The sequence below is a fragment of the Amblyomma mixtum genome, chromosome 1, assembly GCF_055824585.1.
Source record: "Amblyomma mixtum isolate Tamu chromosome 1, ASM5582458v1, whole genome shotgun sequence".
Classification (NCBI taxonomy): Eukaryota; Metazoa; Arthropoda; class Arachnida; order Ixodida; family Ixodidae; genus Amblyomma; species Amblyomma mixtum.
This window is the reverse complement of record NC_143012.1, coordinates 168,177,972-168,322,150: the sequence shown is the minus strand read 5'-3', so window position 1 is coordinate 168,322,150 and position 144,179 is coordinate 168,177,972. Positions and strand designations below refer to the sequence as shown.

At 47.2% G+C, this 144,179-nt stretch overlaps 1 protein-coding gene and 3 pseudogenes across 1 annotated transcript; 3 read left to right on the top strand and 1 right to left on the bottom strand.

Moving 5' to 3' along the window:
* The first annotated feature begins 11,274 nt into the window (after positions 1 to 11,274).
* LOC149369727 (uncharacterized) lies at positions 11,275 to 13,709 on the top strand (annotated as a pseudogene).
* A 27,691-nt stretch (positions 13,710 to 41,400) lies between these two features.
* On the top strand, positions 41,401 to 49,127 carry LOC149369726 (prolyl 3-hydroxylase 3-like). Its single transcript, XM_089576976.1, has 4 exons — positions 41,401 to 41,466; positions 42,903 to 43,053; positions 43,850 to 44,040; positions 48,918 to 49,127. The coding sequence occupies exons 1-4, from the start codon at positions 41,401 to 41,403 to the stop codon at positions 49,125 to 49,127; spliced, it is 618 nt and encodes a 205-aa protein (XP_089433102.1).
* A 13,501-nt stretch (positions 49,128 to 62,628) lies between these two features.
* LOC149369725 (uncharacterized) lies at positions 62,629 to 131,023 on the bottom strand (annotated as a pseudogene).
* A 3,812-nt stretch (positions 131,024 to 134,835) lies between these two features.
* LOC149369724 (uncharacterized) lies at positions 134,836 to 138,225 on the top strand (annotated as a pseudogene).
* The last annotated feature ends 5,954 nt before the right edge of the window (positions 138,226 to 144,179 follow it).

Here is a 144,179-nt window from a genome sequence, read left to right as displayed (position 1 = left end):
GATGTATTTTTTCGCTCGCGAGCTTACGTTGGTGGAGGCTTGGACAGGCAGCCCTGAAAAACCTTAATAGGCGAAAGTAATTTGTTTGCTGTGTCGTTACGAACTAAGTGCATGTGAGAGTGTAAATTATAGGCTTTATTACTGAAGAGCACAGGTGCATTCGAAGCAATTGGAGAAATTTTTAATCTCATCATTTGGAGACCAGTGTTTGAGGCATTCAGCAATCCAAAATAAGCACTGCTGCTTGGAACTCTTGCAGCGATGTCGTGACCTCCAGTCCTTTGAATATTGCAGCGAACATTTTTTTTCTATTTATACTTTTTTTGAAAATGCTGCAGCCCCATTCTAGGGGCTATAGCAGGAGTGGGTACATAAAATGTGGAACAATTCCACGCATACAAGGGTACAATACAAGCATTACAAATATAAACGCTGAAAACAACAACATACAATGCTACGACTCCATTGCCGACGCAAAATCAGAGATTGATAATGCACGAATGTTACCATGCAAAGAATTCCAACTCTCCACAGTGCGTTTAAAAAAGCTGTATTTGAAAACGTTAGTGCGGGCAAACAAAGGTTGGATATTAAGGTCGTGACGGTTCGTGGTTGCAGATGGTTTTGAAAACGAGATGTGCTTACCCTCTGAAAGGCAATTAGCAGAATGGACTATTGAGTGAAGAAGTTGTTGCGATGCGCATCGAATAGATACGTTGCACGTATTCCTTTCTGCATCGTGTCTGCGTTCACCTTCATGCCGAACCTTAATGTGCAACTTTTGTCATGCCTTTCCTTTGGACTGTTCGTTAGCAATACGAGATGCGGAGCGGTCTTGAGTTTATACTGCGGTGTTACTACATCACTGTAGTACAGGTTTGGTTTATGGGCTTTAATGTCCCAAAGCAACTCGGGCTATGTGGGACGCCGTAGTGAAGGGATCGGGAAATCTCGACCACCTGGGGTTCTTTAACGTGCACTGACATCGTAAAGAACACCGGCCTCCAGAATTTTTGCCTTCATCGAAATTCGGCCGCCGCGGTTGGGATCGAACCCGCGTCTTTCGGGCCAGGACTCGAGTGCCGTAACCACTGACGCACTCGGCGGGTCATTGTAGCAGAGGTTCCTCAAGAATGCAATCTAGGGCCACTGATTTGTATCTCGTTATATTTTGGATCGCATATCCAGCGTTAAAACAACTGCATACAGGTTTCGGCGAGTGACAGGCAGCAATTAACGGCGTGTTAACAGCTCAAACCTGCCACTTATGAATTAACCATGATTTATGCGTCACACCTGGGTGACGAAACTATGACCCACGCATTAGAAACCGGTTTCGACTTTATTTATTTATTTATTTATTTATTTATTTATTTATTTATTTACAATACCCCTAAGGGCCCTCGCGCGAGAGTATTACATAGCGGGGGGCAACACAAGCATAAAAATATGGCACAGGCATTTGAACAAAATACACGTAATAATGAATTAAAACTAGTAATGCGCACAAATAACAACAAACAACGCAGAATAAAATACTCAGTAAATGCCCATAATACAACAAAAATACCAAATCTGTTAGTACATGGTTTGCTTTAACGATTGCTGAAATGATTGTAGGTTAACCTCAGTAGCTATGTGTGATGGCAAGTTATTCCAATCTATTATAGTGCGAGGAATGAATGATTTCGCGTAGAGCGATGAACGGCATGTGATGCGTTTTATTTTGTTATCGTGGTCGCGGCGAGGAAAGACTGCAGGGTGTGGCAAAAAGAAGTCGTCGTGGAGGGTGGGATGGTGATACAGTTTGTGAAGTAAGGTTAGGCGAGCGAAATGGCGTCGACATGATAGCGGTTCCAACTCGGCACGTTATTTTAATGCTGTGACACTGGTGAAGCGTGAATAATCTGAAAAGATGAAGCGAACAGCACGGTTTTGCAGGGATTCAAGGTTGTTAATGATGTAAGCTTGTTGAGGGTCCCATATGGCAGAAGCATACTCAACTTTCGGGCGGATTAGCGTGATGTAAGCAAGTTTTTTTAAGTTTGAAGGCGCGTGTTTGAGATTACGCCTAAGAAGGCCGAGTGCGCGATTTGCTGATGCTGAGATTGTGTTAATATGGTAATGCCAAGTTAGGTCAGACTGAAAGTGAACTCCTAGGTACTTGTGAGTTGTAAGTTCAACTCTATCGTTATTGAGGAAGTAGGCTGTAGCAATTCGAGTGGAACGGTTAGTAAAGGACATTAACTTTGTTTTAGATGCATTTAGAGACATTAGCCAGGAAGAACACCAAGCCGTTACAGCGTCAAGATCAGTTTGAAGTGAACGGCGGTCGGTTTCATTAGTAATATTACGATATATTACGCAATCATCCGCGAATAACCTAATTTGAGATGATACACACTTGGGTAGATCGTTAATAAAAATTAAAAAAAGCAAAGGGCCAAGTACACTTCCCTGGGGGACTCCAGATGTTACGGGGACAGAAGACGAGTTAAAGCCGTTGACAGAGGTGAATTGTTTTCTGTTATCGAGGAATTGTTATATCCATGAAATAACGTTGAGATGGAGATTTAAGTTTGCCAATTTGGTTAGGAGCCTGTGATGGCGAACGCGATCAAAAGCTTTAGAATAGTCTAAAAATACTGCGTCAACCTGTAAGCCAGCGTCTACTGCGGAAAATATGTCGTTAGTAAATCCAGCGAGTTGTGTGTCACATGAATAACCACTGCGAAAACCGTGCTGGTATTTGAAAATGATATCGTGCTCCTCTAGATAATTAATTACTTGAGTATGAATTATGTGTTCCAGGAGTTTACAGATGTTGCTGGTTAATGAGATAGGGCGATAGTTAAGTGGAATGGTGCGGTCTCCGGATTTGAAAATGGGTATTACTTTCGCTGTACGCCAGTCGTCAGGAATTGTACCAGATGATAATGATTGTGAAAAAAGTGATGTCAATACTTGATAGAGGTTTAGAGAGGCATTCTTTAGTATTTTGTTATTAAATCCAAGGTGGTCAGAGCTAGTAGTATTTTTGAGGTTATTCAAAAGGGCAAGAATGCCTGATTCACTAATGATAATTTCTGGCATGGAAGTGACGGAAGATGGCTGTAACATGGGCGAGGAAGTGTTGTCTTCATGGGTGAACACTGAGACGAATGCGTCGTTAAGAAGCTGTGCACACTCAGTTTCAGTTACTGGATCACCGTCAGGATTAGTTAGTACGATTTCGGGGTGGGAACTCGGATTGATGACGCGCCAGAATCTATGAGAGTTATTGGTTAACATGGTGGACAGGTCGTGACTGAAGAAATGATGACGAGTTGTTTTAAGCAGTGACTGATATTCGTGATCGCAATGCCTGTACTTTGTCCATGATGATGGAAGACCTGTTTTGACTGCTTGGCGGTAGCAGCGTTTTTTCTTATTATTAAGACGACGAAGGCGATTTGTGAACCATGGTGCATTTTTATGATATCTGATGGTGATGACTGGCAGAAACTTGTCAACAAGATTAGTCAATGTGTCTTTAAGTGATTTCCAATTTGTTTCGACTGAGCGAGATGGAGAGTGAGCTACGAAGTCCTCCGAAAATGATTGGAGTGCAGAGTTAATCCCATCGAAATTAGCGCGGTTGTAGCAATGAATTCGCTTAGTGGATGTTTTCTTTCTACCGAATGGACGAGTGATGTACCCGGAGATGATGTCATGATCGGATAGGCCTTGTAAATGCAAGATATCGGAACAAACCTCAGGGTTATTTGTTAGGACGAGATCAAGAATATTTGCCGTTGTGGAGGAGCGGCGGGTAGGATCAGTGATAAGTTGAACAAGCGAAAAATCTAAGCAGGTATGAAGGAACATGTGGGCTTCCTGGTCACTGGAGTTAACCGTAAGATTAGGCCAATAAATGTTTGGGAAGTTAAAGTTACCAAATACGAGAATGGAGTTAGGAAAACGCACGTATAAGTCACTCAATAATCTATGAAATTCACCTGAGAATGCGGCAGTCATATCTGGCGGTCGGTAGAAGGCAGCAATAATAACATCAGCAGTACTGGTTTTGCACCGTATCCAAACACATTCAAGAAAAGTAGTGACAGTGATCGGGACAGCAGATATTTGTTTCTTTGTAGCAATAAGGACGCCACCCCCTTTTCTATTTTTCCTATCACAACGAAAAAAGCAAAATTCGGATTCACTGAGAAGAATGTTAGCATCCGGAATAGAATCGTCCAACCAAGTTTCAGTTAATAACAGAAGTGAAACGCACGTTGAATCGACGAGGGAAGAAAGGGCAATAGATTTTGAAAGTACACTTCGGATATTAGTGGAAAGGAAACTACTACTATTCACTGAATTAAGACGAGTGTTCAACGAGGATGATGAAGACGCTGGAACAGATGAGGTGGCTATTGGAACCGGTCAGTCGGTCGTGGAAAGACTAACTGGCACCGCTCGGCCACTGGCGACATCCCACAGATATGTATCCTTATTGATATGCAATTTATCGAAAGCCGAGCGCACGCGGTCCCCATCTTTTTTAATCGTTTTCGAGAACTGCAGCAGCTGGCGGCGTTTGTTACGGACAGCAAGCGAATAATCACGTCCGATGCTAAAATTTGTTTCCTTTAGCTTGCGGCCGTTACTTAGAATGGCTTCAATTTCTTTATCGTTGATGAACTTTGCTATAATTGGCCGTGCCTTCTCGGTCGAGAAACGGCCCACACGATGCGCCCTAGCAACGGAAGTAACAGTGACACCAAGCTTATCGCGGCAGAAGTCGTTGACAAGTTGCTCTGACGTCTCCCAACTTTCAAACGAGTCACTATCGGCGATACCATAAAACAGAACATTTGAACGTCGCGATCGGTTTTCTAGGACATCAATTTTATTGACGATGTTAGATAACCCACTTTCGTGATTTGCCGAAGTACTAACAGATGAAGGCAATTCAAGTTTTGTTTCAAGTTCTTGAACACGTTTGGTTAGATTTTCAAGGTCTGTTTTCAGTGTCGCATGAATATTTATCACTTTTGTTACTGCTTCAATAAGAGATGCGTTGCTTGCTTCAAGTCGCAATACGGTTTCTGCAACGGTGTCTAATTTCTCTTCTTGCGCCGTTGTCATGGGCCCTGGGTTTACTTCTACGTCCCCACTGAGAAGCAACAAGCGCAAAACATAAAGAATAGCAGAGCAAACACGTTTGAAAGGGCTGGGCGGCCACGACACTGCCAAAAGGCAAACATCATTGCTTCGGTAACACCGAGTTTGAAGATAACTAACCTGTAGAAATACAGATGATGAGCGACGAGACATTGTGGCAGCGTCGTGGCCCAGAGCGTCGTCCAAATGTGCGCGCTTTTCAAGGGGCGGAGTAGGTAGCATCGTCCCACGTTGCCCGACGAGCAAAGTGAACATGTCCAGAAACGGCGGCGGTCGAAGCAGCAGACTCGAAGATAAGTCGCAGCAGATTGGCGGTTCATCCAGGCCACGGAATTTGCTCACGCACGGTTCTTCGTCCCGGGTATCAGCGAGCTGTACTGCGGGCAGCGACAACAGCTGTCCCAGGAGTGGCAGCAGCAAAACCTGTAGAAATACAGATGATGAGCGACGAGACATTGCGGCAGCGTTGTGGCCCAGAGCGTCGTCCAAATGTCAAGTGGGGAATCGTTGTCAAAAGCCTTAGAAAAGTATAAAAATATGCAGTTGACAACACCGCCGTGGTCGAGGACTCTGTGAAGAAAGTGAGTGAAAGATGCCAGCTGCGTTTCACGTGCACTTTTGAGCTTTGTCCCTGGGTGTCGAAAAAAAAAAAGATTTGCGTGTTCGCTTCAGTTTACGGTTCAGTACGTTCCAACTAGTCGCAGGTGCGGCTCTGGAGCGTCACTCCGTTTTGGTTTGAACAGGTTCAAACCCATTACCGCGGTGGGAGGCGGAGGGTATGTCGAGAGCGAGAACTGTGCCGCTGTTCTACGGCTGCTACGGAGCAATGTAGCACAGTCTGTCTGTGGCGGCTGGTACAAAAAATTCAGGGGGCACTTCGGCTCTCTAAAGTGCTGCAAGGCGGAAGCGTTTCCTGGCGCACTGTTTTTATCATATTTTTATTTTTGGTCCTTTCTTATTTCAATTTTTTTTATTTTTGTTGCTTGTTTTTTCTTTTATTTTATTTATGAAACCCATGCATTCACTAGATGCACCTTTATTCATGCTCAAACCCTGAGCCTTCTTGGCGAAGTGGTAGCGTCTCCACTTCAAAGGCCCTGTTTCGATTCCCAGCATCGCCAATTTTTTTTTAACTAGTGATGCCGAAACGCGGATACATTTGCTAACATTCCTTGGTAACGACAGTATGAGGCATTAAAGGCTTTCTCCTTGAAACGCGTCTTCAGCGGCGGTGGTGCCACGCGCCTGGAAGGGCGCATTGGAGAGGACCGTCCCAGTCAATCATGGTTATCCATAGTAGGTCCGAGTAAGGTCCGAATGTCCAGTGCGACGCTGGGAGGTTCGTAGGGAATCCCTACGGACGTCCATATCCGGATATACACATCGAAGGTTCTGTGTACCGCCTGTTCCGTATTTATCTGTGCGTGTTAGAAAAACCTCTCCTGCGCAAACTACTGGACTACATGGGCTCAAACGCCGACAACAAGGTAGCTTACGATGGTCTTCGTCTTTCGATAAGTAATTTAACATCTAAACTTGCCTGCATTTTCAGGCATCGGCAAAAAACTGCATTCGGCTGCGGCAGAACGTTTCGTCCAGGCGAGCTAAGAAGCCAGTTTGACAGGCTGCACCATCTGGCGAGCGGTTAGGCAACCGTTGTCATGGCTTGAGGCGGGAATGCGCACCTCGCGCGGTTTCTTCGAATGTGCGTGTCGTCTGCTCCTTGAAATTAATACGATCGGAAAAGAGATATCATTCTTCTTTCTAAAAATAACCCACAACAGTTTAAAATAACATCCAAGACACTAATAAACGGGAGCTGGTCACTTCTGTTTTCCATCTGGCTTTCAATGCCGAGTGTTTTCGATGGTCCCGTCCGGACGTTACGGGAGGTTCGTTTTAGCCTGTGGTTTGTGTTCGTGCTGTGCTGAAAATAGCGGTATGCCGTCATACTCCGCGGAGGAGAAGGCTGCTGCAATAATGTGGCTTTCCGCATCTAGGTCAGTTAACTTCGTCCGTCATGAATTCAAGAAGTTCCGTCGTCGTCCGCCCTCTGACTAAGCAGTGCAAAGGTGACGGAAAAGGTTTGAGGAAAAGGGAACGGTGCAAAGGAAGGAGTGGAGCGACAAAGGCAAGGGGCATAGCAGCATAGCAAACGCTGTTGAAGGAGTATTTCCATCGGACCCGTGCTTGTCCTGCAGGCGCGCTGCGCTTTTGTTCGGGGTGTCTTCGTCAACGATCAGCCGTGCAATTACAAGTAAGGGATACTACCCGTACAAACTGCAAACCGCACAAGAGCTTTCGGAGCAGGACATGGAGCTCGTATTCTGTCGAAAAGAAAAGCAAAAAATTCCACGGAATCCTGGCCATCTGCAGTTTTTGCTCTGCACGGATGAGGCAGTTTTCCACCTGGACGGTGAGACCAGCAGCCAAAATGCAAGGTATTGGGCGCAGGAAAACCCTAAATATTTTCATGATGGGTTTCAAAGCGCGACAAGACGGAGACGAAAGGAAGAATCACACACGTTGCAATAAACGTTTTTAGTTGCTAATAAGCGCTTGTCGTGTGTGTTTCTTCCTTTAGTCTCCGTCTTGTCACGCTTTGAAACCAATCATGAATGTTTACCAACTTGCCCAACTTTCTGCCCTCCTAAATTCTTTACCACAAGAAACGTACAGTCCACACGCATCGTCGTTTGGTACGGTATCTAGCGGGAAGGTATCGTGGGGCTTTTTTTTTTTGACGACACAGTAAAAGAGTGAAAGTCGATTCCTACTTGGACATGTAGGAAAACGGTTTTGCCCGAACTCGAAGGGCTTCACATGTAGAAAGAAAATGTGATATTCCAACAGGACGGGGCTCCTGCTCACTATGCAGCGAGCGTCCGAAGTTTACTGGAGCAAACTTTCCACAATAGGTGGATGGGACGTGGTTCCCACAACATGCCATGGCCGCCACGTTGCCGGACCTTACACCGTGTGACTACTTTTTGTGGGGCTTTTTGAAGGCGCAAGTGTACAGCCGTGGCCGTGTGCCAAGCTGTAGTCAATTAAGGCAGGGCACTGAAGGTGCCTGCCTTGCGATTTCGAACCGCATGAGGGCTGCAGTTTTCAAAGCGTACGAAAAAAGGTTGCAGAAATGCATTGATGTTTCCGAGGGACACTTTGAGGTCTGAGCACGGTGTGCTAATGCGTGAAACATTCAGGGAAACCCGCTGCTGTGCAAGATCGTAATAATTTCAACGAGCTGGCGACACGCACCTTTAAAGCCATTCGAACCGCCCCAAGCCACGATATCGGTTGCCTCACCGCTCGCCAGATGGCGCAGCCTGTCGAACTGGCTTCTTTGCTAGCCTGGACGATAAGTTCTGCCGCAGCCGAAGGCAGTTTTTCGCCTATTTCTGAAAATGCAGACAAGTTTAGATGTTAAATTACTTATTGAAAGACGAAGACCATCATAAGCTACCTTGTAGTCGGTGTTTGAGCCCATATAGTTCAGTAGATTGCGCAGGAGAATTTGTTGTAACAGGGACAGATAAATACGGAACACGCGGTATGTTCGGGGGACATTCCTTACCGGATGGCTGGGAGACAACCGCGGGCAGATGTCCGAGGAGTATCCGTAAATATTCCTCTAGGAATGGGAACTTACGACATAACGTATATATTTTGTTTTTTTTTCTAAGACAAAAACTTTAAAGCTTTAAAGATCTATTTTGAAAATGACTTCCAGAACACCCAGATGTGAATTTGAAATAAGTGTGAGCCTGTCAGAAGGATGATAGGATACGAGTAACTTTATTCAAATGCCAGCAACCTCCGATTTAACGCGTCGTGACATTGGCCAAGCGTCGACTCGGGGTTATGCCCTACTGTGCACTAACCCTGTTCGGCCCGTTTGTGCTGGGTTGCGAGGCTTGTGCTTTTCGAGTGCACCCTGGGCCTGCCGGACAGCCCATAGTTGAGTGTCGTTGTCTGAAGACTGCACTGCTCTTCGAAGTTCGGGCGGGTATATCCTGGAGGTAGCTTCGTTTGGGAATCTGGCACAGTCCCACATGACGTGCATTGGTCCTCCGGACCCTCTGCACGAACACTGCACACACCACTCGAATAGAGTTCTAGGTTAAGCACGTGTAGCACTGCCGGGCGGGAATGATCTGCCTTAGGATGACGGACACCTCCCGACTGAGTGCCGGGTGTGCGAGGCGGCTTTGTCCGTCGGGCTAGGCGTTAACACTTCCTGACTTCGCCATAACTGGCCACTCGGTCCTTGGTTTCGAACCACCACACGGAACGGTCACTCTCGGCGTGCGCGGAAGGGTACGCGCTAGCTCCGTCGAATGGACGTCTCGTTTTGGTTCAGTGAGGATGCACACTCTCCTGCATGCGCTGGGAACCACTTGATACGCATGGTGCTGCCGCAGTCTTGGAGGTGGAGCTTGCCGGTAATGGCGGCCGCTGGCGCAAAAAAAACTGGCATAACTGGAGCGTTGGAAACCTAATAACCTTCAAAGTAGTCTCCTTGGGGCTCCATATACATCTCCCAGCGGTGCTGCCATTGTTGGAAGTATTCCGAAAATGCCCTTTTCGGAATGGAATTTAGCTCTGCTGCCGTTGCAGCCATAATGTCCTTTCTTTTCTGAAATCGCGCTCCTTTCAATGGCCTCTTGATTTTAGGAAACAGCCAGAAGTCGCAGGGGGACATATCAGGAGAGTAAGGAGCCTGTTGAACTACAGGAGTCTGGTTTTTCGCCAGAAAACTCTGAATCAAATGCGAGGAATGTGCAGGAGCAATGCCGCGAGGTATGCGCCAATTTCTTGTTGACCTCAATTCCGGTCTCTTGCGCCGCACAGCACCAACTAGGCGATGGAGGACATCCCTGTAGTACTCTTTAGTCATTCTTTGATCCTGTGGGGTGCGTACTCGTGGTGTGCCACACAGAGGGAGTCAAAAAAGCAGTCAGCATCACTTTGACATTGCTGCGCACTTGGCGGGCCTTCTTGGGTTTTGGTAACGTGGAATGCGTCCTCTGTGACGACTGGTATTTGGTTTCCGGGTCGTACCCGTACACCAAAGACTCGTCACTAGTGATTACGACGTCGGTGAAGTCAGGGTAACTGTTTGTGGAATCCAGCATCTCCTGTGAGACTCCAACACGAAGCTGCTTTTTCTCCACCGTCAGCAGCTTCGGCACGAATTTCGCCGCAACTCTCTCCATAGCCAAATCTTCGGTGATAATGGAATGTGCAGAAAAATTGCTGATGTCCACCTCTTCCGCAATTTCTTGGATAATCAAACAACCGTCCCGCATCACCACAGCGTTCACTTAGGCAATTACCTGGTAATTTAGGCATGTTGATGGCCGACCGGAGCGTGGCTCTCTCTCCATAGATGTGCGGCCGTCTTTAAACCAGTGGCGCCACTGCTTAATCTGTGTGCTGCTCATAGCATCATCACCGAAAGCCGTCTGAACATTTCGAATGGTTTCCACTTGGCTGTCGCCAAGTTTCTGGCAAAATTTGAGGTAGTAGCGCTGCTCCTCTTGCTCCGCCATTTTCCTTGCAACAAAAAACCGACGAGAGCACTGCGCACTGCCTCACTCAAACGCTGCTTCCCAGCGACTGACGCTATCGGCAGGCGGGAAAAAATTCGTGCATGCGCACGAGGGTTCAAGGTCGGCTGCTGTAAGCGCGCTTGTTTCATATCCATCAGGTGTTCGCAAAAAAAATATAAAGTCGGATACTTTTCTAACAGACCTCGTAGAATTAATTATTCACGTATTGCTTGCGAGGTTGTTCAATAGTGATGGAGCTGAACGAAGACTGTATGCTTGCTTTTACTACTCGGCGAAGTGGAGCGGTCAGTACGAATTAGGACAAGTTGTTTTCACTGGCTGGAATCGTGACCTTTTTTAGGTGTGTACTCAGTTCGATCATTGAAGTGTATTTTATGCTATTTTTGCGTTCCTAATGAAAAAATTCTAACGCATTTATTGGCACGTTCTATTTTTGCGCTCACTCGTTTGGCTCTCTTGCCAAACTCGCTGTGCACTGAAACAAAGGCAGGTCATGTGTGCAAGTGACCTCTACTACCTATATGTGGGCATGCGTTCGGATGGTGTGCCCAAGTGCATGTGGAAGCACACTGCGCTCAACATGACTGTTTTTAGTGCCGCAAGGTCATCCTTTTATGCTTCATAGACTTGCGTCGATAAAAATGGCGTGAATTACTGGGCTCGTTTGTAGTTGCTGTGCTATTCTCTTGTTTCTCACTTATAAAAGTGAACAATTATGCTTTGTTCTGCAGCAACCCTTACCTATTGGGCTTGGCAGAAGAGTATTGCTGTCACTGCAGCTATAAACCTGACGATTATGCTCAACGACATGATTCAGTGAAAGCGCCGAGCGCAATAAAACACTGAGAAGTCGTCTGCAGTATTTTGGGCTCCCGTGAGGGCCACGTACTTGCTTACTCAACTGTATTTGAGCTAGCTGGAGTGCTTGGACGTCCCGACGCCTCTGTAGGGAAGTCTGTGACTGGGATGCAGTAGGTCCCGGTTGCGTATTCGCCAACTGCAGCCTGTACAGCCACATGGCTTGAAACCACGGTGAATTGATCACGGTGACTGAAGATTGTCACAAAGGCTTACCTAAAAGGGATATTAAATGCTCTTAAACGGCGTTATATGCCACTAAGCATCACGATTTGCGACCTAAAAGGGGAAAAATGGAAAAAAAATGAAATTAAAAAACAATAAAATTACAGTACAGAGAGCGGAGTCGAACGGCCGACCTTCCATACGCAACACGTGCCTCTAATCCACTGCGCCATAGCGGCGATGTCAACCCCTCGTTCTGAATGAATATTTATAACCAGCCTTAATGTGGCTGCTACCTGCCGGTGGGTGGCGCTGTCATCGCTGGCTGTACCGGCTGCATTTGGCGAACACGCGTCCCGGTTGCGTCTGGAATTGCAACAGGTGCCAGCTGCATCTGGTATCGGCACTGGTTTAAGGAACAAATTTTGAGTTCCAACGACTGTAAATGTGTTCTTTAAACCAGTTGGAGTGGAACCAGTTGAAAATTTTCACCTGGGTATTGGTCTTTGTATATATAGTCATATTTTCTTTATATTGAAACGGATATTAACAGAAGACGATGTGAAAGAAGTGCCTGACTGGTGTGCGTGCCATACCAGGTTCGGGGCCTCCTGTGTTGTTCGCTCTGCGCTCCGGTCGCCCTTGCTTGTGACTAGCCTTCCGGGCAACGTTACAACTTTGGTGAAGCGTGCCGGGTATTGTTCTCAGTACCACGGAGCTCCGAAGCGGTCGTCAAACCGGCTCTACTACCATCGTGGCCCCACCCGGCGAGTCGCCGACCACTTCTGCTGCTCCTTTCGTAGTCATGGCTTAGTCACGTGACCCCGGTACTTTTTCGGGAAACGACGGCACCGATGTCGACGACTGGTTAAGCCTTTACGAAAGAGTAAGCGCATATAACCGGTGGGATCAAACGTTAATGCTTGCTAACGTAATTTTCTATCTGAATGGAACGGCGAGGGTGTGGTTTGAAACCAACGAAGGACTTACAAGGTGGGACATATTCAAAGAGAAATTGCGAGCACTGTTCAGAAGACCTGACGATAGGCAGATCACTGCGAAAAAACAGCTTGCTTCTCGTGCGCAGTCGGCAACGGAAAGTTACGTGGCCTATATACAGGACGCATTGGCACTTTGCCACAACGCCGATGCCACCATGAGCGAGTCCGACAAGGTGGGCCACGTGCTGAAAGGCATTGCTGACGATGCCTTTCATCTGCTTGTTTGCAAAGACTGCATAACTGTTGACGGCATTATGAAGGAGTGCCGTCGATTGAACAAGTCAAAAGACGTCGCATTTCTCAACAGTTTTCTCGACTTCCAAACACAGCCTCTACATGTTCTTGCCAGGACCAGCGACTTCAAACTCAAGTGCCCTCAGACTCTCCTCCTGTCACCGACACAGTGACAAGAATTGTTCGCCGTGAACTCGAAGCCCTAGCGCCTGTGGTAACTTCATCGACCACACCTAATGACACACTGCCTTCCGTGTCGCTTATTCAGACCGTCGTGCGGCAAGAACTCGCCCATCTCAACCTCCCTCCGGCTCTGTGCGCCATCGGAAACTCGTACCCACAGCAACAGCAACCACCTCCCGTCCCTTTCCGTCCCGCCTATTATTCACCACGGCGTTACCGCGATCCGAATGAGTGGCGCACGCCAGACGACCGCCCAATATGTTTTAAATGCTCTCGGATCGGCCACATTGCCCGCCACTGCCGCAGCCCCTGGACGTCACCCCCGCGCGACACCTCCTACTACCGTCCAAACTGTACTCGCCGGTTTTCACCCCGCCGCCCATCCGAGTCGTCTGAGGCCGCCGATCAACCTCCACGACAGTCCTCCCGTTCGCCTTCGCCGCTAGCCCGCCGCTCACGCTCACCGCAGTCGCCTCGTGTTTCGACTGCTGCGTCCTACCGTCCCTCTCATCGGGAAAACTAAGTGATGCAGCTCCCGGAGGTGACGCTGCATCAACAACTCGGACCTCAAACCCTCTACTGACGACTCGACCCAATCTACTAGACGTTACAGTTGACGGTGTTCCTGTGCGCGCCCTTGTTGACACCGGTGCCCATATTTCCGTGATGAGTGCTGACCTCCGCCGTCGCCTATGCAAAGTCCTTACGCCTGCAACGTCCCGTGTGCGCGTCGCGGATGGTGCCATACCTGCTGTCGAGGGATCGTGCACCGCTCGCGTGACAATTGGTGACCACAGTACGCCGGTTCAGTTCACCGTCCTTACCACATGCGCCCATGACCTGATCCTCGGTTTAGACATTTTGTCGGATCATTCTGCCCTCATTGACTGCTCGCAGGGTGTCCTTCACCTTGAGCTTCCCCAACTTGATTGACCCCATCGACTCATCGCTCCGGTTGACATGCCCCGACTATGCCCACTTGCCCTATCATGCCTTATCTTTCGTTTCTCTCACACCTTCTCGCCCTGTTCCCGATGGTGACTACATCGTTGCGCCAGTCCTTGATCTCGCACTGACCCGCAGTGTTGTCCTGCCCCATACCATCGCCACCGCCACAGCCAACAACCTGTCCCTACCTTTTTGAAATTTGGCTTCTCCTCCCAGCTGCTTCCAGCCGGCATGCGCGTCGCTACGTTGTCCCCACTCGCCCAGTGCCATGTGGCTACATTAGATGGCTCTCCTGATGGCGACCCACCAGACCCACCGCGGTCAACTCCGCTGTCCTCGGACGCATTCACGACCATGATGCCTACCTCCGCCCCGCCCAAACTTCTCAGCTTCGTGACCTTCTCCAGTCGTTTTCCGACATTTTGACCTTTACAACACCTCACTGGGCCAAACTCTCGCTGTGACGCACCGCATTGACACCGGTGACGCCCCTCCCATTCGCCGCAGGCCCTACCGTGTCTCGCACGCCGAGCGCAAGGTCATAAACAACGAGGTCACAAAAATGCTTGCCAAGAATATAATCGAACCATTCCACAGTCCCTGGGCCTCACCAGTGGTACTAGTGAAGAAAAAGGACGACTCATGGCGGTTTTGCATTGATTATCGACACCTCAATAAGATCACTAAAAAGGACGTCTATCCCCTGCCGCGCATTGCCGACGCCCTTGACTGCCTGCACGAAGCCAAATTCTTCTCCTCCATAGATCTTCGTTCCGGCTACTGGCAAATTGCCGTCGATGAGAAGGACCGTGAGAAAACCGCTTTTGTGACCCCTGATGGGCTAATCAGTTCAGAGTAACGCCTTTTGGCCTATGCAACGTGCCAGTCACATTTGAGCGCATGATGGACGCCCTTTTGCAGGTATTTAAGTGGACCATGTGCCTGTGTTATCTGGACGACGTCGTTGTATTTTCGCCTACATTTTCATCCCACCTCGCAGACCTTTCCCAGATTCTTTCCTCTTTCGTCGCGCCGGCCTCCAGCTTAACTCCTCGAAGTGGCGTTTCCCGCGACGTCAGATCACTATTTTGGGCCATATCGTTGATTTCCAGGGGGTTCACCCTGATCCCGATAAGATCCGGGCCGTGAAAGACTTCCCCTTCCCCGATCTTGCCACGACGTCCGAAACTTCTTGGGCCTCTGCTCGTACTGCCTTCGATTCGTTTAGGGCTTCGCCGACCTCGCCCGTCCCCTCACCGACCTTTTGAAGAAAGACGCCGCCTTCGTCTGGGGACCTGACCAAGAACGAGCCTTCTCCACTTTGATCGCCAAGCTGACCACCACACCAGTTTTGGCGCACTTTGATATAGCGGCCCCCACCGAAGTCCGTACTGACGCCAGTGGCTACGGCATCGGCGCTGTGCTCTCTCAGCGACAATCCGGTCAGGACCGCGTCATCGCCTATGCCAGCCGCCTTCTTTCTGCGCCCGAGCGCAATTACTCCATTACAGAACGTGAGTGCTTATACCTTGTCTGGGCAGTTAGCAAATTCCGTCCTTATTTATACAGCTGCAGTTTTACGGTTCAAACCGACCACCATGCGCTATGTTGGCTCTCCTTCTCTAAAGGACCCTGCAGAGCGGCTTTGGAGATGGGCATTGCGTCTGCAAGAGTATGATTACACCGTGACTTACAAGTGGGGCAGGTTACACCAAGATGCCCACTGCCTCTCCCGTTACCCCATTGGCCACTGTGACTTGACTGGCGTTGCCACCGAAGCCGACCTGTTTTCTATCTCTGTCCTTGCCAACATGGGCGAAGAACAGCGCCGTGATGACGATTTGCGATCAATTATCGATCGCCTCATTTCCACTCCGTCTGATTTCTCGATGGGGCGCTTCGTGCTTTCTGACGGAATCTTATATCGCCGCAGCCTCAATCCGGATGGCCCCAACCTTCTACTCGTTGTCCCCAAGCACCTTCGTCCTGCTATCCTTCATGAAGTCCATGATCTCCCCACTGCTGGCCACTTGGGTGTATCGCGTACATACGACCGTGCGCGACGTCGCTTCTTTTGGCCCGGCCTGTTCCGTTCCGTACGCCGCGATGTTGCAGCCTGCGATGAGTGTCAGCGCCGGAAACGCCCTGCTACTCTCCCAGCTGGCACACTTCAACCTATTGACGTGCCCCCAGAACCTTTCCATCGCGTTGGCCTGGATCTTCTGGGTCCGTTTCAAGAGTCCACCTCCGGCAACGGATGGGTTGCAATTGCCACGGACTACGCCACCCGTTACGCGATCACGCGGGCACTGCCAACCAGTACAGCTACAGATGTTGCGGACTTTTTGCTATACGACCTCATATTGCACCACGGTGCTTCCCGCCAACTTCTTACCGACCGCGGCCGCTGCTTTCTGTCCAAGGTTGTCTACGACATTCTCCGGTCCTGCTCTACTAAGCACAAGCTCACCACCGCCTATCAAACGCTGACAAACGGACTTACTGAGCGTCTCAAGCGCGCTCTGACCGATATGCTCGCTACGTGCGTTTCCTCCGATCACCGCGACTGGGACCTCGCTCTCCCGTATGTTACCTTCGCATATAACTCCTCCCGCCATGATACTGCCGGTTACTCCCCTTTTTACCTTTGATACGGCCGCGAGCCCAAATTGTCTTTGGACACGCTGCAGCCTACTCCTCCTGCTCCGTCCTCTGAATACGCCCAAGACGCCATTGCCCGTCCTGACTACGCCCGTCAACGTGCACGCTCCCGACTTCTCGCCTCGCAGGCCTCCCAGCAGGAGTTCTACAACCGCTGTCACCGCACAGTTTCTTTCTCTCTTGGCTCCCTCGTCTTGCTTTGGTCCCCATCTCGCCCCGTCGGCCTCTCCGAAAAACTTCTGTCCCGTTATGTTGGCCCGTACCGTGTCTTGCGCCAGGTAACTGCTGTCACGAGATCGCTCCGGCCTTCCCACACGCTTCCTCCCGCCACCTTCAACCTTCAACGTGATATCGTCCACGTCTCTCGCCTGAAAGCCTACCTCTCGCCATGCCCCTCAACGTCATCCAGTACACCGGGACGGTGTTTTTCCGGACCTGGGGCCATGCAACGGATATTCACAGAAGACGATGTGAAAGAAGTGGCTGACTGGTGTGCGCGCGCTATTCTTCGGGGCCTCCTGTATTGTTCGCTCTGCGCTCCGGTCGCCCTTGCTTGTGACTAGCCTTCCGGGCAACGTAACAATATAGATGTCTAGACTACGTAGACTGGGCATACTCACACCATGTGCAAATATCTGGCAAATGTAGAGCTGGATGTCTGCACTACGTACTACACCACGGACTGGACACTAATTTAGTGTAGTAGGTAGGTAGATTTTGGGTAAACGGTACTAAAATGGATGTCTGGTGGAGGTGCCTAATGTCCAGGGTAAATATCTCGCTGATGTCCATGTGACGTTTTATTGTTTAGTTGGGGGGGTTTGAGCATTATAAGGAAGTGATCAGATCCTGCGATCTACATTGCCATCCGTATGAGCACATTCCAGACACCAAGGTGAGGTCGATTATGCTTTGCAGCCCGCACAGTTCTGGAGCGTGTTACGTGATACTCGTCAAAAGCTCGCGGTGCGCAGCGGCGGCTCTCATTTTTCTATTTGTACTTTACATTGTGCCGGATTCCTGGACACCACCTTTTCACTGTTCCCTACCGTGGCCCGCTGGCAATTTCACTCTCTTGGTCTTTTGCGTGCTGTTGTACCCGCCTGACGCATCTCATCATCATTATCATCTTAAGCCTGACTACACCCGCTGAAGGGCAAAGGCCTTTTCGATGTCTCCATAACCCTGTCCTCCCTGCCGCTCCCTGCTATGCTTTCCTTCTTCAGAATCCACTCCGTAAGTACTAGCGGTTGTCTCGCCTTTGCGTTGCACGTCCTGCCCAAGCCCATTTCTTCATTTTGATTTCGACTAGGATGTCATTAACCCCCGTTTGTTTCTTCACCCAGCCTCTCCTCTTCCGGTCTCTTACCGTTACACCTATCATTTTCCTTCCGTAGCTCGGACGCGTCTCCTTCAGACCTGCAAATCCGTCGTACACCATTCATTAACAAGGAATATTGCAAATCGCGCCAGTGAATGACGTATGTGCAGGCAACACTATGCTCTGGTTTTCAGCCTTGAGAAGGCATACACAACCACTTCGAAGCTCAAAATCCTGCGCAGCCTGGGATACCTGAGCATTCGCGGGAAGATACCGAAATATTAGAGCGACTTGCTGCTTGACTGTGCGTCACAAGTACGCTCAGGTGTAACAGTTTCGTGAAATTTCAGGAAAATGTTACACCCCATTGATGTTTTTACATCCCTGCGAATATTACGATATAGACACATGTAAGGCCCGCACTTTTTTCCACATTCGGGGGCCAATTTTCGGGATGCGGCTCATACACACGATGTGTGAACAATTTCTATTTTTTAAAGTAAAAACACACCAATCAAGGAATGGGCTGCATTTATTGTACGTTCAATCGTCGCTCGCGGAGCGTTTCGACTCTGGGTTGGTTCTGTGCCCTGGCACACGCTCATCCAAAAAGAAGCCGCGCAGCATGTCCGCCGCCAACGCCGCAGGTGTCGTTGCTGTGCACCGCTGCAGCCGGGATGTTGGCAACATGTGGGTGCCCACAGAATCGGTGATTGCCACCTTTGCCGGCACGTCTTGCCCTAGTGAAATCAAGGCATGGCCTCTAATTTTTTGGGTCGACCAGCTATCGTCTAGGCCTCTGCAGTGTACCAACTGCTGGCGCTATAGCCATAGCGGAGGCGGTTGCAAATCCACCTTGCGCTGTTGCACCTGTGGAGAGAGTCATGCTACAAGCACTTGCTCTGAGCAGAACGAGAAGTGCTGCCTTTGCGGTGTTGCCCACGCTGCTAATTCTTCCAACTGCCCCTCTCGTGCATAGGAGATTAAGATCTTGGAACTTATAGACAGGAAACGCTCTTCGCGCCGAGACGCTATATTGGAGGTTAAGGAACGGGCCCACGGGTATGCAGGTGTGACCGCTTGCCAGGGAGTGTTGTTAGATTCGTCGCTGACTCAGGCAATTGCGTCTGCTGTGGGGGCGTCCAAGACAAAAATGGTTGAGAGAATTGCTGCAAGTGTTTCCGAATGCCTCACTAACGTTCTCGCTTCCCAGCTTACCAATGCTGTGCAGGCCAGTTTGGCTTCTCTATCGACTGTAATTCCCTCTGCTCTTGTCCTTCCTTCACTATCTGCAACATCTCAGCCCCTGGAACAAACTACTGCCCCCAACACTGTACTTGCTTCGGGTACTTCCTTCTATTGACGCTGGAATTATTTACGATTCCGAGATGATGGAGTCTGATGCGCGGGTTCTCAAGCGCAGCGGGTCCTCGATATCTCATTCACCTACTTCTCCGCGTTCACAGGCCAAAACAAAGAAGCAGCAGCTTGGCACTAAGCTGAAGGACACCATTTTAGAGCAGGCAGTTGCTGCTACTCTGCTTTCGAAACCATAGTGTCGTTGCGAGTTCTACAGTGGAACTGTAGCTCTATTCTTACAGCTTCAACAGATTTACACTGTATTTCTTCCGAGCTTAATCCGGATGTCATAATTATTCAAGAAACGTGGCTTTCAGCCGACAAACATTTTGAAAATGATCGTTCATTTCGTCTAGATCGCCAGTCACGAGGAGGGGGTTTGCTAACGTTAGTTCCTTTAAAACTTTGCCACAGGGCTAAGGTATTTTTTCAGCAACTGTCCCCTGACTGTGAGATTTTGCATTACGCGTTGTTCTTCGTGGGTTCTCTCCATTTTCCTTAGTAAATGTTTATTTTCCCTATGGAGTCCAGGATACTAGACCGCTAGATTCGCTTCTCGCTAGCTGCGGAAATCCAGTTGTCATGGCTGACGATTTCAATTCACACCATGTGTCTTGGGGCTACCGCACAAATCTATGTACGAAGCGCCTTTGGGACTGGGTTTCTGATAACAGCCTTATGTGTTCAAATTCTGGATCGGCCACTTACCTTGGCGCTCAGTCTAAATCTGTTTTAAATCTTACATTCACCAGTCCTGGAATTGGCATAATGAATTGGTCGACTGTTGATTGCGGCTCCTCCAGTGACCATATACCTCTTCGTTTTGATATCATATGTCGTGTAACACCTGCGGCTCGCCTGTTGCGGACACATGTAAATTATGACAAATTTCAGACGATGTTGCGCTCTGCCCTCGCGTCAATTTCTAACATTGTCGAGGACCACCAGTCAACAAGCATATGCCTGGCTATAGAGGAATGCCGTAAAAAGTTGGAGTATCTGGTGCGGCCCTCAGAAGGGAATTCTCTCATCATTGGTGGAACGCGGACTGTACGAGGGATTACAGGTGGAGGAAGGCAGCATGGAAAAAGCTTCTTTATAACCAATCCCCAAATAACTGGAAAGATTATAAATTCATAGCAGCCACCTTTAAACGCACACTTTCTTGCGCGAAACAGATAAATGACTCTGAACATTTTGATTATCTTTTCAAAGTCGGGCAACCGACATGCATCATTTGGCTTTTTACGGTCCAGAAAACAGGTCCTGCGTTCTCGTAATTTACAGTCATTAGTTATGTCACCTAAGGAAGCTATCGAGGCTGTTGATCCAATTACCGCGGGCCTGCATAAGCGGTTCTCGTCTCTCTTTCCTTTACATCCCATGTTGGTTTCGCCAGTGACGCCAAATAATTATTTCGCTAAAGTTGCTCATAGGAGCTTTCTCAAGTTCAGAGATTACCAGCTTGTGCTCCCGGTCCTAATGGTGTCACTTCAAAGATGCTCAAGATTCTATTTGAGGCGTCTCCCGACTTGAGGCGGCAAACACGCTTGGATCCCTTTTGAGTGGAAGCTGGCCAAGGTGATTCCTTTACTTAAAAACCAGGGTGGTGGCTATGAATTGGAAAATAGGCCTATTTCTCTAACATCAAACGTGGTAAAATTAATGGGAAAGGTGTTACTTATTCGGGTTGCTGCTTTCGTGGACCGTAGAACTATACTCAGCCCGTGTCAACTTGGCTTCCGGCCACGATGTTCGATATGGAATGCACATGTAGATCTTGATAGTCGTATTCTCCTTGCTCGTCATCAACGCCTCTATGCTGGTTCGGTTACGCTCGACGTCTCGAAAGCTTACGACAGTGTATAGCATTCCATCCTAATAGGTTACAGTCCCTCCAGTTTCCAGAATATTTAGTTGGTTGGATATCTGCATTTCTCTATAACAGGGAATTCTGCGTCCATAATGGTGTACAATCCGAGAGGTACAAACAGGCGTGAGGTGTTCCGCAAGGAGCTGTCCTTTCGCCTGTGCTGTTTAATATTCTTCTGAGCTCCATTCCTCTACACCTCCATGTTCACACTTACGTCTATACGGAAGACATTGCATTTTTTGAAGCTGCGCCTGGTATACATTCCTTCTATGATCAATTAAAATCATATTGGAGTTCTCTTGAGCACTGGTTGAAAAGTTTACACCTCACATTAAATGTTAACAAGTGCACCGTCCTTGTTTTTCCTCTACAGGATCCTGTTGTGGTCTCTCTTACATGTAAATTTCAACCAATACCCCAGGTTCAATCCCTAAAATATTTAGGCGTCACTTATGACGACAAACTCACCTGGCGGCCTCACATTGACCATGTTGCTGTGAAAGGGGCTCGTGCCACAGGCATGTTACGCAGGTTATGCAGTCACAGGAACGGTATGCGCAGGGATACGCTCCTAATGATTTACATATTGTATTTCAGGCCAATTTTAGAATTTAGCTCTGTGTTGTTTTCAGGCTCGGCTTCATACAAACTTCGTCCTCTCATCCTTTTGGAGAGGGAGGTGCTTCGGATGTGCTTTCGCGTCCCCAAATCTGTGGCTACCAATGGGCTGCACCTTGAGGCCCGCATTCCCCATCTCTTATCCTGATTTCACTTTCCAACTGCGCAGACTTTCCTCAAAATCTATGAGTCCCATTTACGCCGTTCGCAAAGCATTTTCTGTTGCCAGCCGACCTCCTTTTTTGGTGTCCACTGGCCTCGTTTTCATACCCCACAGGTTACGTTCGTGCAAAGACTACTTGAGCCTTTAAACATGCACATTTACAACATCCTTCCAGCACTACGCTGAGGGTCCTCTGTCCACAATGTTTTCGACAACATTTTCCCTCAAAACGCGAAACATTTACCACCCCGTATTCTAAATGGACTATTGGAAGATCATTTCAGGTCCCTACCTACAAAAATTGCAATAGCAACCGACGCCTCTCAGTGCAACGAAAAGGCAGGGGTGGGAATTTTCTGTCCCAGTTTAGACTGGTCCTTTTTGCTGTGCCTTCCGGATTTCACGCTTATTTTCCAACCAGAGTTTCTGGCAGTAGTACTTGCTCTGCGCAAGTTTGATACTTCTATTTCTGCAGTGGCAGTCATTACCGATTCTTTATTTTTGTGTTCGTCCCTCGCATCGCATGCTGACTGTCCCACTTTATGCACTTTTTATCGCTCCTTCTTTCGCATTTGAGTCTTGTTCACTTGATATGGGTACCCGGTCACAGCAGCGTGACAGTAAATGAGATCGCGGATAACCTCGCAAAGGCTTCCCTAGGCGGCCCCGTGTTGCCCATCATCCCGGCTGCAGCGTATATCACAGCATCTAGGTTCAGGCGACGAGCGTTATTAAGCGGCGGAATATCAGCATCTGAAATATTCCTGGAGCAGGAAAATTTGTCAATCTAGGCAGCTAGAAATATCTCTGACGAGGGTGCGCTCCCGTATCCCCCCTCTAAATTTCTATCTGCACAGGTCTGGTTTGGCGTTATCTCCCTTCTGTGCATTCTGCCGTGAGCCTGAATCTATAGATCATTTTTGGCTCCATTGTCGTCGTTTCACCTCATTGAGAAGAAGACTGCTGGAGTTGCCCTTACAGCATCTTGGCCTTAGTTAGAGCAGCCCACTCTTACTATCATTTGGCGGCACCACGCTTGGGTTCAGCCACAGGTCTGTTAGTGACGCTGTTCAAAATTTCTTGCTGGAATCTCATCGACTGCCTTGCTAAAGCTTACAGTATTTTCTTTTTTATGCTTTATTGTATTTCGAATTAATCTCTTTCTTTTTTCTCACTCTCTCTCTTTGTCTCCAATCCAAGCTCCTACTTTTTTTTCACTCCCTGCCCTCCTTGTGGTAGACTCTCCCGGTGTTGCTCTCCCGTGCGTTTTTCTTTTGCTTTTACTATGTACAGGTGAATAGCAATCTTTACCTCCCGATTCATGACTGATCCCCCAGTGTGGGTATGTGCCATCCTGTCAAAGGCTGCAACAACAACAGCACACTGTCTCTCGCAGCCGGAGTTGATGACGGAAGCCGGGGCGTGTGCGTTTAGAAGGCTATTCCCGCCTTGGTCATGGAAAGTTCTGGTGCGGCCCTTACACGGATTTTTTTTTTAATTTTCTTCAGGACAACGGGGTGTGGCCCATACACAGGTGCGGCCGTTATACGTCTTTATGTGGTATTTTTTGATTGAAAATAATACCAATGTACAATGTGCATTGTGTTTTTGTTGACTAGTTTCGTATCCATAGAGATCCTCCGCTGTTATATAATTGTGAGGCAATTATAGCTGACAGAACATAAACTAGCGACTTGGGAAACTAATGGTTTAAGTTTTGCATAACAAAATGAGCGCGAGTTCAGCTCTCGCTTTGCAAAGAGTAGATCCGCTCAGCCAAAAGAACACATAGTTTTCCCAAACAAGAATGCCTGAAATTGTTGCCTAATATTGATTCACGTTCATTTGGCCTGTTATGTGTCCGCTTTAACTTCAAAGAACAACAAACCTAATTTTAAAATCTGAATACAGGACCTCAACAGTCGGTCAAGAGAGCCCCTTTACCAAGCAAGGTGGGCTTTTAGCCCAGCTCTCTTGTACATTGTAAGGTTTTCTTCACATCACACTGTTCCTTCACATTTTTTTTTTCCTTACTTGTAATGCATGTGTCTGTTACCTTAAACATGACATTTAAAGGTAAAAATTTTTTCCTTCATTAACGCTCGCTCCTTACCTGCGTGTCAGGGGAGAGAGAGAGAGAGACTCTTTAATGAAATGCAGAGAATTTAGCCGGCGTTTAAAAATCGCTGGCATGCTACTCTGCGTAGGAAGGGGAATTTGGGAGAAAAAGACAGTAGGAGAGCAGCGTGGAAGAGGTAAAAGAAAAAAAAACGAAGATAAAATGCGGCCATGAAATGGGTACTAAGGATGCAATGGCGAGTATTGATGTAATTATTATCCTGTTATTATTCATCTGTATGAAATGGTTTCTCCCTAACATCAGTTCAAATGCACACCTGTTTGCGGGGAAATAGTTCATTTGAGTCCTTCCTTACCTCTCACCTTCGTTAACCACCAACATTACAATGAGATCTATGGCAAGTAGATCCAGCAAACAAAGGGAGGAGAAAAAAGTTACCTAAGGTGGGGATATTGTTTTAATTGGAAAATCTTGTACCCGCACTGGTTTAACCGTTGAAGCAGGATTGGAAAAAAATACCCCAAGGAATGTTGCCAGCGTAAATGACTAGAGCGGATGCAGTGGCCTGAAGGGCGGGAGGGCACAAAGAAAAAAAGGGGCATTTATGTGGCCTTGGCAAGGAGTGTTAGCCAACTATGCGAGGCCAGAAGAGTTGAAGGGCAGTTCCAAATAGCTACCCAAATGTGGCATCCAAAAAGCACATGACTTATACGACGACGCAGTCAGAGGCGCTTCGTGTATTAGTTGTAGTTTTCTTAGGTCGCTTACCTCAGAAGAGCGAAATTGATTTTGTAGCGTGAGCTGCACTGGTTGTGGAGGAGCAGTTTCGCGAGCCTGGATGAGCCAAGCTGCGCATGCGCGAGGAGCGAGTGACGTCACAGCTGCGCAGGTGGTGCGCCGGAGCCGACAAGAAGGAGAGGATGATGAGGAACGACAGCGAGGATACAGCCATGGAGAAGGAAAACAAAACATTAGGAGTCACTTTGGCGACTAAAGTGGTGCAAGGCGAAAGCCTGAGTACAGCATTCTGCCACGAATGTGGTTGTGAATGATGATTCAAGTGCTACCAGCGAATGACGCGTCCATTGGCTGTCTGCGTGTGTTACTGATGTGTGGTTAACATGTTAAGCTTCGCCTGTAAGAGTGGAACGCGACAGCGTCTTGGAACGCTGCCAGGGAGTCCACAGAACGCTACGCCAATTCGGCTGTACGCCTTGCTGGACGGTAAATTTATTTTTTGAGGAAAGGAAATGTATCTCTCTCGCATATCTGGGTGGACACCTGCACCTCGCCGTAAGGGAAAGGGGGAAGATGGGAGTGAACGAAGACGCCGTAGTAGCTAGACGCGCCTTTGTTCATTCCAAACCATTCAGCTGGCATTACGGAGTGGCTAGCGTGCTCGTATCGCACTCCGGAGACCGTGGTTCGATTCCCCAACTCGACCAATTTGGTTTGGTTTGGTTTATTGGGTTTAACGTCCCAAAGCGACTAAGGCTATGAGAGACGCCGTAGTGAAGGGCTCCGGAAATTTCGACCACCTGGGGTTCTTTAACGTGCACTGACATCGCACAGTACACGGGCCTCGAATTTCTCCTCCAAAGAAATTCAACCGCCGCGGCCGGGATCGAACCCGCGTCTTTCGGGACAGCAGCCGAGCACCATAGCCACTGAGCCACCGCGGCGGCTGACCAATTTCGTTCTCGGTTTTATTGATTTATGCGGTCTAACTAGAAAGGTTAATTAGGCTATTTCATATTTATATCATTGTATTTCTATCCATCGTGTTCTGTCATTCACCTGTGAAATGTTGGAACTGTCTAGGATGTTCGACACAACGTATATCAAACGAGCAACGTCGAACTGAGTGGGGAAGTGCGTGGTGGTGGAGCGAACGCGGCTTCGTACTGTTTTTTCAGCAGCGTCTTCTTTCGCGGACGCTGTTGTCGCTGCGACGCGCGCCTTTCATTTCTTTTCCTGTCTTCTGACCTCCTCATTCTCCTCTATCTTAATTAGGCTAATTGATTAATTAAGCAATTAACTAAACTCAGTCCTACTTAGTTGGAGCATCACTATACGATCCTTTTGATTGGTTGCATGGTTACTAGCCAAAGTACAATTGGCCCCATTTGAAATTCGCGCACTGTGACGTCACGAGCATTTCGACCAATTGAAAAGCGTGACATTTTCTGTCGACAACTCCTGCTTACAACGATGAGGCATTAAAGGCTTCCGCCTTGAAAGCCGCGGCTGAGCTGCGCACAAGAGCGGAAAAGTTGAATACGACGGACACCGAACTGGTTGACTGGCAGTTAGCGGTTCACCAGAAGAATAACGAACAGGCTAAGGCTAAGCGCGCAGCGGAGACGCACTGTCACTTTGACTGAGTTTCACCATGTAGTCCGTGTAGTCCATGTAGTCCGTCGATCGGCGAGTCTTGAGGCTGCTGGTGAGGGGCCCCGGCACGCCGCTCAGCCTCCTGTCGACGTCGCTTAGCTAGGAGTTCCTCTCGTTGATCTGGCGTCTCTGTTGCGCGCTTGGCCTTAGCCTGTTCGTTCTTCCTCTGGTTAATCGCTAACTGCCAGGCAACCGCTTCGGGATCAGGCAAAACAAAGCTCACGCTGCACATAACCTGGCATAGCCGAGCTAAGCCACTGCCTAATTTTTTGTTGCTTGCATTCAGTGTTTTTGAAGACCGTCCGTAATATTCGGACGAGGTCTTTCATACTCTCGGACATTTTTGCGGACGTGTCTCGAAAGAGGGAGGAGGAATTGCATGTTTGGCCCATGTGTTTCTTGCATTCGACACTCGCCACGCTCGAGCATGTAAACATTGCTAAAATCGCAGTTTGTCTTTCAGGTTGAAATGTTTTAAATATGTGTGACATTTGAACGCGTGCTTTGAGCCAGTGCTGGGATTTGTGTGTTTAGGGCAGGGTGGTTTATAGTGCCTCGTAAATTCATTTCAGGCCATTATAACTGCCTCGTGTATTCTTTTCTGATGGGAAGAACTGAGGCTAGTATCCAAGCTTACTTGATGCACCCCATTTCACCTTACAGCATATCGCTACCGATAGTAAACCACTCCATTCCTAGACTTCTCAGCACTAATATTCTTCACTACCGTTATTGTGTACATATTTTCCAGCAAAATTCCGTACGCTAGTGAACATACAGAAAACACTGTGCTTGCTTCATAATATCGCTGCACCAGGCAATGCGGCCGTTTTCGCGCTTTTTCAGTGACACGGCCCTCGACTCGCGTTTGTGATGCCAACAATGTGCCTGTATACATTTTTATTACTCTTCTCACCACATCGTCACTCATCACGGCCCTCTTCCTTCTCCTCTCCTTCCGCAGTGCACACTAGCAGGCCAGTAAAACAACTTCCCGGAAACCTCTTTGCACTCCCAACAATTTGAACGAGTTCACAGACTGGGCAAATATGATTCTGAAAAGCAGCGGCCTATTATAGCTAAGCTCACGTATTTTAAGGACAAGGAACCCATCCTATCTTTTGGGTATAAACTGAAAGGAACAAATTTTGCCATTCGTGAAGATTTTTCACTTACAACACGAAAAGCCAGGGCAAAGCTGATTCAGTTCGCAAAAACGCACAAAATTAAATTCAAGCTATCGGTTGACAAGCTACGTATGGATTCACAAACATATGTCTACGACGTCGCTACTGACTCAGTCATCCTGTCTGATCGGTAGCCACTACCCATCTCTAGTGCTCGCAACTACCAAAAACCTAAACCAGCCGTCGTCTCTTCACCTTTATCAATTTCATTTGCTAACATCAGAAGTATCCTATCAAAGCGCGCTCCTGTCACATCTTTTCTGGAGGACAGTGATCCTGACGTTATCTTATTCACTGAAACGTGGCTGCACCCCGATATCGGTGATCATGAAGTTATTTCAGCCTCCAGTCCATTCAACATATACAGGCGTGATCATCCGCATAGGCGATGGGGGCGGAGTCCTATTAGGTATAAGGAAATCAGTTCCTTCCTTTGTTATTGATACCGATTCGGATCTTGAAATAATCTGGACAGCAAGCGTGATTTCTTCTAGAAAACTTCTAATAGGTAACTGCTACTCAGCCCCAGATTCTGACAATTCTTTTTTAAATAAACTTCATGACAGCATGGCTAAGGCGTTTGAGCTCTTTCCAGCCGATATCACTTATCTATTTGGGGATTTTAACTTTCCGCAGATTGACTGGACAGAGCTCTCATCCCCTTGTAATGCCTCATTAAGATTCATAAACATGACCTTAGATTTTAACCTATTTCAAGTAGTTACTAAGCCCACCCGTGGCTCCAATATACTAGATCTCATCTTTACAACAGTCCCTGAAACAGTCGGTAACATTTCATACTTAGATGGATTTAGCGACCATGATTTTCTTCAAGTGTCTATTAACATTCCGCTTCCCTTCACTGGAGTCACAAGAAAGCAAATTCGCGATTACAACAGAGCTAATTATGCCCTTATTAACACCGAACTCGAAGAGTTTGCCGACAAAATACTACTGCCTTTCTTTCAAGATATGTCAATCAATGGATTCTCTTCCGAGAAAAGATGTCAGAATTAGTAGCCAAATACGTCCCGCTCATCACTATAGCTAATGATAAATCGAACCCTTGGTTCACGAAACTCCATCACAGAATGAGAAATAAGAAAAAACGGCTGTACAAAAATGCAAAGCGCGTGAGTTCTCCAAGTGCTGGGAATAAATACAAAAACTCACCAACTGGCCTACACATCTACCCTGCTAAGCTATCTAAACACTTACTGCTCTTCTATTTGCGACGCTAAAGATAAATATTATTCACAAGACCTTCCAGCGCTGCTCAAGAACAATCCCAGCAAGTTCTGGAAGGTAATAGGTCGGCGTAACATTAGTAACGATATTTCAATACATGACAACAACAACATTCCCTACTTTGATGCTGACAGCGCAACTGCATTTAACTCATTTTTCACATCTGTATTCACTAGAGAAGACAGTTCCTACATTCCTTGCGTGCCCGATTTTGACTACCCATACATGGCTCCGATTGATATTACTCTCGAAGGCATAACCCGATTGATCACTAACCTGAAAGTGTCTTCTTCATGTGGCGTCGATGAAATTAATTCCAAAATATTAAAGAACACCCTATCCGCGTCTAGTAACATCTTACTTCATATCTTTCGGCAGTCATTATTAACAGGCATGCTTCCGAATGACTGGAAAATAGCAAAGTGGTACCAGTTTACAAAAGTGGCAATAATCAAGCGCGTGAAAACTATCGCCCAATTTCTCTAACATGTATCTGCTGCAAGATGCTCGAGGACATTATTGCGTCTCATATTTACGGTCACTTGGAATCTGTTCATTTCTTTTTCCCCAATCAGCATTGCTTTAGGAAAGGCTTTTCATGTGAATTACAGTTATTCGAATTCACTACTGACCTTCATTCGAACATGAACAACAACTTACAATCTGATTGTGCATTCCTCGATTTCGCAAAAGCATTTGATCGTGTCGCTCAGTGTCGCTTAATATCTAAGCTTTCGGTGCTCAATCTAAATGCTCTAACTTTGTCATGGCTCCGTAATTTTCTTTCGAATCGGCAACAGTTCACAGTCATTAATAATCACTTATCTCCTCTTTCTGATGTTACGTCAGCTGTGCCACAAGGGAGCGTCCTTGGTGCCTTACTTTTCATAATTTACATAAATGACCTGCCGTGCAACATTTCATCCCGCATACGAATATTTGCTGACGGTTGTATTGTATACCGATCCATAAAGAGTACTGACGACCACATTTCACTTCAAAGTGACCTGGATTTAATTCATGATTGGTGTAGAATATGGCTAATGACCTAAATGTTTCCAAGTGTAAAATAATCTCTTTTTCTCGAAAATCGGCAAACTCTTACTTCCCTTACCACATTAATAACAACATATTAGGTCGGGCTACTCAATACAAATACTTAGGCGTTCACTTCTCACCGAACCTTTCATGGACTGCTCACATAACCACCATTGCTGCCAATGTTTCACGATCATTAGGTTTCCTGCGCCGCAACTTACAAAGCACTACTGCTAATGTGCGTAAACAAGCCTATTTAACTTTTGTTAGATCTCAGCTCGAGTATGCGCCTTCCATCTGGTCTCCTCACCAAAAGTACTTAATTGACATGCTAGAAGCAATCCAAAATAGGGCCAGTCGATTTATTTCACGAAATTATAGTTCTCAATCAAGCGTTACCCAAATAAAGCTAGAACTTTCTCTCCTTCCATTAAGAACTCGTCGAGACATAGCCCTTTTATCTCTGTTTCACAAATTAATCCATGCCACTCAGTCACCTTTATCGCTCCTGCAACGACCCTCTTATTCATCAACCAGATCGCACAATAACCTCAACTACACACGCATTTATGGCAGTACTCACGCCGCTAACTTTTCTCCGCTCCCACGTGCTATATGTCTATGGAATGATCTTCCAAACTGCATTGCATCGCAGCGCAACCACGACACGTTTCGTAATCATCTGGTCAAACATTATATAGATAACACCTAGCACGTTTGCTTTGCCCGTGTCATGCCTGTTTTTTTTGTTTTTTTTGTGACACCCTGTTTGTCAGCCCATTTGCCTTCCTGTGTATTTGCTCATGATCTTTTTTTTTTCCTGTTACTATTATGTCGTATTTATATTCTATTTTTTATTCAATGTTTTCTGCATGTATTTTGTACTGTCGTGGTAATTTGTAATCAGCTTTTAGAATGTAACAGTGTTTGTTTTTACGCATTTTTGGTTTCTTCTAGCTACTGTTGCACATATATATTCCTGCCCCCTTACTCAATGCCTCCCTGGAGGCCTGTAAGGTACCTGTACATAAATAAATAAAATAAATAAAAATAAACTTACTCTGTGGTATTCCTTAAAAACAGAAATCTTCATGACGAACGCGATCGAACGCTTTGCTGAAATCAAGGAAGATAAGATCAGCCTTCCTAGAAGAATCAAGTGTTAAAACGATTTCATGAACAGTTATTTAAAGCTGCGTACATGTCGACAAACTCTTCTGAAATCCATGCTGGAATGGAGAGAGTAAGTTATCTTCAAGAAAATTCGTAATGTACTGAGCGATAATGTGTACGAGTGTTTTGCAGCTCGTAGATGTGAGCGAAATGGGGCGGTAGTTTTCCACAAGCTTACGGTCACCCTTTTTGTGAACTGCTTTCCTTTCCTGCTTTCCTTGGCTTTATGCGGCGCCGTAGACTTGGAGGTCAACTTAAACCGCTTGGGTACTCGGAGATCTTTAAACCTCTTGTGCACTCACGAGCAAAGATCTCGTAGAAGTTCCTTTGGTGCTCACGAAGCTTTGAGATAGACATTTCCAGTACTATGCAGGATAATTAGGAGAATAAAGCAGGAAGTTTCATTCGATTCGTGTTTTTGCTAAGTAGTCAAGCGCCTCTGGTTTCCGGATAAAGTCGCAAATGTAGAAAAGATCGCTGTTGGCTTTCTTGAAGTAAAGCGCGTGGTCACTGTGGATGACTGGGTGCACCTCCCTTTCAGATGAAACGTCTAAAGGTAATCAGAAACGACTGGGCTATCATGTCTATTGCTAGCTCTAAGTGAACTGCTTGTGTTACAGAAAAGGTGAACAGCGCGATACAGGATTTGTACAGCGAATTTTCTCATTTCACCAGAAGTGGTCCTCCAAAGGCGACTCGTGTGACCTGAAAGCGTAAAGCCTGGGTCACTCAGTCACATTGAAGCGGTGCAGTCGCTCTAGCCTCTGCACGTGCATTGTAGCATTGAATAGTAATGCCTCCTTTGATGATTTTTTTTCACCAGCTAGCGGGATCGTAGAACATGGTACTTCTCTCTCAACTATGCCAAAGTACCCTATGCTCCTCTATGTAGCACTTCGCGATGTGCTTGACGCACGAGCAGTTCTTCTAGGTGATGTCGCCTCGACAGTACAGTTGGATAACGATCGTTGTACAGCTTGCCATTCTGTTGAAGTCTGCGTCTCCTACGGAGAATACTATCTTTGTGAATAACACTGGGGTGTCCCTCAGTGGCGAGTCTGCTGGAGAGGGATCTTTTATTGCACACTGAATTTCTTTCTTCTGGTCTTCTCGCTGAGCTTGCTGTATCCAGTATTTCTCGATTAAACAAGAAAGACGAGGTAGTTAGTGCTATGGCACTAGCTAACATGTCGGAGCCAGTATTTCTCGGCGTAATCCAGTTTAACTCCCGTCAGTGATCCTTTGTTAGTGCTCAGATACGTAGCTTTTTGATCTCTCTAATACACAACTTCTAACTCTGAAGAGGCTTGTCGCATTCCTGTATCGATCGGTGTTTAACAGCGTTCGAACTTCAGTGGAACTTGTCGTATGAAGGACTTCCACTGTTCGCTTTTCTTCCTCTATTGCTCATTGGTAGCGAGAAGCATGAGTGCATGTTTTCAGTCGCCTTCATCGAGGGCGTTCCTTCCCACTAGGTGGAACTCTCAACAAGCTGATCAGCTGTAACTTCTCTCGTCATAAGCTCCGCCGAATTCTCGGATCCGAGACAATTTTTCTATGCTGTCAGTAAGACGCTGAATTTCAGTTGCCCGATTCCTCACAATTTCTTTTATTTTTTTTTCATTGAGAGGGCTCTCCCGTAATCCAGTGCAATTCGATTTGCAAATAAAGTCCAGAAATGTGTCACCAGTTGTGGCTCGTTTAGGCTTTTCAGGACGTACGCCTGAAAAGCCTCCAGGCTGGCGTCAGCCAATTTGTGCAGGACTTTTTTGATGGCAGGTTCGACTGCGTCCGGTTCGTTACAGCGTTTCACTTCAGTTTTTTTTTCAGTTCGTTTAGCTCCTCGCATCACCTCATCCATTTGTGTGTCCAGATCCTGTGGCAGGATGTGATCCCAGTCCACGTTTCTTTGTCATTGTTCTGTTTCTTTGTCATTGCTCTTGGAATAAAGCCTTCGCCCTGACAACGAATGGAGCTAGCCATCCATGTGGGTCATGCACTCTTGCTGTAGTCCTCAGAAAAGACCTTTTAGTGCTTGTTGCCGGCTCAAGTAGCTCGGTAGACTGTGGTGTAAAGGCGAGGTTTTGTCTTTGCTGGGATTTCATGTCAGTTCCAAAACCTTAAGAACCCCTAGCAGGTATCCTATGTGTCTTGCTTCACAATCATCCACCGCAAACTGTTCGTTGCATGTATGATTGTTGGACGGCCTTTGTGCAGTCTCATAGAGGCCGCGCTGAAGATGGTCCTAAATTCTACATAGACCTTCGGGGCTTGCTCTTTGTATTCTGCTCCAGTTAAGAAGTAATGCACATATAAGGAATGCCCCACTAGTGACGCTGCGTCGTTGTAGTCCTGTGCCGGGCATGGACGCTGTGCCGGGCATGGAGAGCGCCACAAAATCCATTATCGCCTGCTGCATGCTACACAATAATTGCATAATCCAGGGAGATGAGAACCATGAAGAACAGTTGACCGACGACCACATCACCAACCACAGTAGCATACCACAAGATGAGGCCACGACAGAAAAAACTGCTGGGGCAATTGGAGAAGTGAAAAGGTGCGCTTTGGTGCAATCTCTTTCTTAAAAACAAGGACATAGTTGCACAACATATGGGAAGCTTTTATTTGATTTATCACAGAAAAAACCAAACGCAAGAACACTAATTCTCAGCTCAATACAGGAACTGGAAGAGTCGTACTAGTCTTGAGAGGAGGCTTCTAATGAGCTTCGTGTTTTCTTTGTGCCTTCTCGCCCTGGCCTCCTCCCTGTACTTGTGTATATTCCAAAGAACCTCGCCGAGAGTGATCCATGTTTTCTTCCCGGCTGGAGGCGCAGACTGCGCAGTGTCAGCGTCGATACCTGGTGCCACTACACTTGCCGCCCCGTTGTCTGGCGTGCCGGCCTGGTTTGTGCACGGTGCCGGTGTCATGCGCTTGACGCGAACCACACCTCGCAGTATCTCGGGGCGTACACTATAATCTACCGCAATTCCGATGCAAAAGGAGTTTCTATTGGACTAGCCACGCTTTGTCTTTTGTGCTTACGCGCGTTCGCGTTTTTTTTCCCCCGTATTAAAGCGGTTCTTTTATTTCCTGTAAGTGCTTCCACTTTTGCCACTATTGCAGCCCAGATGCTTTTTTGGTCCTTGAATGTCTTCATGCGGCCCAGGTCGGGCATATAAAAGGCAACTTTTTCCAGAAGCAGGAGTGTTTCATTTTCGTCCCAGAAGGACGCAAATATTTTTCCGGAAGGCTGTAACAAATATGATATATTGTATATACTGCATTGTATACTGTATTGCATTGCATGGAACAAAGCATGTTCTTTTTAAATATGGATGTGTTCCAGTGGGTCTCAGTACTTCTTTTTTACATTTAAGATTAGTTTAGTGTTTGTTCCTTGTTTGTTTGCCGTGTTTATTTTCATTTCACTGACGTTTTGAATAAACTGATCCAGAACGAGTTTTTGTGTCTGTGTTTGCTCTATAAATTGGCGCCATTTGTCCAAGTGCAAACATTTTATTTTATGTTTAATTTACTTGATGGACCTCATTTATCATGTATGCGTTCTACAAACCATGGCCATAGAAGGGGCCGGGGATTTTCCAATGCCAAACCGCATCCTTCACGATTTTTTGTTTGCACCAAAAACATTGACGCCATGCAGTTGAACACATGAGACTATTCCCTAACCGCAGCCTCCATGCATTGCCGCATATGAATCCGCCCCTGCCATACACTTCAAGTCATTTCAGAAAATTTCTTCATCGAAGAAAAGCCATTGTAATCAACATCGATTGGATGGCTGCTAACATTGGACGAGGACAAAATAACGTGCGCGACACAGCAATATTCGAGAAGTACACCGGCCCTCATGGCGTGTAGCTGTTACATCGCGCTCTCCATCAATGGTTTTAGCAGGCTGCTTTTGCGGACTCTGGGCCAAGGCGAAATCAGATTAAGGGATGAGTTGCTATACCTGCCGGTTAAATAATTATTTCTCTATTTTCTGAAATTTGTTTATTGCCTTTCAGTCAGACTCAAACACTTTTACGGCTCCTATAACTCGGTGTCCCATTTTGCCACAATACAAATGTCGTAAAATTTGCCCCAGCTTACCTGCCAAGTCATCCCCTCTGGATGTCTCTTGGCCCTCTTGAAGCGTTGCTATGAATTCTTGCACTTAAGTTGGATCTTATATTCAACAACAGAACAAATGCATAACTATTAGAAACGCATGAAAAGCCTGGCTGGCTCCTTGCAGTCCAAGTTCGTTCATTACCCTTCCCATACCATCCAAAGAAAGCATTTTTTCCCTACCTGCCTGAATAGTTTGCACTTCTTGGCTTTAAGACCACATTTATAACGTTTCCCGTCGACACATAGCGGAACTGAGTTCATTTCTCAGCAGCACCAGCAACAGTTCTCACAGGGGACGATTATCGCTCGACTGTCATCTCCTGAACGGAACATTTCGACGGCGCTTCGCAGAGGGCGGTAGAGGTGAAATAAAAACGCTGCACACCACCACACCTTCGGCTGGCACAGTGAAGAGCAACTCGTGTCGTGTTTGACGTCACGTCCTGCGCAGCGGCACGGAGGCAGTGCGGCTCAGCCGAAGACACCAAAAGGTCTGTGTTTTACTTAACGGCTATCTGGTATCGAGTTCCAGTACGCCTGATATTTTCTTCGAAAGGATCGAGCAGCTGTTGCCCAACACATTTGTCCTCCTTCGCGATTCCGATCCACTTCAGCGTCCAGAAACAATCTAGTGTATGGTCTCACTCTCCACCAGTGATACGCGATGAGCAATGGTTTGTGTGCACTGTGAGTCACCTGTCTTTACTTGAGCTGGTCCTTTGAGTGCACCACGCACAGTGAGTCTCTGATGCTCGGTTTTTCCCGTTGCAGCTGCTTGATTCTCCCGATTACAAGTTCCCAGTAATGCTCTGACCCGATTAGGAAATCGATGTCACCTCTCTCGTTAACGAAGGTCCTGTCGGCCGCAGCCAAAGATCCAAGTAGTTCCTTGATCCTGTCTACAGGAATCGGGAATCTTCATAGATTGTTTGTCTCAAGAACTTTGATGTGCTAAATCTTCTACTTCTGCGCCGTTCTACTCTGTTAAAGACCTTCTGATTAGTGTCCGCCGAACACGCCAACTTTCAGTGTTTCTTTTCCGATAATTCTGCAGCCCAGTTTTTCCGATGCCGTCAAAGATAGCTCGTAAATAGACCGCTTTCGTTTCACGGGCACACAATGGCGTTGCCGTTTGTAACACTTCTTCTCGTTTGTGAGTTCCTTTAACTGTTGATTGCAAATTCACTGGGACTTTTGTAAAATTGCTTTGATTTGCTGACTTTCGAATGGGTAAATTCTGGATAGCACATTGTTGTCGCATGCCGCCCCGCATAATTACCGCATTTAATACTGCTCCTGCATTCTTTAGAACTGTGATTTCGTTTCGTGCAACGGAAGCAGCGTGTTCCCGAACGTACCATTTCCTTCTTCTGTTCTAATAGAATGCTAGTACGGCAGGGCGTGGTTTCGGGAAACAATGATCCGTTCTTGCTGATTGCTGCAGTACAGCTGCTGAGGATTTACATTTGGTTCCAGAGCTCTTCATCTAACACCCAGTTTGGTCGAATGTTAGCAGCGTTTATACCTGATGTTTTTGCGTACCTTGCTGGGTAACCACGCTCACGCCGCTTTGCACTTCATTCCTCAAAAAGACAATTAACCGCGAGAATAAAGACCGCTTTCTTTTTGTAGCTGTTTCTGTTGGCTTTCCCGTTGCGTCGTCGCTTCGCAGCGAAGATCCAGTTCGTTCCGTGTTGTCTGTTGGCGTTTTCGAGACCCACTCTCTCGCAGTGGCTCGATGGAACTCATGCAGTATTTTTTTCGGTAGGGCGCGCTGTACAACGGGGTAGAGCAGTGTGTAGTAGATCTCTTCTTTCTGTCATAGCGCCTCCCGCCCGCGGAGGTGTGAGGCAAGGGTATCATATTACCGTCCGAGGGACCGTATCTCTTCGGCGTTTTTCACAGGTTCAAGATCCAAGAGTTTACACATGCGCGCTTGCATGATGGCGTCCTCACAGCCGAAGCATTTTTTCAGCAGCAATATCGCGGCGTGCTAGCAATGCGACGTGGGAGGAAGGCCCTTGATCTTTCTTGTAGCTTCGCCAGTCACAACAGATTTTAAGTATTCGAAGTCATCCAAGGTCGTTAGCCGATCGTTCTTTTGAATTAATTGCTCGTACTGTTCCCAAATTTCTTTCCAGTCACCTACCGCCTGGTCTCCAGCTTGCTTCTTGCCTACATTCGCATTGAAGTCGCCCATCAGTACAGTGTACTGTGGTTTTACTTCTTGGCTCTATTCTGATGTAGTACGCGTCTCACAATGCATTCCAAAAATCGCACTTGTATCTCAAAATTCCTACATTTAAAAAGTGTGTAAAGTCTAAGGGGAAACATCCTATACTGGGTGCAGTTTTCGCCTAGAAGCGACGTGGAAGTGAAATTCATTATAATTATAAGTACGCGTGTCATCAGAAAGGCACGGGTAAAATGAAAATATAAAGGAAATATAAATCAAAAATATTTTGCATTCAAAGCATGTTCTCTCCTTAATATTTTTTCTCTTGTATGTAGGATCGCCGAGAATTTTTCCGTCAACAGTATGTTGCTAAACATGCAAGGAGACCGTAATGAAGTGGTTAAAAGGAAAACTCGTACGAAAAATGAAATCCGAAACCCCTGGTTTACCTTGGTATGCTTTCAAAGCTCGGTGATCAGAGATCTATCTAAAGCATGTACCATTATTAAGAATACAAAAGGAAATATTGATGAACGTGGAATTTAGGGATCAACAAGGAAGTTAACTGGAAAATTCTCAACAACGCGTGTAACATCCACGCATTCTGATCTTTAGGCGCAATATTTTAATTGAGATGCGGATACGTGGCGCCACGAGGTGTGATAGAAGAAGAGGAGACCGAAGTGAAGGTCAGTTCATGGAAGATGGTAGTAATCCCCATAATTCAGCTTCTCATGAGGCTTGCCTTGATTTTCTTTTCCGGGCCAGACGGTGAAGCATCGCTTGCCCTGAGTCGTCGTGGAGCCGTCCGGCTCTCCGCACTTCGTCAGCTCGGGCCCGGCGACCCCGTGTGTGACATGCGAGGGCGCGAGCACAAATTCTGCCTGCGAGAACTACGAGCGTTGTCTGGGACTGGAAGTGAAAGCGGTCGAAGCGAACCCTCCGCCAAGAGCGCCGGCTTATTCGAAGATTCTAACCGACTTTGCAAGGGGACTACCAGTGACGCGACCACATCGGCTGCTGGCGACGTCTCTCCTAGGTGCCCAAAGGCAGGTGGAAGGTTTATCTGTGAAACGGGAACTAAGCGTTTAATACCAATGCTCTTAGTAGTTCATTGTCCTCTTGCACTCAACACCGTGAAAAGGAGGTTTTTTTACACTGAATGGAGCGCAAGGCCATCACCTTGCTTGCGTCTGCAAAAGAATTCTGTGCGCATATATGAAAACATGCCAGGAGTGATTTAAGGCAGCAGTATAACGCCACGTTTAATATTGCATTTTAGCAGCAAAGTTATGTATTATTGCTTTTAATTCCCAACTTGTTACTGCAAGTAAATGTGGTTAGCAAATTTTATTCTAAGTGGCAGTCACTTGGGATTCGTTATATTTGGTGATATAAAAATAGCTTATTACTCCGCAGCTGCTAAGCGCCAAGTTCTGGGTACAGAAGTCTGAAAATTGGTTTTTGGGACCCTCGCTATATTTCTCTCACATCTATGTGGACACCCAAACCGCGTCGTGAAAGAAGGAACTAAAGTTGGTGCGGCACTCCTGCTATGATGGTCTAGTCGTAAGAGCGCGTGGAGGAAAGCGGAGGGAAGCGTAAGGCGAGAGCTGTGAAGAGTGGCACGCCTGGCCGGGAGCGGCGTGATTTTTTCCTGAGATATAAGCCTGTCCCTGTTAGTGGTTAGGTGTTCGGCTTCTCAGTTGGAACACCAGTGATATACCTCACGCCTGTCGACGGCGTTTCGACGGAGACAAAACGCAAAAGGCCCACACCCGCCGCGGTGGCTCAGTAGTAAGGCGCTCGTCTACCGAGCCCGAGTACCCGAGTTCGAACCCGACCGCGGCGGCCGCGTTTCGGTGGAGGCGAAACGCAAGAGGCGCCCGTGTGCTGTGCGATGTCAGAGCACGTTAAGGATCCCCAGGTGGTCGAAATTATTCCGGAGACCTCGACTACGGCAACCTCTTTCTCTCTTTATTATTTTACTCCTACCTTCCTCCCTTGCCTATCAGCGCGGTTCAGGTGTCCGCCGAGATATGTGAGACAGATACTGTCCCATTTCCTTTCCTCAAAAAGCAGTTTACCAATTTTTACCCCCGCCTGGTGTGCAATGTCAGTGCACGTTAAAAATCTGTGGGTTGTCGAAATTATTCCTGAGGAATCCGCTTTGGCATCTTGCTTTCACTCTCACCTTCATGGTTTCGCTCACGGCCTTCTTGAGGTGTGCCCTGAATAGTGAGACAGTTACTATATCTCTCCTTCCAAACCCGCTTCGCCAGCGCCGGCCAAGGGCCAAAGACGGGGAAGTTGGTAGCAAGCGCCAGCATACCAAGTAGAAAACGCTGGGGCCTACTTTTATACCCATCCTTTTGGACGCACCTACGGTGTGACTGCACCTAAAGGAAGGAAAGAACGACGACAAGCGTTGACTTCGAACTTGGTGGAAGGTAACTGTTCGTCCCGGATGACAGTTAAATCGATGTATTTCAAGAGCAGTGCCAAAAACAATTGCTCAAAATATTCCAAAAGTGCGTCAACACGAGTATGAAGAGGGGTCTTTTCACCTCAACAGCACATACCCAAGAGCGTTTAGTTTCTTAGCCTCTGTTTTGGGCCCTTTGCGGGGCCACTGTGGCGACCATGTTGAAGCTTCGAAATTGCTGCGGAGGAAAGCGGATGAGGAGCTCAGAAGGAGAGAGGAGGAACGGTCAAATGGCGGGATCTGGCTCTGACTGTGCAGAAAAGGAGAGAAAGGAAAATATAAGATGAGTTCGTTTTTTTTCTTCCCGGCTCCACATTCATGACCCCAGAATAATCGTGAAGGCTAGTACACAATGCGCGCACCACCTTAATTCTAGAAACGTAACTGCCGAGCAGGAAACCCAAAAGTGAGAGGCAGAGTCAGTCCTGCTGTTCTAGGTTCTTCGGTGACCACATATATCCTTAGCAACCCGCGTAAGCGCCTTACTGAGGAAGTCTAATTTCTCCTTGTTGAACATCACTTCCCTGTGATTTCTATGGCTTCTGATAATTCTCTCATGCTCAGGACCAGCTGCCTCACTGCGACAGCGAGTTCCTCGACGCCGGAGTACGGGTCACCAGGGACGAGAAGTGCCTCAATGTACCGCAGAGCGTAGTCGCTGATGGTCTGATGAGCCAGGAAGAGTGCGACGTCTTGGTCAAATTTGGAGCAAGTCATGTTTTCTCACATTTTTTAAACATCTGAGTCATATTAGGTGCCAGTCATTTTAGGTGCGCCTGTTCAAGTCTAGGAACGACAGCCATTCGAGGGCGTCCATTGTCTTTACGTATATACGCCTTCAGAACACTACACTCATTTCGCTCCTATTATTTCGCCATTTTTGCGTAACTCTTGGTTCATTGAACAGCTTTGTTTCAACTACTCAAAAAACATGAAATACCCTCGGAAGCACGCATACAGGCAAGCGCCCACAATGTTGCACGTGTTCCTTCATATGTCTTCTTTTTCGCGAAGTTAAAACCAGCGCATGTTTCTGAATGGTGTCCTATGATTTTTATACAAGACATGGAATACGCTGTTCTGCTATCTGCACACTAGGGAAGTGATTGAGGATTTCATCGCGCATATACATTCTTTTGGTTTTTGTGAGCCCTTGAAGTGAGGAAGGAAAATCAGAGGACAGTATTTGTTTTTATAATGCGAATAGCAAAGCGGTAGCTGGCCAGATTTCTTCAGCAAAGAGCTAATACCAGCTACCGATCTCGAAGAAAACAGATTCGCACTGCTCTTCTGCTAAAAGTCCCAATTTTCTCGCAGCTGGCAGGCCCCATCGACAATGGCCGCGAGATGTATTCTCGCCGGCTCACCGACAAAGAAGCGTTCACTGGATATCGGACGGCAGACGTCATTAATGTGAGAAGTACCCCGACGTTTGTTTAGCCGTTGTTATGTTCAGAGAGAAAATAAGATTCATACACACAGTACATATGATTTTTAGCGGCGAGTTCACTGTTCAAAACGTCTTTGCCCGGGCTCTTTAGGTGCAAATAAAGTTTAATAGCCGATAAAGATGCACTACTTTTGTTAATGTTTTCAAAAGTTGGAGAAAGTGTGTAATAACACCAAAACACATCTGCAAACTTAACCAATGGGAGGGAGGGAGGGATGCGTTAGTTAGCAAACCGGCCTAACATCTATGATCCCGCCACATAAACTAGTTTCCGATGTTAAAAACCAGAGGTGGACGAAATTTTCGGAGCTTTTAAATAGGCGTCCGTCATAGCGCCAGTCGCTTTGAGACGTTAAAACCCCATAAACCAATCTAGTGTCGGACGGGGCCACATCGAGATGGTGCAGGTGCAACTCCCGTCGTTACTCCTTCGTCCCCGAAGATGATGAAAGGCTTGGAATTTGGTTTTTATTTGCGCACGCAATATTCAGAAGGGGAATATAGTTATTACTGTGGGATTCGTACCTATCGAATTTTAATCAGCACGCCTGTCGCCGAATGACACCAGAAAACTTCACTGGAACGGTCAAAGAACCAGGCACAACATTCGGCTAAAAGAAGCAGTTCACTCTCTGGAACTTGCGTGGATCTCCTGCGCTTTGTCAAGCACTACACTCTACAGAAATCAAGCTTACTTCTAAGAGACACCGCTAAACTTCAACGTTGACTTACAGAGGAATGTGGTGTCATTAGAATATTTTATACGTTCACTACGCATACCATATACCGTCGCTGGGCAACATATTAGAGGTATAGTTACAGAAACAACGTTAAAAAATCCATTGGAGCCGCCGCGGTGGCTTAGTGGCTATGGTGCTCGGCTGCTGGCCCGAAAGACGCGGGTTCGATCTCGGCCGCGGCGGCTGGATTTCTTTGGAGGAGAAATTCGAGGCCCGTGTACTGTGCGATGTCAGTGCACGTTAAAGAACCCCAGGTGGTCGAAATTTCCGGAGCCCTCCACTACGGCGTCTCTCATAGCCTTAGTCGCTTTGGGACGTTAAACCCCATAAACCAAACCAAACCTAAAAAATTCATTATATTTAGACAGCAATGGCATGTCCTCATACGATACTAATGCGTACGCTACACGGTGAGGCGCAAGAGCGCAAACAAAACCACCCAATGCTCCCTAAGCAACAAGACAGTACACTACAGAAAACCAAAAGAGGAACTTTTCTATTTTAGATTCTGATAATCCAAAGCAGCGCAATATAAGAGCTCAGCAGATAAAGGTGGTTGAAATCTTATTAAAACTGGTTATATGAAGGATGAATGCCAGAAGGTCTCACATGGAGACCTTCTAGCATCGGTGTACTAAGTAATGCTATTCTGTTCACAGTACTTGCCATCCTCGGCACAAATGGCGACCGCCACGAAAGTGATGCTGGCCGCTTCGGACCGGGCCCGCCTATTCTCTGAAGCATATTTCCAGCTCAAGAGAAGGCTCTACATGCATCTCGTGCAGACCACATGCCGGACCGCGCTCAATAGTAAGTACATAAAAACTGATGCAAACTTCATGTCCTGGGGCGTTAGGGGAAGAAAAAAAACTGAGCTTGTCACTATGACGATGACTCTGCTTTGGAGCTTTACGTTCCCGACATATTCTCATGCTAAAAGACGCTCGCACGCTGAAACCATCTTGTAGTGAAAGTACCCCGTACGATCGTACGATATGGCGGGCAGGGCTCTAGGATAACCGGTTAATTTTTTCAAGAGTCCCTTAAAGTAGAAAAGTCCGCTTGAGGTTGCTGCAGTTCGCGATATTCTTCTTTGGAGATCAAAATCGCCGCGGTGGATAATGGGGCCGTTAGGGAGTTGTGGCGACCTTAGACCAGCAGCTGATGCTTTTCTTCATTTATTTATTTAAAAGTATGGTTTGCCCTTTCGAGCTGTTACAGGGTGGCAATCGAATGCAAAAAGAAGCACAAGCCGATTATTTACAGAAAACTGCCGAGCAGCAGAGAAATTACACAGCATACGTTTCTAACTTTTTCACAAAATCCTGTCTCAAAGTAGTGCAGGTTTTTCCGTCTATTATTGTTTGTGGAAAAAAATAATTTATGGAAACGTCAACTCTTGGTGTGTAGGCCAATTTCTTGTGGATGCATACCACAAGGAGATAGTCTTTCAGGCTATGCTTGCGGTTGGGAAAGGAGGAGGGATCAGGGAGGAGAGTTCGCATATAGGAGCTCGCTCCAAAACTCTATTATGCTTCGACCGGATCTGGTCCTCGGCAGCAACGTTGCCGCACACTGCATTCATGTGGGTTCACCACTGTCGCAGACTCGAGCACCGAGAGGATGGACATGAGCCACCCGCTGCACGCGGACAACTGCCAGTTCCAGGAGGACTCCAGCTGCCCGGCTGTTAACTGGGAATTCAGCTGGCGGGACGTCAGCGCTGTCGTCTACCTGAACGACGACGCGCACGGTGGAGAGTTCGTGTTCGCCAAGACTCCACGCACCAGCGTCCGGGTGCGTGGGAGAGCGTTGTTCACCACGTAGCTGACCCGGTTACCAAAGTGACGCAACTGTGGATCTATAAATCGGTCAATCAGCGTTTCGGGAGATTTGGCGCCGCGCGAAACGAGACGCTCTTGGCAATAGAACGCATGGGAGTGCAACAGGTGATACCGTGAGATGTATTCCCTCTAGAAGGGCTACCGTAATGGCGGTACTGCACAAAGAGCGCCACTTCAAGCTCTGATAGGTGACGACGCCCGATTTGTTCGGGCACGCAATCAACAGAGCTCAAGAAGAAGGAAAGAGAAGGGTGGTTTTTAGTAGGCACGCGTGCAACCACTTGATAGCTTGGTGACCGCTTCAGTTACCTTTTTTTGAAAATAGATAAGAGAGGTTGAAGCAGAAAGAGAGATAGCATCTGTGCATTATTACTTTGCGAAATGCGACACCGATACGTATACCTATGCGACACTGAGAAAGACGACCGGCGGCACAACGGGACAATTTATTTCTCACTGGTCTGTGACACTAGACCACCCTCGACGCCAGCACAATTCATGGCTAGATGCCGTCAGAGACTGCAATGCGTCGATGCCGGTGATACCGAAATATCAGGTCAGCGTAGCGCCGGAGCAGGAGTGTCGTGCAGGTCGGCCATCGAGCGAAAGTTTCGTGGCGCCGTAATTCGGCATGATTCTTATCCGCGCTATAAATTAGTTAAAAGGCTGTGGCTAGAGTTCCGTCCAGACGGAACAACAATTTTCGCTAGAGTTCCGTCCAGACGGAACTACAATTTGCGCTAGAGTTCCGTCCAGACGGAACTGCATGTAGCGATGGGGTTCAGTCCAGACGGAACTGTATCTGACACCATATGGTTCCATCCATCATTATCTGCCACAACAGTTCTGTCAAGACGGAATTAAAGCTGGCGTTAAGGATTGGGAAACCAGTTTGCTTGCAGACTTTTGCATGTTTATTGAAAAAAGTGTCAATCCTGTTCCGCCTAATGTGTGGCAGGATATTCTGCTGCATCATTTTATTTTCCTAGTAGTCAGTGAGAAATGGCAATACAACGAGTTTTGGCTTCGGTTTTTTTGGTGCGTTTGCATAATGCTTGTTGACCGTTTTTGTACGTCTTAGTCTTTTTCGCGCTACGTCATCTTGCAGCACAGAGACAGGGCTTCACATCATTTCGCGAAGAGTTTCTGCATTCTGCTTCTGTCATTTTCCCGGTCCTGCATGCATGCACGGAATTTATACCTTCGAGGATGCAACTAAGCGCAGTACGCGGACATATATTTTTTTGCCATATACATGCGTAGAGATAACACCTCGATACATCTTTGTCAACTGGTTATCCCAGAGGCAAAGAAAGCCGCCGCGGTGGCTCAGTGGTTGTGGTGCTCGGCTGCTTACCCGAAAGACGCGGGTTCGATCCCGGCCGCGATGGTTGAATTTCTTTGGAGGAGAAATTCTAAATGCCTGTGTGCTGTGCGATGTCAGTGCACGTAAAAGAACCCCAGGTGGTCGAAATTTCCGGAGCCCTCCACTACGGCGTGTCTCATAGCCTTAGTCGCTTTGGGACGTTAAACCCCATAAAACCAAACCAAACCAGAGGCAAAGAAATGCTTTATGTGGGTAGAAATCACTTATTTTGTATAGTATTGACAGTACGGACATTAGACAGTTTTAATTTTACGTACGTAGAACCTGCACGCACGTAAGCAGTCTACGTAGCGTACGCTCGTGCCGCTTAGTACAGTTCTAGCTGCACGTACGGGACGCAAACTGTGTAGATCTGCCATAGAACCTAAAAAATGCGCAAGCATGCTATGCCGCGCTATCTATTAGAGATAAAGAAAACTAATTTTGTTTAGTCGAGCTGCTTGGAGCGAAGCCAGGCCAAGCCACAGTGCAGGTGGTAAATACTTTCCCCCTTTCTTCTGAGAAACGTTGAGCGATTTCATTCCCCCGAACTGTATGTTGGATGTTATCTTCAAAGGGATTGCATCCCTTCACGTCCCACAGCATATTTAAATCATCGCTTTTCGAGAAGCGAAGGCGCGCTGTTGTCCCACTCATGTTGACGACGTGTGCGTACGGAGCCAAAACGTGCACCGTATCGCTTTTCCCGCTGACTGCTTGGAGGAAGGAAAATTTACATGCTGACTGTGTCGAGGGTCTCGCGATATCCCGCGAGGTTTTGAGCTTCGCGTGGTCTCGCGAGACCGTCGGCACACTCGTTGCTATGACGACTACAAACGCTTCTCCGTCAGGCTTAGGAGCTGCTGAAACGGATTTCTATCTCAAAAACAAAAGCTAGTTCTCACCTAAAACTTCATGCGAAAGCAAGAATGGACCAACTGAAGGCAAATACAGCAGTTTACAGCATGATACCACTACGAGGGATTAGCGACGAAGCTGTTAGCGTTGGGAAGCAGGCGGGCAGGGCGCCGCCATCTTGCCAACCCCACGCACGCGAGCAACGTAAAGACCGCAACGCAAAGATCCGAATCTCACTTACGTCTGTGCGACCCAAGCAGACACTTCACGTTCTGCACATGCGCACTGGTGACCCGTAAATGTTCTACTTACGTGAAGCTTCTACGTTTGTGAAGCTAAAACTGTCTATTGTATGGACGGAACTCTAGCTGCAGTAAATATTCCGTCTGGACGGAACTGCAGCAGCCGCAAAGGTTCCGTCTGGACGGAACGCTAGACACTCCGTAGTTAAAAAGCACCAACGCTTTACGTGGTCAAACTATGACATTCACTAGCAGTAAACATCTGATGAGTCAATGCCTAATTTGGATTTGGTTTTATGCGGGTTTATCGTCCCAAAGCGACAGAGGCTATGAGGGACTTCGTACTCGAGGGCTCTAGACAACTTCTACCCTGGCTTTCTTTAACGTCCACTGACATTCACAGCACACGGGCCTCTCTCTTTTTGATTAAAGAGCTCCCTCTCGGGCCTCTAACATTCACTTCCACGTAACTGCTACTCCCGCGTCTGAGATCGAGCACCGCTCTTTGGGGTCAGCAGCCGACCACAATAACCACTGAGCCACCTCTGCAGCTATGTTGTGTTTCGAATCTGCCTGAAGGTGGCAAGTAAGCTAAGTGAATGTGCGCAGTTCGTGCTTCTGCGGCAAATTTTGTAATTCAAATAATTGCAAGTGACAACAAAATGTTGGTTTGGTAGCAATCACCTTAAACCAGAGCATATTTCTATGGTGCTGCAGTGCTTCCAGTGAGCCGGAAGCGTCATTGCTATGCGTTGAGGAGAGGACGGGTTCATCGCGTTTAACGACGCAAAGAGACTCCGGCTATGAGGTACGCCGTAGTGGAGGCTCCGGATAATATCGTCCACGTGGGGTGTTGTTCTTTAGCGTGCACTGAAATCGCACTGTAGACGGGCCTCTAGCATTTCGACTCTATGCAAATGCGACCGCCGTGGCCGGGATCGAACCCGCGTCTTTCGGGTGAGCATTCGAGCGCCATGTCCACTGAGTCACAGTCGCTGAGCATTGCTGAAAGCGGTTTATAGCACTCGCCGCCGTTGTTTCTAGAGAGCCGATCAGGCCATTTTATATAACGCAAGAACTCTTGGAATTTTTATTTGGCGGAATAATGGAAAGTAAATAATTCGGCGCATCAGAGGAAGCCGGCAAAATGAACGAGAACAGCCGATATTTCGCAGTGAATACATAACCATTTTCGTGGAGGGAAGCGCACTCTCATCAACGTTCGTTTCAATAGACGTTAGCATAGCGCGTACCGCGACCGCTTCTCGCCTAGCGCGCACTCTCAGTGCGCATGCGCAGTACGCCTAGCAGTCGCCAAATGGCGCCACGTCATGTCCTGTGCGCGCAAGCCTGCTGCGTCCGGACCAGTCAGTCAGCGCGTGTGCACTAGCCGGGCATGGCTCACGGTTAGCAGTACTCGCTCTACTAAAAGTCTGTTATGTTATTGCACTGCGTACACTGAAAACGGCGATAGATATTGATTGGTGCAGCTGGTCAAGCGTCCAGTTTTTGCAGCTTAAGGGAAAATATGGCCATATGTCACAAAAAAAAAGATTTCCCTACCTCCCGACAATTTTCATTTCGCGCCGTCCCCTTTGTTGTCGACTTCATGGCGTTACTGCTTTCCCAACTGCCCGTCTTCCGATGATTACCTACCGCGTTTTTTCTGCTGCCTGGCTTTTCAGCAGTCAGGCCTCTTCCCCCTTGCCTTTGCTTTGCCACTTAGTTTGACTGGCTTGGCACTAAAGCGGCTGAAGAACAGCGTCGTCTGTTTGGCCAGGCAGTCGATATGCTCGGACATAATTATTGGTGGAATAATGTCCTTTAATACTTGTATTTGTCGTAGTAGTACTTGTACTCATTCATGGCAAAACTGGACTGCTGGAGGCTAAAATATGCTACAGAATACTGACAATACATTGGCTGCACTTTGCGGGGAAGCACAATTTCTTGCAATTCTATTTCGTGTAGTCAGCACGTGTGAGGACATCCACCTCTCAAATGCAATGTCTGCCAACTACTGGAGCAAGTTCTTTGATTGAGTAGAATTATCAGGAAGACTTGACTAGAGTCGTAGTGTCACGGTGGGTTGAGGGCTGCTGAATGTCTTGTTTCGTGCAACGCTCTGCGCAGCCCCAAACGTATTCCGTGCTTTATCGTATCCTTTCGACGCGGTACTGCACGGTAAATCGTCTTTTGCGCTGTACATTATGTACACTCAGCTATGAGGTTGCCTTCATAACCTGCCAATTAATCGATCTTATATAAAGTGAAAAAAGCCGTGATTTAGTGGCGCCACCGTAACTGTACTAAGGAAGCTTCTGGACCCATGAGCGCTCACGGTGGGCACCCCGTGCTTCGCAGGCCATCGTCCGACCGAAGTGCGGCCGCCTGGTGGCATTCAGCGGCAGAAACTGCCATGGCGTACTCCCGGTGTTCAGCGGACGCCGCTGCGCCCTGCTCGTTTGGATGACCCACACCAAAGAGCAGCGCGAGCCCGGGAGGAAAGAATGCGCCGACATACTGGGCTACACCGTCGCGAACAGCAGCGACCGTTTTGGCGGGGGCTTTTGAATGGAGTTCCCGCTTATTATTTAGACACCTCTCCATCATATCAATCACGCCAACGTTTTCTACATATCTGCATATATTCGTTTTCTACATATCAGTTTTCTGTATTAAACTTTTAATGAGCATGGTTGTCTTAGTCCTGTTTCATAATCGCTTCAACTGAATTTAAATAACTGGCTCTGGCTTACCGCGCCATCAGTTTTTTTCTGCTCTTGCTGTAGAAAGCGCAAATTCACACACAGAACATGCGTATAACCGGTGTCAGCACTACAGCGTTTTTTCATTTCTACCGCTTTAAACGGCACATATCGGCCGTAAATTACATTGGTTCCTGTCTGATAGGCGTGTGACGAGTGTTAGTTGATCGTACATATTAACTTCCCTGTTTTATCAACAAGCATCCTTGGCACCGGAAGCTTTTTTTAGATACTTGTTTCCCCCGTGGCTAATCGCGAAAGCGAAGCAGGAACACTCAATTTCTGTTTTTGGCGCTTTGTGTTAGTCACTGATTAAACCGACTTTTACATCTTCACACAAGGGAACAGCGGTAGGCTTCTAAAAGGAGCCAATCAATGTTACATCTGACCTGCAAAGCTTCCAGGCCAAAATAACGAAAGCCCAGGTTTAAACCTTTATTACACGCAAAAAAAAGCGTCAGCGTTCGACTAATTTCCTTCCAACGTAGGCACGTTGCTACTTACGTGCAATAAACTCTTTGTACAATGACTGTCAGCCAAGCATGCTGCAGGTGCAAATGGAATTGGTAAGCAGCATAGAAACAAACAAGAAAGCAAACGCCTGGAGTAAAGGTGCAGGAAGATAGCCATGTCCGCAAAAGAAGACGTTATTAATGAAAGGGCGTTTGGGAACGAATGCAGCATCACTCGGATGCGCGACTGTATTTTATGCGATAGCGTGGAAGCGTCTTTTAAGTGCAACCTGTGACCACGCCGTTACACCTGCCAACTGTCTTCTCGCTTTTTATTCCGCCACTTCGAGAAGAAAGGAGAGAGACGCCGGACTAAGAACGACTTACCGCACATGAAACTAAATAAGAATTACGTATCAGAAAATTGCAAAAGAAACGATCAGAAAATAATCACAATTTTAATACAATGCACAGTGAAATAGAATTGGAATGTAATCATTTCGGATAGATTAGGTACTGAAATAAAAATATCTGCCGCATTTCCGCAGCATCAATCCAATTGATTTCCGCTACTTTTCTGACTCTCGGTCTCGCCACCCGCCTTCTTTTCCTCTTGAATGTTTTCATGTCACCTCCATGATTTACATGCGGGGCTCTTGTCACAGGTGGTGCTTACCAATAATCGAAGTGCAGGAGAATCAGTCGTCAAAATAACAGCAATAACACATGGCGGCTGGTTTTCGCACCTTACATATGGGAATTGGAAGATGGTGATCAAGAAAAGAAAAGGACACAGGATGAAACTTTGCAGGCACGCGCAGGAAACCACAGCGCATGCCAGTGCTGAATGCACAACTATTAGAAACCACGATATGCACAAGATACTTTAGTGCGCTAAACAAGGGACTACTTTCTACATTTCATCGCTAGCCTGAGCGACTCAGCGGGACTCTATTGCTGGCGTGGAGGAAGGAAAACACATGAAAGGCCACAGCTGCAAGCCAGAAAATGTGCCGGAAGTCACGCGCTTCCCTAAGGATTAATGGGAGTCTTTGGCCGACAGCGCAGCCAAAAGTAACGTTGGGCGCAGCGACTTCTGCGGCAATGCCTGTTACGCATGCGCAAGCCCACAAAGACGGCAGCCAAGTATAGGGGCGCAGGGAGGAGCAGACTTCAAAAAATACGACGTAACCGCCTCTCCTGGGTTCTTTCTCTTCTTCATGACGCTTGGGAAGCACCTGCGGAAGCCGCATCGATATACGGCATCTTTGGAACTTGTAGCGTACGCGGATAACAAGTACTATACCGCTGCGGTTAGTGAAAACTTCAAGAAAATATTTAACCCTTCCAGGGTGAGTTTTCTGTAGAATCCTAGAATTTTGATTGGTATTCCTAGCCTCTTCATCAGGCTTCTAACTGAATAATGGGACCGTGGACACATATGAGAATGCCAAGGCGGAGTGGCTGTAGCAGGCAAGCACTCCGCACATAATATATAAGCGTGCACCTCGGTGCATAGATAAGTTCTTAGCGACAAAAATAATTTCATGTGCAAATGTGGCCCTTATGCTTGTGCAGCATGTGCCAGACCTGTGGTATCACCGTGTAAACTTCTAGGCATTTACCAACTGTTCTTTTCTGTCACCTCTGCGTGGCACATGTTGTGCATCATGTGGCAAGGCTTACCGGGTTAAATCAGCGCAAATTTTATTGCATGCAGTAAGTGCGCTACTGCATGTTGTAAATTGGTGCCTTGCTGTGCCGAACTGGTTAAACGTGCATGTGATGCGAAGGGTAACTGACTGGACTCCAAGACAACATAAGCGTAGCAGGGACAGCCGAAAGTTAGGTGAACGATGGGGTTAAGAAGTATGCTCAGATAACGTGGCCGCTGCTAGCGCAGGACAGGGTTTATTGGAGAGATATTGGAGAGGCCTTTCTCCAGTAGTGGGCGTAGTCAGGTTGATGACAATTATATGTCAAAGGGTTTCTCGTAGTAACAGCCACAAGTGACGAGATCGTCCACGCAAAATCAATGGTTTGGATATTTGCAGTATCTAGTAAAGAACATTTAACCTGTTTTAAGAGATAGCATACAGTTGCAGTCAACAGAAATGGGCTGTCAGTCATTCGAATGGCACTCGAATCACTGAGTCCTCTTGAATGTCCGACAAATATCAGCCGCTCAGCGGTGCTCGTACAAACATTAAGCAGCGCAAAGCGCCTCTGCCAAGATGTGAACGGTGACCTGGAGAAAGGGTGCTTGCACACAAGCAGCGAGACCTATCTGATCTGTTCTGACGTTCTTACTCCGCCTGTTCTTATAAACCCACTCAATAAACTATATAAGTAACGATATCTCTTCCTACGCCGGCGCTCCTTCTCTCGGCTCCTCCAAGGCGCCGGCGGTGGCGGCACCTAGGCAGGGGGAAGCTACCGGACGCTTCCAACCGTCGCCTTTTGGCGCCCAGTAGACCGCGCGCCCGAATGAATTTTGTGTTGCATTTTCTGCCTTAGCTGCGGTCGAAATGACACCATGAAATGGGACATTTAAAAATCAATGACTGAAATAACTGCCCAGACCAAAGTTGCACTGCTTTATAGAAACTTTTTCTCCTTCGATGGCTTCGACTTCGGAGCACACGTTGGAAGTGGCTTGCGCGTGCGAGTTCGCGGCACCAGAGTCAATATATTCAGCGCATTGTTTCCCAACGCTCGCGGTTTGGCGCGCAGTGGACCGAGCGCCCGAGTGAATTTCGTTGCATTTTCTGCCTCCGATTCCGCCGCATTGAGATCATGGCGTGGGAGATACAAAAATTAGTTACTCAAACAAGTGCCCCGCACACGTTGCACTGCTTTATCAGAACTTTTTGTATTGCGATTACTTTGATCGCGGTACACACGCTGTAAATGGCTTGCACGAGCGAGCTCGCGGCACTATAATGAATGTCCTCGGAGTGTTGTTTCTTTAGCAGCGTCTCTCGCCAAATCCTATTCAAAATTTAACTCCGCCAAGAGAGAGTGGAACGACATTCGAGTAGAGGCGCGGCCTACGCTTATATGAGCGGATGGCGGTTTAATGCTGCCATAATACATTCTCTCAAAGGCGCGTTCGCTCGTGCAACGGGCTGTGCTTTTGAGTGCCTGAGTGCTTACTAACCTCAACTTCAGTTTTTTTAGTGCAGGAAAGCTTGGCGATTATTTCGGAGTTGCTATACCTCGGAGACCGCGCTGGCTAATGCTGAAAGGACCCGACTGACGGTAGACACTAAATCTTTGTAAACACCTATGTTAATACGATGCTCTAGTTGCGCACTGTAACACGGTTGTGACCAGAAGAATTCTGGTTTAGGGTTAATTGTGAGGGTTGAGTAACAGCAACCAAAAAAAGGCATTTAAACGCTGCCTCATGAGCAGTTGCAGCGCCGCATGAGTCATGGGAATGCCGCTTGTTTAGGTTGTTATTTTCATGCTTCAGTATGTGGAATGATGGCTTGTAAGAGAACATCGCCTTCCCTCTTGTAATCTCCATGCATAACGCGCAGCAGCCTGGACTGCCGCAGGAGAAATCCCTTTCGGTCGAACTAGCATGTAAAAACAAACAAAAAACAGCTGCTGAAAGACCAAATCTAGAATTTACTCAGTTCTGTCGGAAGCAAACTCGTTGGTGTTTAGGAAGCTGCTTGAAGTGAAAATTATTTAAAAAAAAACAAGGTTGGTTTGGTTTATGGGTTTTAACGTCCCAAAGCGACTAAGGCTATGAGAGGAAAAAAATAAAATGGGGTAAGTCTCCCATATTTCTGGTGAAACATTGTCAATATCTCGACACCCAAAATTTTTAAAATCTCACCTGCTTTCAGCAACTACACCTTTCGCAGAGTTATGAGAAATATGTTCTTGCAAAGCTTTTCTTATGGTAACAAGAAAACATATGATTCAAAAGTAATATTTCACGTGTTGTTGCGTTCCGAGCCGTCCCATTCTTATCGTCCCAAAACAATTATTACTGCTGTATGTTTATGAAGCTAAGGATGACGAACACCACGTGACTGGGACCAAAATGTGGCTGTACTCTTATTCTGCTTGTTTAAGGGGGTTTAAAGTCCCCAAGCGGCTGACGCTATGGGCACGCCCTAGTGGAGGACATCAAGTCCTTTCGACCACCTCGAGTGTCTTTACGTGCACAGACAAACACAGCACATTTCGCCTTTATCGAAACTCGACCGCCACGGCAGCAATCGAACCCGCGTCCATCGGGTCAGCAGCCGAGCGCCATAACCACTGAGCCACTGCGGCGGCGGTGCAGCTTTCAATTCTTTCATGTCAAAATCATTCCGCGCGATGAAAGGTGCGTAAGCTGCCTACATCTCGAAGCCGCAGACGCCTTACAATTCTAACCAGTGCTCTGAGACATGAACTGTTGAGTGGCTGAGTGAATGAGCATCTGTCGCAATAATCCACGCGCGCAGTTCTCTCCTGTATTTGTGCTCGCAATTTCCTCAGTGATTTTGCAGCCTTTACCTGTGCGCGCGCTCACACACACACACACACACACACACACACACACACACACACACACACACACACACACACACACACACACACACACACACACACACACACACACACACACACACACACACACACACACACACACACACACACACACACACACACACACACACACACACACACACACACACACACACACACACACACACACACACACACACACACACACACACACACACACACACACACACACACACACACACACACACACACACACACACACACACACACACACACACACACACACACACACACACACACACACACACACACACACACACACACACACACACACACACACACACACACACACACACACACACACACACACACACACACACACACACACACACACACACACACACACACACACACACACACACACACACACACACACACACACACACACACACACACACACACACACACACACACACACACACACACACACACACACACACACACACACACACACACACACACACACACACACACACACACACACACACACACACACACACACACACACACACACACACACACACACACACACACACACACACACACACACACACACACACACACACACAGCCGCCGCGGTGGCTCAGTGGCTATGGTGCTCGGCTGCTGGCCAGAAAGACGCGGGTTCGATCCCGGCCGCGGCGGCTGAATTTCTTTGGAGGAGAAATTCGAGGCCCGTGTACTGTGCGATGTCAGTGCACGTTAAAGAACCCCAGGTGGTCGAAATTTCCGGAGCCCTCCACTACGGCGTCTCTCATAGCCTTAGTCGCTTTGGGACGCTAAATCCCATAAACCAAACACACACACACACACACACACACACACACACGAAAGATTTATTTTTGCGCACGTCGCCAATATACAGTAACATGCTTTATTCGTTTGAAATTTATGTGCGGGTGTAAAAAAAAAACTTACTGCGAGCGTAACGTCAATAGGCGCTCTATGCTTGTTCTGATAAGCATGCAGGCCCTGTAACATCTAGGTTCGTTAGTGTACTGCCTGTTTACAGTTCGGCACGAGGCGCAAGGAACCTCTCTTGCGGCATATTTTGGGCAGAATAAAAGATTTCAGTTTCTTCAATACACTGCAATATAACACAGAGAAACTGGGCGAAAGTACAGAAGCAACTTAGCATGGTAGCGAAACAAATATTATAATACAAGATAAAAATTAATAATACACTACCAAACGAAACGAGATGAATTTCCCAGCTTGGTACAGAGATAACCACTTGCAAAAAAATTGCCAGGAATTACAAGTCATTCAGCTCGTTACAAGGATATATTGTCGCCCAGAAAACACAACAAGAATGAAATCGCATTCAGAAGCAGTGGCCGCGAAATAAGCAAGAATAAGTTCAAAAATGCGCTGCGAATTATTTAGCAGCTGAGTGCAACAGACAGTATCATTGCTTTCCGCAAATAAAAAATAACCAAAACGCAATCGCGCATGTTGTCCAGAGTGTGCTCAATATGGCAGAAAAATGACTGAAAAAGAAAGGTTCGCGTACAGCTCACTCTAACTAAAACAACTTGCTGTTATTTTACGTTGCTAGTAGCAGCTATTCTTCCGACGGTTCGGCTGCCGAACTGCGCATGTTGTCCAGTGTGTGCTCAATATGGAAGAAAAATGACTGAAAAAGAAAGGTTCGCGTACAGCTCACTCTAACTAAAACAACTTGCTGCTATTTTACGTTGCTAGTAGCAGCTATTCTTCCGACGGTTCGGCTGCCGATCTTTATCCGGGTTGCATTTTCATCTGCACGCATGGTTTTTGTTCCTGAGAAGTAAGCGCTTCCTTGTTCGTAAAAGCATTCGCAGTGTTCGGCTAACAACCTTGTGACAATCGGGAAAGCAGTTAGCAGTCATTACTTTTTCCAAAGCAGAAGCTTCCAGTCGCAAAAGAGTGATGTGATGCAGATAAGTGGATCGCTGTTAGCTCGAAAAAGGCCATCTGCTGTTTCTAGAATTACACAACAGCTTTTGACAGTAAGGCGAGCCACGTAGTATCTGAATAAGATTTTAGCTGCGTAGCTTGCTAGCTATGTGGCATGTTATCGCTTCTATGCACGCTGAACAGGTGGAGACATCTTCTGCTCGTTCTTGACTGTCTAACCAGCTACGTATTGCAGTGATTCTTGTTCTGGCACGCTTAGCAATAAGATGTCGTCAGGAAGGGTGACTTCAGCTTCTCCAGTAGAGGTGGGGTCCTCATTGTCTTTACTTAAACCAACTGGACAAAATATTGAATCGGGAACATAACTACCATTATTGCTTGATTTCAGGAACTGCGCCATTGTTGCGGCTCTAATGGCGACTTCCAAACGAAGAGTTGGAACACTTCGGGAGCAACATTTTCTGCTCTTTTCGGAGAAACTGTATTCCAAACGCAGATCTGTTCCACAGATCGCGCCTCCCAATCGCAGGCAGGGAGCGGTTGCCGAGCCGAGATCGCTCCGTGGGAGCAGTCGGGACTGCTCCGCCGAAATCGGCGGAGTCGACCGGAAGTTTGCGTGGGCTCCAACGGCTCCGCGTTCCGTAGCAGACGATCAGCATCTCCCGCCGGTATGGAGTCAGAACAGTGAAAAGTGAATCGCGCACTGGCGCTCGCTCTGCTTGAGGACAGCGAGTAGGAGAGCAGTAGCAGGGCAGATTCTTCCTCTTCTAAAGATTCCAGCTCGGAAAGCGATTCGGAAATCTTCGCCTGCAAGGCCGCTTTCCAGCCCATATTTAGTATTCCCGAGAAACGTCCAAACTTGCCGGATTCGTTGAAGACGTGGTGCACAAGTATTCACCCGAAGAGGTATGTCATATACCGCATAAATAATTGTATGCGACCTTCTAAGAACAATAATGTGTAACTGTTTCGTGGTTCTGCAAAATTACTGTTCCGGAGGCAATTCAGATTGCCACTATCTGTGGTTTACTGGCTAATTGCCGGCTTTGCCACTTCCGCCTTCTGCCCATCACACACCCAGGGCGGTGTGCCAGCAAAGTCAAGTGAAGTGCACATTCTGTGCTTCATTTGGTGAGTTAATTGTTCCCGTTTGCTTTGTGAATGTTTTTTGCACGCTTCCAATGCACATTCAACAATGAGAGGAATTAAAGTAACGGGGATATTTCGTACATTCGTTCATACTGCACTAACGTTGAAATTCGCGATTGCTGGTTCACGGTTGCAAGTTGTTGCGCACGAATGACAGGGACAGATCGAAGGTGCCTTGTACTTTTGATTGTTTTTTTTTCATTAGTTCTTCTTACTGCGCAGGTATGCAGCAAACAAAACATCAATGAGGGAAGTCGCAACACTTTTTGACGTTACAAAAAGCTCTGTGCACCGAATGCTGACTACGGTGGCACACTACGTACTAAAGTTGGAACCAACTGTAGTAACTTTCCCCGCCGACCCCAACAAACTGTTGCAAGACTTTGAGAAGGTCAGTGATGCTAATATTTTCCAATGATGCTGTTGTTTTCTGCTTGCTTTATTTGGTTGCCGGTTTCTCCTCTGTACACACATATGTATATGTATATGTATATATATATATATATATATATATATATATATATATACATATACTTGCACTTTCAAAGTTGTCATCCTCGTCACTCTAAAACAAGTGTCCCATACTCTCAGGCACATCGATGTAAAAGAATCTTTTCACAAGATCAAGACTTCGTGACGAATTCCAATCGCATGCGAGAAGTCCTCACCAAGCAAAGATATGCCCCCGCCATTGTCGACGATGCAATTCAAAGGGCATCTAAACTCAACCGAGAGGAAATACTAGATGCACGTCGACACAGTGAAGAAGCAGATCACCGGGCAAACTTGATTCTCACCCTCACAAATAATCCCCCCAACGTAAACAAAATCCTTAGAAAACATTTCAACATTCTCGAACAAAGCGAGCGCCTCGCCAAAATTTTCACTACTCCCCCTCACGTAGTCCACAGACGATCGAAAATATTCTCGTACACTAAAAACACATAACCACTTGGGGTTGGCTTGCCGACCCTGCGCCAAAAGTAGATGCCAGGTCGGCAAACAGATGCAAACAACAAGCCGTGCAATAAGCACAGCCGCAGGCTTTAAATGGAAAATCAACGGCGACTTTAACTGTGACTCCTCCAACGTTATCTACCTCCTAGAATGCGGTGTGTGCAGCATGCAGTACATTGGGCAGACGGCTAACCCTCTACGAATTCGCTTTAATAACCACCGCGCGCATGCCCTATCTCTACCTAACCTACGCTTGTCAAAACACATTAATGACAAAAAACACCCATTTGAAGCATTTAAATTAACAGTCTTACAGGGTGGGTTCAACAACACCCGGGAACGGGAGCAACGCGAGTCGTACTTTATAAGTTTGGAACAATCGCCCAAGGCATTAATGAGAACCTGGGCGCTTTGTCTACAATACGCCCCTTGCAAATCCGTTACGGACCTTGGAGTGCCGGCTTCACAAGCCTTGGCCGTTCCTTTCCCCCATACGCTTACACCGATCTCTTTATCGCACACCGCGCTCTTACCTTCCCCCGTTCGACCATCTTGACGAGAGCGGCCAATCAAAGAACCTTAAGCACTCCCGCCATTCACAGTGGTTCTACGCGACAATTCTTCCCCAAAGTCGCCTCCGTTTCCGGCCTTTTCTTTTCCTTTTCTTTTTTTGTTGTTGCTTCTGTGGGTGTGCGCATGTGAGCGTATCTACACCCCACGTGTGTCTAGTTAAATTCCACTCTGCCCGCCTTGGCTCATCCTGCCAAAGGAGTTACACATGGCGGAAGTTCCCCCGCCCCCCTCTTTGCTTCTTTGTATTTTGTTTATTCGCTTAAGTGGACAACATTTGAGTGCATCAAAAATCTCTGCTGTGCTTCGGCCACTGTCTGTCTCCATACCCTTCACTGGGTACCCGCTGTGTTAGGACTCAGGTTCGCCGTCCATTCTCCCCTCCCGCTTTTTTCCCCCTCTTTTCTTCTCCTTTTTTTCGTCTTTTCTCTCCGCGACGACATATGTGGGTGGCGGGCGATGACATTGTCTCTTCCCCCTCCCTGTTCTGTTTGTGTTTTTTTGTTAATTTTTTTCTTTTTTTTCTGTTTCTTGAGCCATTCTTCCTCCTACAGCGTCTACTTGTTTTGGCTCATGTGTCGAACACCTTTACAGATGAAGACCCTTTAAGAAGAGAAGCAAGAACCATGTAACTTCAGTCTTGAAAAAGGACAGGCTCTGTCCGAAACGTCGACTCCCAATAAATGTTTGCTTAAATGAAGCATTTCTCAATTTCGCATATATATATATATATATATAGTCAAGCAACCCTTTTTGCATTTTTGTGTGCGTTTGGTTTCAGTCAAAACTATTGTTATTTACCTTCTTTTTGCGCAGGTTTCTGGAGTTCCCGGCGTAGTCGGCTGTCTGGATGGGGCGTACGTCAAAATTCAATGTCCTAGCAACAAAGTAGCATCAACCTACTGCAACAGGCACCACCACTTATCACTGACACTGCAGGCGGTGTGCGACGACAAGCGACGGTTTCTTGACACTTGCGTAGGTTGCTCGAGCAAGACACATGACTCGAAGGTTTTCAGAAAATCTTCGCTCTTCAGAAAGTTGCCGGCAGTATGTCAAGCGGGCAATTATCATGTTTTGGCGGACGTAGCATACCCGGTACGTCAGTACTTGCTGGCATCATTCCGGGATTATGGGGGACTTTCGAAGCAGCACAGAGATTTTAACGCCAAATTTTCAGCAACCAGGGTTCGAGTTGAAAACACTTTCGGAATTCTCAAAAAACGATTCCGGTAATTAATTTTTCTGGAGCTTCGCACTGTCAGCTGGCTGAACAAATTTATTACGGTATGCTGCATCCTCCACAACTTGTGCATTGACTCTGGAGACATACTGGCAGATGAGCCAGAAGACTTGCGCGCAGATGTTCAGTGGATGCGCGCAGCAGAGGATGCTGACAGCGAAGAGGAAGCTGCTGAAGAAACGGCCTTACGCAAGTTAGGAGAGCTTAAGCGCGAGAAAGTCTTCCAAGAAATGATGTGAGGCAGAAAGTGATGCGCTGCATATCGAGAACAAGGCTTAGCCCTCATGCCAAGAAAAAATGGACTTCTCTGTATAGAAGTGCAGTTATTGCAGTTTTTCTTTTTTTTTTGTGTGTGTAACAGCATTTTAGACGCCCATTAAAAATTTTTCATGCGTACATAGCTGTCTTTGATTTTTAATTTGATCAAATGTAGCACTTGACCTTTGTATCATGTATCGAAACACTGTATTTCTTTTTACAAAAACTTTATTTTCCTTCACTGCTTGTCTTCATCCTGAACTCCAAGCACACGTTTCAGCAATGCCATTTTTTCTTCATGGTGCCGCGCTCGCTCCTTGCGCGCTTCTTCTTTGAAGGCTTTTTGTCTCTTCCCGCTGTCACCTTTTTTCCGCTTCTCTCTCACTCCTTTTCTGCTCCTTTTTCTCCATTAAAGATTCCATTTGCTGGAAAAATGCCTTAATCTCTTGCATCCTGGCACTGTTTGCCCTTGGTGCAGCAGTTTTTTTTTTCTCTTTCTTCGGCAGTAGATGCGAACCGTCTGAACCTCCCTATCTGAACCGTCCCGATAGCCCTGCAAGCGAGCGGGAAAACTCCCCCCAAGAAACAGATATAAAAAAAAGGGATGTATCCCCACTTCTCGCCTGTCTTGCGTGCCATTTCTCTCTGTCACCGCTCGCAGTGACCGAGTGTCTTTGACGATGTGCTGCTGATCCCAAGGTCGTGAGCTCTATCCCAGCCTCGCATTCCGATGCAGGCGGAATGCAAAAACGCCTGTGTGCTGTGCGGTGTCAGCGCACGTTATTGAACCCCAGGTGGTGGAAATTAATCCGGACCCATGCACTACGCGTCCGTCATAGGCTATGTGTCGCTTCGGAATAGAATATTGCTCCTGCTTTTATATTTTTATCAGTTCAATCAGTACAGTTTTGTTAGGCCTAAGATACGCTGATTAGATTAGTCGGCAAAATTTGTGCGTATATTTTCATTTACCCGAAACGAACGAATCACCTTTGTACGAACACTGCACGGGGAAGAGCGTGGCTTAACCGCAAGAACCTAGAAAACAATGCAAGCTAGACAATAAAAAGCAATGAAATAAAGGAAAAGCGGCACCAGGATATACATGTTTTCAAACCTTTCCTAAAAGAGCCGGAATGGCTACGAAGTGCGGGCCCCACGGGTAGTTAGGAAACGCTTTGTAGCCTTTTCTTTTCATGCGAAATAATGTGTACTCACCGCGATTACTGTTTCTTTGGCTTTCCCCAGCCGCTTCTGTAAACAATTCAATACACGTATATTGCGAATGCAAAGGAAGAGAGTGCTTGCAAACTTAATTGCGTATATTGTTTTATTGATTAAAATAACGCGCCAAAGTTACTTTGACTGGCAAGCCCTTCTCTGTTGTCGCCCTCACTGCAGCTGCTTGCGGGAGCTGAAATGTACGAAGCGATTTTAATGAAGCATCATACGACTTCCTGATACAAATGGTGTAGTGGACTGAATGACGACGTGTGAACTAAACGTGAAAACATGTAATGTGCACCGGTGTTATCATGAAATCAAAGTCGTGCAGTTACAGCTCTGCTCAGGAAGACTGAAAATGGTGAACCGCGACTGTTTTGTACAATAAAGGAGTCAAAGAACTCTTACCGTGCGTGTCCGCGCTCGGATGTGCGAACATGGCTGACAGCACAGCATAAACTTCAGGCGTCACCTCTATCTCAAAAGGCAGCTGGAGTAATCCCCTCTTGCCGCTACGCTTGAAAAGCAGACGACGCGCACGCCAAAAGCGCGGGTAAGAGCAAGGAATGACGGGTACTTCCTCAATTTCAGGTCGCGCGCTCTCCGCCGGATTCAGGCGCTAGCGCGCAGACCGCTCCGGGCCTGCGATTGGAATTCGCCATAAGTGCAGAGCGAAGTTAAAACGGTCTCAGAACTGGTTTTTTTTACCTCAACATAGAAAAAAGATTTTTTTCTAGCGTGTCTTGATCAGAACGGCTTGAAAGACCACAAATAACACTTTAGTGTTCAGGTAGTGGTGCTGAAGTTCTAGTGCAAACGTCATTTGTGTTTGACCATGGTCAGTGACCAGTGAATCTCATCAATTCTAGTGCAACTGCAGCTGATAGGATGATGCCAGTCTGGACTGCCTTCCAGGTGTGTTTCTTTGGATCACCTATGAGGATAGGCTATGAGGGCACAATTTAGTCCGGTAGGAACACAAGTATTTCATCATACTTCTGCTCATCATATTTGATAATGGCGAGTTTCACTGTTCTAGATGTCGTTACTTTAAACCACTTAAAGACCGCTTCAATAAGCCCAGCTGTTGTGAGTGCATCCCTTGGAAAGTCACCCCGATCCACTAGAAAGCGCAAGGCAGCGGCAGTGTCGTGGTTAAATGCCAATCTCACCTTCATTTTTTCGAAATGGCCTGGATCCAAACAAGCTGGCGGAAGGTGCGGGGTAATGTTAAGCTGTACTTTTGAGTCGAGCTCCACCTGTTACTTTACGCGCTTAACGTTCACTTCAATGGATGGCACTTCGTCCTTTTGGACAATGTTTTCGGGCGACAACAAGGGCTGCCCACAAGTCAGTTGATTCCGCCAATTCTTAAGCAACGTGTCTGCCATGAAATAGAAACCCTGTTTCGGATCACAGGGGTGTTTACAAGACAATCTACATCTAGAATATTTGCGAACAAAAATCTCAAACTGCTTCCGCAGGCCTTGGTTCCCCCTCCAATGTCACTAACACATCGACAATTATGCCAATTTGCTCATAAACGCGTAAGATCTCAAAAATAAAACTTTTTACATTCACACTGCAAAAGGTATTTCCGGAAAAGTGGTACGCTACTCTTTGCTTCCACCGGGTTGTCACGACCCCTAGCATAAAAACAAGGGCATGCCTGGCCATCGTGTCCGGTGGAAGCCACCCATCACTCAATGGAACAGTGGGTTTTCTGATCACGGTACCTGTCATTTGGTGAAAAACAAGGCCAGGCATGATCTGTATATCATCGATCATCAGGAATGCGTGGCGCTCATGACTATGCATTCGGTCCACCTTAAAGAAATTAGGAGACACAGGGGAAATTAGTTTCGTTCTTCGTGATTGAAAACCCTAAAAAAATAAGCCATGCGGAGGTGTTTGTGAGAAAAGCGCATAAATTTTAGCGCGCACGGCCGCGCAACTGACGATTGATCTCAATACACACTTCCTGCCACTGAAGTCGCCCTCCTGAGATTTCAAATTTGACTTTCCACATACCAACCTACTCCTGTTTGAAAAAAATCACCATTTACATTCTGCTTCCACTGTCTATCACCAGAAGCACTTGAAAAAAACTAGTCACTCTTGATGCGTGAACATGCATTGGCAGGAAGTGCACGGAGGATGTCATGAAGTATTCTGAGCGAGAGCTTGAACCCCTCAAGATGCCCCTGAAGGGTCCTCTCTGTCGGCAGCGGTTCCCCTATTTCTCTGACAACGTTATGCCCGTTTTGGCGGGCTAGTTGGTTAAGCATCTTAAATAAACGGCGCGAACGAAGACGAGCACAACAGACAAGAAAACGGACAACACAGCGCTGTGTCGTCCGTTTTTTTTTGTCTTTTGTGCTCGTCTTCGTTCGCGCTGTTTATTCAAGACAACGGTATAGTCTCTCGACCTGCTGGAAAGCCGTGTTTTTAGACCCTTTAAAATAGTTTCCTCTGTCCACCGTATTCCTCTCATGCTCTTTTGTTCCATAGACCTCAGCTGGTCAAAAGCAAGGAACCGCTTCAATCGCTTCTTCACTGCAACTTTCTCTTTCAAAATTTTGTTTTTTTCTCGTCGTGAGAGCAACATCTGCCGTTTTGTGCTTTCTCGCCATGCTTTCAGGTCTCTGGTTTCCGTCTGAAGAGCGATGATGGTTTGTCCATAAAAGAGACAGCTAGATATATTTGCATGCCTGAAATAGTTATTAATGAAACGGGTATCTTAGCTTTATTAAACAATCTTAAAATAACTAATAGTTCGGATCACCTCGGCTTCAACAATAAGTTGCTGAAGAACACATCCCAAAGCATTAGCGCTGTGTTGTCCTGTTTGTTTTCGCAATAATTATCACACGGATTAATACCTAATGACTGGTGGATAGCCAAAGTAATACCTATATTTAAATCAGGTGAGCGTTCATCTCCATTAAACTATCGACCCATCTCGTTAACCAGCACTGTTTGCAAACTACTTTAACATATCATTCACAGCCAAGTCATCAGCTATCTCGAAGATCATAATATTATTTTCGATTATCAGCACGGTTTTCGCAAGGGATTTTCTTGTGATACTCAATTAGCTGGCTTTATTAATGACTTACAATTATCACTTGACGCGGGCTTTCAGGTCGACGCAGTGTTCCTGGATTACTCAAAAGCTTTCGATCGGGTTCCTCATCAAAGACTTCTACTGAAACTAGCACAGCTTAATATACACCCTAACGTGCTCGCTTGGATTAAGGATTTTCTATCATCTATAACTCAGTTTAGCTCCGTTAATAATTCTAACTCTTCCTCTGCTAATGTGACATCTGGGGTACCACAAGGAAGCGTACTAGGGCCTTTGCTTTTTATATTCTATATTAATGATTTACCTGCGTGTGTAACATCTAGAGTTCGGCTTTTTGCTGATGACTGCGTAATTGACCGTAACATTACTAGAGACAGTGACCGCCAATCCCTGCAATCTGACCTGAACGCAGTATGCTCTTGGTGCTCATCATGGTTAATGACATTAAACGTTTCTAAAACTAAACTAATATCTTTCACTCGCCGTACAGCTCGCATTCCAATTCTAAATGACAATACTGTGGAACTAACATCAACATACAAGTACCTTGGGGTGCACCTTCAGTTTGACCTAACATGGCATCACCCTATCGACCTCACCCTAGCATCTGCTAACCGCTCACTTGGTTTTCTTAAACGTGACCTCAGATACGCCCCTATACACGTTAAAAAACTTGCTTATATAACTCTAATACGCCCTAAAATCGAATATGCTGCGGCCATTTGGGACCCTATTCAAGCCTACGTTATCACTAACGTTTAATCCTTGCAAAACCATGCTGTTCGTTTTATATTTTCAGACTACTCACCCTTCACAAGCGTTTCAGCATTAAAAAAACGTGCCGAACAGAAAGATTTGTCATATCGCCGTAAACTTGCTCGCTTAACCCTTTTCTATAAGCTTTATCACCACCCATCCCTTTGCAGCGATTTGTTTCAGTCACCTGATGCTCTCTTTGCACGCCGTGATCATTCTTTCAAAGTTAAACGCGTAAACTGTCATTCATTGTCTTATGCCAATTAATTCATTCCCCGTACTATCACTGAATGGAATAGTTTGCCATCAGTCATCGCCACAGAAACTGGCAATAAAAAATTCAAAGAGCTTCTTCGCTGTGACGGAAATGTGCAAAAGTTTGCTGTTTTTGTTAGTGTTCATTTTTTCTTTGTGTGATGCCTTATGTTTTAATTAACGTTTTTGTTACACTTACTTGTTAAAATGTATCGCGATTACTTATGATTGTACCCCCCCCCCCCCCTATGTAATACCCTCTTCTGGAGGGCCTTTAGGGGTAACTTGAATAAATAAATAAATAAATAAAAAACGCTCTGGTGAAGAAATGGGAAACGACAGTATTCAGAAAAATATCCTGAGGAACGTGAATGCAAAGAGATTACCGTGATTTCGATTGCTGGTATCTTGGTTATTGGCAAATGCGACACTACCCGCTGAAGAAATATCTTGAGCGTACACAGTACAGCCACCACCTGTGAAAGACGCGCATTGAACGTGATGAAAATTAAAAAAAAACTCTTGCTTAAAAGTAAAACTTTTACTACCGCCGTCCTTTACCTGGCTGCAGCAAAGAATAGAAACGCAACAATTAAACGCATTATTTCGACAAAGTAGGTGATATCGAAATAGAACTCACGGCTTGAGCTCCATACAGATGAGTTTAGAATGGAGCACCTGAGGTCCACAGAGTGCACTGAGCAACGCCATACAATCTGTGGGCTACATGCAAGGCATACGCAATAAAACAGGGCACAGTCCGCATTTAGAAGTGTGGGGTAACTCATTATCGGCGTGTTCAGCTTGTGCGTGATACATTGCGATACCAGATAATTCTCTGGTTTGGTGCCTTAGCTTAGTCGACCTGTCGAAGAGAGCGAGTAAGAGTGAGAACAAAATTTTTCTGCACCAAACTGAAATATGTGGTTCCCTTGACTCTTACAATCCTGTGAGCAGTTCTCCGTTTAGACAGTAGCAGGTACAAGAAATCGAGAGGAGAGATTGCGGTCTGAATTCGTCTTATGTTGCAGGGGCAGTACTTACATGTGGGACTACATGGCAAGTTGGACAGGTCCTACCTATTCCAGGTGCCCTGCACAGAGCAAGCTTGACAAAATCTGTGGCGGTATTCCATCTTCATGCCCCAGAAAAGGTGCGCGTCAGTGAGCTAAGTAGTATGTAACAATTAAAGAGCACAGGGAAACTTACCTTCGGCGTATTCCGCTGCTGTTTGAAGTATTGCGAAGCCTGAGGAGATAGCGCTAGAATCGGCACTTGCGTATAGAGTACCTATCGAAGACGGGCAGTAACAGTAAGGCATACCACTAAACCATAAACGGCACTCCAAGTGTACATGTGTGGTTTCGCGGTGTCCTACCCTGCTGAGAGCCCGACTGCGTCTTGTGAGTGGCAGCTGCATAAAAAACGAGGCGAGGAAATAAGCTATGGCGTTCATTCACACAAAGTATGTACCTGCATTAAGTATAATACACACACCTGGAGCTGCTCAGGGCTATCGACAGGTCTTGTTGAGGGTGAGATGCGCACGGTGGACTTAGCGAAGGAATTTCATCTTTAAACTAGAGTAAAGTGGGCACGGCATGGTACGAGGCACAGCTAGCATTTAAGAGTGCCAGAGCGTAGCAGAACTCACCGACATCATGTTCTATTGATGCAAGACCTGCGGGGCCGGACTGAATGGGAGTTTGTTATGTACTTGTGCTTCTTATTCCACCTGGAAAAGATGTAGAGTCGCAGAGAAGAGAACAGAAGACTGCAACTCCAAACTTAAGTTCTTAACCTTCAGTGCTACGGTTTTCTACACGAGAACAGTAGTGCTGAGAGCGGAGTTCAACATTTACACGCGCGTTACCACAGCATTACATATCAGGACGTTTTATAATAATGATTAAATGACACAAAAACTCACTAACAATATTAGAGGACACAACACATTTTTTTTGCTGCCATGTACTGCTGGCAATCCTGCTCCAATCCACATTGCTAGCATTATATGTTTGTTTTTCAGTGAGGAATAAATAACTAAGCTATGGTCATCCTGCGCTCAGCTGGAGGCTTCCTGGGTGTGTGCCGCTTTCGATGCACAAAAATGCTTGGTACTGCATCTGGCCTTGATTTTGTTATGCCGTAATTCCGAAGAACTTGGCTCTCAAGCTGGTCTCAGGAGAAGTGATCCTATGACAAATAAAGTAAGATTTTGTATGACACATTGTTAATTACGAGCAACGATATGAGGCACGCAAAAAAATATATGGAGCGCGATGTTTCATAACTTAACAAGAATACACAAGTGTTGACTGTTGTCACGTCACCACGTCGCATTAAAAAGGCCATGAGAGCTTTGCCCAGGTCGAATGTTTTTCTCCAAGTTTGGTGCCCATGCAATATTCCAATCCGGCGCAAAAAAGTTTTCAGTTTGCCATTTCCGTGGTCTCTGCTCAGGTGACTGCTGTGAGCAAGACTACTTTTCGGCACCTCAAACTACCCTCTCACTTTAATACTTGCTGGACGCTTCACTGATAAAATTTCGGTGCCGCATTAGGTCGTCCTAGCTTTTTATGAAAGAACTCATCATTTTCAGTCGCTGCTTTAGCCATGCAAGATGAATATGCTTCGTTTTTAATATTGTTGTGACGGCATGCCTGCATCACGCGAAGCATGCCCCTGTCCACAGGCCGTGTTTCGGTCTCAGCTTGCTCTTCTCGCTCTTTGAAAAAGACTCCACTCAGTACCTTGAAAAATGCTTTTTGTTGTGGTGGAGAGAGTCGTCTCTAAAGACGTGATGCAACTATGAACACTAAATGTTAGATAAACCTCAGGAGTAGCCATTTAACAGTGCTCGAAGTTTTGTATTACTGCCAGTCATGCTTGAGAACTTCGTCGAGCCCATTTTATTTGCTTATGCCATTGAGTTCTCCTTTGTATGAAATTCCTGTCGTCAAGTTTCTCTTATAAAACGTCCGTTGTCACCATTTGTACGCAGTTCGGTGCCTTTGACGATTTCTCTAAAAATTGGATCGGATGAGATGCTTCTTCCACATGGAGCACAAAGTGCTTCATGGACCTGCACGACCCAAGGGAGTGCAATTCTCTCAGGACATATTGCCGCGTATCATTGTAGTGTACGTTTGTTCGCGCAAGGCCGCAGGAAAGGGGTGTTATCATTTGTGTTCGTGACGCGAGAAGCGACCGGACTAATCTCGATTTATCACAGCCATGCCGAGCTGCATCTACGTGTTTCCAGATTACTCTATATGATCTCGACCTGTTATCTCGAAGTTTCGTTGCCGGCTTTAAATCGAACGATGCCGCGAACAGCGGGCATTCGTAGTTCGACGACTGACGAGCACGTTCGTTGCTTACGCCGCCGCCGAGTGATTTAGTTCTTTTGCGGGCGCAAGTCAGCCCAAATAAAGAGCTTCGTTTGCAAGGCTTGTTGCTGTTTTCCTTACTGCTGGATTGCCGTCACTACAACGTGACAATATCATGTGTTATTACCTCGGTGTTCAGATATTTTTTATGCTTGCTGCCTGCTTGGTGGGCGTGCTACATTGTAGTTTTGTCTAAGCGCAATATTTGGCAGAAAAGGGTTGGGCATATTGCTCTCGCAGTATGCTGAAAAAATATTTGTCACTAACTTGTTCTGTTAAGGAAAGCTATCTCCTGGCATTACAGGCCTGAATGAATTTCACTAACTTGTTCTGTTAAGGAAAGCTATCTCCTGGCATTACAGGCCTGAATGAATTTTTGGAATTAAAAAAAAACCCTAAAGGTGCATTATGGTAAGCAACATCTTTGGCATCTTTGTATGAACAAGGTTAAAGCTGAAAATTTATAGTGCCGCGCTACGGAATGTTTAGGTGACGCAGCAATTTTCCATTGCCAATAATACGTAGAGGTTACGGAAGTCGATAGCCAGCCTTTTCTCCGCCAATTGCTCTTTCCGTGATGCTGATCGCATGTCGCAAGTATGGAATCGCCGCATGCGGCAATAATTCAAGGCGACATGCCGCGCGATCAGTTGAGGGCGGTTTACAAGAAGAAGCTGCCGACGCCCGCTTCGTCGATAACCATGGATCTAAACAATTAACTGAAAACATGGTAAGGGCTGTGAAACACGCCAGGACATTGTACAGGGCATCCCTTCAATGTGGTTCATGCTGTCGAGATCTTAAAAACGGGGTGACAGCGAAAAGTCTAATCTCAAAACGCAATGTGATTGAAAAATGAAGAGGACTCAGCTAACTAACACTGCTGAAACGCGCCGCGGTGGCGCCCTAGTATCATCGCTTCGTGCCGATCCGCCAGTGGGTGCGTCGCGAAGAGCATCGATTCACGGAGTACCATCATCATCAGCCAGAGTAAGCCCGTCGCAGGGAAAAGGCCTCCCCCATTTCTCTCCAATTAACCCTGTCCATTGCCAACTGAGGCCACTGTATCCCCGCGAACTTCTTAATCTCATCAGCCCACCTAACTTTCTGCCGCCCCCTGGAATCCACTCCATTACCCTTAAGGGCCAGTGATTATTTTGTCTTCGTATTACATGCCCTGCCCAAGCCCATTTGCGTCCTCATGATTTCCACTAGCATGTCCTTAACCCACGTTTGTTCCTTCACCCACTCTGCCCGCTTCGGCTTAACTCTTTACCCCTGTGACAACCGGCTCGTAGGGTCTTATTCGCGTCACGGTGAGCGCTACCACTCGACGCATATGTTTCGCGTGTACCTCATATCGCAACGTATTTCACCCTCTCTCTCGGGCGCTACAGTGCGGCGCATGCGCACGTAAGGGCCGCTCCTGCTCGGCTTCAGGGCATCAGTGTTTTAATGCGAACGCATTTCTTGTCCCATTACGAGAAAAACATATGGTGTGTGTGTGTGTGTGTGCGCGTGTACTCGCAGATGGTACAGAAAATCCTACAGATGACAAGAACAGTAGGGTGACATGATAAAGTCGCCATTTTACGCACACACCAAGCCGAGCACTGCCACTTCAGACAGAGCGCCGCTTTGGGCCACAGTCCCAGTGCCATACCTGATTATGTGCACAGTATGGAGTTGTGTACCCTTACGCAGCACTGGTCGCTAGGGCGAAAAAAAGGACCCTGGATGAAAAAAATTTCAACCCCAAAATGGTTGCCACTGAATATAAAACGAACCACAAAAAGTTAAAAAATTACTATAAAAAATTTATTTGCAGTAGGATTTAAAACAAGCACCTTATAACTAGCTGCCCGACACGCTAACCACTGCACCTCACCGACAATGAAAGAATTCACAGTACTTTTGTACTTTTCCACCTCAAGTCTGACTAAATAATTCATCGCCATCGGCTCAAGTCCTGGAAGTCAAGTTGTGGCCGCCGATAAACGATTGCGGCTGAAGCAGCGCTGAAGCTGTCTGCTGGCTTTCGGGATTTCCCACTGATGTTCTAAATCTCTACGCACGCAGTTTTTTGTTTGATGATATTTTAAAATTTCAATTTTTCACAGCGCTGGCTCTCTGGGTGTGCTCTTGTACCGAGCACGGAATTTTTGCTGCACACAGAGCTCCTCCGAAAAAAATGCTGGCATATTGCACGAAGCATCTTCACAACAGGCCTACAGAGCAGCGAAGGCCATATTTTACTTCAAACTAGCCTCGTGCAGATGTAAACTGATGATGAAGCGTTGTGTGATCGAAGGCTCAGGAGTTTGTAAATAGGGCAAGAAAGAGTGTAACAGTGAAGAAACAAACAGGAAAGCGCAGAAAGAGGCTGTGTGCTGCTTTCCATTTGACACAATCGGTCGTCGTTCGGGAGACTGTTTGTTTTTTATTGTTTCATTCTTTTTGTATTGCTCAATCCACATGATCGGTGCGGAAAGATAGTGAGTGTATTCTCGCTACTTGGTAGAACTGGTTTGTATCCTGCGATGATGCTAGCTGGGCATATTTCGGCGGTAACCACTTTATTTCAGTGTCTTCAAGCATATGTTTCAAGTTTGTTCCGACAGCCTACAGTTTTTCCTTCCAATTTTTTGCTGAAGTTTGTACGCCAATGCCTCACCTTGAGGGCCAGCGCTACGTCGATTGCGCTACCTGAAGAGCGATCGACTCACACATCTAAACACTCGAAATAAGGATAAACTGCCTTCATTTTCTTTAAGCTGCAATTTGAGACCGCAAAAAAGACTGCTCTCTGGCACATTTTTCATTTTCCGATGTGTCGGCTCCCAGTTTCCGGACTGCAGGCTATTTCCAAAACAATACTGGGACCAGCGTAGTCTCAACGCATAGAGCGCTTGTTCCAGTACCATGAATGGTATACCAGTGCAAATCTACTGTGGTAAAGCAGATAGTACTGTTCACATCCATCCTACAAACGAAAACAGTGTCCTCCCATCACAGCTGCAGTGAAATTCGCCGACAGCCAGTTCTCAACCAAAACCAGCGCGAAAAGCATACTGGTTGAGTGTTGAAAGACGCTGGAGAACGCTGATTTTTTGCAATAGTGACATACATGCCATTCATCTATAAATACACTCTTCACTGGCGGACATAAGTGTACCGCCAGTTTTCCCGATATGCTTACTAAAATTGTGGAGCAACAGCTTCTCGTACAGTGTTTCGGGTGGTGGCATAAGATTTCTCGTTGCTTATAACTTACATGTGATAGTCAAGTTGGAGGCCGGCTTATGCCAGTCATTACAACCGACGACGTATGCACCTGCAATCGTATGCATTCCCATACTTACGTATGAAAACTGTAATACAATCTTTCTTCATATGTAGTTCCGGGTGGTGCAATACTCGCCCGCGCATGTGTGTGGGCATTGATGCACCCAGGGACAGTAATGCTCTCATATTCTCACGCGTAGGCAGTGTTAAGTGTCTCTGCCGAATTTTTTTCTTTTGCGCCAAGTAGACGACATTTATATCTTTATACTTTTTTATTTCAAATTTTATGATCCATTTTTTTGTTTGCCTACCGTGGCACTGCCCCGATGTACACGTCACCCATAAGTCACGTATAGGCGAATGGACAAACATCGAGATTCGGGTTCCTGGGCTCACACAAGCAGCAAACATGATCTCGAATTGATCAATAACTAGATGCCAATGAGTAATTACTCCCTTATTACAAATTTACTCCACCTTGGGGGATTCCCCTAAACATTTGACCAACACTCTTCCCACTTCGAGTTATTGATCAATTCGCTCTCGCCCTACCATAAGCTTGCCGTCCCGGTTAGCTCAGTCGGTAGAGCGACTGCTCCGGTGTAGCGGTGGTCCCGGGTTCGAACCCCGGAACAGGACGAATTTTTCTTTAACTACGAAGTTTCTGAGAAAGCTGTATAGCTTTCCTTTGCAGCCGTATGGCTGCGCTTGGGTGGATGCCAGTGAGTAATTACTCCCTTATTACAAATTTACTCCACCTTGGGGGATTCCCCTAAACATTTGACCAACACTGTTCCCACTTCAGGTTGTTGATCAATTCGCTCTCGCCCTACCATAAGCTTGCCATCCCGGTTAGCTCAGTTGGTAGAGCGACTGCTCCGGTGTAGCCATGGTCCCGGGTTCGAACCCCGGACCAGGACAAATTTTTCTTTAACTACGAATATTTCTGAGAAAGCTGTATAGCTTTCCTTTGTAGCCGTATGGCTGCGCTTGCATTGACATCATATTTATGTAAAATGTTGGAGTGCATAATGCACAAACATATAAGAGCATTTATGGAAAGTTGTATCATGTCTTCTCATTTCAACAATGAAATTACTGACTATGCAAGCGAAATTTCCTGCACCTTAAAAATCGGTGCCCAGGTGAACGCCATATTTGTATATTTTTCTCAACCTCTCGACATTGCACCATATTTTAAAACCAATACGCACACTTCACGTCATTATGACAAAGCCTCACCGGGTTATCTGGATGGCTAGCTTTCTATCGGACGGGTCACAATTCGTAACCGATAACTGGACTCACCGTTGTTCAGTGGACGTGTCTCATGGCGACCCTGAAGGGGCGGTGCTTGTCCTTTTATTACATTTAATACAGATTAATGACTTACCTCACGGGGCCACCACACAGATGCACTTTTATGCGGACGAGTGCGCAATATCACATAATTGACACGCCAGAAGATTAGCACATCGAAAAAGACTAATTTCCTAGTTTTTGTACCTGGTGTAATTACACGGCAAGTGAAACTAAATTTTAATAAATCTGTGGTTATCTCTTTTACTGCCACGATTTTTATCTTACTATTCTATTACACTTTCAATGGTTTATCACTACACAAGGTTTTAAAATATAAGTATCTTGACGACATATTCACCACTAACATGCCTCGTCGAAGCATATTTTGATTTTAGCTAGGGTACTCGAGGCACTTCAATAATCCAATAAAGGAGTCTAAGCTATTCATATATTAATATTTATTTCGTCCCGCACTGGAGATTATGCATTTTCTGTCTGAAACCCTTATAAATATCGTGACATTATCCTTATAGATAGCACTGAAACAAAATTAATCCGGCTCATATACCGTGCCTAGGATCATCGTTTCTCACCCCTTGAAGCCTTGTTTTCTATGAACCTACGGTGCGCCGTCACATCGGATGACTGAAGTTCGTACATTGCATCGTTAATACTTCTGATCATTGGTCAACTCTCTCTGTATTTGACCAGATATTCCTTGATGAAACAGGAGTCACCATAGCCCAAAGTGATACTATTTTATTTCCGCACGCTATTGTACAATGAAACTTAATCCCTGGAATAATAAGTTTTCTCCCTGCAAACGCTTATTTATAGAAATTGATGCCGCATGGTCTTTGCGTGCCTAAAGTGTATTTCTTCAATTAATTTTACGTTACTGCAACTTTGATATAATATTGCCTATTTACATTTTTTCGTCCTTTGACGTATTTTATATCATCGCATTTTTTTATTCTTTGTACATCGTCTTTTGATTTGTTCAGCCCCCTCCTGCAAAAGCCCCAAATAGGGGCCGCATTGTACACAGCGTTCTCCGCTCTTAGGGTGCACAAGCGAGTGCGTGGCCCGGCTTTTCGAAGCGGCAGTGCACCTGTCGAAACCGCTCATCAAAGAGGCAGACGACGCGCAGCACCACTTCCAATTCTCTCTTAGCCTTTGTCACTGTGCTTGCATGCGGGGCCGTGTCGAACACGCTGGCGCTCTAAAGCGCGTGGAGCGTGTTCATACTAAGAATGGACGACCCTGTAGAAATAAATAAATGAAACACAGGACTGAAATGCGTATTGCATGCCTTAAAAGATCGAGCAATGCAATTTGAAAAATCACCAGGGTGCAGATTCCGACCTTTTAAAACCAGCTTTAGTCTTCGACGCTGCCGTCCTTCAATTTGGACATATACTCTTGTGCCCGGAAACCGATAAATAGAAAGTTGATTACGTCTTCATTTATTTGTCTGTTGATTGTACTTGATAATTTAAACGACGTTCAGCTAAAACACAATCCCACGCTCAGACCACACCAACACATCCTTCACAGCTTTGAAGAGGAAAAATTTTTCGAAAAATTAGTAATTCGTTGTATATTGTAACGTACTTGCTGACGAAGGGGGGCTTTATTAGGAGGCACGAAAGGGAAGGCCAGGCAAGCTGGGGCAACAACAGCGACAGACTCCACACGGCGCGAGCCCTACTTCGTCGTCGTCGCCCTACTTCGTATGCGCCACCTGGCAATACTAGGTGGCATTATTCCCCCCTTATGAAGAAAAAAAAAGAGCGCTGTCGCTGTCGACGTAAGGGTGAAACAAAAAAAAACAAAAAAACCAAGCAAACTGCCGCAACTGAAGCGCGCGAAAACATCAGCACGGTGCGTCACCGTGTATAGTACGGCTTAAGCCGCACAACGTGCACAGTGTCAGAGTCGGGCTGTCGGCGTCGCGGTTGCGCAGCACCGTCCGGAACCACTTCATAGTTAACCTCACTCACACGCCGTACCACTCTGTAAGGGCCAAAATAGCGGGAGAGCAGTTTCTCACACAAGCCTTGGCGACGAACAGGAGTCCACACCCAGACTTGGTCACCGGGTTTGTAGTCAACCTGTCGGTGGCGAAGGTTGTAACGGCGCGCATCCGAGCTCTGCTGTTGCCCGATGTGCACGCGGGCCAGCTGACGGGCTTCTTCAGCACGTTGGGCAAACTGTAGGGCGTCTGGGGCGAGTTGGTCATCCTCTGGGCACGGGAGCATGGCATCAAGCATGCTCTGGACTTCGCGTCCGTACACAAGGCGAAAAGGGGAGAAGCGCGCAGTTTCCTGCAGGGCGGTGTTGTAGGCAAAGGTGACATACGGCAGGACCTCATCCCAAGTTTTGTGTTGAACATCTACGTACATGGACAACATGTCCGCAAGGGTCCTGTTTAATCGTTCGGTCAAGCCATTGCTCTGCGGATGGTAGGCCGTGGTCTTGCGGTGTGTTGTGCAGCTCAGCCGAAAGATGTGGTCGATTAGTTGCGCTGTAAACGCCGTCCCTCTGTCTGTAATCACGTGCGAAGGAGCGCCATGTCGCAGGACGATGTTGTGCATGAAAAACTCTGCGACTTCTGAAGCTGTGCCATGAGGGATCGCCTTGGTCTCGGCGTAGCGAGTCAAATAGTCGGTAGCAACTATGATCCACTTATTGGCGCCCTGCGACAAGAGGAAAGGGCCGAGGAGGTCCATGCCGATCTGGTCGAACGGAGCGCGAGGGGCAGTAACGGGCTTGAGAAAACCCGCCGGCTTAAGTGGTGGCGTTTTCCGGCGCTGGCATTCTCGGCAGCTTTTAACGTATCGTTTGACATCAGCAGAAAGTCCAGGCCAGTAATACATGTTCCGCACTCTGGCGAGCGTACGTGAAAAGCCCAAGTGGCCAGACGTGGGCTCATCGTGGCAGGCGAAAAGAACGTCAGATCGGAGGTCGGCTGGAATGACGAGAAGGTAAGGTCTATCGTTGCCTCTCGAGTTCTTCTTGTAGAAGAGACCTTGCCGCAAACAGAAGGAGCCAAGACGTCGAGAGAAGTGGCGAGGTATAACCGTATCACTACCTTCAAGGGCGTCAATGAGAGGGCGAAGGTCCGAGTCCGCCCTCTGCCGAGTCAGTAGGTCGGAGGCGGTGAGAGTACCAAGGAAGCCGCTGTCGTCATCGGGCGCTGCGTCGGCAGGATCAACTGGTGCACGCGACAGTGTGTCGGCGTCTTCGTGTCTGCGGCCGGACTTGTAAACAATAGTAATGTCAAATTCCTGGAGCCGTAAGCTCCAGCGTGCCAGGCGTCCAGATGGGTCTCGCAAATTTGCCAGCCAGCATAGGCAGTGGTGATCGGTGACCACTTTGAATGGGCGGCCGTAAAGATAAGGGCGAAACTTCATGGTGGCCCACACGACCGCAAGACATTCTTTTTCAGACGTGGAGTAATTGCTCTCGGCGCGGGAGAGAGTACGGCTAGCATAGGCGATAACCCTCTCAAGGCCGTCTTGGTGTTGAACAAGGACCGCGCCAAGACCGATGTTACTGGCGTCGGTGTGGACCTCGGTATCGGCATCTTCGTCGAAGTGCGCAAGAACGGGAGGTGTTTGAAGGCGCTGGCGGAGCGTAGAGAAAGCAGTCTGTTGCTCAGTGGTCCAGACAAAGGAGGTGGTATTCCTGGTGAGGCGCGTCAACGGCTCAGCAATCGTGGAAAAGTCCGCAATAAAGCGCCGATAATACGCACAGAGACCCAGGAAGCGCTGGACAGCTTTCTTGTCGGTCGGAACGGGAAAACGTGCGACGGCGGCAGTCTTTTCGGGGTCCGGCCGCACTCCCTGAGCGCTCACAACGTGACCCAGAAATTTGAGCTCTTCGTAACCGAAATGACACTTCTGGGGCTTCAGGGTAAGGTCTGCCGAGCGGAGGGCTTCGAGGACAGCCCGCAGGCGCTGGAGATGTTGGTCAAACGTTTCCGAAAAAACTACGACGTCGTCCAAGTAAACAAGACAGCTTTGCCACTTGAGGCCTGTGAGGACCGTGTCCATCATCCGTTGGAACGTAGCCGGGGCGGAGCACAAACCGAAAGGAAGCACTTTAAATTCATAGAGGCCATCTGGAGTCACAAAGGCGGTTTTTTCGCGGTCCCGTTCGTCTACTTCAATTTGCCAATAGCCGCTCTTTAAGTCAATGGATGAGAAGTACTTAGCGCGCCGTAATCTATCCAGCGAGTCGTCAATGCGCGGCAACGGGTAGACGTCCTTTTTGGTCACACTGTTCAGTTTGCGATAGTCGACACAAAACCGGAGAGTGCCGTCCTTCTTCTTAACAAGGACTACAGGTGAAGACCACGGGCTTTGGGAAGGTTGAACAACGCCATCGTCAAGCATTTCCTGAACCTGAGTTTGGATAACCGCCCGCTCTTTAGCAGAAACACGATAAGGCTGCTGTCGTATAGGGCGAGCGTCGTCATAGATGATGATGCGGTGCTGCGTGATGGGTGTTGGACGAACCTTCGAGGAGGAAGCGAAGCACGACTTGTATTCCTTCAGCAGCTGTTCCAAAGCCAGGCGTTGCTCCCGAGACAGGTGGCAGTTTATGTCGGCGTTTTCAAGGGAAGGTTCGTCAGTGCCGGCTGCCGCGGACGCAAAACAAACGGGAATATCGGTAACAGGTTCGGCAGAAGCGATAGCCGTTCCTGCAAAAAGGTGCCGGTACTCATTAGAAAAATTAGTGACCAGGACCGCAGACCGGCCACCACGAAGCGTCAGTAGACTGCGAGCGGCGCAGATGCCTTGAGTAAGCAGGAGTGAACGGTTAGCCTCGGCGACTGCTTCTGCGTCATGCAAGTCGTTGCAAGTGACTTCAACCAAAACACTGCTCCGTGGCGGCAACGTGACACTGTCTGCAGAAACACGAAGGGCGACACTGCGGTGGCAAGATTCGGCGAGGTGGGTCGCTTTACTGGTCGAAAAGGTGATGATTCGTCGGCGGAGGTCGATGACAGCACCATACTCCCGCAGAAAGTCAATGCCGATAATGAGATCGCGGGAGCAATTGCACAGAACTACACAACTGACGACGAACGTAGATCCCTGAATCTGAACGCGAGCCGTGCAAATACCCTTTGGAGTAACGAGATGACCACCGGCAGTACGGAGATGCACTACAGAACAAGGCGTAAGGACTTTTTTTAGAAGAGTCGCCAATTTATCACTGATAATTGAATAGTCGGCCCCGGTGTCCACTAATGCACTGACTCTGTGACCGTCGAGAAGAACAGGTATGTCCAAGGAAACGCAGCTGTCTTGGTCAGATGACGGTACTATCTGTTCACGGTCGGAGCGTAGCGGCGGCGGCGGGAGGTCTTCAGCGCAGCGACTCCCAGCGACCTCGCCCCCGAAGGTCGCTGGTCTCAGTTTTCCCGGCGAGGGCTCGGCGAGCGACCCTGTACTGCTCGCGGGGAGCTGTGCGGGTTCGGGGAAGAGCGCCGCGGAGAAGATGAGCGCGGCTGATGCAGCGCACGGGCTGAAAGTCGCTGTTCCGCGAGGAAGTCTGCAATGGCTGGAGGCCGGTGGCCAAACCGGGGTCTGGGCGAATCGGCTCGAAAGCCCTGCAGACCGAGGCGTCGATAAGAGCAATTGCGGTAGAGATGGCCTGGTTCTCCGCAGTGAAAGCAGAGTGGCCGGTTGTCAGGTGTGCGCCAGACATCGGCCTTCCGCAAGTGCACTCGGCGATCGTCGAAATACGGGACTGGTGGAACTGGGGACAGCGGTGCAGGAGGCGTTACTGGAATCGGCGGTGGCGAAGCTGCAGCCGGGCGTCTCGCAACTTCGGCATAGGTGGGGTGGCTGTAGTCTCCCGGCAGAGGTGGTGTTTCGACGGTAGGACCCCTGAACGCCTGTTGCACCTCCTCGCGAACAAGAGCGGAAATCGAACCAAGTGCAGACTGCGAAGGGCTGCAAAACTTGAGGACCTCTTCACGCACGATGGTGCGAATCAGTTCGCGCAAATCGTCAGGGTGGCTCCCGGCGGTGGCAAACGATTCGGTGACTGCAGCAGCATGCACGGGCCGGTTGTAAGTCGCAGAACGTTGTTGAAGAACCTTTTCCATCGTCGCGGCCTCGGCAAGGAATGCAGCGACGGTCGATGGTGGGCTGCGCACGAGGCCTGCGAAAAGCTGTTCTTTGACGCCGCGCATGAGTTGGCGCACCTTTTTCTCTTCGGGCATGGCCGGGTCAGCTCGCCGGAAGAGCCGAGTCATATCCTCCACGTACATGGCTACAGACTCATTCGGCATTTGAATGCGAGACTGCAAAGCCCGTTCAGCCCGTTCTCGGCGATCCGTGCTGGTGTAGGTCTCCAGCAGGCGTCGGCGGAACTCATGCCATGATGTTAGCGCATCTTCTCGGTTCTCGTACCACGTACGTGCCCCATCCTCCAGGCTAAAGAAGACGTTTCGAAGCTTGGCTGCGTCGTCCCACTGGTTGAACGAGGCCACGCGTTCAAACTCGACCAGCCAGTCTTCGACGTCTTCGAGCTGACTGCCATGGAATGGTTTGGGCAGTCGCGGATTCTGCAAGGTATAGTAGGCTGCAGCTGGCATAACAGGTCGATGGGTGGGTGCTCTTGCAGACTCCAAAAGCCCGTGTTCGGGAGGTAGGCCTTGGTGTCTCCGGCTAGCACGGTGCACAGGGGTGTCCACCAGCGAAGGACTGGAGCCCAGGGTATGCGGAGGAGTATTAGACATATACAGGGACTGTAACGTACTTGCTGACGAAGGGGGTCTTTATTAGGAGGCACGAAAGGGAAGGCCAGGCAAGCTGGGGCAACAACAGCGACAGACTCCACACGGCGCGAGCCCTACTTCGTCGTCGTCGCCCTACTTCGTATGCGCCACCTGGCAATACTAGGTGGCAATATGCCTCTCCACGGACCAAAATTGAAGTAATATAGACAACTGTTTGGTAGTGCCGTTTATGCATATTGTATAACTTTTGAACCACCGGTGATAAAATGGTTACTAGCTTTCCCGTGGCACGGGGCACGGTTGCTTTGGAGTGAAATATTAGAAAATGGATCTTTGACCCCAGCTTGTACCACAGGGTTCATTGGCCAAGCTGCTTTTCAGCCATTCACGTTCATCCTCATCACTTTACTAAAGTACAACCGAAGAGCCTGCGCGTATTCTTCTGGTTCCTTGCTCTGACATTCACGGCATAGGAAATTTGGCACTTCTGGCCCGCAAGTGTCCTTCCAAGATAAACCTGTACTTTTTTTCCAGAACTTCTCTGAACAGTTCTGCGCAACACGTCTGCGTGGCGTTCGCACTGAATTGTGCAAATGCCGTCTGGTCTTGAAGGAATACGTCATCACTGGCGTCAGCAGGGTCTGTAAGGTTGCACACCACCTCAACCACCTCCAACTCGCTCAGCCTGGGCAATTTCCCTGCGCACACCGGAGTGAGAGAGCGCCGCATGAAAAGATCGTGAAGAAAAGAAAAAAAGAGCTCAGCATACAGAGATGACATCTGAAGGCGGGGAGCTGCACTAGCGTATCCTCTTTCTATTCTAGACTGAAATGTAAATTTGGAGGACAACAAACGGATAAACCGAACAGAATGCTCATTAATAGCGCATTGTTCCCCGTTACCTTCACCGCGGCGTTCTCTACGCCGACCGCTTTTCTCAGTTAAGACGCTTAAAAAGTACAAAACCCGATCATACTCCCAACGAAGCTCTTATGAGCAGCATATTAATATCATATCGGGCTGCAGCAAGACAGGCATCCGCACCAGCTCTACTGAAGCGCACTCCATGTCGTGCGCGGCCACTTCGTGTAGGCAACACTGAAATCATATTGTTCGATGTGCTCTTTCCATGCGCAGTTTTAATTTCCTTCCTTGTAAAAAAAATTAATGAAGCTCAAATGAAATACTTTATTCAGTAACTGCACAGTGTGCGATAATAGCCAGTCTTAGGTAGCGCTTGCTTAATCTTGCGTATGAAAAATACAAGGCGGCTGCGCACGTGAAATACAAAGCGCGAAAGACACTTTTAGTTGAGCGTTTCAGGACCGTTCCGCGCGAAGTGCTCAGCGGATAGAAAACACCCAAGGTCAACCACGTCTTGGTAAGTACCTAGCGCCGCCATGCGTCGATAGAAAAAAAATCAACAAATGCGAGGCCGATTTTATCACATCGAAACCAAGCCGAACCGCTTTTCTGTGGCAAAGCGCATGCTTTTTGTGTCCGCTATTTCTCGGGCAGGAGGCTTGTCCAGCCTTCACGCCATTCCATCAAGCGCCCTGTGCGATTATCGCTTCCTCTTTGTGCTCACATGGGCAGAAATCAACGATCTCACTTTGCCGCACGCGGAGCGATGGTTCCTGAAAGGAGATAACTTTATGGAGATTTTTCGATTGAGGCGCCAACGGGAGTCACAGCTACTGTAATACCTTCCCGCCAGGGCCTGCTGGATATGGATAACGCGGGGAGCTCCTCGATCAAGCTGCAGTTTCTATTCTGCACCTATAGAACTACATAATGCTCATTCAATGCTCAATTTGAAAGCACACTTTAAACGATGAATTCCTTGCAAAGAGCCCTAATTGCGATTAATTTGTTTGCATTTCTTTGTACATGCATTTTGCACTGCCTCCTGACCTTCGTTATAATTCAGTATGATATCAGTTGGTATAGTTCTGTACAATTGTATATGTCTCGGGGGTCCTCTTTAATAGCTTCCATTTCTCTCTGTGTGTCTGGTTTATGTTGCATCTCATGTATACATCCTATTTGATATATTCATTTCATCTCTCGTATGCTGGTGAATGTTTTGCTGGATGTATTTAATTAGGAGGTACCATTACAGTCTTTACCTTCGGGATCTCCTTCTGCATGATATGCTGGGCTTAGAAAATGTATAAGCGAATAAAGACTGATTCTGATAGATAGGGCATAGCCGATCTGCTATGTTATCCTATGGTGCCGGACACTGTTACTAGTGCCAAGAACGTGAAGGTGCCCGTTCACAAACCACACTCTGCTTCACCCTTCGACAGCTGGCTGACCCAAATGGAGCGTGCGACACGTCGGTTATGTCACGCGTAAGATCTAATCGGCCCAACCATGTTGTAACCATGTTCGGGCGCCTTTTAAAAAAGATATAAACAACCATATATGGCTTTCCCCTCTCACTCTCAGGGAATTTGCTGCTGTTGGAGCCCTATGATGGGGCCTTCCTGACAACCCGTCAGCAGGCATTCAAACATCGCATCAACCAAGTTCAGCTAGCTGTAAAATAAGGGCTTGGGAACAACGCAGCAGAATTTGCGTTCCTAGATTAGAAAAAAAAAAGTTTCTGAAGCAACAGGTGGACCAGATGTACAAACGTGGGACTATTCATACCAACTGTAACATTTGTGTAACATTTGTAACAACTGTAACAACTGTGTAACATTTCTTCTCATATCCGACTCTGCCGATGACTGTGTGGTTTACCGAGGAATTACTAACTCCACCGACCATTTCGCATTACAAACTGACCTTATTCGCATACAGGACTGGTGTCAAACATGGCTCATGCCATTAAATATTTCTAAAACCGTGTTAATGTCCATTCACCGTCGTCGTAATTACGTAGTGCCTAATTATAATATTAATAACCTGCAGATTGGAACATCCGAATCATTCAAATATCTTGGTGTGCATATCTCGCGTGACCTAACTTGGACCTGTCATATTAACCACTTAATAAATTCTGCTAATTGTGCTCTTGGTTATTTACGCCGTAACCTTTCACTCGCTCCTCCCCCTATTAAACAGCTTGCTTTTCAAACCTTTGTGCGACCCAAGCTTGAGTATGCTAACGCTGTTTTTGATCCGCACCACAATAATCTTACTAACGCCCTCGAATTGGTTCAGAACCGCGCAACACGATTCATTCTATCTAATTATTCCTACCACTCAAGCATCTCAGCGCTAAATGCTCAAATCAATTTGCCCACCGTAGCCTCGCGCCGTAAGATAGCACGTCTTAACCTTTTTCATAAACTTTTCCATTCTTTGCCTCTTGATAACCCCTACATAAAAAGAGCCCACCGCATCGCCCGGTTAAGCCACAGTAACGCAGTGTATCCCCTACAAGCCCATACTGTGATATTTCAGCAGTCATTTTTTCAGCGTACTGCACGAGACTGGAAGGACCTGCCCACCGAAGTTGCCATTATCATCAACCCACTAGAATTCAAGCGGAGCATCGCCAACCTTTCATCTTAACATTTTTTGCCATTGTTTGCCAGATACCGTCCACTCCCTCATGTAATGTCTCAACCGAGACCCTTGAGGAAATAAATAAATAAATAAATAAATAAATAAACTGCCCCACCTGCGTGTATGGCAGTCCTGTTTCTCCAGTTTGGCCTCTACGCTCCATTGCTTAAGACTTTCTTGAGGCCATCTGGTACATATTACTTAGCGAAAACTAATACATTTTGAATGCACGGTGGGATATATAAATTGTATTTTAAACTTGTTTTGTATTCATGAATGATCTAAAAATATGTAGGAAATAGGTTCCTGAAATTTCATGCTTGGTTTTCGAAATATATTCCTAAAGTTTGCCAAAAATACCACTTTTAACTCATACTTCGAGCAGGTTTCAAATACGTGAAAAAGATATCTATGCAGTTTTAGCCTCTTGTGAGTGTATTAACAGTGCATTTTCGTAAATATGAAATTAATTCATCCGATGTCAGTGCACGTAAAGAACCCCACGTGGTCGAAATTTCCGGAGCACTTCACTACAGCGTCTCTCATACCCTTAGTCGCTTTGGGACGTTAAACCCCAATAAGCCAAAAACCAATCCACTCATCAGAAGTATACTTCAATTCTAACAAAGGACCAGTCCTTTTAAACGTATTTGCAGCACACTTCAAGCTGCCATTGAACAATCTAATGCTCGAAATCGAGTTTCGGGAAATCGCATTTGGATGTTGACAATGTATTTAAAGTGTACTTTCGCAAATACGCAATTAATGCGTCGAAAGTACACTTAAATTTTAACAAACGGGACGTCCGCATAAACATACTTGCATCCGCACTTCAAGAGAGAGAGAGATAAATAGAGGGGGAAAGGCAGGGATGTTAACCAGAAAGGTTTCCGGTTGTCTACCCTGCACTGGGGAAGAGAATGAGGGGATAAAAAGGGAAGAGAGAAGGAACGAGAGACAAAGTCACAATCTTGCAAGCAAGGCAGTCTCTCGGAAAGACAAAACAGTGCTTTGTGAGCCTAAATGGTACTCGGCTCATTGCACTTCAAGTTGCCGTGCAAAAATCTAGGGCTCGAAATGACGTTTCGGGGAACAGTGAAAACTTTCCATTTCCTGTAGTCCTTTTGTTTACGTAACTTGTAGCAGGAAGACAATCTCCACTTATTTACATTAGGCGTAAATAAGTGCCGAATATGCCAGCGGAAAGGGCCCCGACTGGCAAGGCCGACCGACTCCCTTAGACGCCCGTGTATTTGTTGGTTGACTCCTGACTTATGGCTGACGCAAGTTACGACAAGCAATTTGGTTCTAGATCGCCCCATATTCGAACGCGTCCAGTACGGCACTTTTGCGACAATTTGGGGGCCTACAATCTTTGCGCAAAAATTCAGGGGGCACTTTGACTGTCTAAAGTGCGTAGAGGCGAGGGCGTTTTACGCACCACTTTCAGTGCTTCTGTGGCACTGGTGGCGTCACATGTAATTGAGTACTAATTACTAAGTGATGAGAAATCACTACTTAATGGTTAATTACTGATTAATGCCTGAATACTAATTAACTGCTAATTAAGCTTAAGCTTCGCCTTTAGGAGTGGAACGCGACATCGTGTTGTAGCGCTGCCAGGGAGTCCACGGAACGCCACCACCCGTTCGGCGCGATGCCTTGCCGTTTTAACGCAACGGTTTTTGAGGAAAGGAAATGGCGCAGTAAATCTCTGTCATCTCGGTGGACACCTGAACCGCACCGGATCGTCAATCCAAGATAGAGACCATGGTCCTTACCTACTCGGCACGCGGGGAACCCCTCAAGGCGCGGTACTTTCCCCGCTGCTCTTCAATCTGGCCATGATGCACCTGCCGGCCCAGCTTAGTGGTGTCGCCGGCGTGCAGCACGCCCTGTACGCTGATGACATCACTCTGCGGGCCACGCAGGGCAGCACAGGAGACATTGAAACCAGCCTGCAAACAGCGGCGACGATAGTAGACCGCTACGCCCGCCGCTGCGGTCTTCAATGTTCCCCTCAAAAATCGGAATTTGTGCACCTCCGCCCCTCACAGAAGTGCACAACTAAAATATCTCTCTCTCTCTTGAGAGTGGTCCCATACGCGAAAGTGATGAGATACGGGTACTCGGACTCTACATCCACAAACACAGGCGGCCAGACACTACATTGGCCAAACTCCGTAAGGTGGGGGACCAGGTGGGCCGCATGGTCCGCCGGGTTTCCAACAAACGTGGAGGGTTACGAAGTAAGGATGCCTTGCGGCTGGCAAACGCCTTCGTAACTAGTCGAATTCTCTATTCGACTCCTTATCTCCACCTACGGAAAGAAGAGGAGGACGCCCTTGAGGTCATCCTACGCAAAATTGTTAAACGTGCCCTTGACCTCCCTATCACTACTTCAAACAGCCGGCTTATGGCTCTTGGGGTGGTGAATACTTTCCGGGAGCTCCGGGAGGCGCACCTTACAAACCAGTACACGCGCTTGTCGCTAACGGAGTCGGGTCGCCGCCTTCTTGCTCGACTCCATATCCAACACACCCCTCCAATGGAAGACAGGTTTCGCATCCCGGAACTGTGGAGACGTGCCCTCCACGTGCGGCCTCTTCCAGCAAACATGTCACATGAAGACCATAATGGTCGGCGCCTGGCAAGAGCGGAAGCGCTAGCCCGATATTATGGCAACAAAACAGGTGTATACTACGTGGACGCCTCCGGCCCTCACCACGGGGGATGGTACACGGCCGCGGTAGTTCACAACAGCAACACAGTTAACGGCCTAACTTTTAGAGCTCGCAGTGCAACACAAGCAGAAGAGGTCGCGATTGCTCTCGCGGCCTCACATTCCAATTCAAAATACATAATCACCGACTCGCGAGGGGCCTGTCGGAACGTCGAACAAGGCTGCACTCCCTTCCTAGCCTATCGAATATATCAAAATTGCATACGGGATACGGACCCCGCATAACGTTACCTCATATGGGCTCCTGCTCATCAGGGGTTGGCAGGAAACGAGGCAGCAGACGCAGCCGCCCGCGCGCACTCTCACCGGGCTGTTTTCTCCTCCCCATCCGATCAGGAACCCGATTTTAATCCGGTGTATACATTCAAAGATATTACAACATATTATCAAAATTGTCATCGCCTTTACCCTAGCCCATGTAAAGGCCTGAAGAAGGCGGATGAGCGGCTCCTTCTCCGCCTTCTCACCAATACTTTGCTGTGCCCGGCAGCGCTAAAACATTTTGACCCCTCCTTTAGCGGCAGCTGCCCACACTGTAGTGCAGTGTCTTCTGACACCTATCACATGGTGTGGGCCTGCCCCTCCAACCCCGCTATTCCCCCCATCCCCAACCCAACCCGGGAGGACTGGGTGGCGACCCTGCTCGGCTGCCACGACTTACAGGCCCAACAAGCCTTAGTCGGGCGCGCCCGGGCGGCGGCAACCGCTACTGGGGTCCCATACTAGGGACCTCCACCTAGTGTTTGTAAGGATCGGTCCCTTACGGGCTGATCCAAACATACCTCCAGTTCATTCGAAATAAATGTTTTCACCACCACCACCGTAGAGGAACGGAGGAAGTGGGAGTGAAAGAACAAAGACGAAGATGGCCCGTAATGAAGAAAATGAAAATTGTATTTGAGGAAAGAAAATTACGCAGTAACTGTCTCACATATCTCGGTGGACACCCGTCAAAATTCAGGGGGGGGGGGGGTGCACTTTTTTGACCTAAAGTGTGGTCACTGATGTGTGGTTAAGATGTTAAGCTTCGCCCCTAAGAGTGGAACGCGAGAGCGTCTTGCAACGCTGCCAGGGAATGCCATCGCCCATTCGGTTCTACGCCTCGCTCGTCGGTAAATTGGTTTTTGAGGAAAGGAAATGTTTTTCTCTCTCATGTCTCGGTGGACACCTAAACCTCGACGGAAGGGAAGGGAGGAGGATGGCAGTGAGCGAAGACACCGTGTTCACTAGACGTGCCTTTGTTCATTACAAACCATCGAGCTGGCATGGCGGAGTGGATAGCATGTTCGTCTCGCACTCCGAAGACCGGGGTTCGATTCCCGAGCTCGACCAATTTCTTGCTAGGTTTTATTTATTTATATGGCCTGAGTAGAGAAGTTAATTAGGCTAATTGGGTAATTAAGCAATTAACTAAGCTCAGTCCCACTTACTTGGAGCATCACTATATGGTCCCTTCAATTGGTTGCATGGTTACTAGCCAAAGTACAATTGGCCCCGTTTGCAATTGGCGCACTGTGACGTCACGACCGTTTCGACCAACTGAAAAGCGTGACATTCTCTGTCGACAACTGCTGCTTACAACGATGAGACATTAAAGGCTTTCGCCTTAAAAACGCCTCACCGGACACTATACTGCGTCGTCTGTCGGTGGGTAATACCTATAAGGCGAGCCAAGTATGTCACGTGTCGGAGCTCTTGTTTGCTGCATTACTTCCATCTGCATTTGTTGCGTATAGATGTCTAGCGTTCCAATTCCATCACGTGACCATGCAATGTCATAGACCCCTTGATTGATTGTACCTACGCGTCTTCTCATAGATGGGCTCCTTATGCTTATCGCTTACAGCCGGGTCATTAATTTATTCTGCTGTTAACAGCGTTAATCCGTCTCATCCTGTGAAGCCGACTAGTAGCCCCGCTTCTAAGCCGAAGTGGATATATTTTTAATCTATAAAATGTATATTTTAGTCTATTTTTAATGAATTATAAATATACTAAGCGGGCCAATAAAGTTGCTATAGTAGTTCCTCTTGCACCATGAGTTGTATTGCACGCTTCTACGTTTTGAGGCTTAATTGTGCCTCCTTCAAATGTACCTGAGAGAGGTATCGCTGCGGTTTCCCAAAGAGCCAAACGTCGTGATTCAACCACAATGTTTCTTTTTATCTCATCAGCGTACCACGCCTCATCTTCTCTTGACGATTTCAGTACTCTAAGTCTTGTTTCATTTTTCCTGCAGAGGACAATTCAGGATGGTAGCTAAGGATGCAACAATGCATATTGCCTTAGAAGAACTTCATTCACATGAACTAAAATGTGCAATTAATTACAGGTGAAAATATTGTCATTAATATATCTCGCACACGAGCAACCCTTCGCATGTGAGGCTGTCACAAAAATCAGCGTACATTTGGAAAGCCGGTGCGGCTTGAAAGGAAACTCCCCCGCGCGCGCCGGAGACAATTCGAGAACCTTGCAGCAAATTTTACTCATCGCTGATGGAGAGCGCGTAACCTTTGTGTGTTGAGTGATGAGCTCTCCACTACGCGCCGGGTTGGAAACAAGTGACTCGAGCTTACTGGAAGCTTCTTTCCGCACCTGAGCAATGGCAATGCCCGCATGGCGGGAGAGTGAAAGACGCAAATGTATTTTGCGCGCTATGATAGTGTTCGCGCCTTCCTTGGCGCGAAGAAATGAACAGCCGCGGCACGCCGCCTACACGAAGTGCATCTAGCGCCGTCGGTCAGCCCGAGTCGTTAAAGCTTCGGAGAAGCGCTCCCGCACGACTTCCGGGTCGACACCACTAGCCCAGCCAGGGACCAGCGAACCAGGGCGCGGCAGTCTTGGGGACGGCTCTGCCGTAATCTTGTGGCCGTCGGACTGTCGCAGTGCCCGGTGAACAAATTGTGCTTTGTATTTGTCTCTCTCGTGATTAGGGTCCTTTAGATGCAGGAACAATCTTGCATAGTTGCATATCTTTTGTGTTACTTTGCATGTGTCGCATTATGCTGTGGATCCCTTTGCATGTGTTCGTAAGAGTGATTTAGAAATTCCTCTGTATCATTTCTTTGGTATGGAATGTTCGTTTTGTTTGTCAACCACTGACTCCCAGCCACTTTCTGGCTCGCGACCGGCGCCAGACCACACCTCTTTGTCACTTAGCGGCCCGTTTCTAGCTGAGGCTTACCACGCTGAGTCGAGGGCATCTCCAAAGAGACCGAAACCGCTACAACCACTCGCCCTAAAGGTGTCGGGAGTGCACGCAACAGGCGCGGATTGGTGACAATTCTACCGTCAGCGATAAGGATGTTGAGCATGTAAGAGTAAAAAACGGAGAACGAGTCGGAAAGAGTTTACTAAGCGGTGGTGAGAGAATGTTAAGAAGCAGGGCGATCTTGTCAGGTGCTGCGCTGAAGTGGTTAGGTGAGGTTCAGAGAGCAGGGCTATGTGTGCAATGGAGTTCAGGCTGAGAATGAAGCTCAAGGAGGCAGCTGAGCTACGCCTTCAAAAAGATATGACGGGAGTTCAGCTGGCAAAATGAGTGAACCAAAAGTATCAAGAGGTCCAAGAAGAAGCTGAGAGAGAAAGAAAAGAAACATGACGAGGAACGGAGATCTTGAGAGGCCGCTGAGAGAGAATGGCAGAGAAGAGAGGAACCGGAGAAGCTCTCGTTGGAACGAGAGAGAGAATGGCATAAAAAAAGGTGAAGAGAGAGAGAATGGGGCAGGTGACAAGAAGGAACCTCTCGTTAGAGAGACGAGAATAGCAACGCAAAAAACAAGGCTCCGAAAGAGCATTTGAAAGAGAAAGTAATCCTTCTGAGGAAGCGTGCAGAAGTTCAGCGCTTGAAGAGCATCGGTGAGACTGTGAAGCGTACCCCCGGCGAGGCTGAGCGCGAGTGAGCCGATTAATTGGCAATTCCAGAAGAGATTGAGGTACTTTCATAGTTCAGAGTTTACTTGTGGAACAGCGTGTTCCTGAAACTGCAATTATTTCGATTGAAGAGCTGACCGGCCACACACGTTCTCAGGAAGGTAAGAACAGGTAGGTGAGGTTGAAAGCACTGGGGAAAATGTTAGCATGGCTGCTCATTCGGAGACCACAGCCAGGAAGTTTTGAAGCTTCACTACTGGACCTCGTGCTTCAACCTCCGGCTGCCTAGTGTTGACCTTCAGCTGAGTTAGAGGTGAAACCACGAAAAAGAGATAAACAAATTAAATCAATATTCATGACTGGGAGTTGAACCCGCGGCAGCGCGAGCAGATCTACCGACCCATTTATCTCACCAGCTGCTAGAACATATAATTTTTTCCTCTCTTAGTTAACTTCCTTGAACGAAATTCATTTATTAACTCATCTCAAGAAATGATATTGTAGCGTGCAACGCCAAAAAGAACACCCGCGCAGAGACGAAAAACCTGCGGCGGACACCCAGTGGTTCGAGCACGTGCGAGAGAGCCAACTAACTTCTTCCTCTTCTAGCGCATGCACTACTTCTGTCTCTTCTTCGAATGCATGTATCACTGCCCCCCTCTTCTGCAGCATCGACACGATGCGGCTAGGAGAGAAAAGTCAGCGAAAGGGTAGAACACAGCTGCAGTGGACCGCAGTTCAGTCAGGTAGCCGGTCGTGGTAAGGCTTCATGCGAACAACGTGTACGACTTCAGTTCGGTGCGACCGGCGCGATGAACAAGCTGTCGGGGCGGGAGCAACTGCATAAGTCACATCACTGATGCGGCGCACTACTTCGTAAGGGCCGAAGTATCGGCGCAGCAGCTTTTCAGAGAGCCCGCGGCGACGAACAGGTATCCAAATCCACACAAGGTCGCCGGGAGCATAACTGACGAAACGGCGTCCACAGTTGTACTTAGTGGCGTCAGCCTCCTGTTGACGGTGGATGCGCAGGCGGGCCAGTTGACGCGCTTCCTCAGCACGCTGAACAAAGGTATCTACTTCGATGTCAGCGTCAGAGTCGCAGTAAGGGTCGACGGGCAACATAGCATCCAACGGAGTGGTCACCTGGCGACCGAAGACAAACTGAAAGGGGGTCAGTCGGGTTGTTTCCTGCAGGGCGGTGTTGTACGCAAACGTTACGTACGGCAGAATGGCGTCCCAAGTTCGATGCTCGACGTCAACGTACATTGATAGCATGTCGGCTAGTGTGCGGTTGAGTCGCTCTACCAACCCGTTTGTCTGCGGGTGATACGCCGTAGCACGTCGGTGGCTTGTGTGCGTCAGAGTCATCACGGACTGGGTTAAGCGGGCCGTGAAAGCAGTTCCCCGGTCAGTAACAACAACGGCGGGTGCTCCATGACGCAAGACAATGTTGTGGACGAAGAACTGCGCCACTTCAGCAGCAGTGCCTTTGGCAAGAGACGTGGTCTCAGCGTACCGTGTGAGGTAGTCAGTCGCAACGACTATCCAACGCTTTCCAGACGAAGACTTCGGAAATGGGCCAAGGAGGTCCATGCCCACTTGATGGAAAGGTGTCTTCGGTGGATCGACGGGGTGAAGAAATCCGGCCGGTTTCAATGGAGGAGTCTTCCGACGTTGGCATTCACGGCATGTTTTGACGTAGGCCCGCACCGATGGGAGTAACCTGGGCCAATAATACTTTTGTCTAATCCGCGCGAGTGTACGGCTGACTCCAAGATGGCCGGCGGATGGTGCATCATGACAGGCACTCAAGATCTCAGACCGCAGCTGTGATGGTACGACAAGTAGGAACACTTCTTCGCTGTTGGCAAAGTTGCGCTTGTAGAGAACACCAGACCGTAAAGTGAAGGTGTGAAGCCCTCGAAGAAAAACGCGCGGAATGGGAGCTTCACTGCCTTCGAGCGGCGCCAACTCCGTGTCCGCCCTCTGAAGCTGCGCCATTTGGGTGGTACTAACAGAGCCCAGGAAAGGAAAATCATCGGTGGTTTCTTCGGTACTGATTGGGATAGGCGCGCGCGACAGACAATCCGCATCCTGATGCTTGCGGCCAGACTTGTAAACTACTGTTAAGTCGTATTCTTGCAAGCGTAAGCTCCATCTAGCCAAGCGTCCTGAGGGGTCTTTGAGGCTCGCCAGCCAGCATAAGGAGTGGTGGTCGCTTACCACACGGAAGGGTCGTCCGTAGAGGTACGGTCGGAACTTGCAGATGGCCCATATCACTGCAAGACATTCTTTCTCCGTCGTAGAATAATTGGTCTCGGAGCGCGTGAGTGTTCGACTAGCATAACTGATGACCCGTTCTGCACCGTCTTGCCACTGGATCAGTACTGCACCAAGGCCAACATTGCTGGCGTCAGTGTGGATGTCCGTGGCAGCATGCTCGTCGAAATGGCCGAGTATCGGAGTGCTTTGCAGACGGCTGCGAAGCTCGACAAATGCAGCCTCTTCGTCGGTCCCCCACAGGAAGGGCGTGTCTTCACGAGTCAGTGCGTTCAGCGGTTCCGCGATTTTCGAGAAATCTTGAATAAAGCGCCTATAATAGGAGCACAGGCCTAAAAACCGGCGAACGGCCTTCTTGTCAGTTGGGCGTGGAAAACCTGAGACGGCAGCGGTCTTCTCAGGGTCCGGGCGAACACCTTGTGCGCTGACAACGTGACCAAGAAAGCGAAGTTCCTCAAAGCCAAAATGGCATTTCTCGGCTTTGATGGTGAGTTGCGCGGATTTGAGCGCTTGCAGCACAATGCGCAACCGCTCCAAGTGTTGGTCAAAGGTGGGCGAAAATATAACGACATCGTCCAGGTACACCAGGCAGGACTGCCATTTCAAGCCGGAAAGGAAAGTGTCCATCATGCGTTGAAAAGTGGCCGGTGCTGAGCACAGACCAAATGGGAGCACTTTAAACTCATAGAGGCCGTCAGGCGTCACGAAAGCCGTCTTCTCCCGGTCTCTCTCGTCCACGTCGATTTGCCAGTACCCGCTTTTAAGATCCAATGACGAGAAGTATCTGGCGTTCCGCAATCGGTCGAGCGCGTCATCTATCCTGGGCAGCGGGTAAACGTCCTTTTTGGTCACGCTGTTAAGTTTCCTGTAGTCCACGCAGAAACGCAGAGTATTGTCCTTCTTTTTGACAAGAACCACAGGCGATGCCCACGGACTGGTGGACGGCTGAATGACATCGTCTGCAAGTATCTCGGCAACCTGATTCTGAATGGCTTCTCTCTCCACCGGGGAAACACGATATGGGCGCTGGCAGACGGGTCGCGTAGTCTCGTCAGTGATGATACGATGCTTGGCGAGTGGAGTTCGGCCGACCTTCGAGCACGTAGCGAAACAGTCCGCAAATTCTGCCAAGAGGGCCGACAGAAGATCCCTCTGAACCGACGGCAAGGCAGGATTTATTCTGACTGACTGAAGAACGTGATGTGGGCCAGCATACTCCGGAGAGGGTCCTCCCACGGTGCACAAACCTGGAACCTCAGCAACGTCGTGGAGGAAGGCAATAGCCATGCCTTTGGCCAGGTGCTGATATTCGTTGGCAAAGTTAGTCAGGAGGACGTGGGTGCGGCCGTCACGTAGTTGGACGAGACCTCTTGCAACGGCAAGTCCCCGCTTAAGCAGCAGTGGACTATGGCTGTCCGCTAGGCCCTCGTAGTCGTGAAAGAGGTCGTTCCGCACGAGCACCAGAACACTGCACCGCGGCGGCACCGTGACGTCGTTCTCGACAATGCGCAGAGCGTTGCTGCAGGGATCACGGGAGTCAAAGCGCGCCACGGCCTGTTTGGTCGAGAACGTGACACGTGCCTCCTGAAAGTCAATCACAGCGCCGTTCGACTGCAGGACGTCGATCCCCAGAATCAAGTCTCTGGAACACTCGGGGAGTACGACAAATTCACCAACGTACGTAAAACCACTAATCCCAACTCTAGCCGTGCACTTGCCCACAGGGGAAATTAGGTGGCCACCAGCGGTGCGAATGGGGGTCCCCGTCCACGGTGTCAGAACCTTCTTAAGTTCTCCAGCGAAGGCACGGCTCATAACAGACTAATCAGCACCGGTATCGAGCAGCGCGGTAATGTCAGTGCCATCAATTGTCACACGCAAATCGGATGCAGCGTATCTGATACTGTCGCTGCCTCTCTCTGTCCGGGTATCGTCGGCTCGAGGGTTCCGCGATGGAGGATCTTTACACGTCCCGACGTCAGCGGCCTTGCCTCCAGAGGTCGCTGATGTTAGTTTTCCCGACGCGGACTCGGCGAGCGACGGCCAGCAGAGCTACTCTGGCGGCCAGGGCTGGAAGAGCGATAACGGAGAGGCGAAGGGGAACGGGACTCGCGCCTTCCAGAGTAGGCAGGGTTCTGGCGTGCCCAGAGATGCTGTGCAATCTCATGCGGTCGTTCGCCGTTCTGAGGGCAGGGTGAGTCGGGATGGAAACCGCGAAGACCCACTTGGCGGTACGGACAGGCGCGGTAGAGGTGACCAGGCTCCCCACAGTGGTAGCAGAGAGGCCTGCTGTCCGGTGTACGCCACAAATCCGACTTGCGAGGGCGTGGCCCAGCTGTAGCAGATGCGGTTGCAGAATACGTGGCGATGTTACTCACGGAGGTCGACGGGGTCACACCGTAGCCAGGCACGCTTGCGTGACATGTGCCGATGTTGCTCACTCCAGGCGTTGGGGTAATGGGACCGTAGCCTGTCGTGCGACGTACAACAGATGCGTACGTGGGTCGGTCATCGAACCGGGATGGCGCTTCGGGGACAGGAGGTGCCTGCGCAGCCTGTCGCACCTCGTCCCTGACAACTTCGGACAGCGCTGCCAGCGGCGCAGGTGCAACCTGAGGCAGACGGATCCGTTGCAGTTCCTCCCGGACAACGGAGCGAATTAGTTCACGCAAGGTGTCTGCACTGCCGCCGAGACACGACGAAAAGCCTTCGGGCACCATGCAGTTGATGTCCCGGTTGTACTGGCGGGCCCGTTGTTGCAGCGTCGTCTCCATCTTGGTCGCCTCGGTTAGAAATTCCGCCACCGTGCGGGGTGGGCTGCGCACGAGGCCCGCGAACAGCTCCTGCTTAACCCCACGCATGAGATGGCGCAGCTTCTTCTCCTCTGTCATGTTGGGGTCGGCGCGCTTGAAAAGACGGGCCATGTGTTCGGTGTACATGCGCACGCTTTCGTTCGTGCGCTGATTTCGGGAGTGCAGCGCAGCTTCAGCCTTCTCCCGGCGGTCAGCGTTGGGGAACGTAGCCAGGAGACTCCGGCAAAACGTCTCCCAGGTGGGAAGTGTAGCCTCGTGGTTTTCAAACCACGTCCGAGCAGACTCTTCCAATACAAAGTAGACGTTATTCAGCTTGCGCTCGTCGCACCAGCCGTTGTAGCGTGCGACCCGCTCGAACGTCTCCAGCCAGTCCTCAGCGTCTTCGAACACGTCACCGTGAAAAGATGGCGGTGTTCGCGGTGGGTGGCAAAGGATCGGCGCCAGGGGCCTGGTGTCAGCGGCCATGGCAGTTGGACTCGACGGTAGAGGCTGCGTCGTCCTTGTTGGCGGGGGAAGGGGCCCAAATTCAGGCGGCTCTCCGCGGAGACGGCGGCTGGGTCGCTGGTGAACCGGTGTGAGGTCCGTCGTGACGCTGTACGGAGTTTGCAGGTCGGGAAGCGTACCCAGCACCTCCACCAAACTGTAGCGTGCAACGCCAAAAAGAACACCCGCGCAGAGACGAAAAACCTGCGGCGGACACCCAGTGGTTCGAGCACGTGCGAGAGAGCCAACTAACTTCTTCCTCTTCTAGCGCATGCACTACTTCTGTCTCTTCTTCGAATGCATGTATCAATATTCATGTAAAACGCAGCATATATCCTTCGTCCACAAACTCCACGGCATTTTGGACCTTTCATCTCGTGCCGACAGTGTTCTTGTAGTTTTCTGTAAAGGCTTCAACAAGGTTACCCACGAGCTCTGTCTTTACAAACTAAAACCGCTAAATATTCACAACCGTCTGCTCAAATAGCCTAATTTTTCGTAACTAATTGCTCACAATTTGTTGCAAATAGCGGCCATAACTCCTCGCCAACCCATGTGTATTCTGGTGTACCACAAAGATATGTTCTCGGGCCAATATTTTCCTTATGCGCATAAATGACCTCCTCTCCACATAATACTAACAAACTGCAAAGCCATGCACGTATCTCATACAGATTTTGGCCCCACGATTTACTACCTAAATAACACTGCTTTGGAATCCGCTCGCGCCTCCTACAAATACCTCGGACTAATGATAAAGAATAATTTATCCTGCGCTATACACATTAATTATATCAAATAATGCTAATCGCAAGCTAGGCTACCTCCGCCGTAATTTTTGCAGTGCGCCATCTTCCCGTAAAGTGCTCATTTTTAAGACGTTTATATGACCAAAACTTGAATACGCATCCTCAGTATGGGATTCCGCTCATCTCACCCTATCTCATTTTCTTGAACTTGTTCAAAATGATTCTATTCGCTTCATCCATTGAAATCACAACCAAACAGCCAAACAGGCAGCATATCAACTATAAAATGTAGCGTTGACCTATCATCTTTAGCATCTCGTCTTAAATGTTCTCGATAATCATTATTTCATAAAGTTTTCCACCATCCCTTACTGCATACTGAACTGATCCTTGAACTTCTCTATCACTCCCATTGCATTAATCACATTCACAAACTTAGTGTGGGTCGTACTAACACTAAAACTTTTTAGGTCATATATTCCGCTTATAGCTCGCGAATGGAACCGCTTTCCTGCTGAAATTGTGTATATCAATAATAACGATCTGTTCCTGAACTGTTTAGCTAATATCTTGATTATATTTTATAAGGTTTCAGTGCATTGCTTGTACATTGTTCTATTTTAACCACTCCCCTCTGTAATGCCTTTTGCTCTTAGGGTACCCTATTGAAAATACTGAGCGTGGATTCTGCGTGGCTATCTTTGCGTGTTTATTTCCACGCAAAATGCGACGATTGAGCGAGGTCGCAGAACGCGAAACATATTTCACATAATTTGCGCAAGCCTCGGAAGGCTCGCAAATGCGAGACATCTCTCACATAAAGTGCGCAAGCCGCGTAAGGCTCGCACAGCAGGAGACATCCTCGCGTAATATGCGCAAGTCGCGTGAAGCTTCCAGAATGTCCGAGAGCCAAGGGTGAGTCCCAGAATGTGCAAGAGCCGAGTCTGGCTCACAGAGCACTAGACAGTGTCAAATGGAGTTACCATCACGATACCGATAATACCTTGCATGGCTGCAAGACTCCTACATTACTGCTCAACACGTTACGCCAATGCCCTACGTTAGGCCTCCTCATCTGTGTCACTGCCTCATTCAGCATGCATGTTGTGAGATAACAAGCTTTGCAGAAATGGTGCTTCGTGGGATGGCTCTCATGTGTGTAGCATGCTTGCAGAAGGACATAGATAAGGTCACCTTAACTGACTTTATTAATGCCACATCCCTCATGATGGGTGCCACACAGTGGCTAAACAATTTCTTCAGTTCCTCCAAGTCCAGCAGGTTGGCGTCTTGATACAGATTCTCACTATGCAGCACCTGTAAAAAGGTAGCAGTATATGCAAAAAAATTCAGCTAATCTGTTTTCCGGGAATTCCAGAAAAGGGCACAAGTAGTTCTTCCATTAATGAAGTAATGATGATTTCGAAAAGTTTCAGGTTTGAAATACAGACACTGGAAAACCTGACTCAAAGACGCAGGCTGCTCAGCATCAAACCTGCACAAAATCTAATAACCGTGTCACAGAGGCATTTTGAAGGCTTTCAGGTGGCTATCAACTCAGTGGCACTTGAATGCAGCTAAATGGGCATTTCCAATAGCCACAGAGTCCCTAGAACAGTGTGGACATCTATCAAGATTTTCAAGGCTTTTCAGTGGTAGAAATTTGCACTCAGACATGGAGCACTCGATACTATACACTAAGGAATAAAATCAAAGCAATTTAATCGCTGAAAGAATACTCAACATGAAATGTACAATATATTTCACTGAAAAAAAGAAGGCTGGCCACAAAACACTGCAGCAAGCATATTATCACTGTTGCCAATAGCACAAAAACAATGAATACCACCTTTTCAAAACTGCGTGAGTGCTACAACAGCTTGCCAGCAAAATTATCAACTGCGACAGTGGCGCCACAGCAGCTTGGTGCGAGATGATGAAATATCTCTACGGCGATCAAGTATTCTGTGTAGCAGCGGCATAACTCCCGAGTTGAAGTGCAAATCTCAAAGCTCAATCTCCCACCTTAACTGTTATCTTTAAATACATATTTAAATTCATTGCAGCGTGCTGCAGAAGTAGGTGGTCAGATCATTCGAGAGGATACCTGCAAGCTACCTCAGGAAACGAAAGATTTGACGAAGAAACGCCAAAGCATGAGGACGTCTAACTTCAGAGATAGAATAGAACTAGGAGAGCTATCGAAGTTATTTATAAGTGCAAGGTAGCCAACATTAGAAAGTTTAACATGGAGAAAACCTAGCATGCTCTAAAGCATGGAGGTAGCCTAAAATCAGTGAAGAGAAAACTAATCACAGGTAAAAACCAGATGTATGCGCTAAAAGACAAAGATGGCAATGTCATAAGCAATATGGATAAGATAGTTAAAGTAGCCGAAGAGTTCTACACAAATCTCTACAGTAGTGAATGTAACCAGAACGTTACAGAGAGAGGCAGTAGAGCACAGCAATGGGACATTCCGCCAGTAACGAGGGAGGAAGTAAAGAAAGCCGCAGGAGCAATGCAAAGGGGTAAAGCAGCTGGTGAGGATCAGGTAACAGCAGATTTGTTGAAGGATGGAGGAGAGATTATGCTAGAGAAACTAGCCACCCTGTATACGCTTTCCTCGTGACCACGAGCGTATCAGGAGCTTGGAAGAATGCGAACATTATTTTAATTCATAAGAAAGAAGATGTCAAGGACTTGAAGATATACAGACCGATCAGCTTACTATCCATTGTCTACAAGGTATTTACTAAGGTAATCACTAATAGACTCAGGACAACCTTCGAATTCAATCAACCAAATGATCAGGCAGGCTTTCGTAAAGGATACTCAACAAGAGACGACATTCATGCAGTCAAATAGGGGATAGAGAAATGGGCAGAATATAACCAACCCCAATATATAGCCTTCATTGACTACCAGACAGCAATTGACTCGGTGGAACCACAGCTGTCATGCAGGCATTGTGGAATCAGGGTGTAGAAGAGTGTTATGTGAAAATATTGGAAGATATTTATAACGACTGCACAGCTACCATAGTTCTCCATAAGGTCAGCAATAAAATTCCAATAAGGCAAGGTGTCAGGCAGGGAGACACGATTTCACCAATGCTATTCACCGCCTGTTTACACGAGGTGTTCCGGGCCTGAAATGGGAACAGTTGGGGATAAGAGTTACTGGAGAATACCTTAGTAATTTGCGATTCCCTGATGACATTGCCTGGCTAAGCCACTCAGGATATGAACTGCAAAGCATGATGAATGGCAGAATTGTGGGGCTAGAAATGAACATGCAGAAAACCAAAGTAATGCTCAACAGTCTAGCAAGGGAACAGCAGTTCATAATTGGTAGCGAGGTGCTAGAAGTAGTAAGAGCATATGTATACTTAGGGCAGGTAGTGACCGCTGATCCGGATCATGAGAGGGAAATAAGTAGAAAAATAAGAACGGGGTGGAGCGCATATGGCAGGTTCTCTCAGATCGTGAAAGGCAGTTTGCCAATATCCCCCACGAGAAAAGTCTAACACAGCTGTATCTTACTGGTACTCACCTAATGGGCAGAAATGTGGAGGCTAACAATGAGGGTTCAGCTTAATTCAAGGACAACGCAGCGAGCTATGAAAAGAAAAATGATAGGTGTAACGTTAAGAGACCGGAAGCGGGCGGAGTGGGTGAGGGAAAAAACGCGGGCTAATGACATCCTATTTGAAATCAAGAGGAAGAAATGGGCTCGGGCAGGGAATGTAAGGCGAAGGCAAGATAACCGCTGGTCCTTGAGGGTAACAGAGTGGATTCCATGAGAAGGTAAATGTAGCAGGGGGCAGCAGAAAATTAGGTGGGCGGATGAGATTAAGAAGTTTGCGAGGATACGGTGGCCACAATTGGCAGAGGACAGGGTTAATTGGAGAGACATGGGAGAGGCCTTTGCCCTGCAGTGGGTGCAGTCAGGCTGATGACGATGAATTTTAACTAATGTATACATCACTCTATGTATTACAGTTATATGTGTCTAGCCTGCTACTGCCTAGAAATCTTCAATTACAAAATAGGGAAGTGGATTGCACAACTACAGCACAACAGTGGCTATGAAAACAGATATGGCACATCTGCAGGTAGTAGTCCTGGAAAGTGCATGTTCCTCAGTCAGAGCCAATAACACTAAATTCACAGATGCCATCTCTCGTGTATGTCAACAGGCTATCACAGAAGCTCAAACCAGGAAGACTATCAAGAAGGAATAGCACCCAGAGATTAGGGGCAAAGGAAGTACACAGCATGAGAAATGACTCACAACTGAATTTACTGCCAGAAACCTCATTGCAATCGTAATTACAATTTTAATCATGTAGGAAGGTTGATGCTTGCATTGCGCATGACACTGTTTTTAGCTGAGCGGTCGGGAGCTTGGCAGTTTCTTGCATCTGCTAGACATGGTGCCGAAAAACAAAGGCAGCATTGGAAAAATTCCCCTGTCCAGATGGACAAGTTACAATGACCCACAAGATTGTGGAGATGAGACAGCTCGGTATGCAAGTTCTACTCCCTTAATATTGGGTTGATGCAACAGCCGGCCTGGACAAAGTACAACTGCCTGCAAATCGTAATGTGCGAAATTTATTGGTGCACTCTGACCGCGTACTTTGCAAAAACTAACTTATTTCAGCACTCTTTCTTTCCGCAAACCATCAGTGACTGGAACAGCTTACCAGCTTCGTGTGTACGGTCTCTTGACCTGATAGGTAACCATTGTTAGTTTGTTTTTAGTTTGTTTTGTTAGTTTCTTTTTCTTTTCCATGTCATTTCGCGCTGCTCGTTTTCTGCTTGCACTTTGGTATTATTGCTCAATTTGTGTTCTGTTCTGTACCCACTCCTGCTTGGGCCTCATGGCCTGCAGTATGGCATAAATAAATAAATAAAATAAATAAAGTATAATTTGCACAATCTAAATTAGGCTATGAAATCAAAAAAATTCACTAATAGTGCCTTCCATTTACTTTCATTTACTTTGATAGCACCTTTATCTTCAATCATGTAGCAAATGAATGAGAAAAACACCACGAGCACAGTTTACATTTGTTAAGCTGTGCTTGACATTGTGCTTTTGTCACTTACTAATGCCTGTCTTCCATTAGTCAATGAGTGGGCTAAGGTGCTCAAGCTTATTAGGGGCCAAAAGGCCCTCACAACCTTGCACCTGGCTCCAGCTTCTTCAAAGAATGAGATAACTGGTGTATGTACGGAATGATCGCAATCCTATGTCACTTTTGTTCCAATGCACGCATTTCCTGATAGCTATTTTTGGCAAGGCTTTTGCATACAGAGGTTAAAACAGATGCCAAAACACCAGCACCTTGAAGGCCGGCTACAAGTCACAAAAACCTTTCGTTTACAAAATATATGCATGAAGGCAACAGAGCTGCAGAGGCAAGACATGTTAGCCTAGCAGTAGCTGCAGTACAAGCACCACTACTGTCAAAAATGTAAAAAAGTTGTACTGCTGTTTTTTGCCCACCTGTCTCACTGTTGGATTCGTGATTATATTTGACAGGTCAAAATTTCTGGCGGTTATTAGCAAGGCTTCATTTTTTTTCGTATGTTCTAACATTTGCGAGTACAAGCTTTGTAAAAAAATGTAAAGGACAAAGAAATGTGATCACGGTTAAAGAATGCAGTGCGAAAAGCCAAAAACAAAAGAAATGGACACCCGCCAGTCCTGTCCACTTTTTCATTTGTCCTTGTTTTTTCAATGACCAACAAGTCCAAACAGCCACTTTAGTTGAAAACAAATGTGGCCTTTTGAATTGTGGTCATTCCATACTTACACAAGTTATATTATACAGTAAGAACACAACTACTATATACGAGGTCGAAGTGCCTTTCTGATGACTACTCAGCTTATTAAGCACTTTTGGCCACTTTTTAACAAATGAAAGATCGGAGCATGTAAGCGAAACGAGTGCAATGTCAAGCACGCTGCGACTTGTATAGATAGTGCTATTGGTGCTCTGTATCTAACTTGTACTCAAAGCTGTATAACCAGAACAGCTGCTGCATCAGCCAGACATGAAAGGTGTATGAACTTAGTTCGAGGAACACTGGCCTCACGTCTTGCTGCTGATTGTAAGACATTCCTCTGTATTCCGAGTTTTCTAACACCACCATCATTTTTTGGCACCGTGACCATATTATACAAGAATCTGAGACCTACTGCATACCTAAAGAAAATATGTGTGCAAGCCAAGCATCAGCCGTTCTATGCAATAAGAAGTCTAAGTGAAAAAGATTAGATGTAAATTAGAGAAAGCCTTGCCATTTTTGTACTTCTGCATCTATGACAGCTTGCTGGATTTTTTTCTTTAGTTGGAAGCATTTTTCCATCCCTTATCTCTATACACTATTCCTCTACCAAATGACTGAGTAACCCAAATAGCAATTCCTAAGTAGGGAGGGGGCCTTCCACAGTGACCACACAGGGGCCTTCAAATTCTTGCAGCAATCAAAACATCCCTTTGTAACACTGGCCCTGAATGCACCACTATACTTTTGTGGCAGGCCAAATACTTATACAATTTATGTTTCAAAACCACACAGAAATCCACAACTGCCATTATGAAAATAGCCTAGTAATGTAACCATAAGCCTACCTGGCCAGCATGATCAGCATGGAAAGGCGCACAGCTTGTGTGCAGCTCCTAAAATGAAAGCAAATTCACATGATTAATTGCAATTCCACAAAGACATTCTTGAAAAATCACGTTTTTGCACCTCTCAGCCTCATGCCTGCCTTAATGCTCCTGCAGCAATGAGGCAAATCTGAGCGCAGCTTGGGTTGAGCTGGTAGTATCACATTACGCACCTGACACTACGTGCATCAATACATTTGTATGAGCTTGGTAATGATAATGGTGGGTGGATGAGATTAAGAAGTTTGTGAGGATACAGTGGCCGTAACTGGCAAAGGACAGGGTTAATTGAAGAGACATGGGAGAGGCCTTTACCCTGCAGTGGGTGTAGTCAGGCTGCTGCTGCTGCTGATGATGATGATGATTATGATGATGACAGCCTGAGCACACCTACAAAGTAAAACTGTGAACTCGACCCAGCAGCACTTTACTGTCTTGAAAGAGAACAGGTACAATTGAATTGCTGCATTACCTTGTTATTATCGTTAAAAAGTAGAGGGCTCTAAGGAATTTCTAATTTACATCGAAACGAACGGGTTACAGTGAACTTTCACGGATTACACTAAGAGCCACTGAAAATCCAACACAGCTGCCCAAGAGATTAGGCAGCCGCGCTAGCCTTCTTTTGCGCTATGTTACCTGATACCAGATTAAAATTCCAGAGCAATTTACTCATACTCTAGCACTGGGATACGTTATGTCCCAGACTGATGCAGCTGTCTTACTAAAGGCAGAGAAGCTTTCAGTGTGGGTCATGTGTTCTGTGACGTGAACACATGCACAGGATCACCTGCTACCATTCAAGTCCTCTGTGTACACAAATGCTGGTGCAATAGAAAACCCACATCACAAATTTCGCTAGTCTGGTCGGCCAAGCATGGGCCAGCTGATAGCACGAAGCAGCAGCTGCGACACGTACCATCATCATCAGCCTGACTACGCCCACTGCAGGGCAAAGGACTCACCCATATCTCCACACTAACCCTGTCCTTTGCTAGGTGTGGCCACCATATCCCCGCAAACTTCTTAATCTCATCCGCCCATCTAACTTTCTGGCACCCCCTGGTATGCTTGCATTCTTTTGGAATCCACTCCATTACCCTTAAGGACCAGCGGTTATCTTGTCTTCGCATTACAAGCCCCGCCCAAGCCCATTTCTTCCTCTTAATTTCAAGTAGCATGTCATTAACCCGCGCTTGTTCCCTCACCACTCCGCCCCCTTTTGGTCTCTTAATGTTAGACTTATCATTTTTCTTTCCATAGCTCACTTTGCTGTCTTTATCGTTTGGCGCGTGTTTTTTTTCTTTGTAATAAGGCATAAAGTATTATACACGGATTACCACATGGCATCCTCCTATGACCGCTAAATAATTTATAATCAAATTTCTTTCTCCTGCTGTATTTGTTTCGGTTTCAACAGCTGAATGATGGCTGTGACGTCAAAGCGAGGTTATTGGTCGCGTGAGGCATGAAAAACTGCAATACAATTGGTACTTCTGGCTCTTAAGGAATGCTGGCGTCAGCGCTGTAGCGAATTAAAATGATGAAGCACCGATTATAAGTGCAGTTTTTTCCACTGCCTCACGTGACGTATAACCTCTCTTTGATGTCATAGCCATAGTCAAATTGTTCACCGAACCAGATGGCAGAAAAATTTCATTATATATTATTTAGCGGTCGCACGCGAATACCAGCTGGTGATGCATGCATAGTAGTGTCTTCTGCATCATTATAGAGAAGAAAACATGCCACCAAGATTAGGTGTCTGTACTCTTTTAAGCTGAAATCTTTTCATTAGCCTCCACGTTTCTGTCCCAAAAGTGAGAAACATGCAGGCTAAAGAAAAGATTTCAGCTTAAGTACCAAAGTGGCTCTAATCACACGATGAAGCGGAAAAACTCTCGACACTTGAACAGTGAATAAATAGGAATTCCAACAAACGTTTTGATTCTTGTAAGGATATCAAGCATTTCTGAATATTGTAAACTGCACTTTCACACATACAATACGTATGTATGCCAAGCTCACATTCAGTAGCCCTGTTTTCCGGCTGTAATTATCACGGTTGGAGCTCAGTTACAGATTTAAAACCAGCCAAAAGATGCAACACAGGAGAAGAGAAGAAAACAGGTTGGACTATCAACTGAATTTTTTGTGAAGGAAAAGAAGGCTCGCATGAAGATGCGCACACACATGACCCACACCAGCGAAAGGCAGGACAACAAATAACTGTCACTGATATACAAGCACGTCATCTAAAAGAGAAAATTCTTTCCGTTGAAGATTGACTAATGGCTTCGCTACTCATGCAGCCGTTGCCTTGGAGATATGCATCAAATACCTTACAGATTTGTTTACCACTTCTATACACCACTGAAGTGTCACAGTAATCAGGCGTGCACACTGATGGGTAATCTTATGATTTACACTCACGACATTGGCACTGTAGTGCCAGATTAGAAGCTGCCTTCCCCCTAACGAGTTAGTGCTCACTCAGGAACACATTAAAGACACCTGCACATATCCCTGAAGTAGTTTCTTCCACAAGCTAGCGGAATGTGATAAACCACTTCTTGCAAGTCCTGAACCTAGTTTTATGGGATACCATACTACTATCTCGGTTTTTAACAGCAGCACAAAGGCCACCAACACAATGCTTGGCGCAAAAATTACATTTAAAAATTTTCCCGCCACTCGATTTGAACTCATGAAGTCTACACAAACGACTCCATGATAACCGTTCTGAGGTGAATGGCAGTTCAGCCTAGCCTCTGGAATCTGTGCCAAAAAAACGGAGTCAACGCATCGCAATTTACTTCCGAAATCAGCCGGTGCTGATGACAATTGTATTTTTTGCTTTCTCTGGCTTATAAATCTCCACTTTCAGAAAAAGTCGTCTTTGTGGTTAGAATGCGGAACTCCATCATCACAGGTCAACTTCAGTTTGCCATCACTGTCCCTTTAATGCCTCAAAGTTGAACATTAGCTCCATCCATAGAGGAGGGCTGGGCATAAATTTCGACCACCAAAGATTCTTTAACATGCCCTGACATTGCATAACACACGAGCAAATATGCATTTCGCCTTGTCGAAACGAAGCCACCGCAATTCAATCCCGCGTCTTTGGGCTCAGCAGCCGAACACCAATGCAGTAGGCCACAGCAGCAGGTGAAAAACAAAAGAGAGCCCTTAATAGGCAGCCTAACTTGCCAAAATCAACATAACGAGGGGTCACACAAGTAGAAGTGGACTAGGAAAATAAAAGCTACTTGTGTCGGAAGATGTCTTCAGTGCTTACCTCAAAAGCCTGCTTGCTTGATGGCCATCCTAGCACCAAGTGAAAGGCTGGCACAGCCATACTGGAGAGCTTGTAAGAGGCATTGCTGGTAAAGCTGTGTGGAGCTTGCTGCAAGGTAAAAAGACACATTTAACAGCAGCACAGTGCAAAAAATGGACTAGAATCAAGCATGTAAGGCAAAATGCAAGGCACAAAAAGGAGCCGGTCGCAGAATGGAACACGACTGTTTGACCACATTTCGAAGTGGGCCTGGCAACAAGAAATTCATAACCACGCCAGTCATTAACAAGCTAGCCTCAGACGAGACATCGCTTGCATATTGATATCCAGCATCGTTTCTACAATACATGCCACCATTCAAAAGAACAGACCACCACAGAACGATATTTTCAGTAGAAGGCTGGTTTGCTTCAAATTCTGCATGCGTGCCTCAATCTGAAATCTGCATGATTGGCATTGATTTCACATTCTCACAGGTATGATGAATTAATAGTGCCAATTGCAGAAAAAGCATAGTTTTTCCTTTAAAATCAAATGAGGTATTGGAGAGGTACCTCAGCATATTTTAGTCAAAGTCAGATTTACTTGCGCCATTGGTTATAATCATGAAACAATCAAGTTTATTCTTCGTACATATTAAAGGCTCAATTACCCTTCAATTTCACTGCAACTTCAGGATTTAGGGCAAATGGAGCTAGGGCATCTGTGTGCATTTTGCAGTTGTTTGAACCATTTTAGCTCCGAGCCAAAGTATGAAAAAGCAAATACCAAAATAGAGGCGAAAAACTTCAGAGCAATTTGTTTTTATCTCACCGTTCTGCTATTCAAAGCTCGACTACACTGGCTCGGCTATAAGTACGAACGCAGCTGGATCATACGGAGCTTCGTACCTAAAATACACAATTTCTAAAAGTACAAGTGAAATACAAGTGAAAGAGGAGGAAGCTCAATCCTAACGCATACAGCTGAATCGCAGTCTACGTAGTTAAACTGCTCGAGCGCTGTTACTTCAATTACAGCGTAACATGCGGCGAGTATGTAAAGCCCGGGCCGAAGATATATTGGCGGGCACATATTCCATTCTCGGCGAGAGATGAATGGCAGTACGGCGGCAGTACGGCGCCGATATCGTGCACCCCGCGATCGGATCAGCTGTGAATATTTGCATGGCATACTGACCATGATTGTGTGACCACTGACACTACACGCGCATTCATGCCCGTGTGCCGCCAGCAAACAACCTTTCAGCGCTGCGTGCTGCCGCGATAGGCACTGCGTCTTCGCGTCTCTGTACTAGCTGTGTTGACGTGGCCAGTTGTGCGCAAAGGCTTTGAAATAATGTACAGGTTCGAAGAAAATTAACTTACCTCCAAGATGCGAGATGTCACCCGGGTAGTGGTCTCCCACCAGCTGCTCCGCCATGGAGGAAATGAGCCCCGCCGTCAGCATAGCGTTTGCAGTGAAGGCGCGCAAAGGACGACGCGCTATCCGTCGAGCCCGCTGACGCACGCTATACAGACAGGTTTACTCAGCACCTTACCACGTTTTCGTACATCGCAGCAGCGAATGTCACTGCTGTCGGCGCATCACATATCGGAAGAGTGACAAATGCTCATGCCATCGATGGTTCATGCCCTCGGCACCACAAAAGAGGACCACGACAAACGTAACGCTGACCGCCATGCAGTCCCCAGACGCTGCGTTCGTTGGCTAGCACTTCGGCCGGCTCCGGCTTCCTTCGGCCCGTTTAGAAAGGCATCGCCTCCAGGCATTCCTCCAGGTCGTCTCTTTCGGGCTCTATGCTTTTGGGCAGTGCAATAGCAAAGGACTAAAACCAAATGAAACTTTCGTTACAAAAATAATTAAGTTCTTGTGCACATATTAGCATTAAAAACTTGAGAACTTTGTGACGCGTGGACGCATGAATATGCGTGTCGGTACATGCGTGCGTGCGTGTGCGCGCGAGTGGACACGGTCTAGCGCGTCAAATCCAAAGCCTATCCGACATACTGCATGGTTTCTGAGATCACCGCCGTGAGCTTCGCTTGTTTTCTCGTGCTGCTGCTGGGCGCTCTTGCGCGCCGCTGTTACTGTGCTGGAATCGCAAAAGAAGGATTACCGGTGTGTGCTCCCGGTAGGCGCGCTCTCATCCAAGAGTGGTAGCAGCTCCCAATTAAGCGATCCGTCGGGGCATATGTGTTATGGATGTCTGGTCGACAACGATAATGAGGTCAGCAGTCCGGTGCCGTCGCTTGATGAGTCGAACCTTTCGGCCTATTGCACTGCTAACTTCGTTGCAAAAATGCCTGGCTCATAAGCGGCGACAGTGGCCATTGTTTCTGTGGTGTGTTTCGATTACAAGACGGGGCCCTTCTACAGTGTGGCTTCATTGGAAACTTAGTCGGCGGTGTGCTTATTGTGCCTGCAACGCCCGTCGCTGTCAGCTCAAACTGACCGCCTGCGAGCGCTGCCTTCTTTTACGAAGTGAACGATGACGGGACACTTACTGCCTGTGGCCGGAGCTTATAGCAAAAGTGAATGGTGTTTTGTGTGAAGGTTTGACGAAGTGCGTGTGTCAGTCTGGACCCTTAGCAAGTCATACGAGATGCGACATGCAAAAGTGGTCCACCAGTCGCTTCAGCAGAAAGGAGCGCGGAGGTTTTTTACGTTACTTCTATCGAGAACTGCCCACGCAAATATTTCAACTCGTCTCTTGCCTAAACAGCATAGCAAAGAAGCTAAAGCAACAAAACTGCTGTTTCCATGCTGTATATTGATTCCGCACTCGTGCTAGAGGTGGGAAATATGTAGCAGTTATTGGCGGAGTTACAGCCTAGGAAGCACGTGCAGCTTCATGCAATTGCAGGTTAGGATATGCGCCTTACTTGGTATTGACTTTGTGACCAGACATAGACATCTGTCAACTAAAAGAAATTTCCTTGCTATAAGATTCTGCAGCATTATGTATGCTTCTGGATACTGAATACCGGGCCGCGTCACCTCTCTTGAAAGCACTCAGATTTGTGTACTTATCAGTACGTTTGAGATGCGAAAATTTTATCAGCTTCTTTTCTTTATTTTATAATTAGCTACACGGCATGTTTCAAAAAAAATGTTTTAAGGAAAAGTATTTCAGTTTAGAGTAGAACAGTTCAACAAAGTTGTTTTGGGCATTCTGGTAACTTCAAGATGGTATCTGATGGTTGCATACAGATGTGCAAGTCAAACCTCAAAGGACATCAAACTTAACAGTACCGCTGAGCTTATCCTTCATGCTTTTTATGTGTGTGTAGATCACCTGGGGAAGTTCAGTATTGGATGTTGGATTTCATAGTTCTGCTACAACTTTTTTCTTCCTTTCTACGCATGAAACATGACTGAACTCGATTACATTCCCCAAGCAAATACCTGAGGCCTTACAAGCGTTCCTTACTGTGCACAGTTGTCCCAGTGCATTATATCCACTCATGTGAAGCCCACTGTTGTGTTGCTTTTGGTCTCCGAATGTGACTCTCAGTATTGTGATGGAATCATAGTCCATCCAGATGGTCTTTGTGGTAGTGCAAATTTCAAAACAGATTGAAGAAGAATGAAGAGTGTGATACTTCGTCATGCATCATGCAACGCTGGTGCTAATCAGGCCACATGTGTGGTATATATACTTCGCACATTTGAGATTCATTGAATTTGTTCTGGAGCCATACTGGGAATTAATTAATCGATCTGTGATTTGTCACTGAAATTGAGAGAGGGCACTAATTTCTGAACTTTTGACACCAACTGTGAATTCAAAACTGTCTTTTCATGTAGGCTTACATGGCCTTTTTACGTGTATGTAAATTTATGCTAATGACTTTAAGTTTTGGAAATTGCCTCGTAACATTCCTGTTACAGCTCACAATTCGCTTTCTGCACGTCATGTTTGATTGTACCTGATTATATCCCCAAGCTTGTCTGTTGCACCTAACAAACACTGCTGGCCTTTCAGAGTTATTCCATTCATTGACTCCTTTCGAGTGCAAGCAACAAATGGTTGTGTTGCTTCTGATTTCGAAATATGGCTGTCTGCATGACGGGCAACAACATAAGTGCTCTGGATGGCTTTCATCATGCATCTATAAGATATCTGTAACTTTCAGAATTGGTTAAAGGAAGAACTGAAGGATGCTGTAAGAGTCATTAGCAGCTTGTTTTTACATTATTTTACAATGAACTTGCAATGTTGACAAGTTCTTGCTTAGTGTGCATGTTGTCATGTACAAGTCCCTGCAGTATCGAAGGGAACCATTTTGCACTAACAGATAATTTTTTGGTTATTTTTTTCCTGAAGCTGGAAATGATAATGGGTACTTACGTCAAGACCAAAATTATAAAACAGCAAAACGTGAGCTTATTGCTCATTATTGAGAAGTAATCATTAACTGAATGCTCGAACTTTCTTTGCTTTCACACTAAATGGGCCTTTACAATCTCGACAAGTTGCTACTAAGCAAGCAAACGCACACATGGCCACCGCAGCCTCACTGAGCTTGCTCAGTATGCACATAAGCACGCATAGCTTCGGCAAGCCCCCTCTCAGCACGCAGATGTCCACGCACAGAGAGTTGTCCACGAGAGTCCACGATTTTTTTCACGCAAAGAGTGTGCATGGACGTCTCTCAGCGCACAGTACGCGCACATGTACACGCAGGACGCACAGAATGCGCAGAGGTCAACGCACAATTTCTGCGCATTCGTGTGCAAAATGAACGTGATCGTACAAAAATCACTGTTGTCGTGCAAACTCACGCAGAGTTTTTTCAATAAGCTACATAAGTAAAATAAATAAATAAATAAAAACAAATTAATTATATGATACCGGCTTGAAAGCAACACGTGGCAAGGAGAAGGCCTCCGTTTGTCGATGCACAATTCGGGTAAGGTTTCCAGCACGGTAGTGCACGGTAGGGCACGGTACTGCCTGGTCTACGCGCGACGATTTCCCAGGCTTATTTGGTAGCCTTGTTCAAAGCGTCAGTATTGCTTCATCTCCAAAACCCGCGCACTGATTTTTACACGAACAGGTTGAAAACGTCATCTGCAATGTCTTTAAGCAGGTGGCCAACCTTGTCGCTTTTTGATCTTGCGGCGTCTACTTTCATACGCAGGGTTAACGCTCGACAAATGTCAGCCGCTTCTGGTCATGTGAATTTTTTGGCGCGGCCTCCTACTAGCAGCTTGCTGATGACCGACTTCCTTACCTAACACGTCATGGAGCTTTTGATTGAAAATCGCCCAAATGGTCAAGTTGCCTATGTGCATCTCGCATATTTCAGACCATGCCCTTCAGGTAGAATACAGAGTTGATCAGCTTAAGCGTCCAGTTGCAGCCGTTGTGGGTGATCGCACGTTCAATTGGTGATCTAGTCATGCACATGAACACTGTCCATTCCAGAGAAGGTGCAAGGTATCGGTAGTGCACGCGGAGTCATTAGGGCCGGCCATTCTTTCTCAGCGCCCGGCCGCTGCCGTCTTCAATGGACCCCGCTCGGCGAAAGGGGGCGGCGGGGTGCGCTCGAAGCGGTCACATTTCTTGGAGCGATGCGCGCGCGCGAAGGCGGCGGGCCACGGGGGTGTCCATCGCCATTTGGGGCCGATTCTCGCCGGCTATCCGAAGAGTGGTGAGAGCCCCCGCACGCCGATCACCTCTCGTCTTGATGGACACTAGATCCGACGCAAAGTTGTGATGAACGACTGGCTTGCCAGGTATGCAGATCTTTTGAAGATTAGGCCCTGCCTGATGGAGCAGTGCAGGGTGCTGTTGACGAGGGGGGCAATAAAAATGACGAATGGCCGGCTACAGCGCGGCTAGCCGAGGACAGCGAAGGCCTCGGTTGCGTGATGCGGCTGACTGATGGCGGTGAGGCGAAGACTAAACAGCCTTGGCTGTTTGGGAAGCTAAACAGCGAGACAGAGACGCTTCTGTCTCTGTCCCATCTGTCAGCAGCCCATCCGCTGAGGACATACATCAATTTTTGCCAAAGGTTATCTTAAATATGAGTGCTTTGCAAGATGCACAATCAGCTTTCGAAGCCGCTCAACTTTCCGCACCTTCCACGATAAAATGGCATTGGGCAACCAGCCGCCTCCTAAATGTTACCTCACAAACACAATTATAATTTCTCCAGTCTGCCCTAATCCAGTGCAGACGCCAAGTTTTAGCTTTCATTTTCCACGAGTGGTGCAACGAATGCGAACTGCGCCATGGCTAATCCTTACACCCTTCGCGAGCAAAAGCCTGGCTGTACAGGTTGCTGCAGTATTAAAGAGAATAAGTATCCTTATTCAACTGATAACTGCTTCACAACTGTGGACGAAGTGAAGACTTTTGGTTTTGTATAAATAGTTTTCTTTTGTTTTGAGATAATGCACATGATACAGTTTCAACTTGGGCGCAGAATTAAGTAACATCAGAATTACTTCTTGTATGCAAACTCGCTGTTGCCTATGGTGTTTGAGCGACCAGTATATGATGACGTTGCGTCAGGGATTCACGCATTCACACCTGCCACCACTCTCGTTCACTCTAGTATATGTTATGTTCCGTCATAGCATCTCTCAATTTCCTTCGGTCATTGGGTGTGTCTAGTGTTTACGTCCACCATCGTTTGCATTATATTCCTGGATTGCTCTTCGAGTAAGCAGAACATGTCCCGAGCCCTCTTTTTACTACTCTAGAATGTAATGCTAAAGGAAGAAAGTTCGACATACTACCTTCTCCTTTTCTGAACTCGAGCAGCATTTCCACCGGATTCAGCGTGAAACGTATTTGGATTGTTCTGTCGACCAAAGGCCTCACAAATCGCCCAGAGAAAGCTATACGGTTCCCAGTGTGGCTCACATAGCAGCCAAAAGTGGCCTCTCCGTCGATCTCAGCAGGGTCTGAGCATTCGCCTCTGGAAAAGAAGACGTGCACACAACGAAGTGCATTAATAACTGGAGTAAGCATTAGAAGATAAAGCGCACCGTCTTCTATAGAACAATTTGTTTCTTATTGCAGCTCGATTTATTCTTATTTCTTATTTCTTATTGCAGCTCGAACCTGGCATCGAGGGAAGAGTCAGTAGCCGATGTGAGGGATACTTAAAACTGCGCCTGCAGAATCGGACCTAGACGTCGACCCGACCTTTGTAATTCTCTGCTACCAGACTATCTGGGATCTTTTTTTTTTACTAGTGCGGCTAGGATGTTTCTAAGTGGGTCTCCAGTACCAGTTTTTGCAATGTCATCGCTCTACGCGTCAGCCGCAACCGCTACGGCAATGCCATCGCAGCTCGTGCTACTTATAAGCAGCTGCCAGACACTTCAGTGGTTGAGTTGACGCAGAAAGAAAGGAAACATGATGAAGCAATAGATGCACTAGTGTTTTTATGCAAGCTATTGCTGCTCCACTTGTGCTTACTTAGCAAACTAGGACCTTTCTGCAAGCTCAGTTTTTCGGTGGTGAGCTGTGAACGCGTTTACTCCGATCTAAGGATGTTAGGTTGCTTGGACACTCGCCCTCCCAAAATAAACATAAAAGCTATGTTTCGATTGTTTTAAAATTTTAATTGTTAGATCTAGGCGCAACGGATAAAAATTACTAAAATTATAGGATGGAAGGGCAACATCATCCCTTCATCATCTATGCTAAATAAAATGCAGTAATGCACTTCACCACAAATTCTACAACGCCATGCACACAGATTTTTGTCCGACGTCCACACCAGTGGAAGACGCCCAAAACTTAAGCCAACCAAAGAGATCTGTCAGTTTCAATACAATTAGTACCAACGCCTCTTCGGTGCGCAAGAGCTGCTGTTCTTGGCTAAGATCTTCGGCCGATCATCTGTCTCCGCTTTTTTTCTAGCCTGGCCGGAATGACTAAATATAATGCATAAAGAGAAAAAATCATGTGTCAGCCTGCTTTCGCTGAACGTCCGCACAGCTTTTTTCAGTGCTTTAAAGGAGTCAATCAGGCTATACGATTCGGTGGACTGTTTGAGTTCTGAAAACCTCCGGCGGATTTGCACACTACTAATAAAATTTAGGATGGGAATTGTCAAAAGTGTTAGTATTACAGTACTGATTGACGAGGACATGACACAAGTACCGCACACAGCAAGATCTTCTTGAGCCACAATTTATTTATTTTGCAGTTTCTGCAAACACTGGTCCCCTTTCATTTACACCTAAAAATTTTCACTTTTCTGACATTTTTTTTAACAGTGGAGCTGGACAGGCCTGTTATCAATGCCCAACTACTTTGCTGGAGGTGTCCCAGACACCAAATTAAATGGCTAATGCAGAAGGCTGGAGAGAAATCGCGTCTGTGACATGCACCATTATCTAGAGTGGCTCAGATATCAAAAGGTCTCCTTCACAGCAAGTACAGCTTAAGCATCTGTAGTCTGTGCAAGTACTCTTCATGCTATAATCACATCACACATTTATCCGTTCCTTACTGAAATACTGAGAAGCAAACCTATCTGCACCGTAGGCATGGTTGCTTGAACTATAAAGGAAAACAATGTATCTATTTAATACAAAAATGGTAAGATAAAGCAGATGAAAGCACAGGACTTGGAACGTTCAAGACAGGTACCACTTCTCACCATTTTTTTTTTCACAGTGTACTTTCTTGGTGGCATTGTTCGTTTCTCATGTAAGTGCTGTGGGGGGCGAGAGATGATTTAGAGACCATGTGCCCAATGAAGCAGCAAAATTATGAAGCACGATTTGAAAGACAGTCTGGAGACGGAGCCCGCCATAACGCCGTGTAAAAGTGGCCCCTTCGCCTTTTACAGTCGTGATTATTTTTCCGGTATTAGTGTGCATTATGAAGCTACGGCATTCAAGGGGTAGAAAAACTTTGATGAAATCCACATGGCGCGAGTCATGTAACAGTTCCTTCAGGAAATAGCAGGTTGGGCAATCGTAGTTGACACTGGCTTTCGTGCAGGTAGTTCATAAACTATTAAATCATCACTGACGATCCTGCAGGATACTGTAGTGTGCCCACACAATGGTAAATACTGCATAAATTTCCCTTAATGTACATATTGTAAATTTGGGCCACATTGCACGTCAGAGCGAAATCTGTACGGCATACAGTGAATTGCTATCAGAATGAAAGCCTGTTTATCAGTTAAACATTTCTTGGAACCTCATGCCTACCATGCATTTTATCTGGTAGGCTATGGTTTGGTTTAATTACTATAGAATGACTCGTGCTGTCAAGCCTCATACGCCTTCGTGAAAGTCCATATGACGTTATTGACACCCATATTTCATATCTCATTCAGATATTTGGCTTATTGCTTTCAAACCAGTTGCTGTTATAACTCCGTAGCTCTGCAAGGATTCACAAGAACAATGTTTTGTGTACATGCTTTGTAATTCATTCACTTGAATTTTCACTCTGCGTGGATGTTCACCAGTGTTGTATGGATACTGCTTGCGGAGATGGGTATGTATTCTCTACGCAGGGCATTAATAAGGGCGATAATGTTTTGCAATTGAAAGTGTGATTGCTGTGAAGTAGTGGTTGGAATGATTGAGAAAGTCGACTTCCTTAACACAGCGTGTTCATTTTTCGATATTGTATGCTATTTCGGATTTATCATGGACGCTGAGGCCATTTATTTCTCTACTCTGCTGTTTGATGCGAATGGCATTAATGACACCGAATGGCACTACCCCCCCCCCCCCTGCTGAAAACTAGGAAAGGGCGATGATGTGTTTGGCACGGCCGTTAAGTGAAAACTGGTGCGTCCGTCCTCTGTTGTTCATTACAAAAATATTCCATGCATAGTGTCTATGTGAGTGTGCATGCTCATTAGGACCAACAAAATTCCTTCTCAATGCAAGCTCATTATAATGATGCTGCGGTTGAGGCAGAAGAACACGGCTGGAAATATTCCATGCATAGTGTCCATGTGAGTGTGCTTACTCATTAAGACCAACAAAATTCTTTCTCAATGCAAGCTCATTATAATGATGCTGCGGTTGAGGCAGAAGAACATGGCTGGGAATATTCCATGCATAGTGTCTATGTGAGTGTGCTTACTCATTAAGACCAACAAAATTCCTTCTCAATGCAAGCTCATTATAATGGTGCTGCGGTTGAGGCAGAAGAACACGGCTGGAAATATTCCATGCATAGTGTCCATGTGAGTGTGCTTACTCATTAAGACCAACAAAATTCCTTCTCAATGCAAGCTCATTATAATTATGCTGCGGTTGAGGCAGAAGAACACAGCTCGAAAAATTAAACATTCAAAAATAATAGTGATGTGTACGTCCACCCGAAGTGAAGGGATGAGGCATGAAGCGCAGTTGTAGTGGCAGTACAAATAGTGTATAGGTACATAGCAGCTGACAGCCATGTAATAACAGTTTGTGTGTGTGTGTGGCTAAGTTTCGCATTTGATGTAAGTTCCACTGAAGAGCAAGCCATTACACATCCTTGTGAGTTATGCCGCACGGCTCCTATATCACGGCAGGTGCATCCTTATGTACAATGTGTCCCTATCACGGGTACACTGAAAGATCAGTTGTCTTGTTACGAGAGCGTGCAAATCTACTGAAAGGAATTCCCGACAGCCTTCTCAGCTAATCGCTGCTGAGCCTGTGTGGCTTATTATTGAGTGTTAAAGCTTCTCGCCATGTGAATAATGCATGTGGACGCACACCAAATCTAGAACGATCTCCTACATGCCAACGGAACGTCTGTGTGAGCCAGAAACACATACTTCCGAGCGCGCGTCTCCGCTCACCCGCCGCATTATGTGCGGCCTTGGCTCCTAGGCGTGCGCACTTTGGGGACCTTATTCTTGTCGGCAGGTCGCCGCTCCCTTGCAGTCTACGCAAAGCGAGGTTCATGCTTCAAGTCCATAAATTTACATTTCTGCGAGCGGCGCCGAATAGGCGAACGATTGCGCAACTGCATGACGCTTGTCGCAATAATGCGCACTGTGCAGTATTGAGCCCGGCTCCACTGGCCCGTTGAGAAAAGATGCGGCGAAAGAAGCGGACAGTCGATTATAGACTGCTCCCCTATACGCATTTAATTATAGCTTCTACTTAATAGCACAGACTTGGAGTGCGCTAGCTCTGATCCCAGTTGTTGCAGTTGTTTATGCGTGCCAACGTTGCGAGAGCAAAGGCGAGTGCAAGCACAACAGCTGCACAAGAGTTTCCCACATTAGTAACCTTAGGAGGAAATATTAGATCCTAGGAAAGACGAAACAGTGCTAGCAGCACTGGCGCAAACAGTACTGTCGGCGTGACGTTCTCAACATCCGCGGAGAATCGGAATACGTCCAATCCTCCGGCGCCGATCAGTAGAGCACGACCATTTATGAAACGCTGTGCCACTGCGTTCACGCGGTCTGCGAAACGGAGGAAATTTCGTTTCCCGTTCGCATTTCTCGTTTTTTTTTTTCCTCTATGAGCGTTATGCTAACGTTTTCATTAGGCTGGCGAGGAGCGTATGCTGTTGGACATCCACTCTTCGTTTCTTGCCAGCTCATCCAGGTACCACACCGGTTGGTTAATTCGCGCATCGCATTACAGAGTCAATGATTAGAGAAAAGGCGAGAGAACGAATCCGGAAACTAATGGACATCTCTACGTGTACACGCTTGTATTCACGCTACGTATTATTCACACGAAAATTGTTTCGTCTTTGTGGTTCTCTATTAAGAAGAAATCCAGTAAACCAAGCAACATAAAGAAAAGCAATGACGCTCGAGAAAAGCATCAGTATTTGGAAGAGTACACTTTACTCCGGCACGGCCTTGATACAAAAGGTTCCTTATATGCTCAAAACGACCATGCAGTGCTCTTGAGTTCCCGATAAAAAATTTGAATACCACAGTAAGCAGCACCGGTCTGTGGACAGCGCTGTGAGCGTAGAGGAAAGCCTCAGAAAATGGTTGTCACCCTGCACACAAATCCCATTTCCACAGAACAACACTTTTCATGATTGAATTTTTTTGGACCAAGGGCGTCTGGAGCCAAAGAGCGCCACGGCACAAGGTCTTTTCATTCATCTTCTGAAGATGATAAAGACCCATTTGTCCAGGCATTTCATCCTAATGAAGCCGAGCACCCGGTCACAGGAAAGCTTGTACCTAATTGTAACACCAGGCGGTCCGGTGACAATGGGAATCAAAACCCACTTTTCCTGCATGCGAAACAGATGCTCAAACTACTCGGCCACCGTTGTGGTACAACACTTAATTCCACCGTCGGGTATGAGTGAAAGGCAATAACGTCCGACTACGAGCGCAGTCCAGCTGGCGACGGTGAGACGCGACCAGTCGAGGCGACTATTTCGGTAAACGTCCGTGAGCACAATACAGCGTTCTTTTGTTTGCTTTTTTTTCCTGCGAGTGCTGTGACATTATGGAAACGTGGCGACGCCATTTGTGTGGAAAACCAGCTTCGTTCTTGGGTTATATTCGATTACAACTCAGGAGTGAGACGTTCAGCGGCAGGCCATGATAATATTAGCACTAGAATGCTTGACCACGAGTTTAATTTTCTTCTCATGTTGCTGCAGGCTGTAACGACCTATCCAACGCATCGTTATCATCAAGTGCTTGTCCACATTCGGCGAAAGGGTCCAGTCACTTTCGTTGACATAACGCTTGATCACCGGAAAGATTGTACCCACCCCTTATGCAACAACCCTTAGGGAATTTTTAAGGTAATTCAATGAAAAGTAAATGAAATTAAATGTTTAGACACTATATATCCGCAAATGCCATTACGACACAAATCTTCGTCATCACAAATATCCTAGTCTTAAAGAATACTAAGGCGACTCTGCCGTTTGTCTGTTTTCAGTAGATATCGCTAAACTACGATATCGAACGCTGACTTATATTTTTGGCCGCAAGCTGTGAATAGTTCTCAGTCAAAATGGCTCTCGGCGGGTTACCCTTATCTACGAGTGCGTGGTATAAAATTTACTTGGCTATGGGGCCTTCAAATCGTTAAACACTAACTTCCTCAGTACAGGGTCGTGTTCGAATTCATTTTATCCTAGTGATGCGCGGCGGATGACCCCTAGTGCATAGTGTAAAACTATGTTAACCTCCACACCTAGTCGAGAAACCATATGAATTGTTAACACCAATATGGAAGCGGCCTTTCCAAAACAAAAAATAGCTCCAGCTACAAAAGATGGAGGCCAATTGAAATATGAATTTAAGAAAAAGCTACGCCTAAGGACGCGGCAGTCTAAAATTCCTGTGGTTATAATGCTGCAGTGGGAGGACACGAATTTTTGAATTTCGATCTTCATTTTACTATGTATACTTTAGTATTTGGCAATATTTCTATACTGCTTAGACAATCGTAAATCATCAAAAAACTTTTTTTTTCTTGAAATAATCTTTCTCCTATTATATCTGCCAGTTTCTTTAGATAATTCTACTGGTGGAAAAATTGGCGACGAAATGCAAGTTGGCAACAACCTTTCTCCAAAATTTTAAATGTCTGAAAGGCGAATAAATAAAGCCCATTTATTTGCATCTCAAAAGACAAAGCGCTTATTGCGGAAATAAATCTTCCCGTACTGCATTACCCGCAAAATGCTTCGGATGCCTTTCTGACTGTCCAAATTTACAGATAATTCTAGGAAGTCATCGAACGTGACGTTCCTATGGTGTCCATACGGTGAGGCAGGCTCCCATGTGTAGGGGCACATTCCTAAGATTCGCAATACTGCTCTCACCTGATAGACGTGACCCCGAGGCCCGGGGTGTATTCTGTGCCGTTAGTGAAATAAGCCACTGTCTTTGGAATGCGCTGCTGAGGCGCGGCCACTACGACGCTGCAGCTTGGGAGAGGGAATCCTGTTTTCATATCCCAGAGGTCCTTGCCGCTCTGTCCGACAATGTATTCAGCGTAAAGTTTGGCGTCAGCGTAGTTAGCTGCCCGCGAACCTGTCAAAAAGAGGACCGCAATGCGCATTCAAGTACCATCAAGGCTCAGCCTGTTTGCTGGGCGCGCCGCCTTGCGCGCCTACATTTCGCGAAGCTTTGGTTTATTGGGGTTTAACGTCCCGAAGCAACTCAGGCTATGAGAGACGCCGTAGTGAAGGGCTCCGGAAATTTCGACCACCTGGTGGGGTTCTTTAACGTGCACTGACATCGCACAGTACACGGGCCTCTAGAATTTCGCCTTCATCGAAATTCAGCCGCCGCACCCGGGATTGAGCCCGCGTCTTTCGGGTCAGCAGCCGAGCGCCGTAACCACTGAGCCACCGCGGCGGGGCGCTATATGCGGAATATGTACAGCCCGCCCCCTATCCCCCCCCCCCCCCCACACACACACACAATGTAGGCATTCTGAGAATTTGCCCCTTCCAGTTAGACCTCTCAGGTATAGAATCCAAAATGTGCGATTAGTGTTGTCCTGGCGTGCAATCCGTATTTTAAAATTCAAGCTGCGTTGCAAAAAAATATTTTGCACGAGTTCGCCGCGAACATTCGGCGAACGGTTGTTAATACGAACCATTTAATAACGAAGGTAGCCGATCAAGTTGCGCATCCGGCGACCGCTCGTCGTGTGGCTTTTAGAGCCCCAGCAAGCTCCCCGTACGAGCGTCGCCGCCGCGGTGACTCAGTGTTTGTGGAGTTTGGCTGCTGACCCGAAATACGCGTGTTCCAACCCGGCCCCGGCGGTCGAATTCCTATGGAGGCGAAATTCTATAGGCCCGTATACTGTGCGATGTTAGTGCACGTTAAAGAGCCACAGGTGGTCGAAATTTCCGAAGCCCTTTACTCCGGCGTCCCTTAGAGCGTGAGTCGCTATGGGAAGTTAAACCACCATAAATCGTACGCGCGTGGCATCAGCGAAGACTTTTCTCGCGTGTTTTCGAGAAACGACTTGACCTCGGCCGACATGCCGTCAAAGAAGCTGCGGGAAGAGTTAATGAACGTTAATAACCGATTAGTAGAGCAGCACTTTCCGGGAGGTATCTACTAGATACCATGCCCGAACTGTAATGATGCTTACATTGCTGAGGGAGGTAAATTCTCACGGCGCATAAACGATTATCAATGTAATGTGTAAAACGACAAGTATGACATGAATGCGCTCTCGGGCAACGCACGGACACTGGCTACCAGACTAACTGAAGCAAGGTCTCTGTTTTGTATAAAAAAAAAAGCTGATGACGCGGCTTCTGCTCGAATTTCTGTTAAAACAGACCGCGCATGAAATTTTAAACACGAATGAAGGCGCATGCCAAGCATCTACGCCACACCATAACGTCAAAATATGGACATTTGGAATAGGGCGAGCCTATCGGTTAGGGTAATGGGAGAATTGCGACAGGCCAGTGAGCAGGCGCAGAAGAATAACCGGAGGAGCGTTATTGTCCCACGGCTACTCACTGGCGATCCGCTATGCCGCTATGCTCCTAATCGATAGGGTCACCCTGTTCTGAAGGTCTCTAATGCTCACAGATAAATACGCCACCGCACATGTCGTGCTGGAAAGAAACTCCGACGTGCTCCGAAGCGTTTTTCCTTTTTTAGAATATAGTCGGTGAGTGCTTCTTCATATCATCGGATGACCATGTCTCACTACACTGATTTTCCTCGAAGTGGCGCCAACAATACTTCAGCTTCCATTTCGATGTTAATAAGACAACAGGGTAGCCGTTAATCGTCGGGAGGCCTTGTGCTCCTTACCAGAAATGCTGAAATTTTGTCAGTCGGTGAAATCTTCAGGGTCGGTAATACCATCTTTTAGCCGCGTTTCTTTAGTATTGAGGTGTAGATTGTCAATGACGGCTAATGTTAATGGCGGCAATTGAAAGACCGAGATGCCAAACCGCTGATCTTTTTCGTTCAGGAGCTGTCACTGCTTTTGGAACCATCAACTGAGGAGGATGGATCTCCTGGCATTTAACAAGTTCTCATCAACGGCAGCGCAGACACAAGCAGCGGGCGACCAGAATTCTCCGCTTGGTAGCATATAATAGGCGGTTGGACTGCTATGATGGAAGCAATAACTTCATCCACGTCAGAAGGGGGGAGGGGGGCACTTTATTTGCGATTGACTGACCCTTGCACAGGCAGTGGGCTTGGCTGCATTAGAGAGATCCGGCCTGCCAAACCGATTTTCCTTTTCGTGTAGGTTGGTGGAAAACGCTCCTTTGGTTGTCTCAGAGGTTACTGTTCTGGTATGATACTGTTGCCATGTACAGAATCTTGTCGGAAAAATTGCAATTGAATTCTTACATTGGCCCTGAGCAGGACTGAAAGTATGCGAAGCAAATAAAGAAATTATATACATGCACTTCGGCGAGCCAGCGTATGCCATAGCCACAAGGGCAGTTTTCTGCTAGGATACTCGGCGGCGTCCACCCACTGTGGTGGGCAAGAAGGGAAGACTGCTGAAAGCGGGCTGTCAACGCTTCAGCCGTTCCTCTTGACAGCCTAAAGATGTGCGTAAATTCGTCGTTCATGTACGTGTTTATTACGAATTTTGAGTATCGTGGAATTTGGTTCGCATTCTGTCACGTCAGGGCCGAACAGAAAAACGCATTCGTCTGTCGTCGTTCTCTTCGCTGCGCTCGTGGTCGAGCTCCTTGGCGATTGCGAAAGAGATTCTACCGGAAAAACTCGAAGGCTTGTGACTTCTGCGGGCAAGACATATCGACCGAGTTCCGTCTAAAGCGTCGATCAGAACCGTGTTCCCTGCCCGTCTTTACTAGACGAATGACGAACAGGAACAGCCAACATTGATTGCGAAAAACCTTCAGACGAAATCTTGTTTTCAATCTTTCATTTCACTCTTGATCACAGGGTGATTAGTTTATATAACAATTTTTACCTGGCGCTCCAAATGAGCGGCATTTTGCAAGTAGGTGGCAAATGACAGGGGGCCATCGATTATTTCTCTATTTTTAAAACGCGACCCGGGATTCCGCGACCAGGCTGGAGCTGCCCGGACACGTCATTCAGACTGGGACACAGTCCCGAGGTGGCGGAGGAGCTTCCTGAGACTGGAAAATCGAATGGACCAAAATAGGCAGACAGGACAGGACACGGCCCGTCATACACTTTTCGCTAATGAAAGCTCCTCATTGCTCACGAACGTAGAAAAATGATTTTTAACAGAATATGTGCTCGCGATAAACAGCACCAGAGCACACAGGCCCTCCCCTGGCCCTCCCTAAAAAACTACATAAAGCTTTCGAAATACTTTGGTTGGTTAAGTTCCCTCAGTGTCTGCATTAATGGATCAGACACGTCGCTGTTCTCCTTGTTTTATCAAACCTGATGTATTGTGAAGCGGTGATACATCGTAGAAGCAGCATTTAGGCCAGTTCTCGGATACATTGTTTCCATAAGCCATCAGGTTGTTCGTTCTGCGTCGTTAAGCGGAGCCCTTGTAAAGAATTAGACTCTTGCATCACTGCATCTCCCGCTTATTGCAGGGTCTGATTTATTTGTATGAAATATACTTACCGGTAATTAGCACAAAAAGCACGAATATCCACCATGCCATTATCCAGCATGCCTGATGCATTATTGTAGCGATTGACTATCCGGAAAGAGCCGCTCTGAAACTGGCAGAATGCAGAAAAAAAGTTTGTGTAGCAAATTTGTAGATCCCACCGTGTTTTTTTTCTCTTCACGTATGTTTGTGAGGCAAAAGTACATTACGTTTTGAATATAGCAAAATGAGACAATGCGGCGACCTATGCAATGCAACGTAATTTTTTTTTTGTGAAGAGTGCTGCGCGTATCACTGTATTTCCAGATGCAGCAACAATGATTCAGTTCCCATTCAAAACCCGCTTTTGGCGAATCCAATAAACACTTTTGCCAATAAACTCCTTTGCCTGCTGGCTATTCCTCGGCGCGTTATTCTTCTTGGGCGCAGCTGTGGTGCGAACTAGTGGAGTGGTCCTGTCCAAGAACGCACTGCAGACCGCTCACCATCTTATTTATATTGCCAATCACATTGCCCTCTTTATTGTCCCTTAACGAATACATCTGGTCTTTGCCTACGCCTAGTTTCCTCTTCATGGGGTTTAGGCTGCCTCCGTTCTTCAAAGCACGCTCCATTCTATCCATATTAAATTTGCTCATGTCGGCTACTTTTCACTTATTACCTAGGTCAGACGCCTTCATTCCCGCATACAGCTTGCTACACCAGTGCCTGATCCAGGCTGAAAGACAAGCACAGAACCTCTTGTGCAATGCATGGAGGACGGTGCTCAAATTACCACCGAACATGTAACTGAGAAGCTTATGGACCTGAGAATAAATAAGCCCATCGGGAGTCCTGGGAGGAACGGCTAGGCTCGCAAATACGCAGGCTGATCCGGATAACTTGATGAGCGCTCTTAAAGGGAATAAACTGCAATGCGCAGGCGCGGTAGATGCCAAGAGTTGAAGCCATTCCAGACGACCAACGTGGACAGCTCAAGGTAGCACCAATTGCCAAAAACATGGATCAGAATCTTCATCACGGAAGAAGACTGGCACGAACAGAATCAATAAGAACAACACTATACACGTGGATGCAGCGACATATGACTACAGCAATAACAGGCAGGGCTACTTTGGTGCGATTCTAACACGGAGAAATTATCAGTGGGTCACTAAGAAACTGAACTGTGGCTGAGGGCGAGGAGCTACCTGTTGCTGTAGAGGCGGTGGAAGCCTACAGAACCGGCGGTCGCTAACTATCCTCACTGACTCCCAAACAACATGCCGTAACTATATGAACTGTAGAATCGGACTGCCGCACTTCGCCTGCTTCTCAGAGTGGTGGGCTGCATCAAAAACAAAGAAAAGGTACAATTGAAGATCCAAAATAGCTCGAGGTAACACTACGAGCCGAGCACCCATTGAATCGGACATTGATGAACTTGTACCGGTCCCCTGACACTACTCGGCCACACTAGAATATTACGGGGGTAGCAGGAGGACCTAACCTCCGACGCAAAAATCACTCAGCGGCGAAGAGGCTGCCGCGCCTGGAGGCAGCTTGAGACAGGCTCATACACTAATCTGCATATGCTGAACAATATGCACCCCACTATAGTATATGCCTAACCGTGTTAATGGCGCAAAGCAAAACTCACCTTATATCACATTACATGCGAACGTGAGGGCATTGATGCGGTCTCTAGGAATGAAACTCGACTACAATCCGTTTAACTTTATATCTCCTGCATTACTGTCCCCCTTTGTCGAGTTATGCCTCATGACACTCTTCTCAAATAAAAAAAAAAGAAACCCGAGTGCGGAGCAGTGGGAAGCTCTGCTGGCCACCGAACGCTGCGAGGACCGAATAGGTCTGGCGCAGGTTGCTGCAAAGTGATCAAAGTCTGGTGGTTCTCGATCGACGGCTGACAAAATTGAAGATCTGAGCAACAACTGCTGAGAACCACAATAATTTTTAGAGTCCAGTAAATGTGTCTCCAAACTAATGCAAATCCCTTTCCCCACCCATTTATATTGCGGCTTTTCACACGAAAGACTATTTTTGTGGCTCTTTCCATACGCCTGTATGGCCACCCCTGGTCTACACTGATAGCTTATAAAGTGCTTGTTTCGAGTATCAGGCAACTGCCCTCAGCAAAATACTGCAGTATTTGCCCTGCTCTTACACGCAGCCACTCTGCCCTCGTCTTCTGCGCTGAAGTAAGGTTGTGTCGCACCAATCTGTTTTCATCGGTGTTCACGAACTCTACGTTTCGAATCTCCTTACTGCTGGTCTCATTTGTCAAGCAAAACACAGCGAGACGGCACATACCTGATAGTATTAACAACGTCCTGCCTCATTTCTTATTCATTCAAAATGTAAAACGGTGCACAAAAAAGACGCTTTCATTAAAGGCTAGATGCATGGGACATAAAGTGTCGTTTCAAGGCAGGTAAAAACATTTTTCAAGACCAACGCAGTAACTGTCAGCCATGTGTCACGGAAACACTAATTAAAATATTAACAACGAAGAGCGTTCTCGTTAATGCCACTGCGTATGCCGTTTTCCACATATACACATTGAGAAGGACGTGCAGAACGCAAGCACACAAAAGGTCAAAATGGAGTACCCGGTAAACGAACTGCTCAGTGCTCAAAATTAGTATTGTCAGTCTCAACTGTCGCGGCGGTGAGCTTTTTATTACCCTTGTGTCTCACACAGGAAAACGAGAATATTCTGGATAGTTTCGCGTATCCCAAAGCAGCCTACGGCGCGAATATTTAGCAGAACGAGACGGGGAACACAGCAGACTCTGTTGCATATTGCCGGATGGTTGGAAAATATTCTAACGTAGTTCCGGAGCTGTAAGCACTACACTAAATGGAAGTTTGTAGGCGAGGAATGTACTCTTTCTCCAATATGAGTTGCAACGCGCGAACATGGGTCCTCAGGCTTGGCCCTTCACTGTAGCCACTAGGAATTCTAGGTGAAAGTGCCGTTTTAGGAAATGACCGCACCCCCTCGATGGAAACAAGCTTGCTATCTGTAACTGCAAAGCATTTTACTCTGCTATGACATTCTATCACGACACCACACGGTGCATTGCACTGCCGCTTGCACAACAGACTTCTGTCAGTGAGTGAAAACTTTCTACCAAGAGCTCAGTACTTCAAAATGAATTCAATTCGTTAAAAATAAGTTTAATTAGGCCACCAAGTTTTAGTGCAGTGAAACCTTTTTCATACCAAGCATGACGCATGCCAAAACAAAGGGTTTTTGAAGACCTGTTTTTCTTTCACTGTAGTCAGCACACACAAACGAGTCACTTGTGATCCTTGCCGTGTGTCGCCGTTCCAGCATGCTGCATTCTTTCTGAGGTGCGTCTTGATGCATTTCGAGCCAAATGTTTGTAGCCTGTGCCGCTATCGCTACAATGAGCGTGCATGAAATAGTGACTTGGGTTTGTCGTGACGTGACTACCCTCGTGCATAGTGAATTATTATGCGAAGCATATTAACGTAGGTTTCGGGCCTTCGCGCGACGCCCGGCGGTGGCCACCATTGACTTTGAAGTGAGATCACATGATGTGACGTCACGTGATGACGTCACACCGGCTGCAGATGGGGCCTCATATCGCGCCGTCGGACGTCGCCCGGCGGAGGCCTCCACGCTTCGGTTCGCGCCGTCGCACGCGACGCGGCGGCGGCGCCACCATCGCTGCATCACGTGATATGTGACGTCACGCCAGGGATGAAGCGGCGCGCGCCCGCCGTCGCGTCAGTCTGTGCCCGCAACCGCGCCAGCGTCTTTGCGCCGGGCGTGTATGCGGTCAAGATGCCTCCAAACGCTAAGGACGTTAATAAGCTAAAACCAGGTCTCCGTTACTTAGCCCCATCCACACTGAGGCAGCTGCTTAACATGCTTCGCATCCACTGAGCTTAACCTTGATAAGCCTCCAATTTTTTTTGCTACCAAGGCATGACGCAAATAAAAGGACACGGGCGTTAAATCTCTGTTCGGATAGTAGCATGACAAACTCACTTGACGAACACACCTGTTATTGTGGTCATGGTACTACTCTCGAACATAGCGCGCGCTTTTTGCACCCAGTCATGATGCATATCAAACGAAATGGTTTTCGAAGATGAGATCGGCTATCTCTGACCAAATGACTAGTGACCGTTCTCACTTGGCCACATTCGAGCATGCACACTGCTTTTCTACCCAGGCATGTTGCCCGTCAGACGGAATGGTATTTCAATCCCGGTTCGGCTATAACTCTGATGATCTCATATGACGCAAATCAATAGTGACGCTTCTAACATCACCACTTTCATAAATAGTGCACAGTTTTTGTACCAGGCATGATTCATATCACACAAAATGTTTTTCGAGTGCCTGCTCAGTTATCACTATAATCAGATCGCATGACCCTGTGAGTAGCGATCATGGTCACGTGATTACTATCGAGCCAACACCACTCTTCTATCCAGACACTACGCATATCAAATGCACGATTTTTAAATCACTTTTCTCGCTGTCACCATGACGAGGTCACGTGATGAAATCACTAGTGGTCCCGGTTACGTGACCGCGCTCAAACGTAAGGCACTCTGTGTACCCAGGTTTGTTGATTACGAAACGAAATGGTTTATGAAGCGCTGTCCGATTCTGGCCTCGGCGAGCACACATGACCAAATCACTGTTGACTCCTGTCACGTGACCCTGCTCGAACATGGTGCGCCCTAGATAAATCATCTTCAGTTTTCGAAGCCTTGGCATTGCGAAATGCATTAGGTTGGGGCTACCTAAAAATAAATGAAAATAATAAGCCCCTGCCCGCACCACATATATACAACAGGCTTAACCCAATTTGAAAGTAAACGAAAAGGCCCGTGGGCAATGATAATTTTACCACCTGTAGGTGGAAAAAAGGCGGGAAAGCTACTGTAGCGACCCACAGCCGGGGGAGCGGGCCCGGGGAGACTCCCCTGATCTCCCCTGGGAGGTAGTGGAAAGGATGGGCAAAATAGATGGTGTGAGTGGTTGTCTGGAAATGGGTTATGGGGGATAGAGGATGGGAACGGGGACATCGAGTTGTTTTCTTTGATACTTCAATCATCTCGACTCCATTTCTGGCCTGCCTGGCCAGGGCAGGCAGAGCATCGAGATTACCCAATGGTGCGGCCCCGCTGACGAGATGCCCAACCATCCACCAAACGCAATGGGCTCCAACCGCCGGAGACAGGAGAACTTAACACGGGGTCAGCTACCTGGGGCCCCTCCACGACAGGATTTGTTCCAACCTGGCAGCTACTAACCGAGTGCTCTTCGCGGTTTTTCAGACACTGGAAGTATGTATGATGTGATGCGGCCAGTAGCGGGTTAGGTCGTCAGCCTATCGGCCTACAGGCCCTTGGCGCCACGACCTAACACCTCCGGGGGGACCCATCTGTACTTCCAACCAAGGAACCATGCACTTATTTTCTCCCCTAGCTTGCTGTTCGCCTACTGAGGAGGGAGTGTTCAAGGCTGGGTGACCGGGCCACAAACCAAGAACATGGCTTAGCGTGAGATGTCCTGGGCCTACTCCGCCGTTTCCCACAACATCAATGGTTTTTGTTGAACGCTTTGAGGTGGTACTACGCTCCCGTTCCTCGGCGTCCCGCAAAGACCTTTGCAGCCCTGCGGCCAGCCGTGAAGCCGTTTCCCCGAGGCGCCGTTTCAGAGGCTGGCTACTGTGAACCACCGCAATGACCTGGTTTTTGACTTTGTACATGCCTTCGGTGCCGGATTTTGGGAGTCCAACCCGGGTATAAACCCAGGCCCGCCTCCACTCAGGCATCGTACCTCACGAGCGCGAGTGGCATTCACAGTCGCCTGGGAGTCGCTGCCACTCCCATGGGGTTTCGCATCCCCAGAGGATGGGTCCCGGCCGTGCCGTCCCCACCGCTGGCGTTGCACCGGAACAAAGCCTAGTAGCCGAAACTACATCAGCCCGTATCTGGTGGGGCGGGGGGGGGGGGGGGGCACGGGCAGGCCGCACATTCGGATTTCCCCCTGACATGGCGACAGTTGAAATGGAAATGTATTGAAATTCAGACAAAATACAATTGCCTACGTGAATAGGGACCCTAGTCCAGTTGAGCGGAGGACCCGCCGTAGTTGAATTGGCCCGCAATGGCCCGTCATGTTTGAGGATGGTTGGCCAGAGGTGCCCTTTTACCATAAAAAACAATGGGCCGCGCCTCCGCATGTTCCTGTGGGGAACAAACCGAAAAGCGAGATGCGGCTGATAGCAGCTCAGCAGTGACTCTAGCCAAGCCGCCGCTCCGCGCCATCTAGCGCCTCCGCAGACACCTAGCGGTGAATAACCTACTGTGATTGGCTAGGCGTCGGAGCCTTCGGTTACCGGAAGGCGACGGTCATGAGGAGCATCCGAGATTCGGCCATCTTCGCTTTATGCTCGTAGCAGTTTACGGTGTGAGCTGACCGTGCCACCATTTTCGCACTCTGTGTCTGAGAATACTCCTTCATGCACAGCTCGATAATACGTTCGTTGCTCCGCTCCCTCGACATGGCGGTGGCAGCCAGACAAGAAAACGTGGACGTTTGCTGGGACGTGTGCATTACACGTCTGCAACATGTAGCAACTTGGACCAGGCGGCTGCTACAGACTTCCACGTATGTAATGCTATATACATCCTCAGCATGAATATATTTAAAGATTTTGTTGACAGAACCACTCGTGTTTTGGTGAAGGTGAAAAAAATTGAAAAGGCGCAACGTTCAGTGCCGGCGTCGCAGACGAACGTTTGCTCTAAGGCGCACATACTGTCCTGTGTTGCCATGCCGACGTAGCAGGCGACACTGAGTCAACTGCGCAGTGCAGGAAGTGCGCTGGTGCTACTAGCGGCAGCGCTGCGGGCGAAAACACTTGATAGCAGGCTTCAAAACTGGGTGTTTGAGCACGACGTTCGAGTTATAACTGAAATCGACATCTGCCCACTGGTTACGTAAGACGTAAATATGCTTGAGCGAAGCAGCACTACGGCAGATGCCAATCCTGTCTGAAGACGAAGCAGAAGAAATCGAGAACGCTTTCAGGAGAGGGCGGCTTCAGCGCCGACTGCCGTTTTTCCTAGGTGCAAGCGCCAGATGAGCCCTCCAACGAACCCTCCCTCACCTGGCCGGACAGCGCATCCCCCGCGTCGACTCTTGTCGCGTTATGGGAATGCAGCTGGCTTCCAGCACTTTGATCTCTACAATCAATTAGGTCGGGCATACACACGTGCCACTCAGTGGCACACTTCGCCACGTGGTGTTAAGACACGCCGGCCTTCACTCTTCTGGCAGCTAGCACATACCAATTATGATAACCTCTCTGAGGTTGGCTCTTTTACATGCATTCGCTGCTTCTCCTTATGTGCTGAGCTTCTTGCCTACGTCTTTAAAAAATGAACTCTGATTATTTTTATTACTCTTCCACCTTTGTATGGAATTCTTCTTCATGCACAGTGGGGCAAAGCTTTGGAAACATGGCTTCTTCCAGAGCATAAAAAATGGCGCAGAAATTCTCATTGCACAGATAAGAAATTATTCAATTCACTTTCCACAGTGCAGTGATTTCTATTCTTTTGAAGACTGCACATTTGGCTCTAGGTACTTTAGGCCAGCCTGCTCAATAATCTGGAAAATGTCAAGCATGTCAAGCAGGTGTCCTAGGGGCATCAGCTTGAACATCATATAAGCATCCTGGACATTATCTGTGCTTTTGTTCCATGTGTACAAGTTAGTCAGCAACGTAATTTATGATGCAGTCCTCCACAGTTGGTTTGCTGTAAGCAGTACTGTGGCTTGTGCTGGCCAAGGTGGTGAATTCATTTGTGTCAGAGAGATGACAGCGCAGTCCGCGAACCTTCTGCTCTAGAAGAGCATGCAGCTTCTTCTTGGAGGGTTCTATCTTTAAGTACAGTATCTAGTGAGCACGAAGGAAGACATAGGGCACATTGCCTTCCCATGATCAAAATTTCCTTTGACAGCTGCTCCGATCAGTGCATAAATGGTCAGAAGACGGAAGATGTGTGAGAAATTCACGACGGTGGATGGTCTATATTTCCTCCACAGGAACGGACGCTTCTAAGAACCTCTGGAATGAAAGAAATGAGTATAAGAATCTAACATATGACCAAGGACTACTTTGCGTTAATTGCAATTGAAATCGTTCCAACTCGAAAACAGCAACAAAAGATGGCAATGTAGCTGAAAAGCCTTTAAAATGTAATTTCTGCGTAAAAGGTATGAGCTTTGAAAGCGTCATTCCTCTGTCTCTTCGTTGGCCTACTATAGACATTTCCATTGAAGGCTTCGTTGCCGTAGCCACACTCATCGCGGCGCTGCTGAGTGCACCTCGCGCTAGCGCGGTTAAAGTGGCAGCGCATCCTGTTTGAAACATCCCAGAGAGGAGTCAAAGCGACATCCTCCTTAGAATTTACAGTGATGGTTCGGTCTAGTGCGTCTTAATTTTGCGCTACGGAATCTCATGTGGTCATAGTCGTCGCCCGATGGAAACGTCTAAAGGTTGTATTATAACTCCTGCAGCATACTAAAGCATGCGTCAGCTACTTAAGATTCCCAGCTTATTGAACTTTGCCTTATTTGCAGTGATCGTCAGCAGGGAGCCATTAATTATATTAGTGTATTACATCCTGTCGAACCTGCAGCTACCAATCAGTGGTTATGATGTTTGGTTACTAAACATGAAGCGCCAGTCTGTTTCCTGCTCACCGGGGAAGCATTTTGATAGAAGCAAATAGAACAATGTTGGTTTCCTATGTGCCATTCTAGTGTTAACTGATGCACCTCACTTGGGCTTCCCTTATGTGTGGCTGAACCATTGTTTATGTACTTAGCCAATATATACCAGTGCTTTGTTTCTGCGCTCAAGGTAGTGCTCAGTGTGATGAAGCACAATATCTATAGAAGGCCAGCACAGCTCAAGTAGGTCATTGTTTAGTTTCATAGCTCCATCAAAAAGATAGACGAAAAGGCTCGGAGAATCAGTAGCGAAACAAAGGGAGTGTATCGTTTGCAAGAAATCAAACATCGTCTTCCTAGTATGAAAGAATCTCTCCTCGGCTTGGTGCAGAAGTGCCAGAAACTCATCATAACCTGTGGACAGTGGAGAAACTTCATCGTAAAATTTTTTAGAAAGCGCTTATGTTCGTAATACTGCCCACGTGTGTAGCCGCTTGTGTTCTTTTCACATCCCCTGGAGAATGTATGCTTAAACTGTGAGTCATATTTGATTTTTATGCAGGCAGTGTTCTCCCATCACTGCAGTAAAAGCACAGGGACCTCCTGTGACTCCAATATTTCGCTGCGGCAGAACAAGCTGAGGCCGTTACTATCCGATAAAGAGAGATATTTGGTTATTGCGCCTAATGAGCAGTACCAGGAGAGAGCTATTTCCGCAGCACTTATACACTTTAATATAGTGCGTGTCGAACCAGCGTCCTCGAAGAGGAAAGCCGCCGTTTGGTTGAAAGTCAAACGCCTCGATATCTTCAGCGCCAGAGTAAAAAGCACTAAGCAGCTACACTTGGCACTGTTTTTCACAGCTAAAACGCACGAGCCGTATATCCCTTTCAGAGCGGTGGTATCTGAACGGAACACCTGGCAATATAAGGTGCCAGGCTTCCTGTTAAAGTGCATGAAATATGCGAAGATCCAGGACCCGTTTCTGGTTCCTAACTCGGCGTCGGTGGCGCGGTTTCTATCGTAACACAACCCCGGAAGTTGTTCGGCGCTGAGCCTAGACATAGAAGACCTGTTTTACTCCCTTCCGCATACAGCGCTTATGAAGAGCGTAGGAGACTGCATGAGTGAACACAACGACGAACTTGCCTTCAGCGATGCCAGGGCGGTCACTGTGGCAAGCTTCCTTGAACTTCTCTCTTCATATCTGCCTTCAACTTTTGTCACCTGACGCAACAAGGTCTATGTCCAAAGGTCAGGAGTATGCATCGGGTCCCGGGTTGCTCCGGTCCTCAATATCTTCCTGTCAAAGGTGGGCAGATACCTGGAAGCTGATTTAGGAGATTTCACGGCGGGCGTCTTCAGATACGGGGACGATTTTGTCGCCGTTGTTAAGGAACCGAGCAGCATAAGGACGGCTCCGGACATCGTGATGATTTTTCAAGAAGAAAGGGCAGGGGCTCAACTTCACGTTTGAACTGCTGGTCGATGGGCGATTACGTTTCCTGGACTTAGAGTTAAAGTTTGCCATGCATCGTGTATGTTAGGTGCATGCATCGAAGGCCGGCAAGCCCCTACTTTCCTACAAGTGGAACCACTATAAACCGGTAAACGACGGGATAGCCTGGTCTTGCATGTCGGCAGCACTGAGCACGCCTTGCCACCATAGTGTAGAAGATGGTTTCCTTGAACAGGTGAGCAGGCTTCTTGAAGCGGCCTTTACAAAGATAAACCTCGCCCGGTTAGCTGAAAGGTTATTGCTAAAGCTAAAGACAGAGTCGGCCCTGCGTCCCATCAAGTTCAACAAAATTTCAGCGCGAAGGAAGGTCGCTTGCATCCCGTACATACACGGTCGTTCGCATCGCCTAAGAAAGGTTGCAGCCAAGCACAAATTGCGGGTCGTGTTCTCCGCCGACCAAAGGATCGGGAAATTGTGTGCGGCAGTAAACAGGAGGCTGGATCAGCCCTTCTCCCAAGGTAGCCGCCGATGCGCCGTAGTTCACGCGTAGAAATTCATCGACTGCAAAGAAGGAGTCGTGTACAGAGTCCCGTTGTCTTGCGGAAGGTTGTACTGTGGGCAGACGGGAAGGTGCTTGAATGTGAGGCTTAAAGAGCGTCAGCATTCTTTGGACGAGAAAAAAGCCCCTTCGTCCATTCTCGTGCTTCAATCCCGTGACTGCGAAAAGCGAACCACGCGGGCTTGCCTCCCACTGCTTCGCAATACCTCAATAGCTTGCAGTAACTTACAGTGAAGTATTCTTCACTAACTCTTATCCGCAAATGTTCCCAATCTAGGCCTCTGAATATCTCTAAGCAGGCGGTGAACAGCATTGGCGAGATCGTGCCTCCCTGCCGGAGGCCTTTTCTTGTTGGTATTTTATTGCTGATTTTATGGACTAGAGGAGTGACGGTGCCGACACCTGTACATCGATCTAGTGGCGAATACAGACCTCTTCCTGGTCGGTCAGCATCAGTAGTTCGAAATAATATCAGCATTATATAGTCTACCCCTCAAGCACAATGAAGGGTACTTCGACGAAGATGTCACATGCGCCCTTACATTTATGTTTCTTGGGCATATTACTCCCCACCAATGAGCTCAGATGGTTTCCGGGCCCCAGCCTTCTCCCCTGTTTTCTAAAGGCGATGCAGGCGGAACTGCAGGCGAACTTAGCATTTACGTTCCATCTGGTCGTTTGAGCGCAGCGCTTCGCGATTGCCTGCCGACTATCCCTAACCACTTCACATCGCATTTCCCGCTTCTGTTGGTTTACACATAGTTAAACCCCGGACTTTCCGGAAAGGTTTTCAGTGTTGCTATCAGAGGAAATATGGAATGAGCAAACGATACCCCTTTGCTACTGCTCTGAAGTAATATCTGAACAAAGCAATGAAAATAATCAAAATTATAAGGTTATTAAAATAATAATGCTTTTACCTTGTTTAGTGCCCTTCTACGGAATGCTGTCCAATTAACCCGGTCTGGCGATAACCTGCCTTAAATGTTTCAAATGAAGCAAGGCATACGAGTCGTTTAGAGAGTTATGGACGGATGTGTGCTCTTCGGTTAGACACTCGAATCCGCCGGTTTACTTATTGATGGGGGCCACTTGAAGTTCGTTACAGCTGTGCAGGCTAACAAAACAATGGGGCCAAGATTCATTTAAGAATACAGATGTTCCGGATGGCCCCGGGGCCCAGTCGCTTCGGCAAACACGGCAACGGAATTATATATTTCGTGAGGTAAACAAATGCGTCCTTATGCTCTCAGCTCGATAATCTAGAAGGTTAATAGGACCTTGCCCTCAAAGAGAAAACACCATGCTGAGCCACTAAAACTTTCAGTGTAAAGACGCCCGCATAGTAGAATAGTCTGAAGGGAAATAAAAAAGAAGGTATGCCTTAATGAAATCAGTTCTTGTTTTCTGTTCCTTCAGTGTTTTGTGATCGGGGTTTAGTTTTTAAGCACACGCTTGCAAACATTGCCGCCAGTAGAGCCTCCACACCTGATTACACGATCCTAGAGTCCCCACATTTATCGATTTCTTCTAAAGGAATTTATTACATGCCCCCACGATTAGATTTTTTAAAGACTTTTTAGGTATGCCTATGTGCTGCAGTACGTTCCGGGGAATCACCTCGTACTGGCGGACATGCTGTCACGAGTGACTCCGGCAGGCGAGGTTGACAATGCGGGTGCTACGTAAGACGTAGTAGTTCACGCACTTCAGCTCCTGAACTGCATGGTCACGGAAACAACACAACAGGAACTGGTGAAAGAAACAGCTCGGGATTGTTTCTTGAAGACTGTCGTCACCGACTTATCACCAGACAAAGAAATTCAAGGTGAACTGAAGCCTTTTTCAGCTCACCTGTCCGTTATCAGCGGAATACTCTTCAAGTGTACGAGAGCCGTCATACCGAAGAGCATGCGAAGGGAAATGCTAAAAAGAATTCATGCTGGTCACCTTGGTTTAAACATATGCAAAGAAAGAGCCAGGCGTCTCGTTTTTCGGCCGGGCCTCAACATTGATGTCACTGAGCTCATTCAGAACTGTTCAACGTGCAGAAAGTTTGCGTACAAACGAGCCAAAGAGCCCTTGCTTATGCGCTTGGTGCCACAGTGTGCATGGTACACGGTCGGAGCGGACATCTTTTGTTTTGGGGGACATTCTTAAATTGCCGTACATGACTCTGATTCAAACTTCCCAGATGTCGAGAGGCTTCCGGATACCAGTGCAAAAAGCGTTGTTGCGGCTCTCAGCGCAATTTTTGCTCGATTTGGCGTTCCTGTGGAACTCTGCTCGGGTAATGGACCCCACTTCTCAAGGCAAGAGTTCGCAGTCTTCTCCAAGGAGTTCGACCTCGCACACGTCACATCCAGTCCCTACTACCCTCAGTCTAACGGTCTCGCAGATAAAGGTGTCCGAGTTGTGAAGCGCGTAATAAAGAAAACACAAGATGCAGGAGACGACTTCTCGATAGGTCTTCTGGCCTACCGCTCAATACCACTGGCCGATGGTCAATCCCCTGGTGAACTTCTTCAAGGCAGGAGCCTTCGATCTAATATTCCAGATTTCGGCAAAATCATGGCCACTGATGTGGTGAAGCATCGTCAGACATGTGGCCGTTGCCACAACTTCCTCAAGGCGACATGGTGCGGCTAAGAGATACGACTTTGTTACAGAACGGAAAGATTGTTGGCCAAGCTGCTGCGAAGTCATACCACGTCATGACTGAAGATCGTTGTGTTCTTCGACGAAACCGGAGACACCTGCTTCACACTGGCGAGGCGCACGCTGAAAGAAGTGACGAGGACACCGACAGCATTGGTAGCGTGATACCCCAGCTTTCCAGCACTGACACTGCTACAACACAGCAGCCCTCTTCCAGCCCATGGAGCCACGCCCTCGGCTGCAGTCACCCTTCCAGATCAAACCAGAACGACCACCACACTCAGAAGGTCGACTCGAACCACACGACCGCCACAGCGCCTTTATTATGATGCTGCTTTTACCAATTAGCATGAACGTTTGCGTTGATCTTGTGTTAACCGTGGAAGGATGTATCAGGCATGTGTGATAGCTTGATGACGGTGCGCGTGCCGTGCGCAGTGCGTGCGCCTCGCTGTGGAAACCTATAAATACGACGGCCATCACTAAACATGCGTTCTTCTTGTTATGGCCGTCATGCTGTCGAGTGCCTACCTTACGATCTGATACCGAGGAGTTTTCAGCCAATTTATGGCTCTCCTACAATTCAGCCCTCATGAAAGACGGCTACAGGATTAAGGCTCTGCGACTACGTACCAGTCTCTATCTCACCCGAGCGTTGTCCTATAAACATTCCCAAAATCCTGACGACCGCCTATGCCGCCGCTGTGGGCGCGCTCCTGAAACCGCGTATCACATTCTTCAAGAGTGAAAATCCACTTCGCTACCACGGACTGAGCGCCATAACTTCATTGCAAAGAATGTCGCCAGGATGATCCTCGAAAAGGACCCTACTGCGGTTATTGAACGTGAGAAGACGTTGGCCGCCCTGAGTGGCTCACGTATACGCCCGGACATGATTATTAGGGGGCAGGGGGTTTCATGTTGCGGATTTTGCTGTCTCGTCGGACACAAATGTGGGTATTTTGAAGGGCATGTGCGCCTACAAGGCAGCCAGGTACGAACAACTCCGCCCTCACTTCCCAGGTGGTGGTGGTTTAAACTTTTATTTTGTGAAAAAGAGTTTGGGAGCCACAGAGTGGCCCCGCTACATGGTCGGCGTCCCTAGTCCGGGACACCGCATGACGAGGCCCCGTCTCTCGCCCGTTTCACCAGAGCCCTTTGGGACTCAAGCAAGGAGCAGTTGAGGAGGGCAGTCTCCCATGCCTATCTGGAAGGGGTAGGGGAAGGGGGGAGGTGGGGATTTTGAGTATATGCCCACACCTCTGTATTGCCTTCATATACATTTGTGCACGACAAGAAATCTAACTCTTGAGGCAGTACTATTTTCTCTCGCTGTGTGAATCAACACTATGTTCTAAATTTAAAACTTAACACGGGAAAACACGCCATATCGAGGTGGTGTGTGTAAAAATAATTTGACCCGAAAGTTGCAGACGGCCACTTGTTAATCGGGCCACGGCGGAGCACTCACCACTGTGCTAATTAAACCCGTCGAATGAATGTCATCTTTCGCACAAACCTCTCGCCTGCATCTAAAAAGTATAGTCACAATGCTACAAAATCTGGAAGAAAACCGCTACTGGTGACCAAAAGCCGGTGGGAGCTCAGTGACAACGAATTTCGGACAGCTGACATTAACGCGATATGCATGAAATGAACAGATGCATGCAGTTAATTTAGAACACGCCATAATAGTCAAGAGATTCTACACAAAACGAGTTTTCTCATTCAAGTCACGCGAAATTCAACTTGCGATGAAAAAAAAATGTGCGAAAAAAAGTTTCACCATCCGGGATTTGAACCCTCCACTGCCTGTCGACTCACCGGAGCGACGCGTTAGACCGCACAGCCACAAAACAGCGCGGAGTGATACACCTCTCTTTATTTTTTTCTGCGGACTACTTCCGTAGCCTTCACAGCGTTGCACATGATGTATGAAACAGAGTATAGGTCTCACAAAGGGAGACCTTAGATGGCTCTCTGCCCGAACCTTAGTTGGAAGCATAATCATGCTTAGCCGCTTCGCGCGGCTGGTGAACTGAAGGCCTGATCTCTTACACCTCTTGCGAGTTTTAGTACTGAAACCTGTTGTGATTTTTAGATTTTGAGTACTTTTTTTACTGATTTTAGGCCAGTAATCTCCAGTTTGGACCCCTGCCTTTCTTTTTGGGTTCGATTACTTGGTAAGCTTTCAGGTTGCTTATAGACTTTTGTACTTTTATTTAGGCAGAAGCCTTTAATGCCTCATGGTTGTAAGCAGCAGTTGTCCACAGAAATGTCACGCTTTTCAATTGGTCGAAACGGTCGTGACGTCACAGTGCGCGAATTTCAAACGGCGCCAACTGTACAGCCGCCCACAGACTTAACACGAATGACGGAAAGCATGTCCTGGACTGCCGTCAGCGCCACGAAGTGATAGTCATTGGTGCGAGACAATGCTCTCGGTATGTTTGCGGTGGCTGACGATAGCTGGTGCGCAGCTCGCTTTTACTGCTTACCCTTTTGTTCCCGATCGCCGCGTGGACAGCGCGCTCGTCACGGGGGCGTTTCAGAGCTTTTTGCTCGTCGATTCGGCCTCCACGGCGTCGGCAACGCTCTTTGCAGTTTTCTTATCGCGGCAGCCAGGAACTGCCCGCTAAGCTGCCGCGGTTCGCACCGTCTATCGTCAGACACCGCAAACATACCGAGAACATTATCTCGCACCCGATGACTATCGCTTTATGGCGCTGACGGCAGTCCAGGCCACGCATTCCGTCATTCGTGTTAAGTCTGTGGGCGTCTGTACTTTCGCTAGTAACCATGCAACCAATTAAAAGGATCGTACAGTGATACTCCAAGTGGGAATGAGTTTAGTAAATTGCTTAATCACCCAATTAGTCTAATTAACCTTTCTAATCATGCCACATAAATATATAAATCTGTGTAGGAAATTGCTCGAGTTCGGAAATCGAACCCTGGTCTCCGGTGTGCGAGACGAGCATGCTAACCACTCTGACATGCCAGTTTTTTTTTCGAGATTGACATGAAAACAATAAGACCACTTCAGCTACACTTCAGCTGATACGGGTGAAGTTATAATTTCTTAAGTTTCACTAGATCATCGAGTAGTGTTACCCACTGGGGTGGGTCACTCTGCGCCTGGTAACATTCCCGCAGATAAACAGCACTTTCAATAAAGTGCTCTTTCAACAAGGCTGCTCCCCGGAATCATAGTGTCATCGTGTGAAAACATGTGTGGTGCTGTAAACGGATATTTGCGTGAGGTTGTCCTTTCCTTCAGGTTGTTGGAAGTGCGTTTTTCACTAGAATACCTGTATAACGTTCCCACTCTGCCATGCCAGTTGGATGGTTTGGAATGAACAAAGGCGCGTCTAGTGAATACTGTCTCTTCGTTCACTCCTATCTTCCTCCCTTCCCGTTACGGCGAAGTTCAGGTGTCCACCGATGTATGCGAGACAGATACATTTCCTTTCCTCAAAAACCAATTTACCGACGACCAAGATGTAGAAGCAAACGGGCGATGGCGTTCTGTGGACTCCCTGGCAGCGTTGCAAGACGCTGTCGCGTTTCACTCTTATAGGCGAAGGTTAAAATCTTAACAACACATCAGTGACACAAGCAGCAACATCGTGCTTAAGGCTTTCTCCTCACCGCAATTTAGGTCAACAAAGTGCCCCCTTAATTTTATTCATTTTTAGTTGAATTTGAGTCTCGTTACTAACTGGTCATGCGCTTCTTCGATTTTTTTAGGCATTTCGCCCAAGGTGCCAACATTCAATGTTTTTACAAGAATATCCTTCTAGCGAACGCGGCAGTACACTTTGCGTGACTTGCCACACCGTCAAGTGAATTCGTGGCCAAGTACGGCGAGGCTCTACGCTTCTGCAGCTTGACGACGGCAAACGACGCTAATTAACGCTACTTTGGGGGCCCCCCTTATTCCTCTGTTGCGGGGAAATCTCAGTTCTTAGGGGAACTAGATGAAATTCTCAAGAAGTGTTTTATCGATGCGGCACGCCTAGCTATTCCTCCGTCCACAGGAGTGGTGCGCCAGAACCACAAGCTTTGGTGGACACAATAATGTAAGGTAGCGAAACAACAACAAAATAAACCCTGCAATGTTTTTCTTAGGTATCCAAGTAACGGGAATCTCATAATGTTCAAAAAGGCAAAAGCTAAAGCCCGTTATATACGTCGTAATGCGAAAAAAACATCTTGGAAATGTTATGTCTTCCATAAACAGCACAATAACACAAAAAAATGTGGGAGTATGTTATAAGAATAAATGGTAGCTACTCCCCATCCATACGTCATTTTCAGACCCTGGTGTAGAGACGAGCATTAAACAACAAGCAGACACTTTGGGTCAACGTTTTTCAACAGTTTCTATTCGTCACACGAGACACAGTTATTCTTAAAATGCGAAAACACAATCGAGAAAAATAGGCTTCTTATGGCAGGCAGCACTAAGGATGCCTACAATAATTTGAATACACTTCAGGAAATTCAGGGAGTACTGTCTATAGGTAAACAAACTGCACTAGGCCCCGATGAAATTCATTATGAAATGCTGTCCCATCTATCATGACTCTCTGTAGAAGTTCTGTTAAAATTTTTAAACAAGATATGCGTGGAATGAAAAATATCAGCGGCTTGGAAAAAGGCCATTATTGAAGCAGGAAAGCCACCAATCATCCCTGGTAGTTATAGGCCTATGACGCTTACAAGTTGTCTTGCCAAATCTTTTGAAAGTGTTCTCAGTATTCGGTTAATTTTTATTTTAGAATTCCGTGAGCTTCTTGATCTCCACGAACGTGGTTTTAAGAAAGCATGCTCCACAGTTTACCATCTCGTCTGACCAGAAAACATGGTCCGAGAGGCATTGATACACAGACAACACTGCCCTGTTCTCGTTCTCGATCTGGGAAAGGCATACGACAAAACATGGAAGCTCGGGATTCTTCATGACATGGCAGACCTTGGTATTCGCGGGAGGATGCTAAATCGTTTGAGCAACGTTGTGATCAACCGTTGATTCCAAGGTCGTCTCGGTGCTACCCTCTTTCACTCAGGAGAATGGTGTGCCTAAGGGATTCATTTTAAGTACTACATTGTTCATAGTAAAAATGAATTCCTTAGCCAAAATAATTTCGGAGTATATTATGTGCTCAGTGTGCATCGATGTCCTTGAGATTTCACGCACATCTTCTAGCTTATCTACACTCTAAGAACTGCTACTCCTGCAGTAAGAGTAAAAGAGCCTCGCTACTCCTGCAGGTCTCAATCTACTCTCTCTACATACGAGAAAAAGTGAAAGCGTCTTTTCACTCCTCTTCAAAAAAAAGAGTAAAATGGCATTTCCGCTCCTGCATGCCCTCAGAGAGTTCGGGGCTTGTTTTACTCCTCCGCCAAAGGACCTAAACAAATGATAACGTTCATGCGGTTCCGCGGGCGGCACAATAGATAGCATCGCACACCGTAGCAAGCAACTGGTATTATTTTGCTTATGTTGCAAAGAAGAATCTACAGCGAGGCAGTTGTTCATGTTGCTGTGAGCGCTCGCCATGCATTCCTTCAAATTTGCGTTTAACTGTATTTTCGCGGAAGCTACACGTATACGGATACATCTGACTGGCTTTCTATAGGATCTCTCATTAGATGCAAAGGCTTTGGGAAACAAATATAGGCTTTCTTTGGTCACTGAGTCCACCCCGAACGTCGGCAAAAGTCAGAGAACTAAATACAAACGCTATGTAAAGCAAGCTCATGCCCGATGCTTGATGAGGGCATGCACCAACGACACCAGTTTTACTTAAGCGATGCGCACGAACGGGCACGAAATAATGCGTTGGATGTGGATATGGTTAGACATGACGTTGGATATGGTTAGACATGACGGGCTGTAAGTGGATATATATGAAGCTTTATCTTGCGACTGGTTTTTTGTAATGTGGGTTAATAGTCTGTATACATACCTATAGTGGCAGCTTTCTAAAAGCCGCGACATCATATATTAGCGGCAGAACGAGGTGAATATTTTCAAAAGGCCATCAACCACGCGGATCCCAAGTATTTATGACAATTTTTTTTTCTCTTAGCGTCGAACATAATAAATTGTGTCGCAGTTGTTTTCTGAATTATTCAAAGTATTCGGAATCGAACCCATTCACTTATCACATGAAATGTATCAGTATAAGGCACGCAGAGTAATATTTTTTAGACACTTCTTCGGGCAGTTGCTCACAAAATAACATAGCTAATGATTCAGCAAATTTAGTACTCATCATGCTAGTCTGACACTT

Coding starts and splice junctions, on each gene's coding strand:
- LOC149369726 (XM_089576976.1), top strand. CDS start 41,401: ATGTATTCTCGCCGGCTCACCGACAAAGAAGCGTTCACTGGATATCGG. Junction 41,467..42,902: donor GGACGGCAGACGTCATTAAT/GTGAGAAGTACC, acceptor TTCTGTTCACAG/TACTTGCCATCCTCGGCACA. Junction 43,054..43,849: donor ATGCCGGACCGCGCTCAATA/GTAAGTACATAA, acceptor CCACTGTCGCAG/ACTCGAGCACCGAGAGGATG.